At 41.6% G+C, this 142,368-nt stretch overlaps 4 protein-coding genes and 1 long non-coding RNA gene across 6 annotated transcripts; 2 read left to right on the forward strand and 3 right to left on the reverse strand.

Annotated features, from left to right (window-relative positions):
- The first annotated feature begins 36,926 nt into the window (after positions 1 to 36,926).
- Positions 36,927 to 43,389, forward strand: LOC307120684 (uncharacterized protein). The gene is made up of 2 exons (XM_079807818.1): positions 36,927 to 40,221; positions 40,421 to 43,389. Exons 1-2 carry the CDS (start codon positions 40,047 to 40,049, stop codon positions 40,942 to 40,944), a joined length of 699 nt encoding a protein of 232 aa, XP_079663944.1. The 5' UTR covers positions 36,927 to 40,046; the 3' UTR covers positions 40,945 to 43,389.
- On the reverse strand, positions 41,425 to 42,995 carry LOC307118663 (uncharacterized protein; the record flags this gene model as incomplete). The annotated part of the gene is made up of 3 exons (XM_079804375.1): positions 41,425 to 41,844; positions 41,996 to 42,101; positions 42,706 to 42,995. 3 exons carry the CDS (start codon positions 42,993 to 42,995, stop codon positions 41,425 to 41,427), a joined length of 816 nt encoding a protein of 271 aa, XP_079660501.1.
- A 3,443-nt stretch (positions 43,390 to 46,832) lies between the features above and the next one.
- On the forward strand, positions 46,833 to 91,887 carry LOC307117967 (GTPase IMAP family member 7-like). Its single transcript, XM_079803253.1, has 6 exons — positions 46,833 to 47,063; positions 55,792 to 55,847; positions 79,491 to 79,525; positions 79,650 to 90,841; positions 91,040 to 91,083; positions 91,172 to 91,887. The coding sequence occupies exons 2-4, from the start codon at positions 55,834 to 55,836 to the stop codon at positions 80,852 to 80,854; spliced, it is 1,254 nt and encodes a 417-aa protein (XP_079659379.1). The 5' UTR covers positions 46,833 to 47,063; positions 55,792 to 55,833; the 3' UTR covers positions 80,855 to 90,841; positions 91,040 to 91,083; positions 91,172 to 91,887.
- Positions 91,888 to 94,553: 2,666 nt separating this feature from the next.
- LOC307142431 lies at positions 94,554 to 99,289 on the reverse strand. Its single transcript, XR_013818468.1, has 4 exons — positions 99,237 to 99,289; positions 96,067 to 96,119; positions 95,244 to 95,410; positions 94,554 to 94,686 (listed from the first exon to the last, which is right to left on the reverse strand). It is a non-coding gene; the product is annotated as an uncharacterized lncRNA (long non-coding RNA).
- A 15,470-nt stretch (positions 99,290 to 114,759) lies between these two features.
- LOC307142670 (uncharacterized protein) lies at positions 114,760 to 126,388 on the reverse strand. 2 transcript variants are annotated; one of them, XM_079843701.1, is made up of 6 exons: positions 126,122 to 126,239; positions 123,167 to 123,335; positions 116,201 to 116,659; positions 116,017 to 116,089; positions 115,715 to 115,905; positions 114,789 to 115,174 (listed from the first exon to the last, which is right to left on the reverse strand). In XM_079843701.1, exons 2-6 carry the CDS (start codon positions 123,291 to 123,293, stop codon positions 114,996 to 114,998), a joined length of 1,029 nt encoding a protein of 342 aa, XP_079699827.1. In that variant the 5' UTR covers positions 123,294 to 123,335; positions 126,122 to 126,239; the 3' UTR covers positions 114,789 to 114,995. The 2 variants fall into 2 exon arrangements, with proteins under 2 accessions (XP_079699826.1, XP_079699827.1); XM_079843700.1 differs by having other exon boundaries at positions 114,760 to 115,174; positions 116,017 to 116,659; positions 126,122 to 126,388.
- Positions 126,389 to 142,368: the final 15,980 nt, after the last annotated feature.

Genomic DNA, 142,368 nt, shown 5'->3' on the forward strand with positions numbered 1-142,368 from the left:
CCTGATAACCAGCCTTTAGGGAGGCCTGGAGAGGCCTACTACCTGATTGCAATACGTGCCAAATGACTGGGTCCCAGGAACACCTCAGGGAGGCCTGATGGGGCCTACTACCTCGTTCGAGTGACCACCATCTGGGACTCGACAGTCAAGCTACGCAGGCTTTTCGAGCATCCTGATTAAGGAACTCGCCCTCAAGGGAGGCCTATTAAGGCCTACTACCTGATAAGCAGCCTTCAGGGAGGCCTGGAGAGGCCTGCTACCTGTATGCAATGCGTGCTAACTGTTTTCAGATGACTGGACCCCAGGAACACCTTAGGGAGGCCTGATGGGACCTACTACCTTGTTCGAGTCAGGGAGGCCTATTAAGGCCTAGAATTAACAGCAGGCTCTCAGGGAGGCCTGATGAGGCCTACAACCTGCCTCTGAGAGTGACCACAATCCGGGAACTCACCCTCAGGAAAGCCTAGTAAGGTCTTAGAGTTAACAGCAGGCCTTTCAGGGAGGCCTGATGAGGCCTACAACCTGCTTCTGGTAGTGATCACAACCTGAGAGCTCACTCTCAAGGAGGCCTAGTAAGGCCTTACACCTACCAGCGGGCCTTCGGGGAGGCCTGATGAGGCCTACAACCTGATAGCCTCCAGGCTAGCTGTCCTGATGCGCACATCGGTACATACCTCCAGTGAGGCCTGTTTGAGGCCTTCCAACTGAAAATGCGCCTTGTTCAAGAGGCCTACTGAGGCCTACAATTGACAGCCGACCTTCAGGAGAGCGTATTCACCCCTATTTAACCTGATAGCCAGCTAGGCTAGTAGTACCTTGATGCTTAAGCATTGTCACCTGCCTTACTAGAGGCCTGATAAGGCCTACCACTATCACCGTTATTCTTGAGAACGGTGCAATCCTTCCTGCTAACTGGGACCGTCATGTTTGAAAAATGTGGGTTGTAGTAATATTAGACCCAACGGCTCGTTTTCATGGAGGCCTGCTGAGGCCTAACACATGATAGCTACCCATTACAATGGGGACCCGTTCCAGGGAGGCTTGTAGAAGCCTACAAGCTGTACGAGTTTCGCAAAAACGAGAAATAACTGCCAGACAAACAAACTGACTGCTATTAAACCCAACGACTCTCAATGAGAGGAGGCTCTGATCTAAGTACAACAAAAAAAGGTGACGGTGCCTCAGCAACGCGCCTCCTTTACCACATACCAACTGACGCCGTAGCGCTCAGTCGTAACAGAGACAAACTAATCCAACCTGCAGTGGCTTAGGGGACCGAAGACACATAATAACCCTAGGCGGTAGACAACCACTACATTCTAACAGAAAAGTGTGCTACCGCCTAGTAATCCGCAAACATTTCAAAGAAAAGAGCGGCGGCCTAACAATACTCTCAAATGAGAGGAGGCCCATCTTCTGATAACCATAAGCGGTGGCCTATCTGGCGCCATCTTGACCAACCAGGGAAAGCCAACACACGCTCACACACATAGCCCAGATAATGGTGCTGTGTTCAAGCCTAACTAAACAGTGGGAAAGACAGTTCTCTCTGATGAATACCCAACTCTATACAGGAACCTGGGGTCTGTAAGAAATACATATTTTTAGTATTACATACAAAAAAGACCACTCTCACCTGCGGCATGCTGAGCGAAGACTCATTGTGCAGTTCTCACCACCATGTTCTACCGCCCATGAATGCCTGAAAGGGGCGTTCTCACTCTCCGGGCGGGCCATCAGAACATAGTACTACTCATCATAGGCCCGCCTCAGGCCTGATGTAAGAAGCGCCTGGGTAAAAAGTCATAAAAAGACATAGAAAGGAAAAAGGAGAGGGCTATGATGTAACCGCCCTCAAGGGAAGTGACCCATTACCAACGCCTTCGTTGGGAACGTTTGTCCTGGATCACCTCCCTTAAATCCTTTTTCCCCCCGCGGGAGTCCCGTCTCCTCTGTGCCCTGCTCCTCCAAGGAGGGGGGGCACGAGAGGAGACGCTAGCCCTCTGGTCCTGCCTACGGTCCTCAGACCGTGAAGGACCAGGTCCCGCCTGCCTGGGTGGGGGCGCGGATCTCAGCGGTATGCATGTTTTAAATGCCGCTGAGCGCGCCTTCGCCTCCCTGAACTTTCCAACCACCGCCTCCACGGAGGTGCCGAAAAGCTCAGTAGGCGAAACCGGTGAATCGAGGAGAAAACCCTTTTCTTTCTCCCCGATATCAGCCAGGCCCAACCACAGATGCCTCTCCGTAACCACCATAGCCGCCATAGAGCGGCCGATAGCAGCAGCAGTCTGCTTGGTGGCCCGGAGAGACAGATCTGTGGTGCGGCGCAGCTCAGCAACCGCCTCAGGGGACAGCCCGGCCCCCTGGTCGAGATCCTCCAGCAGGTCCGCCTGGTACGCCTGCAACACCGCCATCGTGTGCAGGGTCGCACCAGCCTGACCTGCTGCCGCGTATGCCCTGCCATTCAACCGCGAGGTAGTTTTCAGCGGCTTGGATGGCAGAGATGGAGCTCTCAGTGTCGACACCTGCCCAGAGACGAGATAGTTCGCAAACGTCTCGTCTATGGGAGGCATCGACACATACCCGTGCTTACCCACTCCCTCGACATCAGCAAAGCTTGCCCGCTGATGTCGGTGAATGCGGGCAGAGAACGGGTTCTTCCATGCCGCCTGGACCTCAGTATGGAGGTCCGGTAGGAATGGAAGGCTCATCTGAGGTGCTGGTGTATGACCGGGGAGAAATCGATCGTCGAGCCGTCCACGAGCGACCTCTCCCCCAGCGCGCCGCCAGGGCAGCCTCAGCCTGTCCGTGGCGCGCTCCATAGCATCCAGCAACTCGGCATACGCGGGACAGGGTGGCTGAGAGGGTCCAGGCAGGTCCTGGTCGCTCTCATCATCCTCCTCAGCCATCTCCTGCCCGTCCCGAAGAGCACCCGCTGCAGGTCTCAGCGGAGAACCATCGTTCTCCACATCGACCTGCAGGTCGCTCTCGTCAGCCGTTTGATCGTCCGAGAGTACCACACCTCTCTCCAGACGATCAGCGAGCTCCATCTGGGAACCCCATGAAGTGCGCCGCCGCTCCGCCTCAGCGCGAGCGGGACTCACATCAGCAGCCCCAGATGTTGCACCCTCTTCCCTCGAGAAGAGGGCCAGACGAGAACGGAGCGTTCTAACTGGAAATTGCTCACAGTTTGCACAGGCAGCTCCCTCGAGAACTGCCTGTGCATGCTCTTCGCCCAGGCAATAAACGCACAGAGAATGTGTGTCTCCCGGTGTCAGAAATCTCTGACACGGGTCAACACACTTCCTAAAGCTCTGCCTCTTCTCTGTGCGTTTCATCCTTTTCCTAGTATAGTAATACTTTACCAGATCTGCAGATACCGCTTCAAACAAACAGTCCCTGAAGACGAAAAAGATGTGTATGTGTTGGCACGGCGCCCTTTTATACTTCCGGGTCGCACGTTGATGACGTCATGGGCTGACGTCGGTCAAAGACTTTGCCGTGATTCGATAGTAGCTTCAGACACCAGTCACGCCGAGGGCGTTCCCCATAGCGTCAGCTAGACGCAGCGAGAGTTCCCTTTCGAAAGGGAACAAGGGGGCTCTACAGCATGTGATGAACTTGTTCAGTTATTTTACTGGTAAAAAATAATGCAACAAAAATGAAAATACAAGATGAAGAAGCAGAACAGATGCTGTTTCATTACAGAAAATAAAATGATTGAAAATATGAAAAATTCCTACCAAAAATTAAGAATAAAAATAATGCATTGTATTGAAAATGACAAATGATTATTACAGTGTTATGTTTAGTCTTTCTTTTAATTGTTTAGATCTGATCACAGGTTTATAATCATGGTAGTGACTACTTTCAGCACATTATCAATAATGACTCATAAAGGGATGTCCTATAAATATGTAAAGCTTGCTCTTAATGCCTTACTGTACTGTGCTTTGTTGTGCTTATGTGATAAATTGCATGTGATGCTAATCATGTAAAAGTGTGTAGTTCTCTGTGCTCTTTCTCTGTAATGTCCACCCTTGTGAAAAAAAAGTGCACTTTAGTGTACTTTTTTAAAGTGTACTTATTCCACAAATAATATACTTTAAAGGTATACACTTAAGTGTGGATTAAATGCAATGTTTTCGGCGCACTGAATGCACATTAAGTGTAATTGATTTCAAATGTATCACATATTAAGGTGAAATAAAATGTAATAAGTTGCCATTAAGAGTGATTTTTTTTTGAACAACTTAAGTGGGACTTTAATACAACTTTATCCCCTTAAGCCCTGAAGGTGTTTTTTGAGTTTTTTTGTCTGAGTGACGTATACAACTTTAAAGACTCATAACTCCAAAACTATAGTAAGGAGAATCAAATGGTAGGTATCATTTGTTAGCAAACATTTTATATTTTTGGAAAATATAAATTTTATTATATTTGGACAATATATTGCTGAGAAACTGCTGATAAAAGGCATTTTTTTAATATATATTTTTAATAATTTTACAAATATGTCTTATTTAACATTCAATAACTCAGGAAGGAAATAGGCCAGCAGTATAATTTTTTGGTGATGTTCCCATATATGTGGTCTGCATCTGGATCAAATTTTGTGGAGATTGCATAAAGTAATCAAAAGTTACAGCATTTAGAACAAAAGTAGCTTTTTTGTTCAATCCTTGACACCCTGAAAAAATCTAGAAAACTGTTGTTTTCTGAGTGACATATACAACTTTAAAGACTCACAACTCCAAAACTATAGTAAGGAGAGTCAAATGGTAGGTATCATTTGTTAGCAAACATTTTATATTTTTGGAAAATATAAATTGTATTATATTTGGACAATATATTGCTGAGAAACTGCTGATAAAAGGGAATATTTTAAAATATTTTTTTAATAATTTTATAAATATTTCTTATTTAACATTCAATAACTCAGGAAGGAAATAGGGCAGCAGAAAAATTCTTTTTTGGTGATGTTCTCCTATATGTGGTCTGCATCTGGATTGTGGCGATATCATAAAGTAATCAAAAGTTACAGCATTTAGAACAAAGGTAGCCTTTTTGTTCAGTCCTTGACATTTACAAAACGGTTGTTTTCTGAGAGAAATACACAAATTTAAAGACTCATAACTCAAATTATAGCAAGGAGAGTCAAAAAGTATGTATTATTTGTTAAAACACTTTTAATATTTTTAGAAAATATAAATTATTATTACATTTGGACAATCTAATGCTGAGAAACTGCTGATAAAACATTATATTATTACAATATTATGTATATTATATTATATATATTATATAATAACACATAATGGGTATCATTTAAAGCTTAAAATCTCAGCTTTTCAATGAATCTATCATTTTGTATATGCTCTTGACGAGCGCTGAGTGATTCCTCTAAACCGGAGTGTACCGCCCGCGGGCGCCCTCTAGCTGCTATATAACGTAAATGGCCGTGTTCTGCCAACCTGCACTGATCAACACATCATCTGTGAGGAATATCTCGTGATCGACGCAATGGATTATGGTGTCCTTGGTCTCTTTTTAATCGTGGGAATCTCCTGCAAAGAAGGGTGTGCCATGTTTAACGATCGGAGAAAGTTTCATGAAGCTACAAGCGTAAACGCGACTTTAAAGCTACTGTTTATTAGCGTATGTGCTCCTGTCAGGCTATAATGTGTAATAATTCAATGAGTGATATTTTCTGATACGAGTGACGGATTGTGGTGTTCTTGGTCTTTTTTTAATCGTGAGAATCTGCTGTAAATAATGATGTGCCATTTTCAACGATCAGAGAACGTTTCACGAAGTTACAATGATAAACGCGATGTTAGTGCAACAATAGCTTATTTAAGAGTATGTGCGCCTGTTAGGTTTTAAGGTGTAATAATTCCATGAGCCATATTTTCTGATCCGAGTGACAGATTATGATGTCCTTGGTCTCTTTTTAATCGTTGGAATCTTCTGTAAATAATGTTGTGCCATGTTTAACGACCGGAGAAAGTTTCATGAAGTTGTAAGCATAAACGTGACTTTTGTGCAAAAATAGCATGTGCTCCTGTCAGGTTTCATGTACATAATTCAATAAATCATAACTTCTGATCTGAGTGGCCGATTATGGTGTCCTTGGTCTTTTTTTAATCGTGGGAATCTGCTGTAAATAAAGGTGTGTCATTTTCAACGATCGGAGCTTGTTTCACGAAGTTACAAGCATAAACGCGACTTTAGCACAACGTTAGCATATTTAGCATATTTGCGCCTGTGAGGTTATAATTCAATGAGTGAGAACTTTGGATGAGAGTGACGGATTGTTGTGTTCTTGGTCTCTTTTTAATCGTGTGAATCTGCTGTAAATAAGGGTGTGTCATTTTTAACGATCGGAGCTTGTTTCATGAAGTCACCAGCAAAAACGCCAAGTCTAAGCAACTGCTATTTTTGTACTCCGCTCATGTGCTCCTGTGAGGTTTTCTGTGTGCCATATTTCAACGAGGGATATCTAGAGATCTAAAAGACAGATTATGGTGACGTTGGGCTCTTTTTAATCGTGAGAATCTGCTGTAAATAATGATGTGCCATTTTCCACGTTTCATGAAGTTACAAGCGAAAAACGCCACATGAATGCTGCATCAGTATATTATTTACATATGGGTCTTGCAGGACTTAACTTACAAAAACTCGCTAAAAGTTTAGTCAAAGCCCAAAACAATAAGGCTTGTTGTATTCTGCTCCACGAGACCTTTCAAATGACAAATGACACATGACTATCTGAGCTGTATGATGTGATTGACACATGGCAGAACATAATAACCCCCCCCCCTCCATAAATTAGGATTTTTTTTTTCCACTTTATCAGCAAATAACTCATCACTACTTTGGAGATAATCATAATGGCTACATTCATTGTAAAGTTTAGACTCTAAGCTTTCAAATGACACCTATTTTGTGTTGATCAATGCAGTAGTTTTGAAAAATATGACAATTAATTTTTGTCACAGCTAGGTGGCGCCCTCGGGCGGTACACTCCGTTTTAGATTAATAACTCAGCACTCGTTTTGAGTATCCCTACATGGATAGATGCATTGAAAAGCTGAGATTCTAAGCTTTAAAATGATACCTAATTTATGTTATTACATTCAGTGGTTGCTTAGTAACCCCCCGCGAAAAAAAATCGCGGGGGGGTGTCCCGGGGCTGGGACACTTCGGGTTTAAGGGGTTATACGCACTTTCATAATTGCTTCTAATATCTTCAAAATATATTTAAAGTACACTGCTCAATCTATTGAGGAGCAATTAATGTGAACTAAAGTAAACTTTATCGTAATTTACATGTACACTATTATATAATTAAATAAATTTTTCTAATACAGCTGCAATTTATTATAATAAACAAAAACAAATTGAAAGCCTCTACATTTATTGACAAAATGATCTGTAAAACAAATACACAAACCTTTTTTTTGTTGCACAAGAAAATCCCAAGAAACAATTCACACAAACACAAATTCATTTAGAAAGCGTCTGGAGGACAATGAGGATTATATGCACAATCTTCCTCATACAATGGTGCTTAAATCTGCCCATCACAGAAAACATTCTGCATTGTTACATTTTCAGAAAACATTATTCTGTATGATTTATACGATTGTTTCCTCATGGGGACCTAAAAAAATGTCCCCACAAGGTCAAGATTTACTGGTGTTACTATACTTGTGGGGTCAATTGGTCCCAATAACGTAGGGATTACCAGTACACACACAGAGAAGCAAACACACAGTATCTCACACACACAACACATGAATTAATACAAACAAAATGTAAGGAAAAGTATCATTCCATGTACAACACTAAGATTCAAAACTTTGGGTAACACTTTACAATAACGTTTAATTAGTTAACCACTTCATTTAACATTAATTTAGAATGAATAATACTTTAAACAATTATTAATCTTAGTTAATGTTAATTTCAACATTTACTAATTAGGGGTGTAACGGCAAATGTATTCGTACCGAACCGTTTCGGTACAGGACTTCCGGTGTGGTGCACGTGTGTACCGAACAGCATGATGGCAATCTTTAACAGTCGGCTTGTTTTACGCACAGAACACACTTCAATCCAAATTCCTACACAAACATATTAAGTATTCAGCCCATTTTGTCATGAAATTCGAGTGATAAATGCCATTTTGATGCTCTTTAATGTGACGTGACAGATCACTGTAAAGGCACGTCAGCTCAAGCGGCAGCGCAGAGCGAGTGAATGCAATCATCTCATTATAGTCAAAGAATAAACATGAATTAACATCAGAAGGTGTGTTGAGGATACATTACAACTTACTGAAAGATATCACATGTTGTGTAATTGCTCAATCTGTGTTTCAATGGCGGAAAGACGTCAATAAAACAGCTTGTAAACAATGCAACGCAGCATCACATTTACCTCAGAAGTCATTCAGTGTCCACAGCTGTTAGTTCACTAGGAAAATCGTCTCAGTTACGGATGTAACCCTCGTTCCCTGAGGAGGGAACGGAGACGTACGTTAGTGACTAACGAATGGGGGGTTTCGCTTAGAAGCGGAGTTACGTATGCAAATTCCGCATGCCCCATGGCATCCCTTGTGAAAAAAAAGTGCACTTTAGTGTACTTTTTTAAAGTGTACTTATTGCACAAATAATATTATACACTTAAGTGTGAATTAAATGCAATGTTTTCGGCGCACTGAATGCACATTAAGTGTAATTGATTTCAAATTAATCACTTATTAAGTTGAAATAAAATGTAATAAGTTGCCATTAAGAGTGATTTTTTGGCACAACTTAAGTGGGACTTTAATACAACTTTATATGTACTTTCATAATTGCTTCTAATGTCTTCAAAATATAGTTAAAGTGCACTGCTCAATCTATTGAAAGCAATTAATGTGAACTAAAATATACTTTAATGTCAGCTAAATATACACTTAAGTGTGAATTAAATTTAATTTTTCACCGCTTAAGTGCATTTGATTTGTAATTAATTTCAAATGTATCACAGCTTAAGTTCATGTTAAAATGCAATTAGTTGAGACTTTAGTATATTTTTATATGTACTTTAAAATATGGTAAAAGTGTACTTCTGAATGTACTGACAAGTAATTAATGTGAACTAAAATATATTTTAATGTCAGCTAAAAATACACTTAAGTGTGAATTAAATGCAATGTTTTCGGCGCACTTAATGCACATTAAGTGTAATTGATTTCAAATGTATCACACATAAAGGTGAAATAAAATGTAATAAGTTGCCATTAAGAGTGATTTTTTGGAACAACTTAAGTGGGACTTTAATACAACTTTATATGTACTTTCATAATTGCTTCTAATATCTTCAAACTATAGTTAAAGTGCACTGCTCAATATATTGAAAGCAATTAATGTGAACTAAAGTAAACTTTAACGTAATTTACATATACACTATTATATAATTAAATACATTTGTAATTACATTTCTCTAATAATACAGCTGCAATTTATTATAATAAACAAATCCAAATTGAAACCCTCTACATTTATTGACAAAACAATCGGTAAAACAAATACACAAACCTTTTTGTTGATGCACAAGAAAATCCCAAGAAACAATTCACAAAAACACAAATTCATTTAGAAAGCGTCTGGAGGACAATGAGGATTATATGCACAATCTTCCTCATACAATGGTGCTTAAATCTGCCCATCACAGAAAACATTCTGCCTTTTTACATTTTCAGAAAACATTATTCTGTATGATTTATAAGATTGTTTCCTCATGGGGACCTAAAAAAATGTCCCCACAAGGTCAAAATTTACTGGTATTACTATACTTTTGGGGTCAATTGGTCCCAATAACATAGGGATTACCAGTACACACACAGAAGCAAACACACAGTACCTCACACACACACAACACATGAATTAATACAAACAAAATGTAAAGAAAAGTATCATTCCATGTACAACACTAAGATTCAAAACTTTGGGTAACGCTTTACAATAACGTTTAATTAGTTAACTAATTCATTTAACATAAACTTAGAATGACTAATACTTTAAACAATTATTAATCTTAGTTAATGTTTATTTCAACATTTACTAAATAGGGGTGTAACGGCAAACGTATTCGTAATTTCGTACCGAACCGTTTCGGTACAGGACTTCCGGTGTGGTGCACGTGTGTACCGAACAGTATGATGGCAATCTTTAACAGTCGGCTTGTTTTACGCACAGAACACACTACAATCCAAATTCCTACACAAACATATTAAGTATTCAGTCCATTTTATCATGAAATTCGAGTGATAAATGCCATTTTGATGCTCTTTAATGTGACGTGACAGATCACTGTAAAGGCACGTCAGTTCAAGCGGCAGCGCAGAGCGAGTGAATGGAATCATCTCATTATAGTCAAAGAATAAACATGAATTAACATCAGAAGGTGTGTTGAGGATACATTACAACTTACTGAAAGATATCACATGTTGTGTAATCGCTCAATCAGTGTTTCAACGGCGGAAAGACGTCAATAAAACAGCTTGTAAACAATGTCACGCAGCATCACATTTACTAGAAGTCATTCAGTGTCCACAGCTGTTAGTTCACTAGAAAAATCTACTTTTTCACTAAATATATGACCTATATTAGCCTTTATATTCATTATAGTCTACTGAACCTGTTAGTGATGTCTTGATTATTTAATGTATTGGAGTAATGTACGTAATGTTTAAATAAATCTGTCATGAAAATGACAGCCACTCTGTATAAATGATTATGTTTGCGTACTGTGCAAGTGCAAGTAAGGGCTTCCTATATAGTCTTGCAGAGATAATTTGTATGTCTTTAAGAAACTTTTAGATATAATTGAATTAATTTAAGGACAATGACAATTTGTTCAGTAAACCACTTTTTAATTGAAAAAAAAAGCAATTTTATATTTAGTTTTCTCTCCCTGCTGTACCGAACCGTCAGTTTTGTGTACCGTTAAACCCCTATTACTAATGCAATCTTAAAATCAAAAGCTGTATAAGTTAATTAGTTAATGCACTGTTAACGTACATGAACAATGGCTATAAATTCATGATGGCCATATAAATGTTCAATTCAACAATGGCCAACAATATAAATTCATGATGGCCATATAAATGTTCAATTCAACAATGGCCATATAAATGTCATTAACTAGCTTTGAACTATATTTTATTAACTAAGGTCAACAAATATTAATAAACACTGTAAAAAAATATTGCTCATCACTGTTAGATCATGTTGGCTAATACATTAAATAATGTTAACAAATGAGATCTTATTCTAAAGTGTTACCAAACTTTTAAGCTCTTAAACCTTGACTAGCACCAAAGTTAGGACCAAAAGGTTTATTCTAAAATCTTATTCCAGCATTACGGTGAATGAAAGTAAAAAATACAAATAAATAAATAACCTGAAGAACTCCAAAGGCACAATTATTTTTTTTTTTAATTGTTCATCACCAACTATTTTGAAGTTGTTGGAAAGTGCTGTTTATGTCAATGTTCCAGAAGCTCTCCATCGGCAGAAAACTTGCGCACCATCTCTCCACAGTAGATGAGAATGGACATGTTCCAAAGCAGGAAAGCAAAAAATATATACCTTGAGAAAAGAAAAAGAAAACAGAAAGAAAACAATTGTTTATAAAACAGATCTATCGATTATTATAATTGGCTCAATTAAATGAAAGCGATAGATGTACAGTTGCGCTCCAAAGTTTATATTCACACTGCTGTATCTGTTAAAAAAATAATTATTTTAGCAATAAGAGGGATCATAAAAATTAGCATGTTGTCTTTTTATTTAGGACTGCCCTGATGAAGCAGTTTATTCTGCAAGGTGTGTGTAAACTTTTGACCGCAACTGTATCACACTGTAACCCTATACTGTAAATTTACAGGGAATTTCTCACAGTATTGTACTGTATTTCCATAAAGCAGTAATATACTGTATCTTTTACAGCACATCTGTGAATATACAGCACTTTTCTGTATTCAGCCCGCTAAATTCATAATACAGTATCACACTGTAAAGACATTGAATTGTGGGATTGATTTCTTTCGCGCTCATTTAAGATCAGATGCAAACAGAACAGACAGCAAACTCAACTTGTCAGCGGCACTCAACTGAACAGAATCATTAATCCTGTAATCATGTTTAAACTCGTGTATATCTGTGAATATGTGAGCAGTTTTTACGTTTTTTTGTGTGCTTTGGTTGAATCAGTTCGCGTTTCAAAACATTACGTTAGTTGCCTGTGACGCAGCAGAAAATGGAGGACGTTTAACATTACATGAAGACGGGAGGAAAAATGTGTCATCTGTAGAAGACGATGAGGAGTTTAGAGCTTAAGAAGATGGAAAATTGTTCGACTGAGCATTGATACGGTAAGCCAACTACGTTTTGCGTTCGCATTTTGACATTGTTTACACGAATGGTTTGATTTTGAGAACGCGATTTGTTACCGCGCAAATAATCTGTTCTCACCTCTTTACCAAGATAAGTTAATGCAATATTTCACATAATATTCAACATTTACCATGTCATTTGTGTGACCTGCTTTTGATCCCTATTTTCTTCCCTCCGTTTCAGGCTTGTATTATAAACCGAAGACGGTCCAGTGCATGTAAACAAGCAACGTAAGTGCTTAGTAAGCAAGTTCACATCAGTGCTAGTTATAGTTTGTAAACAAAAATGCTATGGTTTAAATTCTGTGATCGTGCTTTTGAATCATTGTCAGCATTTTGCCAGCACATGAAAATCCATAGTCATGTTCCTAATACTTCTTTCAAATGTGATATTCCATAATTTAGTTTTTCAAAAGCAAACCAACCAACGATGACGTTCGGAGCATACTTTCCAGAGGAGAAGTCAGATGGTGTTATCCTTCAAGCAGATGTAAGTAAGGATTATTCAACAAATCTCATTCATCTGTAATGTTTTATGTTTACTCATATTTGTGCTGTCCTTTTTAAAAATTGTTTCAGGAATTTGCAAATCCATCTGATGTCCAACAAACTGTACATTTGCCAGAGAGTCCACGCCTTATATTTCTTGGTATGTAAAAATTAAAGTGGTAGTTTCACCCTAAATTGAAAAGCAAGTTATCATTTACTCACCCCACTGCAATTTATTATTTTTTTATTCATTAATATTTTTGTGTTGTTTCCAGTCCAGATGTCTATTAAATGCTTCTTCATGTAAGAATTTTTAGATAAGTTAAGTATTGTCTTGTTTTCTGAAAAAAAAAAAAAAAACATTAAGTGAGTTTATGCTTAAAAGCATCAGAGTTCTTTTAATAGTTATGCAGAACTGTGAATAGACAACTACATAGAACATTCTTTTAATTATTCATTTATTTTATTTTTCATTTACAGGTCAATCTCTGAGCAACCAGCGCTGGATGTCAAGTTGTGTGTGAAGGAGCACAGCCCAACTTCATCACTGGCCTGTCTCCTTCTATAACTTCAACTTGCAGTACAAGGAAGAGGCCAGCATGCACCCTTGAGTTTGTTCAGAGGTTTGTCATTAGCATATTTGCCATTAATATATTTTAGATTGAATTGTCACTAACCTCATCTTGACAGCATATGTTAAGGACTTCATTTTTTTGTTCACAAACGTTTTGTACAGCTGACTACAGGGATGAACAACATGGCCCTGGTTTCACAGACAGGGCTTATTTTAAAGGGATTGTTCACCCAAAAATTTAAATCCACCCATGTTTTACTCACCCTTAAAGGGTCAGTTCACCCAAAAAATGAAAATTCTGTCATCATTTACTTGCCCTCAAGTTGTTCCAAACCTGTATGAGTTTCTTTGTTCTTCTGAACACAAAAGAAGATATTTTGAAGAATGTTTAATCAAGCAGAGCAACCATTGACTTCCATTTTAGGGGAAAAAATACTATGGTTGTCAATGGTTGCTCTGCTTGGTTACAAACATTCTTTAAAATATATTCTTTTGTGTTCAGCAGAACAAAGAAACTCATACCGGTTTGGAACAACTTGAGGGCGAGTAAATAATGAAAGAGTTTTCATTTTTGGGTGAACTAACCCTTTAAGTCATCCGGTGTGTATATGACTTTCTACTTTCAGAGAAACACAATCGGAGTTAAATTAAATAATGTCCTGCAAATCCAAGCTTTATAATGGCAGTGAATGACAGTCCCAAAACAGTGCATTAATTTATTATAAAAGTGCTCCGGGGGTTAATAAATCGACATGCCTTGTGGGTCAAAGTTCACTCTTTTGGCGCAAATCAATGTTTAGGGCAGTCTGCATGATGCAAGTTATTACAGTTAATAATGTTTTAAATATGTACTGTATATTTTTCTTACACAAATTCATCAATTCATTTAGAAACCCTTTATTAACCCCCGAAGCTGTCTGGATTAATTAAATATTGGATGGATGCACTGTTTTAGGTCATCAACTTTAAACCAGCCATTCACTGCCATTATAAAGCTGGTAAGAGCCAGAACATTATTTAATATAACTTCTATTGTACTCGTCTAAAAGAAAAAAGTCATAGGATGGCTTGAGGGTGAGTAAATCATGGGCTAATTTTCATTTTTGACTGACCTATCCTTTTATGCCAGGTGTAGACTTTAGTAAAATTAGGGTATTTAAGCACCTTTTATAAAAATGTCATTTTTTTTTTATTACTGGTGTGCATCTTGAGACAAAACAATGGCACGGACATTTTAAGATATGTCAGTGCAAGTTGTGTTCAGATAAGACCGCTCAAACACACATTTTAAATGATGTTTAACATTATCACGTAGTCTTGCAATTGAGTTAAGTTAAGTATTGAAGTCATAAGGGATTCTGGCAATGTGCTGCATTTATGGCTGCATTTCCAATGATACTTAGATGGGACCTGATTAACGACCTGATGAGGGGATGATATTGTTAAGCTGTGCAGTGTAACCAGTGAAGAATTTTTTTTTTAATTGATCACAACATTCAACATTGCATCTTTTCATGTTGTTTAATTTTATCCAAACAGACTAGTCGTTAAAACAGATAGCTGGTGACTTTCTGTCTGTCTTTCTGTCTGTAACATTTAATCTATAAATTTAATAATTTTTTCTTCTTCTGTTTTTTTTAGACGTTTTCTTGACATCAATCCAGAACGTGGATCAAAAACAAAGAAAGGAAAAGTAACTTCAAAGGAAACTGGCCATGTTGTGCCAAAAAAGAACATTTCAGGCAATTTTATCTTAATCTTTTTTTTTTTAATAAATGTTTTAAACCCAAAAGAATGTTGTTTTCTATTTCTTATTGTGACTACTGTTATGAAACTCTAAAGTATAATATTTCTAATTATGTATTGATGTAGAGAACAGTTTAATACTGTAAAATTATGTGATATTACAGTAGGATACAGTATTTGATAATTACAGCACAGTACTGTAAATGCTGTTTACAGTAGCTGTCCTGTAAAAATACAGTAAGTGGCTGGCAACCCAGCTGCCAGTATTTTACTGTAAATTTACAGCGAAAAGTTTTACAGTGTATCAACCCAATTAAAAGTTTCATGACCTAAGTGTTAGCAAGTTTTAAAAAATCATTCTTTGACATGAAATATAGTTGTTACATATCAGTCATTAAGTCAATACAACTGCAAATTTTGAGAGATCATCAGGCATTTGTTAGTACAACATACTAATCCTATTTCACTTTACTTTGTTTTTTGAAGGCAATTGTAACACCCATGGACACTTGTATGTTTGCTTTTTGTCCTGTCATGTGTTGTGTTCTGTTAATTTTCCCTCATCGTGTTCTTATTAGTCAACTATTTACACATGTTTCTGTTCTCCCTGATTACATTCTCCCTATATAATCTCCCTGTTCTGTTCAGTTCTTGTCAGATCTCATCTACGTATAGTGTGTGGCTAACTGTTCATCTTTACTTTGTCCGTCCGTCCGTCCGTCTGTCTGTCCTGTTGAGAACGTTGATGCTGTTAAACCTATTGGAACTTAATTTTTTTAGTTTACTGCAACCACCCTTGACAGCAATTGGTTTGCATACTTATTTAAAGTACGATTTTACTGTGTATTTAATGTATTTTGAAAATACAAAAATATTAAACTTGCATATATTTAAATAGAAATTACATTAGATTTTTTTAGTGTGTGTGTGTGTGTGGGTGTGTGTGTTTTGGATTTCAAATATGTATTTTAAATGCATGTACAAGACATCACTGGTAACACAATAACACAAAATCTCTTTTGCTCTGTTTACAAAGGAACTATATTTGCTTTCTGGAAGGCGTGACAGACCTTGGTTATGGAAGGCAAAGATAAATTGCAGATTGTCCTGCTCGGTACAACCAGGTCTGGTAAAAGTGCTTCAGGAAATACCATACTTGGTGAAAAAGTGTTTAAATCACGTGTTTCCACTCAGTCAGTAACATTATCATGCCAGTCTGAAACGAGGATCATTGATGGAATGGAAGTGACAGTTGTTGACACTCCTGGATGGCACTGTAATAAAATGCCTGAGAAAGAAGTTGCATCAGCACTGACAGCAGCCATTGCATCACTTGATGGGCCATATGCTTTTCTCATGGTCATCCCTATCGGCTCCTTTACACATAAAGAGATAGACATGAATTCACAACTGAGTCAAGCACTAGGAAAGGACTTTATGAATCGCACTACAATTCTGTTCTCGTACTCCGATAATCTAGAGTCTAAATCCTTTGATCAGTTTCTTAAGGAAGAAAAAGGAGTATTGGATAAATTCATTCAGAGCTGTGGAAATCGAGTGTACACCTGGAACAACAAGAATACGTCCTCTGCGTCAAATCTACACAAGATGTTGCAGGATCTGAAAGAAACTCAGAGAATGAATGACAACTCAAACAAATGCAGCCAGAGTAGTCAACAAGATCAAGATCTAAACACATGGGATAAGACGGGACCTTCAGATGTTGATAAGAAGAGGCACAAGAGAGAAACTCCAGAACCACTGGACGAGACAAATGAAGCAGTCAGAGTCTTAGTCCTGGGAATGGCTGGAGCAGGAAAGACCTCAACTATCCAGACCCTTTTAGGACAAGATTCCCAAATCAAAAGAAACCCACCACAAGTTCACATGACCAGCAGGTCTGGGATGCGTTTCATGTTGATTGATTCTTTTGGCTTTCAAAGTGTAAAGGAAGTGGGAAGTGTAATCTCTCAGTCTTTGTCACATGCCTCTCCAGGGCCACATGTCATTATGATTATAATCAAAGTGGGGCGAGTTACTGACGAAACCTCCAACATGATCAATGGTGTACATGCGTGTCTTGATGATTCTGTAAGACACACAATGATCGTTTTCTCCAGAAAGGATGATCTAGAAGACAAACCTATCAAAGAATTCATTCAGGAGAGTTCAGCACTAAATGAAATTGTAGAAAAGCATGGAGAAAGATTTCATGCACTGAATAACAAGGACATCAATGATCAGACTCAAGCGAAGGAACTGTTCGAGAAGATTTCAGCGCTGTACCATCACAATAATGAGGACTTCATCAAAGAACCATCCGGACAACATGAGGAAGAGAAGTAAATCTAAATAATGTGAACACAGAACATGAGCAGTTCAAATTATGCATGAAATAATGTTGAATTAACCTGCTGTGGCTAAAGTTGTGATTCTGTCTCTGTGTGTGTGTGTGTGTGTGTGTGTGTGTGTGTGTGTGTGTGTGTGTGTGTGTGTGTGTGTGTGTGTGTGTGTGTGTGTGTGTGTGTGTGTGTGTGTGTGTGTGTATGTGTGTGTGTGTGTGTGTGTGTGTGTGTGTTTCATTTCAGCAAGAAACCAGGCATGTTCAAGAAGTGTCTCCAAATGATACCAGGTATCGTATGTTTACATATTCACACACATACATTTTTCAATCTTTTGATTATTCATTGATGATCTGATGTTGTTGTTTTTTCCCCTTTAAGGATTGCAGTAATGCAGTGCAAAACTGGGAAACAGACGAGCAGAAAGTTTTGTTTTTAAAGGGGTCATAGAATGGTACATGCACTTTTACAAGTTGATTATACGGAAATGTGTGTTGGCAGTGCCTGTACACAACCATCCTATAATGATAAAAATACATCCAGTGTTTTTTTTTAATCTCCTTGTATATTTTCCCCTGTCTCAAATCGAGCCGTCTGATCGTGTGACGTTACACGGTGTACGCCCCTCCTAAGATTGTTGATTGACAGCAGCGTTTCAACACAGACCCGCCCTGAGCGAGCTGTCATCAGTCCGCCATTGTTGATACGCTGGAGCAGAATGGCGTCTAAGCGATTGTGGTGTTGTGTTGTTGGGTGTAATAACGAACACAGCAGTCATTTTGATGTTCCTAAATCCAAACCGCTGAAGACCCAGTGGCTGCAGTGCTGAGTTTTGTTTTAGAAGGGAATATTCCCCCCGATCAACGTCAATGTTTGCGCAATCATTTCTCAGCAGACTGCTTTATAAACGAGCGTCAGTATAAAGCAGGTTTTGCTAATAAGCTGCTCTTGAAAAAAGGATCGTGTTCCTGCTGCACCTCAGGAAGATCGAAGATGTGAGTGTAACGTTTTATTAACCTTTATATTAATCTTTGCAAATCGCTTGCACGCTTCACGATGAATGAGGCTAAAGTTTACAGGGTAAGTTACATTACGGCATGCTTTCTGTGTATGACGTTCTCAATATAATTCATAATCCCACGTTTATAATGAACAACGCGTTATGTTTGTTATTACAAATTGTGTAAGTTACTCGGGTGATAAAGTTAACGTGGTAACACTACACTAAGCTTACTTTTGTAGATGGTTTATAACGGTGTCTGTTACTGATTAAGAAGTAATGTAAAAAAAAAAATCTTATAACATAACATCAATCTGTCAATGAACTAACACATTAGTAAACACAGCAACTACACTACTCTGCCAGTACAAAGATAGATCAAAGTGACTTGACGTTAACCAACCATTCAGAAACGTTCGTCATCTGTTCCTGGTCCGACTCCGGTTCAAAATGATAAGGTTGCTCAGATGTGTCCTCAGAGACTCCCGTTGCCATTATTTCTCGAAAATATACCCTCTAATGTTGTCAAGGCAACACTCCACGTGTGTTGTGGTGTTGTGTGGGTCGAACCAAACGCCCCACAGAGCAGAGGGGGCGGGGTCAGCAAAGCTCATTATCATTTAAAGTCACATACACTGAAATGAGTTGCTGAAAACTAAGCTGGTTTTGACCAGGTAAAATGAGTGTTTTCTTACAATACTAATGAGAATTTTTAATTAAAGTATATTACAAACTTTTCATTTAGACACTAAAGAATCATATTAACTTGTACAAAAATGTCATTCTATGACCCCTTTAAAAGCTTAGCACAGATTCTTTTTCATCTGTACACTGTTAAAAATGTTAGAGATTACAGGTTAATAATTGCATGACTCTCACAGTAGGACTTCTCTTGTGTCTTGGATCATCGCACTATATTTCTACAGAGCATGTAGAAATGTGAACTATGAAGGTACCCAGCATGCACTGCGGCATGAATAGATGATGCTGTGGACTTTCTTGACTCTTGTTGGTTTTATCTGTGCTGATGAACTTATTTTTGCTTCACTTTTAGCAGTCTGTGTTTGTTTATTTTGTAATGTTCAGAATGAATCTTTTATTATTATATGTTGAGTGTCACCATTGTTGTGTTTGTATGTTGAGTATTGATGTCTGTGCATCAGTTGGTAATGTTTGCTAGATATCACATCTTTCAAAGATGAATCGAAGAATTTGCTTCATTATTGTGAAAGATTAATCTACAAACAGAAATGTGTTTGTTGCTTGTAAATTTTTATGCTTAAATACAGAAACTAATTAAAAATAACAAATTATAAAATAATTTGACAGAGTATTAACACTTAATGACATTTTAATGACAAATTCAACTTCAAAAAAAGATTTATGGTTATGTTGTCTTGGTAATGTCAAGTTGTCATGACAAAGACACTGACAGGTTACGATGTATTGGTTTATGTCAAGTTGTCATAACAAAGACATCTCAAATAATGTCATCTTTGCATTAAAAATGACATAATTGAGCGAATGACACTTAATGACAGTTGTCATGAACATGCATAAAAACTCCTTCATATTCATGCCATGTGTCATGTCATGATTATGAAGGTGTCATGTCAGTCTTATGCACACCCCTTCAAGTAAAGTGTTACCGTGATCACATATACTTTAAACAGCTTCATTAAGGCTTTTAGAAAGATATTGATATATTATGTTTTCGTCTAATCTTTACAGAGAATGAGCATCTCTATTCATTTTCCACTAAATTATGAGTTCTGAAGAGTTTTGAGCGCTCTCTCTCTCGTCATGCTGCCATCACAATATTTAGAAATATAACCAGAAATGTCATCAAAATGATTAAAAACATATATATATATATATGTGCATATGTATATATACAACATATACAAATATACAACATATACATATACAAATCCACACCCCCACCAGAAGCCTTCGCTCAGCAAAGGAACGACGGCTTGTGGTACCATCACAGAGGGGGAAAAATCCCTTTCCAGAACATTCTCATTCAACGTTCCCAGCTGGTGAAATGATCTTCCCAACGCCATCCGAAACGCAGAATCATTGACATCATTCAAAAGCCAACTTAAAACTCAGCTCTTCCGTGAGCACTTAACCTCATAAAAAAAACAAAACCTTTCCTTCCCTCCCTACTCTAGCCTGTGCTACACTGAGCAATGTACACGGTCTCAGGATTTCAGGCTCTTATTGCGCTTCGTGACTCTTCATGACCAATTGCTTCATGTTTCCCCAAGTTGTAAGTCGCTTTGGATAAAAGCGTCTGCTAAATGCATAAATGTAAATGTAAATATATATATATATATATATATATATATATATATATATATATATATATATATATATATATATATATATATATATATATATATATATATATATATATATTTAGGCCCAACGAGTTCCCGGTTTATATATTTATAACATGAGCCAATGACAGGCTATATGAGTTATTACAAGCAAGAGTGCTGTTTTTCCAAACATCTGCTCGATCGCAAATGTGACATTTATACATTTCATAGACACAACACATTCAGTTTTTGCTCCGTCAAAGAAAACAGAACAACCGTTTTGTTCCTCATAGAAAATCGAAGGATTTTTGAACGAATCGGTTGAATAAAGAACTGAACTCACTCATTAAGACTTGCCGCCATCTTCTGGCGGTTTTAGTTTCACAGATTAAGAGTAGACTTCATTTATTTCAATCATTCAATGGTTCTACAATAAAATTTCACATTTAAAACATTAACATAATTTATGCAATCATAATTTGCTGTGAGAATCCATCAGTTTTATTGATACAGACTTCCTTTTATTGGCAATAATAGCCATACATCATGTCTTTGTAAAAAAAAAAAAAAAATACTGTTTTAGACAAAACTCTTAGTGACTTCAAGCAAATTGGATAGGCCTGCAACTTCTGTGATGACAGCATCTTTAGATCTGCATTTAGGGCACTGCCTTGAGTTCTTCATCCATTGGGCAATACAGGCCTTGCACCCCACCACACTCCTGCAGCATGAGCTGAACACAGGCTCTTCCATGACATCTTGGTGAAGAAAATATAAAAAGTCAACATTAACTGCAGATAGTGCCAAATAAACATGATTATGTTTTGGAAAACAGTAAGTCAAATCACATACATTATAGCTGATGATAATGGCTAAAAATGATTCAACCTTTGGCAGTTACTGCAAAACCCCGGTCTATAGGGGCCAAACACTTTCAGCATGATTTCAGTCGAGCAATATCCATGCTACTGTTTAAGCACCACATTTGTTCCTTCTAGTTTAATGAGTTTTGGTTAGGACATTTCAAGTTGCAGGTGTGTGTGTGTTGGGGCATGTTTTTGTGAAATATCAGGACACAAATGTGTATAATGACATAGGTATGACATAGGTATTACAAGGATAGGGTGAAATATGAGGATGTTACCCATGTCCTCACTTTTCAAAATGCTTATAAATCTTACAGGACAAGGTTTTTTTCACAGAAAGTAAACTGTGCAGTTTCCTGTGATGGGTAGGTTTAGGGGCAGGGGCAGTGTAGGGGATAGAAAATACGGTTTGTACAGTATAAAAAACATTACCTATGCAGATTAGACACGTGAATGTTTCCTTTAAAATTGTTTCTAGGTCTGCCCTTTGAGCTGCTCCTTGTGTACTGGAAACAGTCTGCCGATTTAGTCTGGATACATTTTCTAATCCATGAGAGGCCTCCAACAGCTCCTCGACTTGAGATTTAAGCTTATGAAGGACAATTATGTCAGCATCTCTGCGACTATTAAAAAAAAGGTTACTACATAAATCATTTTCACTCATCCCTCCTTTCTTATAAAAGTTTATTTTGAAAAATGGTTACAATAAGGCAATTGAAGTGAATGGGACAGACCTGGTATCACGGTATTTGGTATCATTGCTGCTTGAGAGTCTGTCAAGCCCAGATTGGACCCGAGCAACAATTCCTGTAAGTTTTCCAGTCACACGCACAGTTTCAGAAATCTTCTCAGCCAATCCACCAACGTCATATATCCGTATGAAGTGAGAGAATTCAGCGGCGGAGTCGAAATATTTACCTAAACAACTGACCTCATGCTCTGGGTTATTAATGTCTCTCATTATTTCCTCAATAAGCTGATGAGTGGATTTCATCTTGTCATTCATACAGAAGATTTTAGAAGATTCTCGCGCATGCGTCGTGGTGCTTCGTGAGTTCACGGCCGAGGCAGACAAGGAAGACAAGAACTTGTGAAATAAAGTCGTTATTTTTATTTTTTTTCCCGCACAAAAACTATTGTCATTGCTTCATAAAATTATTGTAGAGCCACTGTAGTGAGATGGACTTTGTAACGACGTTTTTAGTGCCTTTTTATGGGTCTTGTGAGTGTGAATGTACAAGTGTCAATGGAGGCCTATCTCAAGTCTTTCTCAGTCATCAGCTTTCAACAAAAATATCTTCATTTGTGTTCCGAAGATGAACGAATGTCTTACGGGTGTCGAACGACATGAGGGTGAGTAATTAATTACATAATTTTCATTTTTGGGTGAACTAACCCTTTAAAAACAGAGGGGGGAGGGTGCTTTGAAAAGTTTTTTTCCCTTTAAAAATAAAATCACAAAGCACAGTGGAGCTAGATTATTTTTTGTCAGCTGTTACATTTATATATTACAATAAATATTCAGATTAAACTTTGAGCTTTGAAGTATTAAATAGATTAGATAGCTTCGATATTTGACAATGACACTAATAATTCTTAATTTCTGATAGGAATGCAAAATCAATCTGTAGTTATTCATATTTTGAATACAAGAACGAGACACAAACCTGTTCATATTCAATCATGCTTGCTCCCATTTATTTTTGATCACAGTGCTTCAGTGCACAACTTTTAGTCCACATTTGGAGAAATATGTACGTGTATGTCACGTGTTTACCTCATATTTCTTTAGATAACCATAATTGCTTAATGACTCAAAGAAAGGCGATTCTGATCCATCAAAGCTGCTGATTTGTTGCAGGCCTTATATTTGATGTCTGATCGAATTTCATGAAAATCTGATGCTTTGTGACATTTCTCTCCACAAATAACTGCGACTCATGATCAGACACGTCGTAGGGAAATTCTTCTTACACAAATGTAAATTTCAAGGTGCTAAGCCATACTTTTTTATCTTTCGTAAAGAACTTAAATCCTACCTGGACACTCTTCTTACATCCAAAGCCCTTAAATCTGTCTCACTGTGTCATACGTATGATATTTTCCTGATTGTCTAACCTGTAATTGTACTTTCAATTGTATTTACATATTTGGCATGTTTTATGTTCTTTGCATTAATAAAATAAATAAATAAATAAATGATCAGGCACGTCACATGTTTGATTTCTGCACAGATCGTTTATACACTACAATTATTAATAAGAGCGCGTTTAAACATCAATTAAACAACATTTCGTTTTTTTAAACACGAAACCATTTATTTAGTATGTCTCCACAGTGCAAGTTAGATTGTAAAAGTCGTTCACTGCTAATAGAAAATGGCGATTTGTGCTTAAAATCATGAGATTCACTGAAACACACCCAAACATTCCTGCTGTGAGATTTTATCACCACCTTAACAGAAATGTTCACTTTGAGTTTTATGTAGTTATTCCAAACAACGACAAATTACAAAGTTATTTTCCTTCAATGTTCGTAACGCTGTGTGTAGTTTCGGTTTCGTTTCAGTGTTAACAGATTATCCGCACACATGAATGCACAGTCCACAAAGACATGCTTTCAGTTGTGTGTAGATGTCATCTTCAGACTTGTCGTCCAGGCTTGTTGCAAAGGCAGTTAGTCAGTCTTCAGTCTTCATTCTTCTTGCAGCCCTGCTTGAGAACTTCATCAAATGTTGTGTTGCAAACGTCTCGGTTACGGATGTAACCCTCGTTCCCTGAGGAGGGAACAGAGACGTACGTTAGTGACTAATGAATGGGGGTTTCGCTTAGAAGCCTATCATCTTCGAGCATATAGAAAATGCCCAATGGCGTGCCAATGCCATGGGGCATGCGGAATTTGCATACGTAACTCCGCCTCACCGCGCGAGTATAAAAGAAAGTACGTGACAATATCACAATATGTTACCTGCTGAGGAGCCAAGACTGAACTCCTGCGTTCCAGGTAGCACAGCTGATGTGGCAACAGAACGTACGTCTCCGTTCCCTCCTCAGGGAACGAGGGTTACATCCGTAACCGAGACGTTCCCTTTCGTTCAGTCACTACGACGTACGTTAGTGACTAACGAATGGGGGTTCCAATATAATCCCGCCACTCAGCTGTCTTCCAGTGCCCTGCGTAAGTGTGAGTTCCCTGTCGTAAGACTAATACGGATGAAGGACTCACGCTTATCACAGGATTACCAAGGTACACTGGGAAGCATATCCCAGTGAGAGAATGCCAAGATGCCTGCCCGTAGGGAGGACTTAAGAGTACACATATGACCCGCTAAGGGCTGCATATGGTAAAACTCTAGGGTACCAGCCGCAGGTGGATTTTTAACCCTAGGGGTGGCAGGGACTTGCCAAGGGAAAGACACCTGCTCGCTAAGGAGGCTTACGGTGGAAATACACGTGTGGGGGTCGCCGGAGGGGAACCATGCACACGGGGCACCTGGCCGGACACGAGGGTCGTGAGAGGGCAGACACACAGGTATCGGCGTAAGCAGTGCTGGAGGAACTCAGGGCTCTCGGGGAAGCTCACCTGAGGGAAAATAATCGCACGTATCCAGTCCGTGGAGCGGAATGGCGAGCAAGCGAAGACACCTGAGCCTGGCCCATTACCGGCCCCTCGGGGGAGCGAGTACATAGTCTGACACTGGCTCCACTCGGAGATTGTAGAATCTGGCGAATGTGTTCGGTGTCACCCAGCCTGCAGCTCTGCAGATGTCTGTTAGCGAGGCGCCATGCGCTAAGGCCCAAGAGGAGGCCACACTCCGAGTGGAATGTGCCCTGACCCCAAGGGGACATGGTCGACCTTGCTGCTGGTAAGCCAAAACAATGGTGTCCACTATCCAGTGAGACAGCCTTTGCTTTGAGAGAGCTCTTCCCTTCCGCTCTCCAGCATAACAGACAAAGAACTGGTCTGAGGTCCTGAAACACTGCGTGCTGTCTACGTAACCGGGAAGGGCGCGTACTGGACAGAGCAATGCCAAGGCTGGGTCTGCCTCCTCCAAAGGCAGCGCTTGCAGGTTCACCACCTGGTCTTTGAACGGAGTGGTGGGAACCTTGGGCACATATCCAGGCCGGGGTCTCAGGATCACGTGAGAGTTAGCCGGCCCGAATTCCAGGCACGCTTCGTCAACCGAAAATGCCTGCAGGTCCCGACCCTCTTAATAGAGGCCAATGCGGTCAGCAGAGCCATCTTCATCGACAGGAACTTAATATCAACCGACCGCAAAGGCTCAAAGGGAGGCCTCTGCAGAGCACTTAGAACTACTGCGAGGTCCCAAGAGGGTACGAGAGGAGAGCGAGGAGGATTCAGTCTCCTCGCCCCCCTCAGGAACCTGATGATCAGGTCGTGCTGACTTACCTTTTTGTCCCCCAAGAGATTGTGGTATATTGCGGCCACATAAACTTTAAGGGTGGAGGGAGACAGCCTTCGCTCCAACCCCTCTTGGAGGAACGATAGCATGGACCCTATCAGGCATTTCCAAGGGTCTTCTTGGCGGGAAGAGCACCAGGTGACAAAGAGGTTCCACTTCAACGCATAGGCATGCCAAGTGGACTCTGCCCTAGCGGAAGTGATGGTGGCGACCACCGGGGGTGATAGACAACTCAAACCTGCCGCGTCCTATCCAGGAGCCACACGTGGAGGTTCCAAGATCGGGACATGGGTGCCATAGGGTGCCCCGTCTCTGAGTGAGGAGGTCCGGTCTCAGAGGAATAGGCCAGGGAGGGGCTGTCGCAAGGAGTATGAGTTCGGGGAACCAGGTCCGGCCATGCCAGTACGGGGCGACCAGAAGGACCTGCTCTTTGTACTCCCTGATCTTGCACAGGAGCTGTGTGAGTAGGCTCACTGGGGGGAACGCATATTTGCGTAGGCCCCGCGGCCAGCTGTGCGTCAGTGCATCCGTGCCGAGCGTGCCCTCGGTCAGGGAATAGAACAGGCTGTAGTTGGAAGAGTCGTGGGAGGCAAACAGATCTATCTGCGTGTCCCCAAACTGTTCCCAATCAGCTGGACCGTCTGGGGATGGAGTCTCCATTCTCCCGGGAGTGGCTGAAGCCGTGAGAGCTCGTCGGCTGCACGGTTCAGGGCTCCTGGAATATGGACAGCACGAAGGGACCTCAGGCGCTTCTGACTCCATTAAACGAGGTGGCGGGCGAGTTGAGACATACGGCGGGAGCGTAGACCGCCCTGGTGGTTGATGTACGCTACTACGGCCGTGTTGTCTGTCCTGACAAGCACATGTTGACCCGTCAGCAACGCTCGGGGTTCCTGGACAGGACCCCAGCGCCTTCTGCATGTCAATTGCCTCGAGTTACAGGCAGTATGGTTCGCCCTGCACTGCCAGTAACTCGAGGCAATTGACATGCAGAAGGCGCTGGGGTCCTGTCCAGGAACCCGCGGCTGCTTGTCCATTGCACATGGCACCCCAACCCGTGGCAGAGGCATCCGTCGATACGACAACATGCCTGAAAACTCGTTCTAAGGGCACACCGGCCCGTAGAAAACTGAGGTTCAACCATGGGGTGAGTGTCTGAAGGCAGGCCTGAGCCACTTGTACCCGGAGCGTGCCAGACTGCCATGCCCACCTCAGGACTCGATCGCGAAGCCAATGCTGAAGCGGTCTCATATGAATCAATCCGAGTGGCGTCATCGCGGCTGCAGATGCCATATGCCCCAGGAGCCTCTGAAAATTTTCAGTGGAACCGCACTCTTGCTCTCAATTTGACAGAGGCAAGTCAGCAGAGACTGCGTGCGCGCTCGCTGGTAAGCAGCATGCACCTGGCGACCGAGTCGGAAACCACACTGAGAAAAGAGATCCTCTGCATGGGCCAGAGTCGCTCTTCTCCCAGTCGACCTGAAGGCCCAGACGGGCTAAGTGCCAGAGCGGAGGAGGCCACCAAACGGTCACGGGAAGCACAGGGACTTCCGGGAGCGCGTGATCTCCTCATGCACCTCGGGAGCGAAAGGCATTGGGGGCGGGGCCCAACAGCTGTCGGGTGCCGCCCCCAAACGATCGCGCAACCACGAGCACTCGCGACAGGGCGGAGTTCCACACCAGCGCGAGGCTCGCGGCTGCCCGAGATAACATGGCTGTCAACTCTAGGTCGGATCAGGCAGCGCTGGCACACCCGAAGGCGGAGCACAACCTAATCGTCATCCCCAAAGGACTCTAGCCCAGCTTGGGATGCGGCGATCGACATCTCAGTGCTATCTGGAGTGTGAACGAAACAAACGAGGCGTCAGAGACGGGCCGCTGTTTCAGTCCAGCACTCACGGGAAGCGATGTGCGAGAGGGGGGCGTGGCCCAAGGAATGTATCGTCAGGGTTCTTAATACCACAGCACCGCACTCAGGTCACCCTGGCCACCAGCCAAAGTACCACCTCTCTCAGAGACGGTAGATTGGGGTGTGGCAGAGGGGACTCTTTCTCCTCGCGGAGATCACTGAGTCTGGACCGTGACATCGCGATGGTCACGTACCCGCAGTTGGAACATGACACATCCACAATCACTGCCCGAACGTGCTGAAGCCCAAACACGTCGAGCAGTGAATGTGCCCATAGACAGCAACGGAGATCGATCGCACCCGGAAGTGCACGGGCGAACCGTCTTGAAAAAGACGTGCCACGCGCAAGCTCTTTTTGTGAGAGGAAACCTCGCAGTCGATGCCGAAGCGCCCAGGGAAACACACACCAGCCGTCTAGCAGACCACCGCGCAGATCAGCAGGCAGGAAGTATGTAATCACTGGAACGCGCCGTCACACCAACACCGTCTGGAAAGCTGCTCGTCTCGAAGAAGCTGACAGCGTCTCAGAAGGCTTGTGAGGAGTGAAGAGGTAGGTACTCTTGGCTCCTCAGCAGGTAACATAATGCGATATTGCCACGTACTTCCTTTTATACTCACACGGTGAGGCGGAGTTACGTATGCAAATTCCGCATGCCCCATGGCATTGGCACGCCATTGGGTGTTTTCTATATGCTCGAAGATGATAGGCTTCTAAGCGAAACCCCCATTCGTTAGTCACTAACGTATGTCGTAGTAACTGAACGAAAGGGAACATCATTGATATGCAAATCGTCCATTGAATACTTCACACCTCAAGAACAGTCACTGACGATGAGAACAAACGCTTGTCTCTCTTTCTGAGGCAGAACACAGGAGGTGAACTCGAGCAGCAGGAATCCTGTAACATAACCCAACAAACAGCAAAATAGCATACATGGCATTTGTCATTGGTCAGAAGTTTGATATGGTCAGATTAAAATAGTCTCTGGCAATAAGCCTTTAAATCAATGTACTTAATAAAGTGGTCAAGGTTTAGAATAAAAGATCTCACAAGCGCTTACATTATTTTTTAGAAACATTGAAATAAATTGCATTATAACAAAACAACAATCATTGTTGGTTTTAAACCCCTCTTTCATGAAGAGTATCAGCGAAATATTGTGTAACCAAATACAGAAATTCAATTGAATTCATGTCCAAAACCATTGTTACATTGTAAAATGGAAAAATACAAAGACTCAGAAATCAAAATTCAAAATCAAAAAGTTCAAAATCAAATTCATTCTTACAATGATAAAATTATATTTTTCACTAGGTAAGGATGAGAAATACTATTTTGATATTTAATTAGGTGAGACAAATAATACCTGATTTAGTAAATCAAAAGAAAAAAACAAAACAAACCATAACTGGAAGAAATTCACAGTTATAACACAGTCTAGATGTAAAGACATTTTGTGAGGCAGATGGAGATTTGACTTTGTGTGAAGATCAAATCTATGAGACTAAATTTAGCTGTGACTATGTGTAAATCATGCCCAAACATGGTGAGGAGGTTTACAATTGTGATGCAAATTTCGCCCTGTTGTAACAGGCAGCCAGCAATACAATATCAGTATGAGGTGTGGTCTGGCTCAAAATCTTCTCACACCAATGTTTTTGTTAAAGAGCATGAAAAAATGCAAAGTTTGGAGTTATTGAATCCTGCGCTGTGATGAAAACATTCTCATGGTTAATGCACTTGTAATTCACACTGTAGCCACATGGCAATTCTGTGCTCCTGTACATGGTTTAACTACAGCTATATAGGAAATAGCAGAGTTTCCACTTAGGGAGACTAACAAATTCAACATAGACACACATGCAATCTTGAAAATGCTATACAATTCCAGTATTAAAGTTATTCCAATTTACACAAGATACATGGCCTAGAATGCATAGCATCTACAGCCTTAATCCTAAGTTTTTCATCACTTACAGTAAAGCAATCGTGTGTTTTAAAGAATAAACTTGACTAGTCTATGTGTATCTCGTAGCACAAACAACTAAAATGTGTAATCAATGTGCACAATGTGTTATACAATTACAAGTTTGAAAATACAAACAGGATCATTGCAATCTGGATATTTTACTATTAAACTCATTGCTAAGAGGCTGCTAGCCCACTCGCAAGTGAAGTTAATAGCTGAAGGCCTTGCATGAACAATGCAGTCAACTCACTGAGAGTTTTACCTGCAAATGAGTAATTTCCTATTTTTCTGAAAATAAGGTGGAGGTCGACTCCTACCCAGTGACCAGCATTTTCCCTCTGAATGGCCTATTTTCTGACCGGAACTGCAAAACCTGTTCTCTTTGCCATTGGGTTGTCTGCTATGTTCTCCTGGAGTTTGAGGATATTCATGACTCTCGAATGCTTGCACACCATGCGTACTGGTACATGACTCGGCGCTATTCCGGTGCTGCATCACCTTAAGAACTGAAATAGGCACACTTTCTTGTGCATTTTCTGAACTAAACGCTTCAGATTCATTAGAGCAAGTCACCTCATCTAAGAAGTGAACATGCTTTTTATCCCCATCGCTGTTAAGCATTCTGGGAGGCATGAACTTTTTAGCATTTAGCTTAGCCTTGATGTCTGCAATGGTTTCCTTGTACTTTTTACACTTTGCAGTCAGGGCTAACTGTGCAGCTAGTAATTTATCTAGCTGTGTTTGAAGATCTTGAATCTTTGCCTCAGACTTTTCTGCTTCTTCATTTTTAGAATCCACTTCTTTACATTTCGCATCTATACTTGAAAATAGATGTGTTGTCACATCACGTAGCCTTTTACAACTTATGAAGTTTAAAGCCTCAATTATTTCACCATGTTTTGATTTATTTTGGTGTTTGCCATTTAATTCCCAATATCTGAACATTTCATCCTCTGAACTTTTAATTTCAATATCCTCTTTCTTGAGTTTGGACAAGGTAGGCTCAACTTTTTCACTCCATAAAGCAAACAATACGTCACTAGAAAATTTCCCTTCCATCCCGAGGAGATTATCTGAATATTCACGGATTGTACAGTAATGGGACTATTGAAGCTATTTAAAACCTTCTAAGTTCTGTTTCATGCAATTCCTTAAACCATTAAATAATGAAAACAGCCTTACCCATTCCTTGGTCAGAAGGTCAGCCTTAATCCATTCACAAGATCAACTATGAAAAATGTCCTCATTCTTACACAGATCAAAGTAAATTTCACACAATTCACTGCAAGGGATCCCGGGTTTCGGCACCATCTGTAAGAGTGGACTCCTGCAGATGGTTCAATTTGCAGGGTTGCCAGAAGACTAAAGAAACGTTATCAGAAAGATGGAAGAAAACTGTACATTTCTCGTCTATTTCCACCCACTGCAATTTATACCAACGACGGAGATAAGTGCAGTTACAATAGCAAAATATGTGGGAGAGCGTTGCTATAATGTGACTATATTGTATTGAAATAGGGAGCACTTCAAAGTCAAAACCAAATCAAAACTAGTTAGCACAGTATTGGTAATAGGAAAGATTTAATGACAAAAATTTGGCTATGGTTACACTTAAAATAGCTTCAAAATGGATGTATGAGATGATAAACTTATACCATTAATCGTACACAGCATGAATAAAATGTTACCTGAGAGAGACAGAGAGAGAGAGAGAGAGAGAGAGAGAAAGAGAAAAAAAAGAGAGAGGGAGAGAGAGAGAGAAAAGGAGAGGGAGAGAGAGAGAGAGCAAAGAAGAGAAGCCCCAATGACCTCAAGAGCCAGAGAAAAAGAGACCCAGAGGAAAAAGAGCGAGAGCAACAGTTCCAATCTGCTTTTATCTATTCCTTGACCATGTGACTGAAACCAAATGTATTCTTTTCAAACTGACCAATCAGACCAAACTCAAACATGACATTCAAACTGACCAATCAGACCAAACTTCCCCCACTGTAAAGGTGTGACCCCATGTGGCCTACAGGCCTCTCTGATGTCTTACAGATGGCCCTTCTGATAAGCAAATGGGGGGTGACAACAGTAAAGCAAATGGATTTCAAATATCTTTGATTATTTTCAATTTCTTCAGCCTTTTTAAAGGAAAACGTACTCGGTTACTAACGTAACCTCGGTTCTCCCTAGAAGAGGGAACGAGTATTGCGTAAGTTGCTTACGCTACGGGAAAGCATTCTTTCTTCGAGATCTGAAAAACCACAAAATTATCCTTAATTTTTGCCACATTGTCAACGCAGTGCGGCAGCCTGGCAGACCATAGCAGGCTATATCAGCGTGTCTATTGGCTGCTCGGCTGGCAACTGCAGCAGCCTATCATTGAGCCCGCGTGACGTGGCATCCAATGAGGGCGCTTCGCGCCCTTCACGCCTCATTTGCCTACAGGTAGGGCGTGGCCACGTGTATATAAGCAGGGCTCACAGGCTGGAAATTCGGTTTTCGTAGTCTGAAGCGCAAAAGCCCGTGGGGCGCACGGCCGGTTACGCAATACTCGTTCCCTCTTCTAGAGAGAACCGAGGTTACGTTAGTAACCGAGTACGTTCTCTTACGAGAGGTTCTCTCGTATTGCGTAAGTTGCTTACACTACGGGAACTCTTTGTCAACACCGTGCGCGCCGAGCATACAGCATATGTATGGGAGACCGGGGAAAAACAAAGCTGGAGACAGGTGGCCGGTAGGAAAAACGGGCCAACACTTGTAAAAGCACTTCATTGTACTGATAGGTGAACACCTCACCCTATCTTGCGAATAGGGGGAGCGGCACTGCCGGTCCCCTACAAATTCACATAAGCACAATACCGAACGTATGACCAGTACGCGAGCGTTGTCTGCACAGAATCACTGGGCAGAGCTAACAGCCCACTCAAACTGATAACACTTTAGCCTGCAAGGCAGGAACTTCCATGTTATAAAACCTCACGAATGTAGACGGGAAGGCCCAGCCTGCCGCCATACAGATATCGTGGATGGAAATATCGCTAGCCCAGGCCCACGAAGAGGCCATGCCTCTAGTGGAATGAGCTCTGACTCCCAGCGGGCACTGCAGGTGTTTGGAGGCGTAAGCTGCTGCAATCGCGTCCACTATCCATCTGGACAGGCTCTGTTTCGAGGCGGCGAGACCCTTAGTGCGCCCACCAAACGAAACAAAGAGCTGCTCAGAACGCCTGAAGGCGGCGGAACGCGTGACATAAACTCTCAACGCCCTGACAGGGCAGAGGAAGTTGCCACCGTCCCCCTCATCGGATGCTGGCAGAGCCGAGAGGGAGATGACTTGCGCCCTAAAGGGAGTTCCGATCGCTTTGGGGACATCGGCCTGAGGATGACCTTGGAGTCATTTGGACCGAACTCAAGACACGCCGGGCTCACGGAGAGCGTGTGCAGATCCCCCACGCGTTTTACTGAAGCCACAGCTATCAGAAACACGGTTTTGAGCGAAAGGAGCTTTGGTTCCACAGCTTCGAGCGGTTCGAAGGGATGAGCCTTCAGGGCCTCCAAGACCAAGGACAAATCCCAGATAGGAACCGAGGGGGGTCGCGGGGGATTCATCCGTCTAGCTCCTCTGAGGAAACGGATAATGAGCTTGTTCCTTCCTAGTGCGCGGCCGAGCGTCGTCTGAGTGAACGCTGCGATAGCCACCACATACACTTTGAGCGTGGAAGGGGACCTGCCCAGTTCCAACAGCTCTTGAAGGAAGGAGAGCACCCGCTGGACCCCACATTCCTGTGGATCCAAGCCTTTTGCAGTACACCACTTAGTAAACACAGACCACTTGGAAATATACAGCCGCCTCATCGAGGGAGCTCTAGAATATGCGATCGTGTTCACAACCCCTTCAGGCAGGTCAACGGGTATCCATTGGTCACCCATACATGCAGAGACCAGCGCTCCGGATGGGGATGCCAGACCGACCCTCCGGCTTGAGAGAGGAGATCTCTTCTCAGTGGAACTGGCCAGGGGGGTGAGTGCGACAGTTTCACCAGCTCTGGGTACCATGTTTGGTTCTCCCAACGCGGTGCTATGAGGAGCACCGGGCGGCGCGTCTCCCTGATTTTCGCTATGACCTGAGGTAATAGAGAAATCGGCGGGAAAGCATAAAGCAGGAGGCTGGGCCAGGGCTGGGACAGCGCATCCTCGCTCTTAGATAGAAACATCGGGCAGTGAGCGTTCTCTCTTGTCGCAAAGAGGTCGATCTCCGCTCTGCCGAATAGGCGCCACAAATGCTGGACTGTCTGGTGGTGCAGGGACCACTCCCCTGGGGGAATGAGGTCCCTGGACAGCTTGTCCGGGCCGACATTCAGGTGGCCCGGCACGTGCGCGGCCCTCAGCGAGCGCAACGAGCTGTGTGCCCACACGAGAAGGCGTTCCGTCAGTCTGCCCAAACACATGGACCTGACACCGCCCTGCCGGTTCACGTAAGACACCACGGCCGTGTTGTCCGAACGGACTAGCACATGGTGCCCTCGTATGAATGGGAGGAAGCGCCTGAGCGCGTTCTTGACCGCAATCATCTCCAAGCAATTTATGTGGAGGCGTTTCTCCCGGTCTGACCAGAAGCCAAAAGCCGGTCTGCCCTCGAAAAGAGCGCCCCAGCCTGAGGTGGAAGCGTCTGTCGAGATAACCTTGCGGTGTGAGATGGCTCCCATCGTCACCCCCTGCTGGTACCAGTCGGCTACTAACCAGGGCCTCAGCACTGAAGCACAGCTCTGAGTCACTCTGATTCGAAAGCCTCCGGAAGCCTAGGCTCTGTGAGGCACTCGGGCATTCAACCAGTGTTGCAGCGGGCGCATGCGCAGTAGACCCAGCTGGAGCCCTGCTGCAGCTGAGGCCATACATCCCAGCATCCTCTGAAAAGCTTTGAGAGGTGCGGTGCTGCCCGGCCGGAAGGACGCAGCCATGCGTCGAATTCGGCGTGTGCGCTGTGGAGACAGGCGGGCCGACATTGCCACAGTGTCCAGATCCAAACCCAGAAATGGGGTTGACTGCATGGGCACTAATGAGCTCTTGGTCCAGTTGACCGTGAGCCCCAGGCTGTCTAGATGGCTGAGTAGCACTGCCCTGTGGGCGAGGAGCTCGGCCTTTGACTGTGCTAGAATGAGCCAATCGTCCAGATAATTCAAAATCCGCATCCCCTGCCCTCTCGGGGGAGCAAGGGCCGCGTCCATGCACTTCGTAAATGTACGGGGTGCTAGCGACAGGCCGAATGGAAGGACGGTGTACTGATATACCTGACCGTCGAAGGCGAATCTTAAGAATGGCCTGTGACGGGGTATTATCTTGATTTGAAAGTATGCGTCTTTCAAATCGAGGGAGATAAGCCAGTCTCTCGGGCGAACTTGCGCGAGGATCTGCTTGGTCGTGAGCATCTTGAACGGTCTTTTCACAAGAGCTTTGTTCAGACGCCTCAGATCCAGAATCGGTCTGAGCGACCCATCCCTCTTTGGAACGAGGAAATAACGGCTGTAAAAGCCCGACTCGCTCATAGAATGTGGAACCGGTTCTATAGCCCCTTTGCACAGCAGCGTCGCTATTTCTGCTCGAAGTAGATGTGCTACTTCCTCGTTCACCCTCGTCTCGATACGCGTAGAAAAGCGCGGAGGGCGACGAGCGAACTGCAGAGTATAGCCTAGCTTTACTGTTCTCAGCACACATTCTGATGCGCCTGGGATAGCTTCCCATGCTCTCGCGTGTGCTGCCAGGGGCAGAATGGCCTCCGGGCTCTGAATGCCGCGCTTCGCGGGTTCGAGAGCTTGACAGGGAGGGGCGGGCGCAGTGCGCGTGCTCTCTGTGCTTAGGGCCAGCAGATCGCTTGCGATGGCTGGCCGCCCTACACACGGTGTCCCAACCAATTTGAGCGGGGAACACATGGTGTGTGGCGCGACGCGTGTTGGCGGCGTTGAGGGCGAAATGTTCGTGAGAATGTGTGAGCGCGATTGAGCGGGCACAGCACTCGTGTTTAGAACATGACCGGTTGTGAGGGGCTTTGTAACAGCGCGTGTAGTGAGTAGGTGTGGGCGCAGAGAGGCGGACACGTGACCTAACTCTAGCACTCGAGCGGCCGGTGGCCGCTTTATGTGAGTGAGAGACACAGGATTTACAGTGCTTGGGTGCAGGGGTGAACACAAGAGTGGGCACATTTACTGCATTTGAAACACATGTGGCGTGAGCCGTGTAACCAGACATAATGCACTTTTTGTGATTTCTCTGGTTTGCCGTAAAAACGGCGGTTGGAAGCAGGCGAGAGGACGAGTTTGCCGGCTCGTTGGCTGCGTGGAAAACATCTGCAGTAGAAAACCCTCTCTCTGCTCTTTTCCCGGTGAGTGAGGCGCGCGCGCGCTGAACGTTGCTCGTGACCATGCGCTCTTTCATCCCTTGTGAACGGCGCAATCTGCGCGGTCCAACAAGGGGGAGTGCGGGTTAGCTTTCTGTATGTAAGAAAAACTGGCCGCGAGAGCCGGGATCGAACCCGGGTCTCTGGCGCAAAAGCCAAGGATTCTGCCACTGAACCACAGGGGGAAAATACATTAGTATAGGTCAGAGAGAGCATATGTCAGCGTCATGTCTCATGATGGCGTTTGCTTGCTGGTGTGCGTGTATTAAACAGGCTCGTTTACAGCAATATGAACAATTCCAGTCGCATGAACTTGAGAGGAGACTGAGAAATGTACGCGAGGGTGGAGTAGCTTTCTTGTAACGTAAAGAGAGCTGCAGGACCGTCCGTTTCTGCCATCCCTTGTGAGCGGCGCAGTAGCGCGGCTGGAACAGAGGGAGAGGAAGCTCGCTCCGAGACCGTTCACAGTGTTGGGAATAACGGCGTTGTAGATAAACGGCGTTACTAACGGAATTATTTTTTTCAGTAACGAGTAATCAAACGAATTACTGTTTGTTCCGTTACAACGCCGTTAGCGTTACTGAGAAAAAAAATGCGGCGTTACTATAATTGAGCTCACTGAAGCGGTTTTCATCCGAACAGGCTCTCTGTCAGTCGGACCTGCAACGTGCGTGCGCGTGTGCGCGCGCGCGGTACACATAACTGATGATGATTGGTGGGTGGGAGACAAGGTTGAGGTTGATAGGTTGAGTTCACACACACACACACACACCTATGACACACACGCATATGCACAGTCAGCGATAGCAAGTCCAACGACTTCAAAGGTAGCTTTCGCAAACTGGAAGTATAAGCGCTACTCTTCCCTCGTTGAGGTGAAAGGTAAGAATGTTTATGTGATGTGCAACTTATGCACAGGAAGAAAGAGTCTCTCCACGTCGGTGGACAGTAATTCTAATCTAATGAAGCCTCACATCATCACAGCCACAAAATGAGCGGCTAAAAACCCAGGTGATAACATGAGCTCCACTACCAGAGGAGTAAAGTACTGATAATATTTACACTATAGTAGGTCTACTGATAATATTTACAATATATTGAATTTGATAGGTGTCTCTCACATTGTCCCACAGCAACATTACAATAGTGTACATTAATGTACAATGTTTAGTGTCTAATTCATTCATTTAACATTTAAATTGGGGGCATCCAAGTTATTTGACATATTTGAACTTTTGACAAAAAAAAAAGTAACGCAGTAATTACTTTCCCTGGTAATTAGTTACTTTTATAATGATGTAACTCAGTTACTAACTCAGTTACTATTTTTAAGAAGTAACTAGTAACTATAACTAATTACTTTTTTAAAGTAACGTGCCCAACACTGACCGTTCACTTCTGCCATCCCTTGTAAGCGGCGCAGTAGTGTGGCTTGAACAGAGGGAGGGGGTCTATCTCATCACCTCATCCCCTGACGCGGCGGCGGATGAGCGGCCGAGAGAGAGGTTCAGGCGAGCTCCTAGCCATATCAGTCTCCGGTGGTCGCTGCGAGCGGCGCATTATTTTGCGCGGCCCGGCAGGGACGAGCAGAGTGGTGGCGTCATCGAACTGCTCAAGTCGAGCCCGCAGGGTCGACATTGAGAGTTCTTCGCACTCGGGGCATTCGCCCGCCCAGGCAGAGAGCGCAGATGAGATGGCGGTTTCCATTGCTGAGCAGAGCGCTTTAGCGGAATTAGTAGAGCATTCGACTAGCGTATTTCTGTTTATGTTTTGACGCGACTAACGTGGGATTGAATCCGCCTTTTGAAGAGGTCGCCTTCTTTCCTTTTTTCATCACATATCTCATTAGAAAGGTATTTATTTTTATTAAAAATGATGACAATTGGTAACACAAATGACAGTTTTATAAAAGTGGAAATAAAGTGACTAAAATTAGGGATTGTGGGTGGTGTGTTTCTTGCTTGACTTCTCATTCTGACAATGCCTCTATTTCTTTATTTTTGTTGTAATTATTCTACTCATTTTAAAAGTAAAATACAATGTGTTTGTATCTATAACCCCTTGTTCATAATTGTGACCATACTGTCTGCCTACAACATCGGTTGACAACCCCTAAGCCCGCGAGCTTATTTTTTAAAACCTATTAGCGCCCACAAGGTTAATTAGGCCCCGTTCACACTGCAGGCAAAAGTGGCCCAAATCCGATTTTTTTGGGGTCAAGTGACCAGGTCAGACTTCTTCAGAGGTAGTGTGAACACTCAAATCTGGCCCAGATCTGATTTTTTCAAATCAGATTTAGACCACATACATATGTGGTCCTGAATCAGACCCAGATCTGATTTTTTCCAATGCGGCCGCAGTGTGAACAAACAAGGCGGATTTGATGCGACTTTTACGTCAATCTACGGCGACATTTGTCACAATTATGCGCCGCCGAGTTAGCCCCTAGACACAACAGACACAGACAGTAACATTAAAAACTAGATATGGAGAACAGCGACGGAGCAAGTCAGTGGAGGGAGAGTGAGGTGTTAGACCTAATTAGTATTTGGGGAGATACTTCAATTCAAGCCAAACTGGAAGGATCCTACCGTAACCGCTCCGTTTTTGAAAAAATAGCACACGAAATGGAAGAACGGGGACACAGAAGAACGTGGCTTCAGTGCCAAAGGAAGGTGAAGAGTCTTAAAAGTAAATTTAAAGAAGCAAATGATTCTAACAACCGAAGCGGTCGTGGTCGCATCACCTGCCCATTTTATAATGAGATTAATCGTGTTATGGGCGATAAACCCAGCTGTCAGCCGTTGGAGCTGCTGGATAGCTACGAAGCAGGTGAAGAGGAGCCTGAAACTCCGAGGAGTTCGGCAGACAGCCTGGATATAGATGGCAAAACAGGTACGTTTTCAGTCTTAATATACATAGCCTGCGCATATACTGTAGAAAGACACTAGAAAGTTGGCGTGTTTGTTATAGGAAAATTATGTTCACAGAATAAACGAGCCAGTCAGCTGCTCCCAGTGTTCTTTGCACAACTCGGAAACCCACCAGAGAAGCAGAGATTAGTAGGCTACCCTTTACGTGACTGTCGTTCCAAACACTCATGAAAGGGATGTGCGCGACGACTAATTTTACTGTTGTTTAAACGGAAGTTTTGTATCCGACTAGTCGACTAGTGTAAAAGCAATAAACCCCCAAAAGATGGTGAGAAAAAAAAAAACGTTGTGTGTGCGTGTATATAATAGCCTACATTTGAAATACGTAATCTATCAATCACACTGACAAATCCCTCAATGAATTACGCTAATTCCTGGTATAGATACGCACTTTCATGAGATCGGGCTTGTCATTCAAAAATGTATACAGTCTATCTACGATCTGATCAAGTGCACTGTTAACCTGGCTCTGCAGAACCAAATCCCATTATAACCTAACATATAAGGAGGGGGGCTACCATGTTATCCTCATCTTCTCAGGGTAATGTGTGTGTGTGTGTGTGTGTGTTGAGGGTGTTATGTCAATTGGTAACGTGAACCAGCTAATAATATTTGCAATGAATACATCACATTATAGCATTACATGATATGTTTGCTTGCACCAGATGATACAAGCACAGAGTCACTCCCATCTGCATCTTCTGTGTCTTCTGCACCTTCTGTGTCTTCTGCACCATCTACATCTGGAGAAAGCTCATCAGCTGCAGGCATTACAGAGACCACTGGAAGAAGCACAACAGCCACAAAGTCCTCTGGAAGTAAGAATTATCATGTTTTTATCAGGCTGTTGCTAAATCATTAGTAAAGTATTCGCTAACCCATCCATTACTATTGTTGTATTCTGTTATTACTGTACTGTATTACTGCTAAGTTAGTACTTATACTCATGTCTACCCTTCAAGACTGTTTTTTAAAATTGTGATACAATGGCCAAACACTTTCTCCTCTTTCTTACAGCTACATCTGCCAAGAGCAGGAAAAGGAAGACCAAGATGGAAGCAACACTGGAAATCTTTGCTGAAAAGATCAGCAGTGCCCTCAACAACACAGACGACACTGAGCTTCAATTGAAAATGCAAGCTGCACAGCATGAGCATGAGCTCAAAATGCTCTCAATGTTCACACAGTTTCTTGCAAGATCAAATTCCCCATTTCCACCTATCTACCAGGCACCAGTCCAGCCCTCACAGTACAACCCAAGACAACTGCCGCTTCAGCCTACCTTTTACAACTTTACTCAGCCCCCGAAATTTTGCATGGGTTCACCTCAGCCTCCACCATGTAACCAGACAACCAACCAGCCTCTATCTTTTCTGCAAGATCTGGCTCAACCTTTCAACCATCCTCCTGCACATCCTCCAGATCTACCTCAGTCCTTCAGCCAGGTGTCAGCACACCCTCAAGGTCCAGCTCAGCAGCCCTTCAGCCAGGCCTCAGGACATCCACCATTCTACCAACCTCCAGATGATGAGGAAAAGTAAATTAGATCACGATATTGTGAATTGCTTTCAGTATTGTTGGTCAACCTATGCAAAGTGTATCCATCATTATAAAGGTTAATTACAGTTCAGATAATATTTGACAGTCCAATTTCAGGTTACAGTTTGAACGTTATGTAGTGTTATTAAACTGACAGAGACTTGCACTATAGCAGAATAATTTTTATTTTGAACATGAACATATTCAGAGTAATTATTCAAAGTAGAACATGGCAGTTAGCAGGTTTTATTATTTAGGCGAGAAAAATTCTTGTGTGGAAAATTTGATGACGATTTTTTATATGGATTATTTGTTTACATACACCTGTACAACTACTTTTACAGGGATGCATTTCATTTTTATTTATTTTCTCAGAACAAAACTGACCATTTCATCATTACTGTTGAAAACTTTTTTTTTTGTTACTCCACACTTCGAGAATGTTATGTTTAAACATTGTCAATTAAAGTTTCTTTTGTGAATCAGCGTTGGCTGTAAAAAAACTCTGTCAGTGCCTCTCTGACTCTTGTTGGCTCAGCAGCATCTTGTGCCCCTCCTTCTGCGATCCTGTTGTCCTGAAGAATAGTTCGAGCAGGTCCCTCATAGGCCTCACCATGCTTCTCACACACATTGTGGAGAGTGCAGCATGCACTTATGATGGTAGGGACAGTGGAGATGTCCACATCCAGCCGTTTCCCCAGGCATCTCCACCGCCCCTTCAATCGGCCGAATGCACATTCCACCGTCACCCTGGCTTTGCTGTGTCGCTCGTTAAAGTGCCTTTGCTGCTCTGTCAGGTTCCCTGTGTCAGTGTACCCTTTAATAAGCCAGCTCCGCATGGGGTAGGCCGGGTCACCAAGCAGCATGATCGGTACTTGTACACCGTTGATCTCCACTGTGTCCTTTGGCAATGGAAAATAAGAGAAGTTGAATTTATTAGATGTTCTAATATGTTTCTCTAAACATTTTAATCTCCTTTATACTAAGATGGTACAGTTTCCAAATAGTATTTGTGTGTGTACATGTGTGCATGACTATGATAGAACAACTTACTGGTGGAAAAAGCTCCCCTCTCTCTGCCATTGCAAAGACACAGGAATTCCTAAGAACCCTGGCGTCATGCACACTTCCAGGCCATCCCGTGTAGATGTTGGTGAAACTGTTATGGGGACATGTGATGTGTTATTTTATAATTTTGTCCATGTAAACAATTATGAAAAGAAACACAAATCAGTTATTACTGCACTGTGAAACATTTAAATATATACATTTTGAAATGATCGGTAAGGGATTGCAAAACAAAACCAGATAGTTACTGTAAACACAGAGGGGCTATCATATGTTAATATCAGTAGGGCTACCGACAAGCCATAGCTTACTATGGCAAACCGTTTTGACATGTAATAATTTAAACCTACTAGTCTACATTTTCATGCTACTAGTACTTATTTTTTAGATACTAGTATCTATTCCATTAAGTACTAGTACTAATTTATTTAGCAAATGAATAAGTACTACTACTTAATGGAATGGACACTAGTATCTAAAAAATAAGTGCTAGCATGAAAATAGAGACTAGTAGGTTAACAAGATGAAATGTTAAAGCGGCTTGCCATAGCCATTCCACATAATTGTATCACAAGGCAGCATTATTTAACTATTTTATAAACCTAAATCAGACTTTTCACTCAATGACGGTTAGCAAAGTAAAGCAAAGTAAAAAAATTCCAGGCGAGATTATTTCATAATTGTAGCAGGCTTACCAGAACTGATGATCCACAACTCCCTGCAGGAGGACAGAATGCCATCCTTTGCGATTGAAGTAGTCAACGTGATTTTCTTCTGGGGCAATGATGGGGATATGACTCCCGTCAATTGCTCCAGCGCACTGTGGAAAACCACACCTCATTTGGAAGCCTTGTAGGACCTCCCGGAGGGCATCTCCTTCGGGCAGTTTTATGAACTCGGGCATGAGGACTTGGCGCACGGCCTTGCAAAATTCGTGCACAATCGCGCACACAGAAGACCTGGCAATGCCAAACAGGTTACCCATCGTGCGGTAACTGACCCCCGTTGCCAGCCAATACAGCCCAACTCCTACACGTTTCCGCACGGAGATGGGTCGCCTAAATTGAGTGTCCTGCCGTAGGAGTCTTGAGGAGAGGCGCTGACAGAGATAATCAAAAGTTGCCCTCGACATCCGAAAGTTTTCAAAAAACAGCGTCTCAGTGAAACTATTCACGTCACATTCCCACCACTCCTGGCTTCGTCTACGCATCCACACAGACCTCTGTAGTGAATTTGCAGCCATAAATCCGCAAAAGGCCAAAATAACCATTTTTGCTCTCTTTCTCTTCGTTCTTCTCCTCTTCAGCACCTGCTCATTAATGTTACGGCTTCCATTACACAAACATTTACAAATAAAAGCGAAAATGCTTACTTCCTCCATAACCTCCCGAACTTCAGTGCAACAGCGTGCTGCGTCTGATGTCATTGTTATTGTTCTTTTGCGCATGCGGGTTAGTTTGAAACCTCAGACAGTTCACACTGGAATCAGATATAGGCCACATTTTAAAAGGTAATGTGAACAGCCAAACAAAAAATCGGATCTGAGCAAAAAATCAGAATTGAGCATTAAGACTTGCGGTGTGAACGGGGCCTTAGAGTCCTCAGTAGTGTAGTTAGTAAAGCGCGTGGCTCGTAGAACTGTTTTGACGCGATTGACCTGGGTTCGAATCCGCCCTTGACAGAGTTCGCTCTTTTGCCATCACATATCAAATTGGAAAGGTATTTACTTTAAATAAAACCATTAAACCCAAAGACAATGAACACAAATGACAATTTTCTAAAAGTGGAAATAAAGTTCCTAAAATTAAAAAAGTTTATGGATTCCAGAATGACTGGGAAGATAATTTACTGTTCACATGTCACTCATATTACATGCTTGTTTCTTCTGGTTAGTCGAGTCTGTACATAAACCCAAAGAAATGTGTCTATACGTGAAACAGAAGCTAATGAAAATACAAGAAGATCACTATGGTAACTGTATTACCACACCCTGGCAACTGTGTGGGTGTTGTGATTACTATTCACCTTGACAAAAACTTTGGTGCACTACTGACTACTCCTCCGGCACCGTTTGTCGCAGACCCATGAATGAGGTGTCAAATCATGCGGCTTATTGAGGAGAGGTGTGCTATATCTCTTCTAAGCGATCGGGTGTACGATGTTTGTATTCGGCGGGAAAAAAATCGTCCCAATCAAGTCCCCATTGACTTAACATTGAGAAGAGGTTTGTGTGTTCATATCTCCGCATCAGAACATCACAGAGACTTGGGGCTGGTCTCATTTGAATCGGCCTATCAATCAACTAATAAGTAGTGACATTCAAACTTCATAGCCCCGCCCTAGCAACCAGTTACAGCATCCTAGCAACCATATATCAACATTAATGAGCCATATCTCAGCACCAGAGCATTGTAGAAATACAGAGTTGGGCTCTTTTGACTCAGACTGGCCAATAGTCTTTATATATCACCTCATAAACTGTATAGACACATCCTAGCAACAGTACAAACACATGAATAAGCCATATCTCAGCCCCAGAACATCCTACAGACATGTTGCATGGCTTTTTTGCATCCCAGTAGCATCCGAGAGGATTTTTTTGCCACTGCAAGCACCACTCACATTTTCTTCAGGAAATGTACATTCTACTTGCTTATTGCAGTTATCATATTTAAAAACATTTAAAACGTCTAGATATAGAGTAGCTAGGCTTTACTAGTTCTGCGGCACTGATGCTCCGAAAGGTGAGAAATAGTTAGGCTATATGGTTATTTAACGTTATAGTGTTAAATAAAAAACCTTTTGTGCGTATGTCAGCTGAAATGCAGGCGTCCTGCTTTCTCCATCCATGCAATAAATGCACATCCTTCAATGAGCGCGTTTCTATAGCCCAGGCACGTGCAGAGGGGGGGGCTTTGGGTGCTCGAGCCCCTGCCCTTTTTCAAAATGAATCAAAAGTGCCCCTCAGACAAATATCAATGATAATATCGTGGTCAATAAAACTAAATAAATGTGATTATTATAACATGAAAATCCATACAATAGTAACGGACGGCTCAAAAGTCGGACAATTTCTGTTGAGGCGTTGCCATAACGCGTTGCTATGGGTTGCGTGCGTTTTGATTGACAGCTGATTTTCCACTGTTCGGAAACGGCTCTCGAGCCAAATATGGTCCTTTCAGAGAGTGTGTGGCCTCACAGGAAAAAAAGTAAACCAATATTTTTTTTTCATCCATAATCAGAGCTAATGTGTTGATTTAATTACAAAGCTATATATTATCTATATATTTTAAAGTATTACACAATTCACCAATGCCCGTTTGTCATGTATATACACCAACCAATCGTGATCTGGCAAAGCAAGTTCAAAGTCCATTGGGCGATGTGAAACGGTAATTTTCTGTTCTTATTCATAAATCGGTTGAAAATGACATGGACAGACAAACTAACGTTTGTGGAACAATTTCCTGCGGTTTGTCTCATTTTATAAATTGCATCACTGACAAAATGGATTTTAACAGACAACAAACAAATTCCTGCACAAAACCACAGCATCAAAAGTCGCATTAATGGTAAGTAGTGTTAATTTCACTTGTATTTATGTAGCCTATATTGATACATAATTTACTATTTCATGAAACTATCAAAGTTAACAAAACCCAAGTGCCACCGGCACCTACAGGCCTATTAGGCTATGTGAAGTGTAGACTGGCGAAATGGTTACGTGAAAGGACTTTATTATACTATTTTTGAATATTATGCAGCATTATGAAATACGTCTCTTATGTTCATCAAGCCTGCATTTATTTGATAAAAAACTGCAATATTGCGAAATATATTAAAATAATGGTTTTCTATTTTAAAATAATTTAAAATATAATTTATTCCTGTGATCACAGCGGGATTTTCAGCATCATTGCTCCACTCTTCAGTGTCACATGATCATTCAGAAATCATTCTAATATGAGGATTTAATGTCAATGGTGGAAACTGTGATACTCTTTTCAAGATTCTTTGATTAATAAAAAGTTAAAAAGAACACAATGTAATAATATTTCACAATATTAGGCTACTGTTTTTTTTCTGTATTTTTGATTAAATAAATGTAGGCTTGATGAGCATAAGGATATATAAACATATATATATATATATATATATATATATATATATATATATATATATATATATATATATATATATATATATATATATATATATGTTATGTATAAATATTATTATATATTATATATATATAAATATTTACATATTTATATATATATTTACATATATATATATATTTACATATTGCCCCTTTTTTACATTTGAGCCCCTGCCCCTGATGAACTCTCTGCACGGCCCTGCTATAGCCTATTTACTTGAACTTCTTAGGTAGCGAAATATCTATGGTTTAACCCATTTCAGAGGCAGCCAAAATCACATTTGAATGGACTGATTAAAGCTCTCTGCGAGCTTGAGGTGCGATGCCCGCTGACTGACATGTGTATGCGCATGAATCACTGTCACGCGCGTGAATCACTGTCTCACGCAAAGAGAAATATTGTAGCCTATAGTTATTGCATAGCCTAATACATTTTAACAAGCAGAATAATACAGCATTATGACACATTTTTAGCTGTGTCTTTTTAACTATTATAGTATTTTGAAGGACAAAAACATTAACAAAAACTTTAACTGTCGGCTTTTACATCAAGTCAGCTGTCACTTTACTTTGCGAGGCACAGCCCTTGCGACGGTACTTTATATAGCCTATATATAAATAGCCTATATCAACTTTCAGAAAGACATGTTCTGTTTCGAAAACAGAAGGAGGAGGTGCTACAAAGTTTTCTGCCGTTTCTTTTGGGGTAGATTAGCGCCTTGTTTATCTTGTATTTGTGTCACACAAATGTTTTAAACTAAATTGGATAGACTGTTCCCGTGTTATCTAGTTTTTATCGTCGCGCTGTCAGAGTTCATCTGTTGAGACGAGCTCGAGCTTCTCCACTTTCATCAGGACGCAAAAGACAAACGACTCGGTCAAGATTTGAACAAGGTTGGACTCTTTAGTTTTCATTATTAAGTTGTAATTAGAGTCGTGGTGGTAATTTAGTTGGATGATGATGCAGTGAAATAAAAACACTTGACCGAGACGAAACCGAAACTAAACTCACCAGCAAAACTCGTTTCTGAATATACTTTGTTTGGAATAACTTGTAAATAACTGATACACGTTGTGATGTGTGTCCAAAATGTGTCACTTGTTCTTTTTTAAATATGTTTTTATGCTCCAGCAGTGGCGCAGACAGAAATAGATGTTATATGATCAGATGGGCGTCAGATTTCCCTCACGCAGATCATCATGTGCTCAAAACCCCTATGGAAGCTTATGTGTAGCAGAATTAAATTTGCAATGCAATATGTAAAATGGCAATGCATTTCAGTATTTCAATTTACATCTTACATACCATGTGTGCAACATTTGGAGCAAAATGATAATTCAAATTGAATAATATAATTTACATTTGCTATTTCATACACTAGTTTTAACATATAATTTTAAAATATATTTTAACGCTTTATAAGTTGCAAAATGAAATGTATTACAGAAATGATTAGATGTGTTTAACAAAAATTGTAGCAAAACGATCATTTAAATGTTATTTTTCTTAATTGCACTTACACTCATAGTTAAGATACTTGCGATTGCATTTTCATTATATGTCCATAATGAAATTATATAATTCTAATTCATATAATTCTTCTAACCATAGATACTTATGGTTAGAAGAACGTCTCGCAGAGAACGTGCCTGGTCAGGGCCGTCGCTAGTGGGGTGAAAGCTGGTGACGATTATAGGGGCCCCCACTGCCCAAGGGGCCCCACAAAATCCAGAAGTTATACTATATAGGCCCCTGTTCTGTGAATAATTCTAATATTTTTAATAGATGTATGCCTGAGATTTTAATGAAAACCACAAAACCATGCAAATAGGTTAAAGAAGTTTTTCAAATATCTGCTCCTCTCCTCTCCATACAAATGGTTCAGTCCGGTTTAGTATTTATTAATTAAATCAGTCAGTGACGAACATTAGATCATTTGACCCAATAAAATTGTAAGTCCCACCCCAGCTCGTGAACAGAACCAATCGGAGTTGAGGCGGCAGCTGAAGTTAACGATGAACTTGTTGAAAGAACAGGAGACTGACTGACAGGCTGAAAATGTCAGGGAAAAGAAAATATAAATCAGGGTACCAGAAACGCCTTGAAAAGAACGAGAGGGAGGCCAGGAGAGTTGCTGTATCCCAGCCGATCAAGACGTTCTTTAAGACAGGTTAGTAACTTAGTGAATTGTTATTTCGCTGTCAGATTTACTTTCGTAGGAAAACTACCGCCTGCCGCCTACTGTCATTACCGGCACCGCGGCACGCACCGCCGTCAAATTGATTAAATGATTACGTGGTCAAAATCCCCGTCTTTTTACGCTATTGTAAATAGAGTTTGTTTGTATAACACACAGAAAAAAATGTCACAACGCATGTCACAAGCATTATGCACCTACTGGCTGTTGATTTATTTTATTAGGCTACAGTCAAGAAAACACGAATACAACACACTGCTCTTGGATGGATACATTCATTAGCTTTATTTAATAATATATTACACAGTTACATAGTGTCTTAATATAAATAAGACAAGTAATTCTTATAAAAAAGACAAAAGTCTTTACATTTGACTGCATTCTTGACAATTTATTTGTTTACTTTTTGAATTTCTTAATATTTAAAAATGTCTTGGTTTTTGTTAAGTTTTTATTAGTTGTAAAAATGTATATAAACATTTACCTTTTAAAATAAAGAGTTTACAACACCACCACCATATTTTGTTACATATAGACTGTCATAGTGACTTATTTATACTTATTATAATGTTCTGCAGCAACAGATGTGGCATCATCTGACTCACAACCCCATTTCAAAGATGACATGGAGGGTCAGTGTGGAACATCCTCATTGGGTATATAACTTGTCAGGAATCACTTTATTTTTTTGTATTTAGTATTTAGTAGTCACATATGTTTTAACTGAACTGAATTGGAAAGTATTGGTTTATTCTTGATACAACTATTTGAGTCATGGTATTTGTTGTCTACAGAGCCAGGCTCCTCAACCCAGCAAATGCATGAAAGTAGGCCAACATCAGTTAGTGAAGGTCAAAGTGAAGAAGCTGAAAGTAGCACCAGTCAGAACACAGTAACAGACAGCCCAAACTCAGCAAGTGCAGGGAGAAATGAAGACGAGAGGGAAGGAGATTTTTTGACAACTGATCCAGGATTATGGCCAGAGAAGTTCACAGATCGTGAACGTGAGGTGATTGTTAGAAAGCTAGCCACTGCCAGTCAAACAGACCTGAAAAATATTATGCCCAAGGATTCAGAAGGAAAGAAATTTCCAGAGTATCTCCAGTTTAGTAAGTCAGCAAATGGGCGAGAAAAACAGAAGAGAGACTGGTTGACGTACAGTCCAAGCATGGATTCATTATATTGTGTGCCATGCATGCTCTTTTCACAGGATGACCTCAGAAAGACATCATCTAGTGCGCTAAACACTAAAGAAGGGTACAAAACAGCAGACCTAAAATGGCGGAGAATGTACAATAAATTCCCTGACCATGAATCAAGCAAAGCACACAAAGCATGCTACCTCAAGTGGAAAAATCTGAAATATTCTTTGATAGAAGCAAAAGGAATAGATAGCAGCTTGCAAAAACAAATACAGCTGGAAGCAATTCTTGAAAGAATATTAGATGTCACACTTTTTTTGGCATCAAGAAACTTAGCATTCAGAGGGGCCACAGACAATTTAGGTGATGTTCACAATGGTAACTTCCTTGGCACATTAGAGCTGTTGGCTCGTTATGATCCACTGCTCAGTGATCATTTACAAAACGTGTCAAAGAAGAGGACCGGTGTGAGAACGACACATTACCTTAGTCCAGAATCACAAAATGAATTAATTGAGATCTGTGGAGAAAAGGTCTTGAAAGAAATACTGAAGGAAAGGGAGCTTGCCATTTATTATTCTGTAATCTGTGATGCAACTCCTGACATTTCACATATGGAGCAGAATGTGATTCTGTTAAGATATGTAGCAAAGAAGTCGAATGATCAGTGGGAAATAATTGAGCGTTTTTTACAGTTCAAGGCTTTCAATGGTAAGACTGGCCGGGAAATATCAGAAATGATATTGAAGACTTTAGAGGAGCATTGCATAGATATTTCAGATTGCAGGGGACAAGGATTTGACAATGGGGCAAATATGTCCGGCAAAGTGAAAGGGGTTCAGGCTGAAATAAAGAAAATAAACCCTCTTGCCACATATTCACCTTGTGCCTCACATTCCCTGAATCTTGTTGGTGTACAAGCAGCAGAGTCATGTTCTGAGGTGTCCACGTTTTTTGACTGTATAAACCGCTTATATAATCTCTTTAGTGCAAGTCCAGAGCGGTGGGCAATCCTTAAAAGTCAGACTGGCTGCTCCCTTCAACGCTTGTCAGAAACCAGAGGGAGTGCTCGCATAGCTGCAGTTAAACCTGTTGCAAACCACTTGCCATCAATTATAGAAGCTCTGGACACCATCCTTGCTAGGTGCAGTTTAACAAATGAAGCTAGGTCAGAGGCCAGTGGTCTAAAACACTACTTCCTGTCCTTCAAAGCCATAGTTCTTCTCACTGTATGGAAGAAAATCCTGCAGTCCATTGAAGACAGAAACCTAATTCTGCAATCAGGGAAAATTTCAATGGAAGTTGAAATAGGCAACATACAGGCACTGAAAGAAGAGATGGAAGTTTTGCGTAACTCATGGGATAAACTCTTTCAAGAAGCCTCCCTCATTGCAGAAGCTATGGATGTACCGAGGGGATTTCCTGTCAGCCACAAGAGAAGGAGAAAGCGGTTTGCAGACGAGAGTCATAGTTCAGAGGATGCCAACCAACAGGAAACAGAAGAAATTCTGTTTCGGAACAACATGTTCTTTGTGACATTGGATAATATAATCTCTGCCTTGGATACCCGCTTCCAAACAACTGCAAAGATATATGAAGAGTTTTCTGCAATTTTAAAGTTAAAAGACATAGAAGATGATCAGATTCACCCGGCTTGCCAGTCATTAGTGAGCAAATATACAGAGGATCTTACAGAAGGCTTTGAGCATGAAGTGAGGCATCTTAAGTCTGTGTATAATGCCACATTTGAAGACTGTCAGTCTCCTCTCGACCTGCTGAATTCAATCTACAGGATGCAGCTCCAGAGCATTTTTGGAGAAGTGTGCGTTGCAGTGCGCATCTTCTGCACTCTACCTGTCTCTGTTTCTGGTGCAGAAAGGGCTTTCAGCAAGTTGAAACTTGTCAAAAACTACCTTAGGTCTACCCAAACTCAAGAGAGGTTTAATGGCCTTGCCCGACTTTCAATTGAAAGCCAACTAAGCAGACAGCTGGACTTCAAAGACATCATAAGTGACTTTGCCAACTCTTTTTACCATTCTGATTATTGTTTCATGCATCAAATATATTAATAAAACGATGTGTAGTCCATCTGGATGGTGATGGGTGTTATTTATAACAATAATAGGCCTAATAATAATAATAATTTATGTTCCCAAAAATAACTCTGGTGATGTATAAACCTATCTTTCACATCTAAGCATTTTGGTCTGATGTGAACAGGTGCTGATGGTGTGATGGATATTTCCTTTGGGCCTCTAACCATTTGAGCATCATTTAAACGCCACAGCCTAGTATTGTTGCTGGCCATGTCCATGCCTTTATGACCTCTTTTTCGGTCTCACTCCCCCAAAAAACTCCCGGGTTTGTGTGTGTGGGTTGGGGGGGTTGTTCACTATCACTGTCAACATAAATCCAAACTCTAGCTACAACCTGTCCACATACAAAACACGAGCATCAGTTACAACAAACGTTAGACACTTTATTTCCACTTTTCAAATATTTTCTTAATTTTTAAATGAAAATAAACGCCTTTCCGATCTGATATGTGATGGGAAAAGGAAGTACAAATACCGGTAGTTCAGCAAAAGGCGGATTCGAACCTCAGGTCAAATTGTGTCAAAACGTAGTGCCACGCACCTTACCCCTGCACTATCACGACTGGCAAATACTGATGGTGTGTTCCCGGCTTTACAAAATGAACGCGCGCTTGGAATTGAAAAGTCTTAACGTTACTTGTGGCCTGATGGATGAACTTTCCCGCGCGTTAATCCTTTTTATATAATTATCTATCACACAACTGCAATTTATAGGCTCAGTGAATAGGTAAACACACTTCATGAACTCACAGGGCGAGCCTCAGCCGCGTGACATACATGAGACAGCCTGACACCTAACACAGCTGTCAATCAAACTCAAGCATTATGCAAAAACCATACACTGTAAAAAAAGTGCATTTTACTTATTTTAGTATTTGAGATGCTATACAAATTTTGTAATTACTTTAAAATAATTTAAACAACTGTTAACAAATATTATTATATTTGTATAATAAACTGGGGGCCTAGTCATCATAGTGGGCGGGCCTGTGCCCGTCAGGCCCGCCCACTGGCTACGCCCCTGCTGTATGTCCATGAAAAATTCATGAAATTGTTTCGAGTTACTAGCCTACACATTCCTGCATAAACACTCCCGATAAAATACTTGTTATTAAAGCATCAATTTTCACGAACCACTTTTAACAGAAAAGCAATAGGCTGCTGCATGTGTGGTTTAAACCACCGCTCACTTCAGCACTTCAGCAGACACGAGACCGCGCTCGTGTTAAGGTGCACAAGCCAGGCGTGTTCTCTGTAGTGTTAATTTCGTCAGACGAGGCGAGACTAAATATGTTTGTCAACGACCTTTTTTTCCATGACGAAGACTAGATGATGACGAGACTGCTTAAGACTAAATTAACAGGTATTATTGTTGACGAAAAAGGACGAGACACAAATTTTGCATAAAATAAAAACTAAGATAAAATCTCTCTTCATTTTCGTCTATAATCGTCTCTACTTTTTCATCATGAGATGAATATTCAGCTGTTCAAAATATTCCGAAAGAGTTTGCGCTGTTGCTCAAGTACAAGTCTACTTCAAGTCTCCTGTTGCTGCCAGCCTGTCATCTCGCGGTGGGCGCGCGCGGTCACGTGGTTCCCGGAGCGCTCAATACTTCTGTGTTAATATATTTGAATGGCTTAAGCCGCGTGAGTTACACACAGCTTCACTTTACAGGTGTTTGCAGCAATTTTTGGTAAACAGTACAGCATAGTGTGCATTGATTATTACGTCAGCCACATTTACTGTATAATTTTATTATGGCTAAATATGACTAAAACTAACAAGGACATTTGGCACAAGACTAAGACTAAATTAAAAATAGGTGACAAAATTAACACTAGTTCTCTGCGAGACGTTCTTCTAACCATAAGTATCTATGGTTCTAATAACGTGCTGGTCTAACAGAACAATCACTGACAGACGCGTGTGATCAGTTCTGTGTTCTTGCTCCACTTCATCTGCCAGTAAACCCATCGCTCTAATAGCTCTGCTGCCGCCATGCTTCCAACACCTGGCCCCGCCTTGATGTGATGATTGACAGGGGCGGGGCGGAGACTTGATCGGCTCGGATTGCATTTTCAATTCCACATTGAATTTTGCTACATTCATTGCGGGACATATAATGAAAATGCAATCGTAAGTATCTTAACTGTGAGTGTAAGTGCAATTAAGAAAAATAATATTTAAATGATCATTTTGCTACAATTTTTGTTAAACACATCTAATCATTTCTGTAATACATTTTCATTTTGCAACTTATAAAGCGTTAAAATATATTTTAAAATTATATGTTAAAACTAGTGTATGAAATAGCAAATGTAAATTATATTATTCAATTTGAATGATCATTTTGCTCCAAATGTTGCACACATGGTATGTAAAATGTAAATTGAAATACTGAAATGCATTGCCATTTTACACATTGCATTGCAAATTTAATTTTGCTACACATAAGCTTCCATACCTGTCACAGTGTATGTATATTTTGTCATGGATGTGCTTTTGTTCTATTTTCATTTTGGTGTTTGAAACTTATACAGTGGGGAGAACAAGTATTTGATAGACTGCCGATTTTGCAGGTTTTCCTACATACAAAGCGTGTAGAAGTCTGTAATTTGTATCAAAGGTACTCTTCAACTGTGAGTGACGGAATCTACATTTACATTTACATTTATGCATTTGGCAGACGCTTTTATCCAAAGCGACTTACATTGCATTCAAGGTACACATTTTACATTTTGTCAGTTATTGCTTTCCCTGGGAATCGAACCCATGACATTGGCGTTGCTAGCGCCACACTCTACTATTTTAACTACAGGAGAGCCTGTAAAACAAAAATAATTTTTTGGACGGTCAATCTCCCTCGGTCTGGGGCACCATGCAAGATATCACCTTGTTGGGCATCAAATATCATGAGGAAGATGAGGGATCAGCCCAGAACTACACAGCACGACCTGGTCAATGACCTGAAGAGAACTGGGACCACAGTCTCAAAGAAAACCATTAGTAACACTACGCCGTCATGGATTCAAATCCTGCAGCGCACGCAAGGTCCCCTGCTCAGGTCCAGTCCTGTCTGAAGTTTGCCAATGACCATCTGGATGATCCAGAGGAGGAATGGGATAAGGTCATGTGGTCTGATGACACAAAAAAAGAGCTTTTTGGTCTAAACTCCACTCGCCGTGTTTGGTGGAAGAAGAAGGACGAGTACAACCCCAAGACCATCATCCCAACCGTGAAGCATGGAAGTGGAAACATCATTCTTTGGGATGCTTTTCTGCAAAGGGGACAGGACGACTGCACCGTATTGAGGGGAGAATGGATGGGGCCATGTATCGCGAGATCTTGGCCAACAACCTCCTTCCCTCAGTAAGAGCATTGAAGATGGGTCGTGGCTGGGTCTTCCAGCATGACAACGACCCGAAACTCACAGCCAGGGCAACTAAGGAGTGGCTCCGTAAGAAGCATCTCAAGGTCCTGGAGTGGCCTAGCCAGTCTCCAGACCAGAACCCAATAGAAAATCTTTGGAGGGAGCTGAAAGTCCGTATTGCCCAGCGACAGCCCCTGAAATCTGAAGGATCTGGAGAAGGTCTATATGGAGGAGTGGGCCAGAATCACTGCTGCAGTGTGTGCAAACCTGCTCAAGAACTACAGGAAAGTAGTTTGACCTCTGTAACTGCAAACAAAGGTTTCTGTACCAAATATTAAGTTTTGCTTTTCTGATGTATCAAATACTTACGTATGTCATAAAATGCAAGTTAATAACTTAAAAATCAATGTGATTTTCTGGACTTTTGTTTTAGATTCCGTCACTCACAGTTGAAGAGTACCTATGATAAAAATTACAGACTTCTACATGCTTTGTAAGTGGGTAAAGTTGCAAAATCGGAAACGTATCAAATACTTGTTCTCCCCACTGTAAATACATTCTTGCACTTACTGTTTACATTTTTCCTAAAACATCTATGCATTTGTTATATGCATGTTGTTTAGTCAGATGCTTGTAAAATGAGGTATATTACATGAAAAAAAAAAAAAAAAAACATTTGGACCAGAAACTGTATAAATAAGTTTTGTCTGCATGTGAGGAATCCCTCCTTTAGTGGCTTATTTTATTTTCTGTTTTAATAAAATGTCAATAGAGAAAAGATAAATAAATATATATTTTTTTGTTTTTCCACAGACAGCTAGGACTGCAGGCAACAGCATCAGAAACGTTGCAGACATGTCTACTAGGAGGTTAGAAGTTCATCCTTTTGAGAATTGCATAAATGCTTGCAGTGACAGTAACATTTTTAAAAAGTATCAAAGTATTTCCTTTTTACTTAATTGATTACTTTGTTCAATCATATGTACTTTATCAGAATATTTTCATTTTGGAAAACTTACTTTCCCATTCAGTCAGTCACTTTCTACGCCACATCAGAGACCAACAAATAGGAATCTCGCCAGAGAAGCCAATCTACTTTGAATGTAATTAAAGGAGCCAATGCAATTGGCATGCAATGATTGCAGCGGCTGCTCTGCCTCGCAGCACGGGCATAAATGAGCAGCAGCTTGTTGCATAATCAAGCTTTCACTTCGAAGCCGTGTGGTCAATGTTTTTTCCTGCTCACTACAAAGCGCGTGAGTATGAGTCAACTCTGCAGTTTAAAGGGATAGTTCACCCAAAAATGAAAATTCTGTCATCATTTACTCACCCTCAAGTTGTTCCAAACCTGTATGAGTTCCCTTTCGTTCAGTCACTACGACGTACATTAGTGACTAACGAATGGGGGTTTCGCTTAGAAGCCTATCATCTTCAAGCATATAGAAAACGCCCAATGGCGTGCCAATGCCATGGGGCATGCGGAATTGGCATCCGTAAATCCGCCTCACCGCGTGAGTATATAAGGAAGTACGAGGCAATATCGCATTATGTTTCTGCTTTCGGAGCCAAGAGTACCTCTCTTCACTCCTACAGCCTTCTGAGTTTCGTCAGCTTCTTCGAGACGAGCAGCCTTCCAGTCGGTGTTGGTGTTACGGCGCGTTCCAGCGAGCACATACTTCCTGTCTGCGTGATCTGCGCTGAGGTCGTCTGACAGCTGGTGTGTGTTTCCCTGGGCGCTTCGGCATCGGCTGAAAGGTTTTCCTCTCACAAAAGAGCTTGCACGTGACGCGTCCTTTTCAGGATGTCTCGTCCGTGAACTTCTGGGTGCGGTGCATTTCTCTCGTCTTCTGATGGGCACGAGCGCTGTGTGACGTGTTTGGGCTTTCAGCACGCTCAGGCAGCGCTTGTGGATGACACACCATCTCGGTGTTACGATCAAGACTCCGTGAGCTTCGCGCTGATGCCGGAGCGAGAGTCCCCTCTGCCACACCCCAATCTGCGATCTCCACGAGAGGTCGCACTTTGGCTGGTGGCCAGGGTGATCTGAGGGTGATGGTGTGGAATGATGCGCCGACGCTCATGCCTCGGCCCACACCCCACTCTCAAGCACCTGACCCGCCCTGTGTTCAGGCGTCTACATCGGGCGTGGCTCATGCTGTCCCGACTGTGGCGTTTGGCGCGGCGGAGGATGAAGAAATGTCCATCGCCGCATCACAAGGTGGGCTGGAGTCATCCGAGGATGATGATTCGGCTGTGCTGCCGCCTTCGGGCATTGTGACATTGTCCGAGTCAGACCCGGAATTGACAGCCATGCTATCTCGGGCCGCCGCTGCGCTTGGGTTGGAGTGGAACCCTCCGCCCCGACCTGAGCGTTCGCGGTTGGATTATTGGTTTTTGGGGGAACCTCCGGACACCCGTCCGTCCGTTCCTCCAATTTCTTTCTTCCCCGAGGTGCATGAAGAGATCGCACGGTCCTGGAAGAACCCTTTGTCTTCCCGCGACCGTTTGGCGACCTCTTCCGTCTTCTCCACCCTCGATGGGGCTGTGGCCAAAGGGTACACTGGGGTCCCCCCGGTTGAATGCTCTGTTGCGATGCAACTGTGTCCGCAGAGTGCTTCGACCTGGCGTGGCGATCCTAAGCATCCCTCCAAAGCCTGTAGGTTTTCGTCATCCCTGGTGGCGAAGTCCTATAGAGCTGCGGGGCAGGCTGCAGCTTCTCTGCATGCCATGGCAACTCTTCAGGCCTACCAGGCCAAGTTGCTGTGCGACATGCACGAGGGAGGAGCTGACCCAGGACTCGTCAATGAGTTGCGTGCTGCCACCGACCTCGCTCTCCGGGCGACGAAGGTGAACGCACGCTCCCTGGGGCGGGTGATGTCCACTAGTGTGGTCCAGGAGCGACACCTATGGCTCACCCTCGCGGATATCCGTGACACCGAGTGAACACGCCCAACAGTTCTCGACCGCTCAGAAGCAGACTGAGGCCATAAGACACATACTGCCCCGGCGGTCCGCTGCTGCCTCCATCCAGCCGCCCGCGCAGTTGCCTCAGCCTGCTCGCCGCCGAGGACGCCCTCCTGCGGTTCCCTCAACCTCTGTGCCACCCAAGCAGCAGCCTCCACCCGGGCCGCGCAAAGGTAGCCGCAGGAAGGCGCCCCAGTCCGTTCCAGCCCCGCAGCCCGCGAAAAAACGCCAGGCCAAGCGGCGCTCGTGACACGGACAGCTCAGGGATGGGCAGTTCTTTCCAGGAGACGGTAGCAGGACCGCTCCTTCCCCGGGTGGAGGGCCGAGGGAGAATCTTTTGTTCAGCTGCTGGCCCCCGGGTCAGCAGTACCCCATTGTGGTTAAAGAAAGAACTGACACTCCCATCCCTGAGCAGCCAGAGACCGGTGATGACGGTGCGCGCAACCATCGGGTCCCGCCACTCGCATCCCTCTCTGTCGCCAGCCTCCCCTCAGAGCAGACCCCAGTGGAACGTGCGTCCTTCCCTGGTCTCCTCTGTCGGGACGAAGCCGTTAAGCCTCCCTTGTCCGGGCCGGTAACGCTGCCTCGCTGCCCCACCCTGGGTACCCCAATGCTCCGAATGACCCCGTTGGTGCAGTACCTGGAAGCCTGGCTTCAGCTTCCGGGGCTGTCCCACTGGGTCGCGCGGACCATCAGGCTCGGCTACGTTATTCAGTTCGCGCAGGCTCCTCCCCGTTTCAGGGGTGTCCGCTATACCGAGATCGGGGCCAACGCCCCCGTCATGCGTGCGGTTATTGCCACCCTGCTGGCGAAGGGTGCGATCGAGCCTGTCCCTCCAGCCGAAATGAAGTGAAGGGGTTCTACAGCCCCTACTTCATTTTACCCTAGAAAACCTGTGGGTTACGGCCAATCCTGGACCTTCGCATCTTGAACCGAACCCTCCACAGGCTTCCGTTCAAGATGTTGACTGCGAAACGCCTTTTCGAATGCATTCGTCCGGACGATTGGTTTGCAGCGATCGACCTGTAGGACGCCTACTTCCATGTCTCCATCCTTCCTCGACACAGACCGTTCCTGCGGTTTGCTTTCGAGGGGCGGGCATATCAGTATGCGGTCCTCCCATCAGTACGATGTCTCTGTCCCCTCGCATCTTTACGAAGATTGCTGAGGCAGCCCTTGCGCCCCTTCGGCAGCACGGGGTTCGCATCCTGAATTACCTCGACGACTGGCTCATACTGGGCCACTCTCGGGAGCAGGTTTGCGTACACCGAGATCGGGTGCTCCATCATCTAGCCCGTCTGGGCCTTCGGGTCAACTGGGAGAAGAGCAAACTCTGCCCAGCGCAGATCTCTTTTCTCGGTATGGACATCGACTCGGTCGCCATGTGCGCGCAGCTTTCGAGCGAGCGCGCGCAGTCTCTGCTGACATGCCTCCGTCAAATCGAGAGCAAGAGTGAAAAACTGTTTCAGAGGCTCCTGGGGCATATGGCATCTGCAGCCGCAGTGACGCCGCTCGGATTGCTTCATATGAGACCGCTTCAGCATTGGCTTCGCGATCGAGTCCCGAGGTGGGCATGGCTGTCTGGCACACTCCGGGTACAAGTGACTTGGGCCTGCTTACAGACACTCACCCCGTGGTCGAACCTCAGTTTTCTACGGGCCGGTGTGCCCTTAGAACGAGTTTCCAGGCATGTTGTCGTATCGACGGATGCCTCTGCCACGGGTTGGGGTCAGGACAGGACCCCAGCATCTCCTGCATGTCAATTGCCTCGAGTTACTGGCAGTACAGTTCGCCCTGCATCACTTCCGGGCGTTGCTGAAGGGTCAACATGTGCTTGTCAGGACAGACAACACGGCCGTAGTAGCGTACATCAACCACCAGGGCGGTCTACGTTCCCGCCGTATGTCTCAACTCGCCCGCCACCTCGTTTAATGGAGTCAGAAGCGCCTGAGGTCCCTTCGTGCTGTCCATAATCCAGGAGCCCTGAACCGTGCAGCCGACGAGCTCTCACGGCTTCAGCCACTCCCGGGAGAATGGAGACTCCATCCCCAGACGGTCCAGCTGATTGGGAACAGTTTGGGGACGCGCAGATAGATCTGTTTGCCTCCCACGACTCTTCCAACTACAGCCTGTTCTATTCCCTGACCGAGGGCACGCTCGGCACGGATGCACTGACGCACAGCTGGCCGCGGGGCCTACGCAAATATGCGTTCCCCCCAGTGAGCCTACTCACACAGCTCCTGTGCAAGATCAGGGAGTACAAAGATCAGGTCCTTCTGGTCGCCCCGTACTGGCATGGCCGGACCTGGTTCCCCGAACTCATACTCCTTGCGACAGCCCCTCCCTGGCCTATTCCTCTGAGACCGGACCTCCTCACTCAGAGATGGGGCACCCTATGGCACCCACGTCCCGATCTTGGAACCTCCACGTGTGGCTCCTGGATAGGACGCGGCAGGTTTGAGTTGTCTATCACCCCCGGTGGTCGCCACCATCACTTCCGCTAGGGCAGAGTCCACTTGGCATGCCTATGCGTTGAAGTGGAACCTCTTCGTCACCTGGTGCTCTTCCCGCCAAGAAGACCCCTGGAAATGCCCGATCGGGTCCGTGCTATCGTTCCTCCAAGAGGGGTTGGAGCGAAGGCTGTCTCCCTCCACCCTTAAAGTTTATGTGGCCGCAATATCTGCCTACCACGATCTCTTGGGGGACAAAAAGGTAAGTCAGCACGACCTGATCATCAGGTTCCTGAGGGGGGTGAGGAGACTGAATCCTCCTCGCTCTCCTCTCATACCCTCTTGGGACCTCGCAGTAGTTCTAAGTGCTCTGCAGAGGCCTCCCTTTGAGCCTTTGCGGTCGGTTGATATTAAGTTTCTGTCAATGAAGACAGCTCTGCTGACCGCATTGGCCTCTCTTAAGAGGGTCGGGGACCTGCAGGCATTTTCGGTTGACGAAGCGTGCCTGGAGTTCGGGCTGGCTAACTCTCACGTGATCCTGAGACCCCGGCCTGGATATGTGCCCAAGGTTCCGAACCCTCCGTTCAAAGACCAGGTGGTGAACCTGCAAGCGCTGCCTTTGGAGGAGGCAGACCCAGCCTTGGCACTGCTCTGTCCAGTACGCGCCCTTCGCGCTTACGTAGACAGCACGCGATGTTTTAGGACCTCAGACCAGCTCTTTGTCTGTTATAGTGGAGAGCGTAAGGGAAGTGCTCTCTCAAAGCAAAGGCTGTCTCACTGGATAGTGGACACCATTGTTTTGGCTTACCAGCAGCAAGGTCGACCATGTCCCCTTGGGGTCAGGGCACACTCAGACATCTGCAGAGCTGCAGGCTGGGCGACACCGAACACATTCGCCAGATTCTACAATCTCCACTGATCCAGTGTCCAGTGTCCAGTACAATCTCCAGTGTCCGACCACTCCTCAAAATGTATCCCAATTTTTAATCCAAAACAACAACAAAAATAGGGAAAAAAACAAAAATCCTCCTTTGTTTGCATGAGTGTTTTGAGTTAGAGTAATCAATCATGTCCATTATCAATGAAATATCGATTCTAATCAGTATTCTGATGATCTCCCCTGCAGCTTATGCTCTTCCGCTGAAAATGAGCCCTCCCTTGACTCTCTCCTTTAATCACAGGCATTTGGGTGACTCGATATATCCAGGAAGTGCATTACAGGCTCGGCGAGGTGTCATTGTACCCATGGTTTTCATTGGATAAAGCCAGTCAATGCCTAGCCAATGCCTTGCCAGCAAAGTTTTGATGGATGGACGTAGTAACCAATCAAAAGGCATCATCTTGCGCAGTTTATGTAAACAGCATTGGTGAATACTACTTGTGCTTACGTTTCCATCCATACCGGTGCGCCTGTCAGTTTATGCACACACCTTAGTGAAGATTGTTTGAGGGTAAAATAACCTGTTGTAAACCACCGCTCACTTCAGCAGACACGAGACCGCGCTCGTGTTAAGGTGCACGAGCACCAGGCGTGTTCTCTGCGAGACGTTCTTCTAACCATAAGTATCTATGGTTCTAATAACGTGCTGGTCTAACAGAACAATCACTGACAGACGCGCGTGATCATTTCTGTGTTCTTGCTCCACTTCATCTGCCAGTAAACCCATCGCTCTAATAGCTCTGCTGCCGCCATGTTTTCAACACCTGGCCCGCCTTGATGTGATGATTGACAGGGCGGGGCGGAGACTTGATCGGCTCGGATTGCATTTTCAATTCCACATTGAATTTTGCTACATTCATTGCGGGACATATAATGAAAATGCAATCGCAAGTATCTTAACTGTGAGTGTAAGTGCAATTAAGAAAAATAACATTTAAATGATCATTTTGCAACAATTTTTGTTAAACACATCTAATCATTTCTGTAATACATTTTCATTTTGCAACTTAGAAAGCTTTAAAATCTATATTTAAATTATATGTTAGCAAATGTAAAACTTGTAAAACTAAAACTGTAAATTATATTATTCAAATTGAATGATTATTTTGCTCCAAATGTTATGGGAAATGTAAATTTAAATACTGAAATGCATTGTCATTTTACATATTGCATTGCAAATTGCTACACAAAGTCAAAGTCAAAGTCAGCTTTATTGTCGATTCTTCACATGTTCCAGACATACAAAGCAATCGAAATTACGTTTCCCTCCATCCCACAGTGAAGACAAGACATATAGGTTAAAAATAGACTAAAGTTAAAAAAATAAAAAATAATAAAAAGAAAAAAAAAGAAAAAGAAAAAGAAACTGAAACTAGAGTTTAATGTTAATAGATAAATAGACATTTAAATTAGAATAAAATAAAAATAAGTCTGTAAGTGGCATGTAGTGCAAAGACAGTTTGTGTAAATGTGCAAATTGTGCAAATTGTGCAAATGTGGGGGGGGGGGGGTCATCTTCTTGACGGCCTGGTGGCTGAGGGGAGAGAGTTCAGCATCCTAACAGCCTGGTGGGTGAAGCTGTTGCTGAGTCTGGTGGTGCGGGAGTGGAGGCTCCTGTACCTCTTCCCAGATGGCAGGAGGCTGAACAGATTGTGAGCTGGATGACTTGTGTCGCTCACAATTGTGGTCGCTTTGCAGATGAGGCGGGTGGAGTAAATGTCATTCAGGGAGGGGAGTGGGGCACCAATGATCTTTCCGGCTGTGTTAACTATGCGCTGAAGAGCTTTCCTGTTGTATTCAGTGCAGCTCCCGCCCCACACAGTGATGCAGCTGGAAAGGATGCTCTCAATGGTGCCTCTGTAGAAAGTGCTCATGATGTGTGCTCATGATGTCATGATGTGCTACACGTAAGCTTCCAAACATTTCCTCCACTTCTGCATATATATATATATAAAGATTCTAGTGTAGCAGATCGTCATCGATGTTTCAACAGTTAATGTTTACATTTGCTAGCAGCTTTCTACACTCACCCGGTATGTTCAAAACCAACATGTTTTATTTCAACGGGTGGCCCAGATGTGTCCATGAGCAAATCAGGAGGTTAAAGATTTGATCTGTAAACGCCTGACATTACCAGATAATCTAGGCCAAACATTGGAACCGACCATTGTCGTGAACATTTTTTCTCAGATTATTAGGAGGGGTACATCGGGGATAAATCGGCCTAAACTTCTGCAATCTGAGCCCGGTTTAAGCCTGAATGTTTTAAGCTCCACTTGTTCAAAAGTTTAAGCTTCATATATTATTCCACACCCCACAGCCTTATGTTCACTGCAACGGTCGTGATGTGATGTCACACTCTGCGGCGTCCTTTTTTCATATACATGAATTCAACACACCTATAACAAATATTCAACAAAAATTACCTACTTGACTTTACTGTAAAAATATGTGTGATTTGAATTCAGCAAAGAGGTAACGCCATGACGTATCAGTTTTCTACTGGTCACACATCTTCACTTGATGCAACATTATACAACATTATACAACATTAGGAAGATTAGACCCTTCCTATCTGAGCTGACCACACAACTCTTGGTCCAAGCTCTTGTTCTCTCCAGACTGGACTACTGTAATGCTCTTCTAGCGGGCCTTCCGGCATGCACTATCAAACCCTTGCAACTGATCCAGAATGCAGCGGCGAGGGTGATCTTTAACGAGCCGAAGAGAGCGCACGTCTCGCCTCTCTTCATCAGACTCCACTGGCTACCAATAGCCGCTCGCATCAAATTCAAGGCACTGGTACTCGCCTTCAAAGCAACCACTGGCTCTGCACCAATATACCTTAACTCGCTTGTTCAGACTTACACACCCTCCAGGAGTTTGCGTTTTGCCAGTGAACAACGCCTTGTGGTGCCATACCAGAGAGGCATGAAATCACTGTCACAGACCTTTTCCTGGACTGCCCCCACCTGGTGGAATGACCTGCCCATCTCAATTCGAGCAGCCGAGTCTGTAGACATTTTCAAAAAACGGCTAAAGACATGTCTCTTCCAGCAGCACCTGACCAATCAAGAATAGCACTTAACATTCTATTCATTTTTCTGTCTGTCTAATTTATAAAAAAAAAAAAAATAATTCCTGTGTGTTCTGTGTTAGATTAACTGAGACTTGTTACAGCACTTGCATACTGTAGCCTCTGACTGTTGTAGTTGCTTCTATTGCTCTCATTTGTAAGTCGCTTTGGATAAAAGCGTCTGCTAAATGTAAATGTAAATGTAAATGTGATGCAAATCGCAGTTTACTAAACTTAGAAATGCAGCAAAATGCGAAAAATTTGGCATTAGCTTGCATTTCCGTTCTGATGCATTCGCATGTGTAGGAATGTAAGTTAATGGAATGAAAAGAGTAGTGTGACTGCACCTTTATGAACAGGCATTCTAGGCACGTGACTAGGGGCCCAATTATATGATGAGAAATAATAGTCTGTGGGTTTTGCAAATATATAATGAATGAAACATAATAAAAGAGATAATAGATTCTCAAACTGTCGCTCAAATCTCATAACTCCACCAGCCTGAAGTGCCGCACACAGTTTGGACTGTCTCTGCTTGTATTCAGTGCAAGGGTAAACTGTTTTTGAATAAGTACAGCATTTTCTTTTTTCAATAAACACTTTATATAAAGGCTAACAGGTTTAGGGTTAAAATGTATTTTTTCCTATGTTGCAATATGAGGTAAATATGGCCCTGGACATGGTGATGGAAAAATATGAGATGGGAGGGGGACAAAACATTTTTTTCAATGCTTTTGCTTTCGCTTGCAAAACTTTTGTGTTCTTTGTGAGTGAATGCAACGTTTCTTGGTGGAACGCAAAAGTTTTGCGAGGGAACACAGGTTCCCTTTCAGTCGGTCACGTTTGACGTACGTCGGAACTGACCAACGAATTGGGATCTGATTTCAGAGACCAATCTACTTCAAGTGTTTTAAAACGAGCCAACGAAGATTGGCATGCGATTCACGCATTCCACGCTCCGCCCCGCAGCGCAGGTATAAATAAGGAAGTGGAATGAATGAACATTGCTTTCTACTTCAGAGCTGAACAGTGAATGTTTCCTGTTTCTACGAAGAGTGTAAACGAGTCTCGTGAGAGGAATGACTGCTGCTTCCAGTGCGGGTGTGACGGCGCGTCTCAGCGGGTGGCCGTTTCAACGGAGATCAAAGGGTTGGTTCGCTGGGCGTTTCCATTTTTTGAGTGCACACACAGGCTTGCACCTTTGTACTGTGTGGTGCCGCGGTCATCTCCCTGAGTGCTTCAGCACATAAAAAGAGCAGTTTTCCTTTCTAAAAGAGCAACACTGTTTGACCCTGCGTCTTTTTTAAGATGTCATTCAAACCGTGTGTTTCTGGATGCGGTTGTTTCCTGTCCCCATATAAACATGTGAGATTGTGTTCGTGGGTGATCCATGCTCTCTCAGGAGAGCATGGTCACATCAACGCATTGTTCGTCTCAAGCCTTCTCGTAAGGGCTTGAGCGTTCAGAGCGTCGTGTGCCGTCGGGTGCCGGCTGACAGCGGGGGTTGCCACGGCAACCCAGCGCATCACTCGACGCTAGAGATGCGCGGTCGGGACTATGAAACCTCAAACGGGGTTGAGTCCCTTTGCCTATTCCCCGATCTAGTTTCTTTTCTTGCAGAAGCCAGAAAAGGGACTGTTTTCGGTTAATAAGCCTTGGTGACCTGAGGATTACAGTGGTGCTTCCCCACCGGGTACATCTCCGTGGGCCCCCACTCCTCTATTGCATCACAAGCATGTTGAGACTGTGTTTGTGGGTGGTTCATATTCTCTCATGAGGACATGACCACGTCGGTGCGGTGTTCGTCTTGCCTTTTCATAGGGCTTGAACGTTCAGCGCACCGTGTGCCGTCGAGTTTGACGGCCATGTTCACTGTCTCTCATGCCTGCTGGCAGCCTACAGATGGGATTGCTAGTCCTTTTAAAAAACAAGGGGACCTAGTGTTTCATTTGGGGCTCTGGCAGAGGACAGATGTCAATTGCTGCATCGGAGAGAGGGCTGTTATGCGCTGGAAATGATGATGCTGAGTTCCCACTATAATACTGTGTGTGCTTTTGCTGAATCAGATTCAGAGTTGACAGCCATGCTTTCCCGGGTGGCTGAGGCGTAGTGCAACGCGTAAAATCACCTTGCCTACCCCCGTGCCTTTTTCCCCGGATAGGCATTGGAAAAATTAGCAGTATGGTTTGGTGTCAAAATATGGAACACCAAAAGGGCCAAAATCTGTAAGAATTTTTCCCTCTCTCACTACCCTCTGTCCTGCATGCACGAAGGTAGTCCCGACCCAGGGGTTATGCAGGAACTGCACGCTCCCTGGGTCAGGCGATGTCCACACTAGTGGTCCAGGAACCTGGGGCTAAACCTGGCAGATATGCGTGAGTCCGACTAAGTTCGGTTCCTCAACGCCGCTGTCTGTCAGGCTGGCCTCTTCGGCGACGCCGTCGAGAACTCTGCCCAGCAGTTCTCTATGGCCCAGAAGCAGACAGAGGCAGTTTAAAAAAATAAAAAAATAAATCCTAATTCGAAAGGTGCCTCTACCTGCTTGTCGCCGAGGGCACCCCCCCTGTGACCGCCTCCGCCCCTGCGAAATCCCCAGCGGGATGCCGGACGTAAGGGAGGCACCCAACCCACTCAGGGCTTTGCTAGTCTACAAGCAAACGTAAGGGCAAGCGACCCTGAGACGGTCAGCCCAGGGAGAACAGGAGCTGCTCCGAGGGAATGGGTGTCCGCACCCCTCCCCCACCCCCCGGAGGAGGACCGGGGGGCCCCGACTGGTGTCATACTCTGCCGCTGGCTCTCCGGAGTCCAGTGGTACCCACATTTCAGAGCAGTTTCCTCTCTCCCTGGGCACCAAGAGGGCCAGGTTGGCAGTGTGCGACGCCCCCGGGCCTTGCCACTCCTTTCCTCCCCTCCCCTCGCCAGGGAGCAGCAGTGTGGGCTCCGAGAACGCCCACGGGCCTTCTCACCCACACTCTGCCCCACCCTGCATTACTCAGACAACGCTCCGGGCCGCCTCCGGGCCTCCCGAGTCGGGTCTGTCTATTCCGCCTCGCTGCCCCACCCCGGGTACGTCTGTGGTGCCGTTGTTCCCGCTTGTGCGGTCTCTGGGGACTTGGCTACAGCTCCCCAGACCGTCTCGCTGGCTCATCCGTACCATCAGACTCGGCTACGTGATTCAGTTCGCTCACCGGCCTCCCAAGTACAAGGGCATCCTCTTCACCTCCGTGCGAAGCAGCGATGCTCAGGTCTTGTGGTCAGAGATCGATGTCCTACTGGCGAAGGACGCGGTCGAGCCGGTTCCTCCAGCCGATATGAAGATGGGGCTCTACAGCCCCTACTTCATTGTACCCAAGAAAGGTGGTGGGTTACAGCCAATCTTGGACCTGCGTATCCTGAATCGGGCCCTGCACAAGCTCCCGTTCCGGATGCTAACGCAGAAACGCATTTTCAAATGCATCCGTCCCCAAGATTGGTTCGCAGCGATCGACCTGAAGGATGCGTACTTTCATGTTCCTAAGCTTTGCGTTTGAGGGGAAGGCATATCAGTACAAAGTCCTGCCCTTCGGGCTGTCCCTGTCGCCTCGCGTCTTCACGAAAGTCGCAGAGGCAGCCATTGTTCCGCTCTGAGAACGCGGCGTTCGCTTCCTCAACTATCTCGACGACTGGCTCATGCTCGTCAGTCTCAGGAGCAGTTGTGCGAACACAGGGACATGGTGCTAAGTCACCTCAGCCTGTTGGGCCTTCGGGTCAGCCGAGAGAAGAGCAAACTCTGTCCCACACATTAGGATCTCTTATCTCGGTATGGAGCTGGATTCGGTCCCCCAGACTGCGCGCCTTACGGAAGAGTGGGTCCAGTCGGTGTTGAACTGAATTTATTCAAGAGCAGGACAGTGGTCCCACTGAAATCTTTTCAGAGGTTCCTGGGGCATATGGCATCTGCAGCCGCGGTGACGCCGCTCGGATTGCTTCATATGAGACCGCTTCAACACTGGCTCCATGGCTGAGTCCCGAGGTGGGCGTGGCAGAGCGGCCGGTACCGGGTCCCAGTGACTCCTTACTGCCGCCAAACCTTCAGCCCGTGGACCGATGCTTCGTTTCTCCGGGCAGGTGTGCCCTTAGAACAGGTGTCCAGGCATGCTGTGCTCTTCAAGGATACCTCCTCCACGGGCTGGGGGGTCACGTACAACGGGCATGCAGTTTCAGGTCTGTGGACGGGACCTCAATTGCATTGGCATATCAAATGCCTCGAGTTGTTAGCAGTACACTTGGCACTGCGCCGCCTCAAGGGGCCACTACGTGGCAAGCATGTACTGGTCCGTACGGACAGCACTGCAGCCGTTGCGTACATCAACCGCCAGGGTGGTCTACGCTCCGGTTGCATGTTCCAACTCGCCCGCCACCTCCTCCTTTGGAGTCAGAAGCATTTGAGGTCGCTTCGGGCCATTCATGTCCCAGGTGCGCTCAACCGGACAGCCGACGAGCTCTCACGGCAGCCTGCACCTCCGGGAGTGGCGACTCCATCCCCAGGTGGTCCAGCTGATATGGGACCTCTTCGGAGCCACACAGGTAGACCTGTTTGCCTCTGACTCGACCCATTGCCAGTGGTACTTTTCCCTGACCGGGGGCTCCCTCGGCACGGATGCACTGGTGCACAGCTGGCCCCGGGACCTGCGCAAACATGCGTTTCCCCCAGTGAGCCTTCTTGCACAGACCCTGTGCAAGGTCAGGGAGGACGAGGAGCAGGTCTTGTTAGTTGCGCCCTATTGGCCCAACCGGACCTGGTTCCCAGAACTAACTCTCCTCGCAACAGCCCCTCCTTGGCCGATTCCCCTGAGGAGGGACCTTCTTTCTCAGGGACGGGGCACTCTATGGCACCCGCGTCCAGACCTCTGGAAACTCCATGTCTGGTCCCTGGACGGGACGCGGAGGTTCTAGGTGGTCTACCACAAGCTGTGGTGGACACCATCTCTTCTGCTAGAGCCCCCTCTACGAGGCGCCTCTATGCTTTGAAGTGGAACCTGTTCGTTGAATGGTGCTCTTCCCACTGGGAAGACCCCCGAAGGTGTTCGTTTAGTGTCGTGCTTTCTTTCCTGCAAGATGGGTTGGAGCGAAGGCTGTCTCCCTCCACCCTCAAGGTGTACGTTGCAGCAATAGCGGCGTATCACGATACAGTTGAAGGTAAGTCCTTAGGAAAGCACAACCTAATCGTCAGGTTCCTCAGAGGTGCGAGGAGGCTAAATCCTCCTCGTCCAAACTCGTTAGCCTCTTGGGACTTGTCTCTAGTGCTCAGGGCACTTCAGAGCCCTCCCTTTGAGCCTTTGCAGTCTGTGGAGCTTGAAATCCTGTCAATGAAGACAGTGCTTCTGACTGCATTGGCTTCTATTAAGAGGGTAGGGGACCTGCATGCACTTTCGGTCAACGAATCGGGCCTAGAATTCGGGCCGGACAACTCTCACGTTGTCCTGAGACCCCGGCCTGGATATGTGCCCAAGGTTCCTACCACTCTCTTCCGGGACCAGGCAGTGAACCTGCAAGCGCTGCCTTTGGAGGAGGCAGACCCAGCCCTGGCTTTGTTATGTCCCGTCCGTGCTCTTCGCGCTTACGTTGACCGGACTCAAAGCTTTTGAACCTCAGAGCAACTCTTCGTCTGTTACGGAGGCCAGCAGAAGGGGAAGGCTGTCTCCAAGCAGAGGTTAGCCCACTGGATAGTGGATGCTATCGTCTTGGCTTACCAGTCCCAAGACGTGCCTTGCCCGTTCGGGTTGCGAGCACACTCTACAAGGAGTGTTGCTTCCTCCTGGGCGCTGGCTCAAGGTGCCTCACTGACAGATATATGTAGAGCTGCGGGCTGGGAGACACCTAACACGTTCGCTAGATTCTATAGCCTCCGTGTAGAGCCGGTATCTTCCCGCATCCTCGCCCCCAGGGGCCAGTAGCGCTAAGTGCCCATTCTAAGTGTCGGCTTGCAACGCCACTCCCGCCCTCTGGGCCGGATACGTGCATCTATTGTCTCCAGTTGTGTTCCCCGGGAACGGCTAACCCTGTCAAGCTCATCCCTGCGGTGCCAGCCGTTGCGGCCGTCTGACGCCAGGCCTGCACCTGTATGCTTGTGAAACGTGTGTGTAGGCTGGGTTCCATATGTAGATGTTCCCTCACGGCAACCCCATATGTGTATTCTTCCACGGTACCTGCTACCCTACTTGGCTAGCCCCGTGTCTTTCTCTTGACAGAGCCCGCTCTGTCGTCTCTGTGCGTGTGCTTTCCCCCCTTGGAATCAGGCTGGAACCACCCCAGAGACTGCCATATGTTGCACTACCCTGCCAGGTTAGTCCTTATGTGTATTCCGCCACCATTCCTTCCCCTGAAGGACGTGGCTCCGCAGCGTACCATCTTCCGAGACGGGCACGCTTCCCAGCGTTATCCCACAGTCACACTGGGTGGGTCTTGCAGAAACAGCAGTGACTGACCTCCCTGCTTGGAGCCCTGACTTCCGTACCATCTAAGACGGTCCAGTGCGCTCAAGCAGGACGCTGAAAGGGCCAGCGCCCTGGCGTTTTGGTAGAGATGCCAATTCGTCGGTCAGTTCCGACGTACGCCGAACGTGACCGACTGAAAGGGAACGTCTCGGTCACGTATGTAACCCTCGTTCCCTGAAGGAGGGAACGGAGACGTACGTCCCGTCGCCAGATGCTTTGCTTCCGCTAGGAGGCCGAGTCACGAGTTCGGCTCCTCAGCAGAAAAAACAAATGTTCATTCATTCCACTTCCTTATTTATACCCGCGCTGCAGGGCGGAGCGTGGAATGCGTGAATTGCATGCCAATCTTCGTTGGCTCGTTTTAAAACACTCGAAGTAGATTGGTCTCTGAAATCAGATCCCAATTCGACGGTCAGTTCCGACGTATGTCTCCGTTCCCTCCTTCAGGGAACGAGGGTTACATACGTAACCGAGACGTTTTGCAAAGCAAACTCAAAGTTTGAGTTGAGTTGAACTGTTAGATAGCATTTAAATCATCTTACTGTGCATGTTTAAAATGTAATAAAAATATAGGTGGGACAGGTAAAGCAAGGAACACACCAAACCGACGTCGACCAACTAGTAGCGACGAAAGCAGACTGTGCAGAGTCGACATCCGATGGCCAAGTAGCACATCTGTTCTGTGTCTGCGCAAGAGGAAATACCTTTCTGTATCAACTGGTGGCAGTAGTCTGTTTTCGTTATTCAAAGCGGGAAACCGGAGGAGCTACCCTGTATAGTATACCCTATCTAAACAAAGAACCTCATAATCTCGCTCACTACAGATGGTCACTTCTGTTTTTTCTTTTCTCGTGGACTGGTTTGCTAGCAGAACAGCCAACCAGAACGATCAGATGGCCCGACTGACCGACAAACATGTCGAATCGGCTGAAAAAATGCCGTCGAGGACCAACGTCAGCCAACGGTGCAGAACACACAGAGAAAACTCAGTTGGCCGATGCACGAAAACTGCCCGGCGGCTGACCGTCGGCTTGGTGTGTTCCAGGCTTAAGACATGTACCCACCCCTTTTTCCCAAAGTCGATTTTGTCCCCACCTTTTTTTGAAAGGCACTGAAAAATAGTATGGTCTTACAACCATGTGGTTCTTGATGCTGTTGATAAAATATAAAATGAACAGTAGCGCACCGTACAGTACGGTGCTGCCATAACACCACCACATAGGCTACACCGATACATACAAAATACAGGCATGCACTGTATGCACTACTGTTACGAAGCCCGCTTTCAAAGTGCTCGATGGGAAGGGGGCAAGCAAAATAAAAGGACACGCGAGACAAAAATACAATTGAACTATTTATTGATACCACTGCACTCACATGTCACCGTTTAGACAACTGGGGAAATTAATCGAAATCAACTGACACAAATACTCTTAAACAAACAAACCAAAACACAGACCAACAAGAATATCATCAAAAGAGACACAGATAAACACAGCTTGTCAGCTAACGTTACCGGCTTGACATCAAGATGCACACGAAGTTCGCGCAGCCCGTCATCCACAGCTAATAAGCTGCCATAGCTAATTTCACATAGATTGCTCACAACCCGGGAAACGTTCTAACAGCTGATGACATCAGTGGGGGGTAGCGCCTCTGGGGCGTTCTATCACTTCACATCAAAATTTGATTGGCTAATGACCCACGTCAGTCAAAGTTATGATCCAATGGAAAATGGCAGCTTCAGCAGAAGGCTAGCTATTCTACTAGTGCTGGTCCACAGAGCTTTGATGCGTTTAGATGATGAAAATACAGCTCAGCCTCACAAAAATAACCACATTCTTTCTGGAAATATAATTGTTCTGGAAATATAATTGTAATTGGCTGAAATAGACAGTAATTGAATTTAGACACGTTCAGACACACATTAATTTAATTATGAATATAAATTTTTGATTTTGTCAGGGCCAGCAGACAAGGCCCTGATGGCCCTGACAGCCCACCACTGAAAATAAAATATAAAATAACATAACATTTAAGCTATAGATGTTGCTTATTGTTGTAAACAGTGTTGGGGTAGTTACTCAAAAGAAGTAATTAGTTACTAGGTACTTCTGTAAATTGTAATGAGATTCCTTTACTAGTTACTACATTTGAAAAGGAACTTCACTACTTATTACTTATTTACTTTCCCGTTTCTTAATTTAGCGTGTAGATACATGGACAAACATCATAGCCCTATCATCACTTAGCCTGTCCGCATAGTGTTTATTGTATAAATGTCTACAAAATGGCATGCAAAACCATATGAAAGAACAATATCCCTGTCTGCACAAAGAAATATGCCTCATATAAAATCCACAAACAACAGGATAAAGGAGGCTATGATGGGGTCATTTTAAAATGGTGTCAACACACAAGTTTCAAAACACAGGCTTTGGGAAACATGAGAACAAAACTCTTCTCCTCAGAACAAAACCAGCTTTTTATTAGATTCATGGCGCAAAATAAATAAATAAATAAATAAATAAATTAAATTAAATTAAGTGGTCAATGAAAAATATAAAAATAAAGGTCACTTTATCCCATAGAATTAAAACAGAAATGCACTTAAGCCCATAAAAAGGAAACTGAAAATGCAATTAATTAAATAAACTGAAAATTCACGTCATCCCAAAAACATTATTTTCCCCCCCGGCTCGCTCTTCTCTGCCTCCTGAAGATGTGGCTGCCAGAGGCGGTAAGTTAACATACCAAGTCACAAACTCGAACTAGGGACTCAAATGTTCTTTTGAGCTTCGATTCCAAGTCGGAATAACACTTGTCCAGGCAATGGGAAAATGTGTTCCTGCCGGATGTTGGCTTGCGTGTCGCCGGTATTTTATCTAGTTTTTTTCTAAACCTGTGTGATTCAATGGTCAACAGGGGAAGCATGTCTTCTACAATGAACGCTGCAACCGTTCATTTCTTTTTGTACCTGCTGCGCTCCAAGACTTTTAGGCTGCTGAGTGACCGGCTCCTTCAAATGACCGGCGAGCAGGATCTTTCGGCACAAGTTTTGTATTGCCATGCTGGGCTGACAAATGCTTAGACAGGTCGCTCATCACACGACTTGGGTAACGCAGGAAAGCGTGTTCCTATAGTCTAGTAAAGTAGTGTAGTTACTGATATTTTTAGTGTAATGCTTTACTTTACTTCGTTACTCAAAAAAGTAATATTGTTACTGTAATCCGTTACTTTGTAACTCGTTACCCCAACACTGGTTACTGGAACTGTAAACTCAATTAAAACTACAAACGCAGTTGTACAAACCTCAAACTTTGAGGTCAACCTTTTCTTTGACAAATTGCATTATGATTTCTAGGATATTTGACTAGATTTTAGTGTCTAAGCAATTTAGAAAAACGTCTCGGTTACGACTGTAACCTTAGTTCCCTGATAGGGAACGAGACGCTGCGTCACCGCTCTGGGAACGCCTCTGCGTGATTGCGTCATGAAGCATGTATGTCATCAGTCCAATAGAGAGACAGAACGTCATAGGCGGGTGACGTCATAGACCCGGAAGCTATAAAGCACACCGGCAAACACACGCCGTTAGCTTCTGGAGAAGGCCTGAAACAAGGCGCTTGCGGGCATGCGAGGAGTATGGCCGGGTGACGCAGGGTCTCGTTCCCTATCAGGGAACTAAGGTTACAGTCGTAACCGAGACGTTCCCTTTCAAGGGAACTCGCGCTGCGTCACCGCTCTGGGAACGAGAATACCCACGTCCCCATACGAGTCTGGATGCCCGCCTGTGACAGCTACGAGGCAAGCACCCGAGACCCCGGAGCAGCAGAAACATCTAGTTCATAGAACCTGACAAAAGTATGCAGCGAGGACCACCCCGCCGCATCACACACTTCCTGCAGGGAGGCCCCTGCCAAGAGAGCTTGAGAAGCAGCCATACTCCTAGTGGAGTGGGACCGAACAGCCAAAGGAGAGGGCTGTCCGGCCGCCACATAAGCCAGTGAGATAGCCTCGACTACCCACTTGCTCATCCTCTGCTTTGACACCGGACCCCCACGGGATGGAGGTCCGTAGCAAACAAACAACTGATCAGTTTTCCTCCACAGGGCAGCTCTGTGGACATAGGCATCTAAAGCGCGAACGGGACAAAGCAGAGTTAACTTTTCCTGGTCTGACGTCGTAAAGGGGGGAGGACAGAAGGCCTGGAGCACAATAGGTCTCACAGGATTAGTGAGGACCTTAGGAATATACCCGGGCCTCGGAGAGAGAAAGGCCTTAGCCATACCCGGGACAAACTCCAAGCACGAGGGTGCGACAGAGAGGGCTTGCAAGTCCCCAATTCTTTTAAGAGAAGAAATAGCAAGAAGAAAAATAGTTTTGAAAGTGAGAAACTTTTCAGAAACTTCCTCGAGCGGCTCGAAGGGAGCCTCGGAAAGGCCTTGAAGGACGATGGATAAGTCCCAGGCCGGCACCCTGGTGCGTGTCACAGGTCTCAGCCTCAAGGTTCCACGGAGGAAACGAGTTACTAGAGGGTGTCGCCCTAATGAAACTCCACTCAAAGGAGTGTGGTAAGCTGCTATGGCCACCACGTACCCCTTTAGTGTGGAGGGGGCTAACCCAGCAGAGAATCTCTCCTGCAGGCGATCTCGACACCATAAGGTGAAGAGTCTCCACTTTAGGTAGTAAAGTTTCCTCGTAGAAGGAGCTCTGGAGTGTAGAATGGTCTCAACAACCTCAGTTGAGAGACCGGAACTTATGAGCTGGGCCCCCTCAGAGGCCAAGCCCACAGTTTCCACAACTCCGGGCGGGGGTGAACAAAATCTCCGCCCGCCTGAGAGAGAAGGTCCCTCCTGAACGGGATCTCCAGGGGAGAGCCGTCGAGGAGAGACACCAGATCCGAGAACCATACCCGGCCCGACCAGAACGGGGCTACTAGCAGAAGACGGGCCCCGTCCCGGCGTACTCTCTCTAGAACTCCCGGAAGCAGAACGATCGGGGGGAAAGCGTACAGGGGCAGCCTCGGCCACTCCTGTACCATCGCATCCAGTCCGAGAGGAGCTGGAGGCGACAGGGAGAACCACAGATGACAATGAGAAATCTTGTGAGTGGCGAACAGGTCCACTTGGGCCCTGCCGAACTTCTCCCAAAGGAGTTCCACCACATCGGTGTGGAGTCTCCACTCCCCGGGCCTTGGCCCCTGCCTCGACAGGATGTCTGCTTCCACGTTCAACCGCCCAGGAATGTACATAGCCCTGACTGACAGCAATTCTCCCTGAGCCCAGAGGAGGATAAGGCGCGCCAGCTTGTATAAGCGACGGGACCTCAAACCCCCCTGATGGTTGACGTAGGAGACCACCGATGTGCTGTCTGTGCGCACAAGCACATGATGGCCCCTGAGATGCGGCAGGAAGTGCTTCAGAGCCTGAAACACCGCCAACATTTCCAGGCAATTTATGTGCCACGAACGCTGGTGCTCCTGCCTCAGACCCTGGGCCGAGCTCATGGTCGCCCCCCAGCCCGTTAGGGAGGCATCCGTGGTCAGAGACATGCGCTGACACGGTGCCCCCAGCGACGGGCCCTGGGTCAGGAACCTGGGGTCCTTCCACATAACCAAGGTGCGGAGACACCGCCGCGCTGCCTTGATTACGCGAAAGGGGTTCCCCCTCGGGGAAAAACCCTTGGTCTTGAGCCACCACTGTAACGGCCTCATGAACAGCAAGCCCGAAGGAATAACGTCGGACGCGGCTGCCATCAGACCCAACAGTCACTGAAACTGCTTTACAGTGAGCGGCTGGTCTAGCTTCACCCCTTTCACGGCTGAGAGGATCGACCCCATGCGAGGCTCCGACAGACGAGCCTGCATAGCGACCGAATCCCAACTCACCCCGAGATAAGTGATCTTCTGCACAGGAGAAAGAACACTCTTCTTGGAGTTGAGCCTCAGCCCCAACCTCCTCATATGCGCGAGAACAACATCTCGATGCTGAACCGCGAGACGCGCTGACTGTGCTAGTATCAGCCAGACGCCGATGTAATTGAGAATGCGGGTCCCCTGCAAACGCAAGGGGACCAGAGGAGCGTCCACACACTTCGTGAACGTGCGGGGTGAAAGGGCTAAACCGAAAGGAAGCACTCAATATTGGTACGCTTCTCCCCTGAAAGCGAACCTCAGGCACTTCCTGTGCTGCGGAAAGATGGAGATATGGAAATATGCATCTTTGAGATCTATCGTGACAAACCAGTCCTCGGACTTGATCTGAGACACGATCTGTTTGAGTGTCAGCATCCTGAACTTGAGCTTTGCCACGGCTCAGTTCAGGACGCGAAGATCCAAGATGGGGCGCAGCCCACCATCCTTCTTTGGCACTATGAAGTACCGGCTGTAAAAGCCTGACTCCCTTTCTGGGGGGGGGGCCTCTATATAGCCCCCTTTTGCAGCAGAGTCTGTACTTCTAGAGTCATAACCAGAGCCTGCACTTGGTCCACCACAGTGGAGAGGACCCCGTTGAAGCTGGGAGGACGGCATCTGAACTGAATCGCGTACCCCAACTTTACGCATCGCAGGACCCAACGAGATATGTGAGGCAGATTTCCCCATTCTGACACAAAATCTACTAAGGGAACCAGCCCCTCGAGGCTGGCCTCTGATGTACTCTGCACCGCGAGTGCAATGCCCTGAAGCGGCGAACCGGCAGGGAACGACTGACTTGACAGCATGGTTTCCCTCCGAAGAGGGTGTGGGCCATCCTCGGATGACCCGCAGGGCCCCTCCGCGCCCCGGCACTCGGGCGGGGTTGGCGGACTGAACCCATGAGGGTACCGCGGACGCACGGGTACCATGTACAGCGGGAAGCACCGTGCGCCCGCGGAGGGGATCACACTCACTGTCCTAGGCCCAGAGGCGCCAGGACTTCTTTGACGCAGCCTTCATCGCCACAAAGACTGTCCTCAGATCAGCCCTGGGTTTAGAAAGCTGCACCCGTGAGCGCCGCGCACCCGATGACCCTTTCTGCGGGGGTGTACGAGTGGCGACACTCACTTTCTGCTGCGCCCTGCGTGGGGAGCTCGTACTCTGCGTCTGCTGCTCCCGCCCAACAGCAGACGAGACCTGGGGCTTACGGGGGTTTTCCGCTTCCAGGAACCTGTCGGTAACAGAAATGACAGCGTCACCGAACAGGCCCTCCGGAGACAGCGGCGCATCAAGCAAAATGCTCTTATCCCTTTCCTTGATATCCTTAAAACTGAGCCACAGATGCCTCTCCGTGGCCACCAGGGCTGCCATAGAACGACCGACGCATCGAGCCGTCTCCCTGGTAGCACGGAGAGCGAGATCAGCAGTCGATCGGAGTTCATTAATAATATCGACTCCGATCACGTGGCTCTCCCCCAGATCTCTTAGCAGATCAGCCTGGTATGCCTGCACAATAGACATTGTGTGCAGACACGCGGCGGCTTGACCTGCTGCCGAGTATGCTTTGCCCACAAAAGAGGATGTCACTTTAAGAGGTTTTGTGGGCAAAGTCGGAGCCTTTACGGTCGACGCAGACTCGGGTGACAGATGGCTCGCAAGCGTCTGTTCAACCCGAGGCAGCTGACCATAACCGTGTCTCTTACACCCCGCGATATTACTATAAACTGACGTTTGCGGGGTGAAAATGCGTGCAGACACGGGCCGCTTCCAAGACCTCGACACCTCGGTGTGGAGGTCCGGGAAAAATGGCAGACTCCTTCGGTCAATGTGTAATCTGGCCACAGCTCTGCTCAGTACCTCCATGAGCTCCTCACTTGCAGGGGACTGAAGTGACGAGTCTTCACCCCCTGCATCGATGCTACAAACATCAACCTCCTCGGAGGAAGATAGCTGCAGCATCGCGGCCACTCCCCGGGCGGGAGACGCCGCAGAGCGGGCTCCCGAACCCAGAGAGGCGGCGCTGGATCTGGCGGGTGAAGGAAGAGATAAGGCGGGGCCCGTCTCTATCCCCTCTGCCTGATCCTTTTGCGAACCCCACGGCATCAATCGCCACTGAGCCTCGGCAGCAGCGGGACCCATGCCGTGGGGAGCGCGAGCCGAGACGCCCTCCTCGAAGAGCGCCCGGCGGGATCGCAGCATGCAAAGAGGCAGCGCCTCACAATGCTCCCAGCCGGCACCCTCGAGTGCCGACTGCGCGTGCTGCTCTCCCAAACAAACAACGCACATCAAGTGTGTATCCCCGCTCGTGATGTAGCATGAGCAGGGAGGAACACACTGTCTGTAACGCTGTTCGCTCGTCATAATATCTCTCTTACAATGTGCTTTTTGGTGTGAGTGAAACAAAACAGTCTGAACTCAGACACAACACAAAGACACTTTGGACAATAACACAGAGCGCTTGTTGAAGGCAACAGAAGCTAACGGCGTGTGTTTGCCGGTGTGCTTTATAGCTTCCGGGTCTATGACGTCACCCGCCTATGACGTTCCGTCTCTCTATTGGACTGATGACATCGACGCAATCACGCAGAGGCGTTCCCAGAGCGGTGACGCAGCGTGAGTTCCCTTGAAAGGGAACAACAATGTAGCAATAATGTTAACAATGACCTGAATGTTTTTTCCGACATTGCAGATATTCAGCTCTGCAATACACTCCCATAATGAGAGGTAAGAACAGAGTTAATAAAATAAGACTACAATCAAATCTGTTTAATATGTATTAAAATGCTATAGGTTTCTTTTATCAGTACTCAAAACACTCTTCACTTACCAGATTGTCTTTTTCAAATAGAGTCTAAACCTGCAAGAAAATTGGTTCTTCTTGGAAAAACAGGAGATGGCAAAAGCAGCAGTGGAAATACAATTCTCAGTGAGAAAGTATTTACAACTGAATCTTCCCCTGAATCTATAACATCTAAATCTAAAACAGGAGTTGCAATGGTTGATGGAAGAACAGTCACAGTTATTGATACACCTGGAATCTTTGACACATGTCTTGATGATGAAGTCATCAAATCTGAGATCATTAGATCCATTATTGAATGTGCTCCAGCTCTTGATGCCCTAGTCATCGTTCTAAAAGTTGAAAGGTACACAAGACAGGAAATAGAGATTCTGGATACAATTGTTGAATATTGTGGAGAGGATACCTTTAAACATGCAGTGGTTTTATTCACTCATGGTGAAGATCTAGAGAGTGGTAAAACCATTGAGGAATTTGTGAAGAAGAGTCCAAAACTTCAGGAGCTTGTCAATAAATGTGGAGGCCGCTGTCATGTCATTGACAATAAACACTGGAATGACTGTCACTTAGGGAACAGGAGCAACAAGGATCATGTGAAACATCTGATGGAGACCATCGACGTGATGGTGCAAGAGAACGGCCACTACACCAATAAGCTGATGAAAACTGCAGAGGAAGACATTCAAGAGGAGATAAATAGTATGCTCACACCTAATTTGTCTCCAGAAGAGAAGCGAGAGGCAGCGAAGAAGATTGTTCATAAAAAATATCTCATTAGGTTTGCAGGAGTGGCTACAGGGACACTGATTGGTCCTTTTCTGGGCATTGGTGTCGCAGTGGCCTCTTTTGTGGCTTTACTGAGGGCAGCTAATTTGAAAAAAGTATTCCAAGGAATAGCTGCAACTGCAAATGCTAAAAGCACATTAGCAGATAAAACAGAAGTGGCAGCAGCAGCAGCAGCAGGAGCAGCAGCAGGAACAGTATCAGTATCTGCAGTGGCAGGAGTGGTGGAGGTAGTAGTAGGAGCAGGAACAGCAGCAGCGGAGGCAGGAGTTGCTGCAGGCGTCATATTAGGATTTGCGGCTCTCGCAGGAGCTGCTGGAGGAGGATACACTGGATACAAATCAACAGAAGAGGCTGATTCTGTGCTTGATGCCATTAAGATGTCAGCCAAAGCTAACTATGAAAATGCAAAAGAGGTCATTGGAAAGGCAGAACAACACCCTACTAATGTTTATAAAAAGCTTCAATAGAATTCCTTATTATGAATGAAATACAGCAAACTGCTGTTGTAAATTCACAATTTTCATTTATATTCTACAGAGCATATATTCATACAGAGCACCTGCAGCTGTACGGCTGTATGCACCATGTACGACTAAAAAACATTTCCTTGCGAAAATTTGAGATGTTATTGGCCCAGTTTCACAGACAAGGCTTAGATTAAGCCAGGATTAGGCATTAGTTCAATTAGGACATTTAGTAGCTTTTATAAACGTGTCTTAGTAAAAAAAAAAACATTACTGATGTGCATCTTGAGTCAAAACAATGACACTGACCTATTTTAATATATGTCTGTGCAAGTTTCTTTCAGTTCAGACAGCTCAAACATGCACTTTAGTCTGGGACTTAAGCCTTGTCAGCCGATTATGTCTTCCAATATAATTCTTTTGACTGAATCAGCAATGCTAATAATTAGTGAATTATCCATTCTTGTAAGTTTTTTTTTTCTTCTCTCGCTCCAGTAAATTGGACAAGTGCATTTGCAATACAGTCGGAATCGATATGCATTCATTCAGACCGCTCTCTCACTGCATCATCTTTGATTCACTCAGTATAACCAATAGTGTAACAGCGCTGGATGAAATGGATATTCACCTACAAACAACTGGCACAAAAAAAGCTACTTTTTTTACAGATAAGTTTGGGAAAAATCACTTACAGTTGTGTATATACATAAGCAGCCATTCAAGGGGGTTTTTGTGTCCGGCCTAAGCTGTTTTTCCTTTGTTTTCCTATGTGAACATGCATTAGTCTTTTCCATGACATTGCTTTTCAGCTGTTATCCTGTTTTAAAACGTTTAAAATGTTATTAGAGTCACAGTGGACGTATCGTTTGGTCTGAAAACTCTCACTTATTATAATATTGTTACATGAATGCTAGATATAAAACTACTCCCAGAGCTAAATGTTTAATATAAGCAAATATTGAATTTTTGAAGTTATTTTAAAACAATGCAGACCATCAGATGACTAGAAATGCTCCCATTAGAATTAATGAAGCTCTGTGTATCAAGTGTCAAGACATTATTATGTTGCATTGCTCACTTTCCTTTTATTTTGTCTACATTGCAAGCAATGCAAAAAAAGTGATTGTAGAAGAGTGATTGGAGAAGAGTGATTGGTTCACATTGCATTGCTCAACAAACACATCTGTGATTGATTCAAATGTTCAACCACTGCAAAAATGAGCCCAATCTTGCGAAAATGCGTATAAATATAAGTGTGCAAAACTCTTCCACGACATTGCACACTCGTACTATGGATACGCATTCTCATGTGATTGTGCTGGCAAAAACACAATCATGTTCTAGACCTTTATAAGGAAACAGCCAAACGACCAAACCAACATAAAAGTTATAATAAATAGGCCTAAATTAAATGTTCAATGTTTAAAAAACCCAATCATTTATATTCATGTATTTCAGTGTTGTGATAAGCAATTCATTTTTAATTCAATTTGAAGCAGTGATTTGTTACGTGACAGTATCAAAGTTTCTTAAGGGTCAAGATCAAATTTGCTTCTCCTGCTCTGAACCAAGCCATCCCATAATATCCGTCACCACTGAAATGAATGCACGGCTCAGATAACTGTACATGTGTGTAAGACTGCGATAACATTATAAAGTAATTATTCCATCAACAATAAATCTCTCAATCAAGTGGCTGTGTCTATAGTATTATACACAACATTATAATATTATTTTCAAATACATTTTTATATTATTATTATTTAAAATGATTATCCGGCTAACTGAGTTAGCGTCGTACGAAGAATGGATGCCCGGAGTGAAGATAATCATCACAAATATCTAAATAGCTAAAAATCCAACAGTTAATTTGAACTAAAATATATTTTTAGTATACACACAAATTTTCTGTTTAAGATATGCATAATATTTTTATTTCAAACAACATATGTAAGGACACAAATACTCAGTATAAACTCAATATTATTCATAATTTCGACACAAGTTGGACATAATTAATCAGACAAATAGGAAAATATGTTTTCCCAGCATTCTTTGCCAAGTTATTTTGTGTACTTGTGTATTACTATAGGGGAGATGTGTTACTGTTTAAGATGCATACTGTTTAATTTGAAAAGCAATAGTGCAGTGCTAGATGTTTTGCTAGTTACACATACAGTATGTGCTTTTAGTGGATTTTAGTTTGTTAAATTGTTTTTTTCAAATGATTTGAGTTACCTCAACTTCAGTTTATCAGTTGTATGGGTCATGGTATTAAAGGTGCCCTAGAATGAGTTGAAACATTATTTTAAATTGTTCTCTGATATCTACATAGAGGGTATGTGCCTTATTTAAGGGCAAAAATTCAATCCAGATGCGGTTTTACAGGTCCATTTATAACCCTAGAAATTATCCCTAGAATGAAATGCTCTGTTTTTGCCTTATTTGGAAGGGTCATGAATATTAATGTGGAGTTCTGTTCTGATGTTTATTTGATTTTACAATGATAGCTTCTTTACTTTGAGTCACAAACTCTAAACAGCGAACTGGGTAACGTTAGCGAGTAAATATGTTGTTTGTACAGTCAGTAAAGTTTTTTTTTAACAAATTGACTAGATGCCTTGTCAAATGACTATTGTTTCAACTGAAGTGGTGGAGAAGGTGACGTTAGCTAGAAGGATTGAGTGAGCTGCATCTAAACTAATGTAGTAAGCTCCTGAGTTATGTTGTTGATGAAATATAGGCGTATAATTCTATCCGACAAAAGGGATTGCCATATGTATCTATGATTGTATTTTGTAGATTTATATGACAACACTGGCAGGAAATAATATTAACCTTTGACATTTGTCATACTGTTATGTGTGCTACTGTCCTAGCATCTTGCGTAGATATTATTGTTAATGTTGTCTCACTAAGAAACTCTCAATTGAATCAGAAACTGTTTAGACAGTCAATAAGTGGATAAAATCACTACTTACTGCTTGCGGGAATATAGTTTGAATTGCCGCTTCTCCAGTATCAGACGCTGAACGATGTACTGTACTGAACTCTTGTTATTCAACTATGCCATGGTTAATAATATTTTTCATTCTAGGGCACCTTTAAATGTAGTTATTCAGATCTACTTTATACTTTTTACTTACACTTACTCAATTCATAAGGTATAATAATGTAAGCGATAAGGTTTAAAGATGATAGTTATGAAGAAATGATCATGTTGTAGTATTTTAAAGGCGGATGCTAACCGCTAATCCTAACTTTAGCTGTTTGGCTTAAATTGATTTGGCGTGTGCCTTTAATTACTAGTGACTGTTTAAGTTCATGTCTCAAACACATTTGTAATCTTTACTTTTTTGCACTGTGGATGAATAATTTATCTTCAATAAACTCTTTATTTTGATGGTGTCTCTCTGTCTGTTTCTACTGGACCAAACCGTCCATCTCTAACATCCTCTATAAGGTCAAAATGTTCTCAAATTAAACAGAGCAATAATCACAACTCTATAAACCACAGCAGTAAGTCAGTACGGTGACATGAGGACATCTGTTGAAATGAAGCTGTTATCAAGCTCATTTGATCAAACAAGATGGACGTTTTCAAGAAAGACAAATCTACTGACAACACAAACGGATAAGAAATAAGAAAAACGGAACAATATCAATTTACAAACTTAAATAGGGAACAATAATATGCATATGAAAATAGACACAAATTACTTGTAATTAAATAATCTACACTTGTTTATATAAGCCTATGGTTCATGTGTAAAAAAAACCTGCATATTTAGTACCCCAAACAAAAACATAATCTTTAAACACTTAAGGGGTGTTGCAAGGAGGAAAAAGATAAAAATAAATAAACAAACAATAAAATAGATAAATAAAAAGAAGCATGTACACAATCTTAGAAGGAAAGAGACTCATACATGACTTCATACAATTCACCAAGGGATTGGTTACCTTTGGATAAGTATTTTATGGAGGCTAAATCATTTGGTAACACTTTACTTGACGGGGTGTGCGTAAGACTGACACCTTCATAATCATGGCATGACACGTCATGAATATGAAGGAGTTTGTATGCATGTTTATGACAACTGTCATTAAGTGTCTTTCGCTCAATTATGTCATTTTTTTATGCAAAGATGACATTATTTGAGATGTCTTTGTTATGACAACTTGATATAAGCCAATACATCATAACCTGTCAGTAGGGATGCTCCGATCAGGATTTTTGCAGCCGATACGAGTACCGATTTCTTGTCATAGCGATCGGCCGATCCTGATTCCAATGCTTCACTGATTTGTAAGCTCTCTGATCACTGTTAACCTTTTTTTCAGATTAAAAAAAAAAAAAAAGATGTTGCCTTTATTATATATTTGTAACATTTTTATGGTAATTATTATGTAATGTAACTATTGTTTTAACAGGGTACTAAATAATCACAAATTGTTCATTATACAGTGAACATTTTCATATGCCTTTAAAACACTATGCATATCAGGATACTTAATAGGGCTAAGTGATATGGCCAAAAAAAAAAAAGATATATATATATATGCAACAATACAGTTAATCCACAGTTCAATATAGGGCTGTCACGATATTAGATTTTTCACACCACGGTTATTGTGGCCAAATGTCACGATTCATGAATCCGCTGTCTCATTTCTGTTATGTGTGTGTGCGTGTGTCTGTGTGTGGGTGTGGTTACTCATTGTGTTCGTGATTGTCGCCAGCTGTGTTCAATCCCCGTTTCCTTTATATGTTCAGTAATTCCCATCTCATGTTGTCAGATCGTTTGTGGCTTCCCCGGTGTTGTGTCATCCTGGTTCCCGTGTCTGCTCTCTCTTCTCCTCGTGTGTGGATCTTCGTGGACCCGCTTCTGTTGTCTTTCACGCTGTCTAGATGGTTTATTGTTCCTGGTTCCTGAGCACGCCGATCACCACGCACCTTCACCGGGTTGCCCACTGAAGTCCCTGCGTCATTTCTCCAGTTCTGAGTGTTTGTGTCACGACCTGTGTTACATTCATCGTCATCATTAAACCATCTTTTACTTGCAATTGTAGCCGTCTCTGTTTCAGCACACCAAAAAATTCACAATATCGATATATCGCGATATCTATAGAAACCTTGGGGGAAAAAGTTATCAAATGAATTGGTAACACAATAAGGTTGTATTAGTTAACATTAGTTAATGCATTAGTTAACGAACTAACCATGAACAACACCTCTGTTCAGCATTAGTTCATCTTCTTTGTTAACGTTAATATAGAGCTGTTCATGGTTTGTTCATGTTAGTTCACAGTTAACTGTTAAGCATTAACTAATGTTAGCAAGATTTTAATAATGCATTAGTAAATGTTGAAATTAACATTAACAAAGATTAAATATAGGATTTAATAAATGGGGGGACCAAGAGAACTAGTGAGGGGGGGCCTATGGGAAATCAGAAAATTAAACTGGAAATAAATAATATAAAATAAAAAAAGACACCACACAGTTTTGTTCTAATACATAAAAATAAAATAAATTCCGTTTAAAAAACCAAGTACTGAGTACATATGCATGACTATACTTTTCAGAGAGCCAACATTTCTGGAATTTAAATCCCCCTTTTTATCAATTTTGATGTAATATTAAAATTTTCTGAGATTTTGAATTTGTGGGTTTCATAAGCCATAATCAAAATTATAACAAATAAAGGCTTGAAAATCTCTCACTTTGCATGTAATGAATCCATATAATAAATTAGTTTCACCTGTTAAAGGTCCAATATGTAGGAATTTTGTAATAAAATATTCCCAAATCACTTGAACAGTGTTATATATTTCCTGCAGTTGTGTACTTACAATATCCCAAAAGTCCCCAAAGATCTTTAATTTCAGAGAAATTTTAAATTATTGTCCATCCCGGAAATTTTTTTCACTTGTCGCCTGTCACAGACGGGATGTTCTCCCTGGTTTCCGCTGTATAGTAACCAGAGCCCTCTGATTGTGACCAAGGCGACAGACGTGGACAACTGTGTAGTTCGAAATGTCTATCTGCACGCTTGTTGTTTCGTTCAAACATTATGGACCATGGCAAGCAGACTTTAGATTAAAAAAAAGGAGAACTAAAACGTGGATCAACATCAGCGCGGTGTTTGAGATGTCGAGAGCTCTGTGTCCGAGACTAACTTCCACATGACGCTGCTCTTACATGTACTTTATTAGACAGGTAAATGTACGTAAAACTAATCACTGTTATATAGTTTACATAACGAAATGTTAGAATAGGATCTGTATGTTATTCTAATGTTGAAATTGCTGCTAGTCTCATACAGACAAACTAACACTTCTTTTCAAATACATTATAACATTATAACTTGCAATACACTAGTTTAGTTTGATCGTGTAACGGTTTGACCAGGTGAAACAGCGCTGCAAGTTCCATTCGTCTAATAAACGGACCTGTGAGTAATTCAACACTTCCGTGTATTTCGGTAGAATTGTAAATATTCCTTTATATTTGCAGGACTCGCGTCGCGTGTGTTTTGTAAGAGGTTAGCAACCCCTAGCGGCGAAGAAATTTACATATTGGACCTTTAAGTTGAATTCCTAAAATTAATTGACTTTTCCACTATTCTAATTTGAGAAGCACCTGTATAAACATGAACAATGCAGTTACCTTTTACCACAGAGTAAAGAACGGTATCCTGGAAGGCTTTTTTGTCACTGCGACCCCGCCCCTTCATGTTGAAAGCAGCCATTAGGCTGTTGGTGAAAAGCCTGAGAAAACATGTAGAATATCATATAGTGAGGTCAACATTCTACAAATATTCCTTTATGCTTGCATTATTCCTCATGAATCATCTCTTTCTGCATTTATGCTTTTCTACGTGCAAACAGAGCAGGCAATGAGTAAAAATTTAACTGCATAATTACATTCTATATTCTGAGCATGTGACAGTTGTTTAATACCTGTCCATTACTTTATGGACGCAGTCTTTGTTATTCCTCCGTCCCACCTTTGAGAGCTTGGACACCTGTACATGACACATGAAAAGCCACTCAATACATTATGAATAAACCAATGGGGTTGTAAATATACTGATTGTTGCCAGATTGAGCTTAAATGGGAACTAGTCATGTTGACTCATCCATACAATAACACATCCTATAAAGCTGTGTGCATGTTACCAGATGCTGCGAAAAGCATATTTTTTGCACAATATAGATAATTTAGACTTTTTGGAGACTTGGAGGTCTAGTCTTATTGACACGGTTTAGTCCAATTTCTGTAGAAATCATACCCTTTGTTCCCAGAGGTTGCGTTCCTTGAGACCTGCCTCTTCTTCAGCAAAATCTTCAAAGGTTTCTAGCCTAGCAACATGGACAGCAGAATTCAGCGGCCCATAGTGCCTTCCAACTCTTTATCTCATCAAGAAGTTCAACTAGCCTTCCAAGCACTGACTTCTGGTATTCTGTAGAAGAAAATACATTCATTTATTTATTTGTGTTACTTTATGATTATTAAAGAATCATACAATAATAAATATTGACCATGGACGTACTAGCTTGAGACATGGGGAATAAGCCTCTCTCGGACTGTGATGGCATTTGAACTCCACGCTGAGGTGTGCGAGAACGTCTAGATCCTGGAAAAAAAAAAAAAAATTGGAGCTCATTAAAATTTAAAGACAGCTGCTCCTGCAATAATGTCAATGAGTGAGGTAGGAGAGTTGACAACTATGAAGAATGCAACTGATCACTGGATGAGGATGACCGACTCTTTCTGCTCCCGGACTGTGATGGTTTTCGAACTCCACGCTGAGGTGTGCAAGAACCCATAGATCCTAAAAAAAATGTATTAAATAAAAAACAGCATTGAAGCTCATTGAAATCGTTTTTAACCCTCTAGGCGCCACGGTCGAGTTTACTCGACAAGATGCGGCACTGAATAAAACGGCCGATTTTGTCAAATAGGGTGTCAAATTTCGTTTGACCTCCCCTCCACTAGATGTCAGACATGTCAAACTTCATCTCCGACTCAAAAAAACGTCATGCTTCTATACAAAATCTTCGAGCAAGAGCGCATTGAATCAGTGCGAACAAACGCGAAGCTAGTGTGCGAGTGATCCATTTTATCAGAGCAATATTGTCAATGTCAGGGAGTATTTGCATTAGATTATTATTTTCTAATGGCATCAATAAAGCTTACCCGCAATGAAGTGTTGGGTCTTCTATTCGCGGACCCTGATTCTGAAGGGGAAAGAATAGCCCTACACCAAGCACAAACAGTGAATCCTTTGCCCAATGTAGATGGTCCTTTGCCCAATGTCAGTGGTGGGAACACAGTGGTGTTTCGCGGGGTTGGAGTGTTCATTGTGAAGTTAGCAGGCGTGTTATGCCGGCTTCAGACCGCACGCGCGAGCAGTGTGTTGGCAGGGCATGGAGCGGGAGCCGCGCGCGCCCGTTTTGCATTCACACTGGCAGCGTTTGTCTCACGCAGCTGAACCACGGCTCGTGTATTGCAAATACAGTTAGTGGGCAACGTGGAGTCACAATGACAGTAGTCCAAACTGTGCACACTTGGCGGGCGCGCGTGCATCTGTCTCTCGTCTTGTCTCATCTCACTCATGATCTCTGCCTTGCCGTGGCGAGTGATCTTTTGAACTAAACAGGTCTTGTCTACTTGTGTTTGTGTGTCATATGAATAATGTATGTATATGTGCCCCATACATGGAATCAGAGTGCCTACTGTATGTAGTAAATGGAAAGTATCTACAGCAAAAGGCCAACGGTTACATGCATTCGGTTTGTTTCTACCATTTATTAGTAACGATTTACCAGTTTGTTTACTATTTACTATTTACCTGAGCATTGAGTATTGTGCAATATAGCATACAGAAGGCGAGGGACATTTTTGGGGGAAAGAAGTGCTGCATTTATCATTTACACATGTGACTTTTCATGAAAATTCTATAATCCAAGGTGACCACCACCATATGACGTCAAAATATGCAAATTAGATGGGAAAATGTAATCTTTGGGTCATCCTTAATATTTCTCTAATTTACAGAAAGTCTCTATCTTTTATCACTTTTAAGATATAGCCTTTTCAAATTAAGATGTCAAAATCGAACGTTTTAGGAAAAAACCTCTGGCACCTAAAGGGTTAAGGAAGAAAAAGTAGTATTGGATAAATTCATTCAGAGCTGTGGAAATTGAGTGTACACCTGGAACAACAAGAATACGTCCTCTGCGTCAAATCTACACAAGATGGTGCAGGATCTGAAAGAAACTTTCAGAATGACAACTCAAACAAATGCAGCCAGAGCAGTCAACAAGATCAAGATCTAAACACATGGGATAAGACGGGACCTTCAGATGTTGATATAAAGAGGCACAAGAGAGACACTCCAGAAACACTGGACGAGACAAATGAAGCAGTCAGAGTCATAGTCCTGGGAATGGCTGGAGTAGGAAAGACCTCAACTATCCAGACCCTTTTAGGACAAGATTCCCAAATCAAAAGAAACCCACCACAAGTTCACATGACCAGCTGGTCTGGGATGAGTTTCATGTTGATTGATTCTTTAGGCTTTCAAAGTGCAAATGAAGTGGGAAGTGTAATCTCTCAGTCTTTGTCACATGCCTCTCCAGGGCCACATGTCATTATGATTATAATCAAAGTGGGGCGAGTTACTGACGAAACCTCCAACATGATAAAAGGTGTACATGCGTGTCTTGATGATTCTGAAAAACACATAATGATCGTTTTCTCTGGGAAGGATGATCTAGAAGACAAACCTATCAAAGAATTCATTCAGGAGCACTAAATGAACTTGTAGAAATGCATGGAGAAAGATTTCATGCACTGAATAACAAGGACATCAATGATCAGACTCAAGCGAATGAACTGTTCGAGAAGATTTCAGCGCTGTACCATCACAATAATGAGGACTTCATCAAAGAACCATCCGGACAACATGAGGAAGAGAAGTAAATCTAAATAATGTGAACACAGAACATGAGCAGTTCAAATTATGCATGAAATAATGTTGAATTAACCTGCTGTGGCTAAAGTTGTGATTCTGTGTGTGTGTGTGTGTGTGTGTGTGTGTGTGTGTGTGTGTGTGTGTGTGTGTGTGTGTGTGTGTGTGTGTGTGTGTGTGTGTGTGTGTGTGTGTTTCATTTTAGAAAGAAACCAGGCATGATCAAGAAGTACTTTCCAAAGATATCAGGTATCGTATGTTTACATATTCACACACATACATTTTTCAATCTTTTGATTATTCATTGATGATCTGATGTTGTTTTTTCCCCTTTAAGGATTTCAGTAATGCAGTGCAAAACTGGGAAACAGACGAGCAGAAAGTGTTGTTTTTAAAGCTTAGCACAGATTCTTTTTCATCTGTACACTGTTAAAAATGTTAGAGATGACAGTATATTCCAGGTTAATAATTGCATGACTCTCTCAGTAGGACTTCTCTTGTGTCTTGGATCATCGCACTGTATTTCTACAGAGCATGTAGAAATGTGAACTATGAAGGTACCCAGCATGCACTGCGGCATGAATAGATGATGCTGTGGACTTTCTTGACTCTTGTTGGTTTTATCTGTGCTGATGAACTTATTTTTGCTTCACTTTTAGCAGTCTGTGTTTGTTTATTTTGTAATGTTCAGAATTTATCTTTTATTATTATATGTTGAGTGTCACCATTGTTGTGTTTGTATGTTGAGTATTGATGTCTGTGCATCAGTTGGTAATGTTTGCTAGATATCACATCTTTCAAAGATGAATCGCAGAATTTGCTTCATTATTGTGAAAGATTAATCTACAAACAGAAATGGGTTTGTTGCTTGTAAACTTTTATGCTTAAATTATACAGAAACCAAATCTTATTCATGCTATTTCATTGGATTTCCTTTTATGCCAATAATAATGAATGTTACTTTTTACAAGAAACGAATGAAAATATAAATAGAAACTGAATAAAATGTCCTTAAAACCGAAATCATAAATAAATCACAGGCAAATTTTTGACTTCGTTTTCTCCTTTTTTTCTGATCTGTACTTACAAACTTCCAGCGTTTTCATTTACGATTCTTACGTTTTTGTTTGCCATTCTGGCACAACACTCTTGAGGGGGCGTGGCCAGAAGCGGTGCGTTCTCATTGGCTACTGAGTTTTTGATTGACAGCTTCTTGACATAGAAGTGAAGACTTTAGTGGTGTGTTTACATGCTTGGATATGAGAGTCTGTGAGTGAGAATCTTCCCATTTCATTTTAGTGATTTAAGGTTTTATCTGTATTGATCTGCTGCTACACTACATTGTTGAGATCATTTCTTAGGAATAGCACAGAAATTTAAGGTAATAAGAATAAATATAAGCATGGCCGGATTTACTGCAGCCCATGGGCCCCAAATTTGAAAAACCCACACGGGCCCCCATGAGGGAACCTCCATAGCAGCTGCTCCCAGACAGACTGATAGAGTCAGACAGACCATATTACAGTAGTTTAATTACCATTAGACCATAAGACCTCCATAAATCACAGCACTTTCTATGAAGTCCTTGATTATATATTTACTGTATTTATTAAATCTAATTTTAATTAAATAAATTCAATTAAATAAACTTATTTTTCACAATAAAACAATGCAAATGGTTGCGCCAAAATAAAAATAAAATCTTTGGAAAATATTACTAAACATGTATTTAATCATAGCAAAAGTACATTTCTTAAGTTTATTTGTCATCTCTGTTTTTTCAGTTTATTTAAAATAAGACTAATCTGATATTATTGTAATCTTATCTCTGATATTTAACAGTTGATTTAGTTTATTTAACGGTTCTTTAATGCTGATCTAACAGCAGAAGACACGAGCCGGAGCAGACGGGGCATGTTGTCACAATGAGCCCCTATTAGAACTATATTATATTCTATACTTTTATGAATTCTATTGAGAAACCATGAGTAAAGGTGAATAATGACTGAGAGTCAATGTTCAGAAATTATTCATTATTATTATGTTTTGAACTATGTAGTATAGCTGTGTTTAAAGGTGTTTGTTAATAAATGGCATTATTTAACTTGAAAGTGTTAATAATTGTATTTTATTGACAAAATATTTTAGTATGTCTTGTATATTTTTTGATTATATCAGGTAACATTTTATTCTGTCATATGCTCATGTTATAAGTTAACCCACACTGTTAGACATTTATAAGAGATTTTACAGTAACTTACTGGCAACACTGTTGCCAGTAAGTTACTGTATTTGAGATTTACAGTACAATAACCGCATTTCAGTTTACAGTAACTACATGTTACTGTAATTTTGTAATACAGTACTGTTACTGTAAACCTTGGTTAACAGTGCATTAATCCTAATCCTATTCAATAATTAATACTTACTGAATTACATTAATTCTTACATTAATCTATCCTACAGAAGTAATCCAAACAGACAATTATTATGAAATATAAAATTCTTTATTTAAAACATTTTAAGTGCTTTAACTTAAACATGTAAATGTGTGGAAAAAGTTCACTTTAAAACATCCTCGAATCAAATCTTATTTTCAGAAAATCATGTATAAAAGTAATCAGAGTGCATTCAATATCACTTATTTTACATTTTATTTACATTTACATTTATGCATTTGGCAGACGACTTGCATTGCATTCAAGATACACATTTTACATTTTGTCAGTTCTTGCTTTCCCTGGGAATTGAACCCATGACCTTGCTAGCGCCACACACTATTGTTTGAGCTACAATTTTAAAAACAGAAAATAGTTGGTAGAATACTGTAAATAGTTGGTTGAAGAATACTGTAACTTTGGTGCAAAATACACATATACATGAATAAAATATAAACAAAGAGCAAATTAATTCTGAAACAAGTTATCACAACACAACACAAACACAAGTTTAATGTCTGTACCGATCTGTGTCATCTTCCACATTGGATGATTTCAAACAGGAACAGGATTCTGCTCCATTATGGCAAGAAGTCCCTCTAGATAAGAATGATATGAAGTTAGTCATACAATTTGAGTATACACAAACATTTTACACTGTTGGAATTTAATAAAAAATAATAATCCCATTACAATTCATCATAATGGTAAAATACTATTTTATAGACAGTTAACACTTTGAGGTACACCTAGCTCAACGTATGCTGTCTAGTCTAATCCAGTCCAGTCCTGCAAAGCCTTCATGAAGATGTGAAATGAAATGTTCAGTTTTTGTTTTAGCTGGTGATTCAATGTTATGAATATTTTGAAGAATGTACTTTGTAGTGATGCTGAACCTGATTGCATATTAGAGAGGTGTCTCTGTTATTAGCTTAACAAAATTGATATTGAGTAAAAAACTAAAGAAAACTGTCAGTACATAATAGTAGCAGCAGCACAAACTACATGCTCCAAAAAAGTAATATTACTGAATCACCTCAACATGATTTCACAAACTATTTAATCAAAAACAACAATGTAACCTTTTATTGCAGGATGGATTACATGTATACTGCATTAGCTTTAGTAAGGTATCCTCAAACTTAATGCTGCATTCACACGGGACGCTTCTCATTTACTTTGAATGGTTGACGTCATGCGTTGCTGAACTGAATTGTGGGTTCCGTCGCGTCGCTTCACTCACGTTGCAAGCGGCAGAAGTTGAAAGGTGTGTTGGACATCAGCTGCGGCTGGATGCAACCAATCGGCGAGAGTAGCCGCGTGCAGGCGAGGAGGAGCTGCAAACGGAGACGTGAAGTCTGACACTTTCTGCTTCCCGCAGTGATGCTTGCACTGTGTTTGCACACTTTATCAGCTGAAGTGAAATAAATGCAATATTTGTCAATGCACAGATGTTTCAGAGACATTTTTTGTCATGTAAAACTTTATGCACTACTTAATACAGCGTGTGTTTGTACAAGAATAAAGTTCAACATACAAGCCTAAACTATCAATGAAGTGGGGGTCTACGTTTTTCATCTGTTTTATTTTGATAAACATGACAATATAACAACGCAACTACATGAAAAGAGATTTAACTGTTATAAAAAAGAGATTTGTGCGCATTAGAGGAACTGAAGGTTTTAGAATAAACACGAAACACATGTGATCGCTGTTATGCGGAGAATCTGGCCAATCGTGGAACGGCTGTGTCATCATCAAAGTCCGTGCAGTCGCTCTGGAGAAACTGCACCGGCTGTATTAGCCGACTGCTCTCGAATCGCTCTCGCAGTGCTTTGATGCCATATGTCACTGTCACGTGGCATTGCCGCTGTTTCAGGTCAGACAAAATTTCTAACCGGCATGACGCCCTGTGTGAATGCAGCGTAAGTGTCTGTGTACATTACATATCCTATTAAAAAAGTGTCTCACCTAGTCCAAGTTTTTCCATTCAAACTCCATTAGGTGGCGAAGGAAGGATGACACTCTGTTGTTGATTACAGTTGTCTTCCTGTTCACAACTTCCCCGGTCTTCCGACTCACTCTGGTTTTGGTGGTGCATCTTGTTCCCTCCTCTGGGTTTTTCCTCACGAAAAAAACTTAAAGCAAGAGAAAATTAAGAGAATAAAGATATTTTAAATTTCATCACCCTTAGTGCCTTTGTTTTAAATGTTTTTGGTAACACTTTAGAATAATGGTCCGTCATTAAACGGATAGTTCACCAAAAAAAAAAAAAAAAGTTAATTGTGTCATTTATTCACCCTGTTGTTCTAAACCTTTTAAAGAATGTTTGTAAACAGACAATTTTGAGGCACCATTCACTTCCATGGTAGGAAAAAATTACTATAGAAGTGAATGGTGCCTCAATCTGTTAGGTTACAAACATTCTTCATCTTCTTTTGTGTTCAGAAATGTATTCAGGTTTGCACTTGAGCAACATTATTCTAAAGTTTTGCCATGTTTTTTTCATAAATTATATTTCATCTGCCAAAATCATCCAAAAATTGTCCAGGACTGCTTCAATTCCAGAAAATAAAATTATAATCTGTCAGTCCTGGACAAACACAGTTTTGGATTATTTTAGTATAATATAATTTATGAAAAAAAAACATGGTACATGGCTAGTTACAGCTAAAAAGAGGTGGAAAAACTAAATAATTGTGTGATTCTGTTAAACAGACCCGACTAAAACATACAAGAAAAAGTTGAATTATCAGTAATATGTGGAGAAACAAAGAGGACTAACGTTACTTACCGTTGTATGAGTTCCAGTGTCGCACAGCACAGGCAGGCTCCTGGTATTCTTATCTAAAATGTCAAATAAATAATGTCAATCCAAATGTAAACTTTGTTTGTTAACGACATTATTTTTGCAACTAGTGGCCAACGTTAATTTACTAACTAACGTCGTCCTAAATGTACGCTTAATATGCTCGATAAACAAAATCTTCATTGTATTGGTAAAGTTAATTCAATAAACTCACTAACGTTAAGTCTTTTTAAAAATAAAACGTTAGGTTTATGTTACCTCAGTTTTAGTACCAAAGCTGAAGCAAATGATAACCTAACGTTATGTAAAGTATGTTGTCCGGGCCGTGAGCTCTCTCCTCGGGCAGTAACGTTACACACGACGCTGGCTGCACTGGTTCCTAATCTAATTCAATAAACTCATTTTTTTTTTTAAATAAAACGTTAGGTTTGCCTCAGTTTTTAACAGCAAAGTTTAAGCAAATGATAACCCAACGTTATGTAAAGTATGTTGTCCGGGCCGTGAGCTCTCTCCTCGGGCAGTAACGTTACACACGACGCTGGCTGCACTGGTTCCTAATCTAATTCAATAAACTCATTTTTTTTTAAATAAAACGTTAGGTTTGCCTCAGTTTTTAACAGCAAAGTTTAAGCAAATGATAACCTAACGTTATGTAAAGTATGTTGTCCGGGCAGAGCCGGATTAAATAAATGGACTACACTAGGCAGGCTGCATTTTTTGGGCCCCCCTCCATCGATGTTATTTATAAATTGAAATCTGAAACTTACCAAAGTTACTAATAAAAGTGAATTCACATTTTACATAGCCTAGTCTTTGGTTACAAATTGTTGTATATTAAACAGTCCATCAGACTATTTTTTGATATTCATTATTTATACGTCATTACATGGCTCTATTAAATGCTATTAAATTATCCTCATCCATTGGGGGTGTCATTGTTAAGGCAGTAGTACCAGTAAATAACCAATAGGTATCAGTAAACTATGTAAACAGAGCAAATAAGTTTATCTTATTTGCTCTGTTTACATTTAATCAACACATTTAATTAAGATTTTCTGCAAAATGCAATAGCTTACAACATTTATAAATGTTGTAATTAAGAACAAGAAGGCAAACATGACCCCTTCACATTCATCAAGACCATTTAGAAACTGTCTAACAATAAATAATAATAAATATAAGGATGGAGGATTTAAACTATGGAAAACTAAAGGTATTCAGACTATTAAAGACTTGTATATGGATGGTATACTTCTTACATTTCAAGAATTGTGTGATAAACACCAGATTCCCTCAAAACATTTAAAAAAAAAATATTCACAGCTTAAAAGTTTTATGTCTTCCAGGTCTACAGATATTATGTACATTCCCAAACTGTCATTAATTAAGGAAATAATTGAAAAAAGAGGTGAAAAGGGCCAATTGTCAAAATATTATAATTTAATAATGTCTAACTATAAAGAGTCTGCTGTAGACAAATTAAACGCATGGAGGAAAGACATTCAAGAATAAATAGAGGAATTTGAATGGACTGAAGCATGTTTAAAAGCGCAAAAACAAATCATAAACACGCGGCTTAAATTATTACAGTATAAATGGTTGACAAGGGTTTATATAACATCTGAAAAACTCAATCATATGTCTAGAAATATTCCTGATATATGTACAAAATGCCAAAATTCTAAAGGAACTCTAATTCACTGTCTATGGGAATGTTCTGATATACAGAAGTTCTGGAAGGATGTCATAAACTGTTTGTCAGAACGGTTTAATCTTAAAATACCACATTGTGCCAAACTTTGTGTACTGGGAATATATCCTACAGGTTTCTCACAAACAAAGAAACACACTAGACTATTGGACTTTGGATTGTTACATGCCAGAAGAGCCATTGCTGAACTGGAAGAGCGTGGAAGCACCTTCTATAAAACAATGGATAAAAGAACTTTCAGAGTGCATTGGACTGGAAAGGCTGACTTATATCTCCAAGAGTAAAATAAAGGACTTTGTACAATAATTGTTTAAAATAATTGTCCCATAATAATTATTATGGGAGCCATACATGATTATTATATCATATGTAAAGTAGGGCCATGCCATTATTCTTTTAATGATTTATTTCTTTTTTTACATTTGTTTTTATCTTTTATTATCATTTTGAATTAGATTTTCTTGTAACTTAATGCTGCGTTCCGCGCGAAACGCGCCTTCTGCGCCGCGGGACCTCCAGACGCGCGTAAACGCGCCTTTCCATTGACTTAACATTGAAATCACTCGCGCCAGACGCTCTATTCGCGTTTGGTGTGAACGAGGCATAAAACTTGACACGGAAATGTTGTTTTACTTATTTTCCGCCGCATCTTCCACCGCGTCTTCGGGCCGTGTCTCCGGGCATGGCTCGGCATTTGGCTCTGCTGACTCGAGCAGGTTCACAGCTGCCCGACAGAAACTTCTATAAAGCCCCCCCGCTGTCTCTTCTTTTGTTCCTCTTCTTTTTTTTCTTTTTACGTTTTGCCGCACCGAAAGCATCTTGAATGTTAGCCTACTCAAAACACCTGCCTGCTAGCTTTGTTGTCCCGCTCTGACCTGATTATAATAAATACAGTCATGGGCTGGCGTTAATGTGACGTAATGTAACAGTCTATGGTTAAGATAAACATCGTCACTATTTTTAGTTAATTAATAAATATTGAAATAAATTGTAGATAGGACATTTGTACATTTTAATTTTTTTTTTTTTTTTTGTCCCTCTGTCTGGGCCCCATCCCGCCAATCGGGCCCTAGGCACGTGCCTAGTTTGCCTTTGCGTTAATCCGGCTCTGTGTCCGGGCCGTGAGCTCTCTCCTCGGGCAATAACGTTACACACAACGCTGGCTGCACTGGTTCCTAATCTAATTCAATAAACTCTTTTTTTAAAATAAAACGTTAGGTTTGCCTCAGTTTTAGCAGCAAAGTTTAAGCAAATGATAACCTAACGTTATGTAACGTGACTGTGAGCTCTCTCCTCGGGCAAACTTAGAACGCTGCACCGGTTCCTAATCTAATTCAATAAATTCATAAAACGTTAGATTTAACGTTACCTCAGTTTTTAGCACCAATGCTGACAAGCTAAAATTGGGGTGCAGACAACCGCGGATAGTACAAATCACACTTACCTTGCTTGTTTGCCGTTCTCACGGGGGATGAAAAAATCTTCGCAGGGTGTCCGGACACAGCTCTCATGTTCTCTGGAACCGTGAGCTCTCTCCTCGGGTGAAACTTTCAACGCTGCACTGATGGTTCCTAATATAAATCTAAAGCAAATCCTGTCGATCCCAATTGTGCCAAATAGGCCGTTGTGGTAAATACAGTATTATACTTTATTTTTTAAAAATACAGGAAATCACTGTATTTGGTGTTTGACGTCATAGAAAATACCCATGATGCAACGGGAATTACAGTTATTTACTGTAAAGAGAATTTACAGTATTATACTGGGTGATATATAGTAAATAACTGTACAAATTACAGAAATGTCTAACAGTGCATCTATGGGGCATGTTGTCACATTTCCCTTCCATTCTCTCGGGGTAAATCAAGAAAAAGGTAAACATTGTATTAATGAAACAAAACCCCATAATTGTACTAGACATGTGGGGAATTCATGTGGGAAAAATAAATACTCTGAACCCCAAGTGGATTTACACAAACTGAGACAGTCAGAAAGTGTTGGTTGTGCCCCGCTCTCCCTATAGTTTGAAAGGCTTGCTCGCTCAACTGTGAGGTAGAATATCCTCCGACTGGAGATTTGAGGCCATAATCAAACACTGTTCACTGATATTTATCTTTATTTCACAGTGTTGAATCCCATCTGCGTCATTGTGATCACATATACTTCAAACAGCTTCATTAAGGCTTTTAGAAAGATATTGATATATTATGTTCTCGTCTCATCTTTACAGAGAATGAGCATTTCTATTCATTTTCCACTAAATTATGAGTTCTGAAGAGTTTTGAGCGCTCTCTCTCGTCATACTGCCATCACAATATTTAGAAATATAACCAGAAATGTCATCAAAATGATTAAATATATATATATATATATATATATATATATATTATGGCATGCCATTCAGGAAATTATTATATTTATAATATGATTATTTGAATATATGGAATGAAAGTCTGAATATATGGAATGAAAGTCTGAATATATGGAATGAAAGTATGAATATATGGAATGAAAGTATGAATATATGGAATGAAAGTCTGAATATATGGAATGAAAGTCTGAATATATGGAATGAAAGTCTGAATATATGGAATGAAACTTGAATATATGGAATGAAACTTGAATATATGGAATGAAAGTCTGAATATATGGAATGAAAGTCTGAATATATGGAATGAAAGTCTAAATATATGGAATGAAAGTATGAATATATGGAATGAAACTTGAATATATGGAATGAAACTTGAATATATGGAATGAAAGTCTGAATATATGGAATGAAAGTATGAATATATGGAATGAAAGTATGAATATATGGAATGAAACTTGAATATATGGAATGAAACTTGAATATATGGAATGAAAGTCTGAATATATGGAATGAAAGTATGAATAGCCTATATGAATCCGGGTAGGTCCGTGTACGTTTTGATCGTTTGATTTCCTATTTGAAATGAAATAAGCAGAAATGAGAAAATGGCTCCTTTATTGGTTTTTTCGTTTAAAAAAAACGATTTGATTTTTCGTTTTTCGTTTCACGGGTAAAAAACGGATAAATGACTTCAAAATTCGTTTTCCACATGTGGGTGGTCATGAGACGCCCCTTTCCGCTGATTGGTCAAGCAAATCTGAGCATGTGACGTCATCAGCCCTTCCCCAGTTCTGTGTAACAAAATAATAGTCTTCTTAAACTGTACAGGGCATGGACTTTCTTCTGTGCAACTTAACGCGTTTCACAGAAAAAGTTATATCAGAAATATTAAATATTAATCTGCACCCAGCCTGATTTATTTAGCTGTGTGGAGTAGGCTAAATATGTGTGGTGAAGCTGCGCAAGACAGCGAAGAGCGGGTGACCATGCAATGTTCAGACAAGTGTTATACGCAGCAGTCATAACTTTTCTTTACAATTCGCTCGGTTTTGGACAAGGGATGGTCATTGCTGTAGGCCTAATACATATCGGCATATGGGTAGCGATGATGGTGATTTTAAATTTTACTATAACTGTAATCAGAGCCGCGAAGCAAGGAGATGACTGACAGGACGATAGCGGAGGCAAGCGCAAGATAACTTTTGTTAATAAAAAATATTGATTTGTTTAATGTAAGAGTTTGTCTTTGTTTTATTGTTGTTGTTTTCAATCAAATAATAGTGAACCACAAACTGAGCATTCGTTTTAAAGAGGAATTTCCAAAGATTTTATATTTATTAATGTGAGTATTTTGTCATCCGTTTTTTTTTTTAAATAAAAGTTTAATATATATAGGTTTTTTTTTTATTGTAGGCCTACATTTTTTTTGTAGTTGAGTTTTCATTAAAAATGGTAATGCCGGTAATGATGGAAATTCATGGTATGCGGGTGTATCATGTAATTTGCTTATTCGTTTTGTTAATAACGATATATATAATAATAGTATATAATGTTAATAATGTTTGTTTTGTTCAAAGGGTGGAGGAAGATCAAAATAACCACTACAGCTGCTGAACGTCATTGACAAATCTTTTCTTGATAAATGTATGGATAACACAAGTTATGGTGTTGTCACAATTAATCAAAATATCCAACTTTAACATTGCTAAATGGCATCTATAAAATTATGATTTTCTCTTCTATTTAAATGCACATTTCTTTTTACAGTTTTTCTCTATTTTTCCAACAAAAATAGCTTCAAACAAAGTATAGGTTTCTTTCTTGCATAATTCAGCGTTTTTGAACAGTTGGATGATTCTAGAATCCATTACGCTGCCAACTATAGCTACTGGCAGTTTTATAATTTCATAGGCCTGGAATAATACAATTTTTCCCAAAATTTCATATTTCTATAATTAAAATATTATATTTAGAACATAAATCTAAAAATCTCATTAGCCTACATTATTTAGGCAATTGTAATTACAGTGTAAGTGGATTTTGATAAATGGTAAGATAGATTTTGTTGATATTGATTTCATTTAATTCTTATAACAGCCATGTATCGTGGTAAATAGTGTAATTACTTAAAAAGATGGTCAACAATATGTAACTTTACTTTATAAGAGGTGTGCCCTAAAAAGTGAGCATGCAATTTTGAAAACACCAAAGCGCACGTTCTTTAGTCTGTTTGGATACTTCAAACACAAGTTTGCACTGCCTGTTTGGTTTACCTGTGTAGCCTACACATTAGTAACATGCGTTTTGTCCGACTCATAGCGCGCGTCCTCGATGCTTGATTTACCATAGCCTAAGCGCGCGTTCTTAACGCGTTTTCCTTGACCCCGAAGCCCATGTTAAGAAAGCGCGTTTTTGTGGTAGGCTAAACCACGCGTCAAGGACGTGCGTTTTGCTGTCAAATCGCCGGCACCCACGCAAGGCGCGCCCGCTCGCGATATTCCATTATTGTCCAAAATTCTATTATGGAATCTTATGAGGCATAATGAGGGCGCCTACTCTAGCCTGTTAGTCACACAGAGTCATTGTTTGAAGCTATTTTTGTTGGAAAAATAGAGAAAACTGTAAAAAGAAATGTGCATTTAAATAGAAGAGAAAATCATAATTTTATAGATGCCATTTAGCAACGTTAAAGTTGGATATTTTGATTAATTGTGACAACACCATAACTTGTGTTATCCATACATTTATCAAGAAAATATTTGTCAATGACGTTCAGCAGCTGTAGTGGTTATTTTGATCTTCCTCCACTCTTTGAACAAAACAAACATTATTAACATTATATACTATTATTATATAAATCGTTATTAACAAAACGAATAAGCAAATTACATGATACACCCGCATACCATGATTTTCCATCATTACCGGCATTACCATTTTTTATGAAAACTCAACTACAAAAAAAATGTAGGCCTACAATAAAAAAAAAAACCTATATATATTAAACTTTTATTTAAAAAAAAAAAACGGATGACAAAATACTCACATTAATAAATATAAAATCTTTGGAAATTCCTCTTTAAAACGAATGCTCAGTTTGTGGTTCACTATTATTTGATTGAAAACAACAACAATAAAACAAAGACAAACTCTTACATTAAACAAATCAATATTTTTTATTAACAAAAGTTATCTTGCGCTTGCCTCCGCTATCGTCCTGTCAGTCATCTCCTTGCTTCGCGGCTCTGATTACAGTTATAGTAAAATTTAAAATCACCATCATCGCTACCCATATGCCAATATGTATTAGGCCTACAGCAATGACCATCCCTTGTCCAAAACCGAGCGAATTGTAAAGAAAAGTTATGACTGCTGCGTATAACACTTGTCTGAACATTGCATGGTCACCCGCTCTTCGCTGTCTTGCGCAGCTTCACCACACATATTTAGCCTACTCCACACAGCTAAATAAATCAGGCTGGGTGCAGATTAATATTTAATATTTCTGATATAACGTTTTCTGTGAAACGCGTTAAGTTGCACAGAAGAAAGCCCATGCCCTGTACAGTTTAAGAAGACTATTATTTTGTTACACAGAACTGGGGAAGGGCTGATGACGTCACATGCTCAGGTTTGCTTGACCAATCAGCGGAAAGGGGCGTCTCATGACCGCCCACATGAGGAAAACGAATTTTGAAGTCATTTATCCGTTTTTTACCCGTGAAACGAAAAACGAAAAATCAAGCCGAAATCTCGTTTTTTCGTTTTTTTTAAAACGAAAAAACGAATAAAGGAGCCATTTTCTCATTTCTGCTTATTTCATTTCAAATAGGAAATCAAACGATCAAAACGCACGGACCACGCAAGATACCCTGATTGTCTGAATATATGGAATGAAAATCTGAATATATGGAATGAAACATGATATGAAATTAAACTGTAATATATGGAATGAAAATCTGAATATATGGAATGAAAATCTGAATATATGGAATGAAAGTCTGAATATATGGAATGACGCTTGAATATATTGAATGAAAATCTGAATATATTGAATGAAACTTGAATATATGGAATGAAAGTGCAAATGTGATCAAATTTAATGAAGTATATTTACATCCATGTTATCAGAACAACAGCCTGCTCAATTTGATGACTTTAAAATGGCATTGCATGACATTTTCCAATACTTTGTTGAACTACAAAACTTTTTAGCAACAGCTGGTCATACGCCAAACAACACAAACAGTTTGGAGTCTACATCCCGTCATCTTGAGGATCATGTTTCCATTATTGCAACATTCTTAGTTCTTATGAATAATCATGCTCAACAAAATGTTGCTGAAAGAATATTATGCAACATTTTGGAAGGAATTTATGAATCTCTTAGGGAGATGTTGGCTGAAATAGCACTCCAGGTGGAAGATATACCAGTGCATGGCATAGGGGCACATTCTGCATCAGAGAGAGGAAGGCTGAGGTAAGTGATGATATTGGAATTGTATGTAGATAGAGGATGATGCAACAGTACTGTACTCTCTTTGCAAGTTGCAAACAAAATAATTAATACAAATAATTAAAACTATGTGAATTAACACAATTTGTTTTCTCCTGTAAGGTACAATATACCAGCTGCTCTGTTGATTCAAATGCGGGACTTAGGGTTTAGCTGGATGGCCATATCGCGAATGTTGTCCATAAACATTCGAACACTGTACAACCACAGGAGACAACTTGGTTTAGTGGACTATGGGAGTTTCACCAACATTTCAAATGATGATCTTGATCGTCTTATTTCTGAAGTTCTTCAACAAACCCCTGGCTCAGGAGAGACCTACATCACTGGTAGTTTGAGAGGAAAAGGGATCAGAGTTCAGCGATGGCGAGTACGAGAACGTTTAAGAATAGTAGATCCAGCGGGAAGAGCCTTAAGAGGACGAAGGGCTATTCAACGGAGAGTCTACAATGTCTCTGTCCCAAATCAACTGTGGTATGTGTTTTTGTAGATTTGGAAACAAAATGACAGTTTTACTTCCTAGCTGGTCAATGATGCAAGGATTTAGGAGGACAAAAACTATGGTAAATAAATAATGTCATTATATTAAAATAAATAAATAAAATTTGTCAAAACATGAATGCAAATATTTAGAGATAATATCAAATATTAGAAAAAGGATGAAAGAACATCTAATAATATTGAGATGAATTCTTCATATTTGCATTGTTTTATATTCTTTGACCACTTCCATCAGCAATATCTGGGGTTGTAACTTGTATCACTAAGTAAAAATTGTAATTGTAAAAGTAAGAAACTAAGACAAAGAAGTTCAACTTTGATGCACATCTAATGTACTTTACAATAATAATAATACATATTAATAATAATTCCTGTTATTATAATAATTATTTATAATTAATAATTTCCTATTCCAGGCATATTGACACAAACCACAAGTTAAATCCATGGGGATTTGTGTTTCATGGAGGAGTTGATGGCTATAGTCGCTGTATCACCTACCTGAGATGTTGCACAGACAACACAGCGACAACTGCCTTGCAGCTTTTCCAGGGTGCGGTTGATCTTTTTGGACTCCCACATCATGTCAGGGGAGATGCTGGTAGTGAGAATATTGATGTTGCAAGGTTTATGATTTTGAATCGAGGAGCAAACAGAGGAAGCTTTATGGTTGGACCTAGTGTTCATAATCAAAGAATTGAAAGATTGTGGGCAGAATTAAACAGGGTGGTGTCAGCTTACTTTAAAGACATTTTCCTTTTCATGGAAAATGGAGGAATGTTAGATAGCAACCACCCACTTCACATTAGGGCTCTTCACCATGTTTACCTTCCAAGAATAAACAGATCTGTGGATGAGTTTGTAAGCCAGTGGAACCACCATAGTTTAAGGACAATGGAAAGTAACTCCCCACTGCAACTTTGGACAGTTGGAATGCTCCAACTTCCTGAACATCAAAGACCACACAATCATGTGCATGTGCAAAGGCCTCACGATCACTACCAGTGTCCTCCTGAGTTAAGGGCTGTTAATCCCTTGATTGATGATGGAAATCATGGAATAGAACTTTTTTTCACTGCATGTAACCAGCTTCAAATCAATACTTAATCTGCTAAGTAATTTTGTTGATGTTCTTGCCGTGTACAAATAGTAATTAAACTATGAATACAAAAAAACAATGCAGTTATTTTGTAAAAGACATTTGAAAAAGTTGTTAAAGTTTAATCTTCTTTCATTTTTTGTACAACAAAGGCGTCCCTAGGTTGTGTATAAATACTAAAAAAAACTTTATTAACCATTGAATGTTATCACATAAAAGTTAAAAAGATAAAAGTTAATATTATTTTAACCCTTTTGATGAAACCTGTATTTTTTAAGTTATTAAATACATTTTTGTGTACAGTTTGACTACAGTGTCTGATATAAAAATAAAAAAGTGACATTTCAAGTCTGGGATGTACCCATCCTGCCACTGTAGACACAAAAATGGAATAAGCCAGTACATACAAAGTAAGAATATAGAACAATTTATTTGTTAGAGGGCCATACCACAGCCTATAGAGAATGAACAATCTGCCATAGCAACATAGCATCATGGTTGTTCAGGTCGAAGGACTGGAACACAAAACCATGGCTTGAAATATATCTTTAAATGTAACAAAGAACTTACATTTTTCTTACTGTATATTTCTTCATGTGTTTGTTACAGTAAATACTACATTTTGGTATCAGGAATAACTAAATGAAATAACAGCAACATCTCTAATCTGGTGGTCTAATCTGCCATAGCAATGGGATACAGCAATATAGTTGTTCAGGTTGGAGGATTGGAACAACACCATGGGTTGAAAAATATCTTTAACAAAGATACATCTTTAAAATGTAACAAAAAACAGGGTTTTTTTCTGTATATTTCTTCATGTGTTTGTTATGGTAAATACTGATATTTGGTATCAGAGAGTAACAAAATGAAAAAAACAGCAACAGCAAAAATTAAAAAAAAAATTATCGACCAAAGTAATACAAAAATATTAGCTCTCACGCTCTTCCAAATCCTGGCGAATTGCGTATGGCAAAATCCATGTCAGCTTTGAAAGCAGTGTATACTGCATGAATTGGAATGCGAAGGATATTTTCGCAAGTATTGGCCACTGGAAACCGGGAATGGGTAAAGAACTCAAGGCTTGGCTTTGGAGAGAAACCCAGTGCTGGAATGCTGTCACATCCAGTGAAGAAAACAAGAATATCCTCCAGAGAGACATTGTTTTCAACTGAAAAACATATAAAGAGAGTAACACAATTAAAGGAACACTCCACTTTTTTTTGAAAATAGGCTCATTTTACAAGTCCCCTAGAGTTAAATAGTTGAGTTTTACCGTTTTTGAATCCATTCATCTGATCTTTGTATCTGGCGGTAGCACTTTTAGCATAGCTTAGCATACATCATTGATTCTGGTCAGTCCATTAGCATCTCATTCAAAAAATTACCAAAGACACTTTCAATATTTTTCCTATTTAAAACTTGACTCTTCTACAGTTACATCGTGTGCTAAGACCAACTGAAAATGAAAAGTTGCGATTTTCTACACCTATATGGCTAGGAACTACTTTCTCATTCCTGCGTAATAGTCGCGGATCTTCGCGGCTGTACCATGGCTGCAGCGGCGCAGTGATATTACAGCGCCTGAAAGTAGCCCAGCTAGGTAACTTTAAATGTGACCGGCACTAAGTTCGTGTGGTTGCAGAGAAAGTTTCAGGCTTGCAGCCGACAAATTGTGTTGTGGATTTAGCTGTGTGATTAGCCATGGTTCTGTGTGTTGTAAAGGGCTGTGAGAGTAAGTCGAAGGTGTAACTACCACCAAGTTTCACAGAATACCAACAAATCATTGCGCCGCTGCAGCCGTGGTACAGCCGCAAAGATCCGCGACTATTACGCAGGAATGAGAAAGTAGTTCCTAGCCATATAGGTGTAGAAAATCGCAACTTTTCATTTTCAGTTGGTCTTAGCACACGATGTAACTGTAGAAGAGTCAAGTTTTAAATAGGAAAAATATTGAAAGTGTCTTTGGTAATTTTTTGAATGAGATGCTAATGGACTGACCAGAATCAATGATGTATGCTAAGCTATGCTAAAAGTGCTACCGCCAGATACAAAGATCGGCTGAATGGATTCAAAAACGGTAAAACAACTATTTAACTGTAGGGGACTTGTAAAATGAGCCTATTTTAAAAAAAAGTGGAGTGTTCCTTGAAATAAATGATGATGGTATATTGGGTATCTTGATAGAGTAATTCAGTATCATACCACTGGATTTATGCAAAAGAGATGCAAGTTAAACTAGTATCCAGCAAACATTGGCGTCTTTTCAACAGTCATTAAACGTCCAAATGTTTGCTGGGTAGTTAGATTTAAAAGGGTGGCTCAATGTTAAGAACAGTCTGGTGAGTATAGTGCACCATTTAGCAGCAAAATGAGGTCCAGCCTAATCTTTCTCCAGGTCTGCTGCAAGCATATACAGCTATGACTTGAGCACAATTGACAACATATGGTGTTGGATGTGCATTTGCTTTAAATCAGGGTTCCTCGAATCCAGTCCTGGAGGGCTACTCTTTTGCAGAGTTTAGTTCAAACCCTGCTAAACTCACCTACCTGCATATTCCTAGTAACTCTGAAGACCTTGTTCAGGTGTGTTTGACTAGGGTTGAAACTAAGCTCTGCAGGACACTGGCCCCCCAGGACTGGATCTTAGAATTTATATAAATACTGTGTGAAATGCCAAACTTACATTCAGCATCCTGAAGATAGTCTTGCCAGAAAGCCAGGGTCCGGCACTCATGCTGAAATGCATTACTCCCTCTTTCGGAATGAATGATCTGGAAGAGATTCTCCACATCATTCGCTGTTAAGGCTTTTTCAGTCTTTACAAAAAGGCTCTTCAACTGAAGAGGGTATCGTTGGACAGCATCTAGGACACCCAGAGACTTTAAGCCATCTCTGAACCTAATAAAAAGGAAACAAGTGTAGTTCATGCATGTGATTTGAAAGCTGTAAAAACTGGAGTGTTTAATGCTTCATGTTTAATTAAGTGAGTTCCCACAATGAATTCCAGATTAAATACATTTGTATTGATGCCCGATAACATGGATGTCAATCATTATAAATGTCATATACTGTAGTAACATAGTTTGTTAGCAACACAACAGTAAACTTTTTTATGCTTTCCTCTTGAACCCGTATTTCTGCTATTTTACCACTACAAAATTATATTAAATTTTTCTGCCAAGGTACAACTGTATATGTGTTCAGATATAAACATACCTTTCAAAAGGTGCACGGGTCCGCTGGAGGACATACCAGTGAGCCAGGTCTAAAGCAGTCTCTTGCTTGTTTCCCAGTGTTATGCGAACATTGTGACCAGCAAGACTGATCAAGCTGGCTGCCTGAGCAACTGCATCTTGTAGATGTGATTCAGTCTCAGCTTGTAAGATCTAAAAATAACAGATAATAAAAAAATTAACAAATGTTATTGAGTACATGCCTAATGAATAATTTGTATCTAAATACAACACAATTAAAGGGAAATATACCTACCAACTGCAACTGTGACCTTGTTTCTTCATCAGTAATATATTCAGTTTTGACCTTTACATTGTCTGGGCCTTTTTGAAGACACTCATACAGGAGTTCAGACAGGAAACATGGACTCTGTCCCCCATGGGCAATTGACATTGCCATGATCTGTCCAGCATAAAAGTATGCATTGTCTTTCATCGCTGTAATCAAATGAAATTAAAACATCACATGTCAAATGGGTATTATGGGACAAATAATGTTCATGGCACAATGACACCTATCTGTGTGAGGTTATTATATTTTTAATCATAGTTGAGAGAGGACATTTCATAGTTCATACGAAGTATTGCAAGTACAAAATTCGAAGATTCTTACATTTCCTCCTAAATCATTTCAGGTACAACATATGTACTGATCCGAAATAAATTTGTTAGTCAACTCTTGAATAAATAAGTACCTTTGGAGTTGCAAGTGAGGATTTTAGCATTAGATGGGCCCTCAAAGATGCCAATTTTGTCCTTGATTTCATGTAGACACAGTCGGAAAAACTCCCGAGTAGGTCCTCCATTGTCCACAGCACCCTCAGATATTCCATAGTCATCAGTAAATTTAACATCCACCTTCTTCTCGGGCGAAAAATTTAATCTGCCCATTGCTCTGGTTGTTCCATCCCACACATTTCTTCTTATGATATTGAAGCGTACAATACTGTCGTTATTTACTCTAGAAGCAATCCTCTCAATTATTCTCTCTAAAGTCATATTTAAATCACTGAAACAATAAAACAATATAACATAGTTAGTATCAATAGTATCTCACCCATTGATAATGGAAATTTTATTACAACAATATTAAAAATGACTGGCTATCAGATAAAGAAAAAAAAACAATATTGTGCATGTATAAATACATATTTCTTACCCATTTAGGTGGCAGCCTGCTTATTCATTGATCCTGAATTATAACAAAAAAAAATTACATTTTTATAAAATATCTCTACTGACCTGTCACTTGTGCTGGACTCGAAGGACCTTGAAATGGCTTCCTGGAGATCAGCATCATCAGATAGGTATTCTTCCTCAAACAGGCCAAGGTATGTACTAAAACATAAAATATCAATATTTTTTTATATTGTTGAGGTAGGAATATTTGATGTTAACATACCTGCATTACAACAGGACAAATAACTCAACAAAGAACCATGATGCAATAATAACTTGAATATTCTCAAATGGACAGTGGATTATTTAAGTGAGTATATAGGGACACAATCATCTACTGTCAAGTAACTCTACTTTAATACAAAATTGTACAGTAAATAAGACCAGACCATGAAAATACTGTATAAAAAGAGACAAAAATGTCCATAATATGAACCTGTATGATGTGCTGGATGCATTGGTTCGGGTTGGACTATGGGACACCCCAGAGGTGTTATTTGCAAAGACGCAATGTGCATGTCCACTAGCACTGATAGTGGGACCAATCGACAAGCTGTGGGTGTTGCCACTGGAGATAGCTGAAGTTCCACTGGACAGGGTAACAGTCTCATCAATAGTAATGACAGCAGCACTACTAGACATGCTGAGGTTGTCAACTGAGACGGACGGTGCATTGGTGCAAATATCATCGGTGTCAATACACCAAATAACTGCATCTCCACCAGAGATAGAAGACGTATTACTGGAGAGGGACTGGACCTCAACAGTGGAGACGGCTGAAACAACTTCTTTGGAAAGTTGATGTACACTACCAATGACTGTAAAAACAAGTAAAAATAATTTAAATAACATTTAACTTTTGATTAAGATTCCACTTATATGCAACAAGCACATTTTGGCCATGAACAATCCATGAAAAACTAGATTTAAGGTAGATGTAAAAAAAAAAAAACTAAACATATAATTTTTTGTAAAACTATTTGATTTTAATTAAGTTTATTTGTAGATGGATGTAAGTAAAAAATATTTACCACATTTGTCAGGGTCTGATGTTTCTGCGAATTCACTGCTGTTTGTATGGCTGCTGTTTTCATCAGAACATGACTGTCAAGTGAAGCAAACAGATACCTTTATGGTAATGATAACTTTAAAGGGCACCTATTATGCCCCTTTTTACAAGATGTCATATTGGTCTCGGGTGTTTCCAAAATGTGTCTGTGAAGTTTCAGCACAAAATACCCCACAGATAATTTATTATAACGTTTTGAAAATGTTATGTTGAGGCCTGTCTATAATAAAAAAAAATAAAAAAAAATAAAAAAAAATATTTGGTGTGTAGCTTTAAATGTAAATGTGCTGCATATCCCTGCCCTGTCTTTAGAAGAGGGCGTAGCATATACATCTCTCCTGTGTTAAAATGGCACACACTGTCAACACACATTTATGTTCAAACATCATGTAAAAGTGGATTTTGTATAATAGGTGCCCTTTAATAACTGTATGCTTCCAATACACTACACTAACAACAAAACAATGCAACAATAAAACAATAATTTAGTAACAAACAAAAAAAAGAATAAAAACAATGTATTATGTCATCAAGTATCACTGTCAAATACATTATATACTGTATACACTTCTTGAAATCTACTTACAGATTCATTTTCCTCACTTAAAATAACCTTGTCAGGCCTGACATAAATGGACTTCTGATGAAACAGTTTTTTCACAAGGTCTCCACCTAAAGTCTGTCTGGAAGTCAGGGATGGCTCCACTAGTTTGTTGTGGCATGGCATCAAGATTTGTAACCTGAGGAAATAAAAGCACACTGTATATGACAATTCTTATGAAGCTAAAAGACTAAACAACAATACATAGAAAGTTTAGTTTCAATAGACTTTGTCTAAAAGTACACATTTCGATTTTGTCAGTATATCAGTTGGTCAGTTCAAATGACATCAGTTAGACAAATATTATGTCAAAGAAATTAAATATTTACAATCATAATCAATGTTATGACTAAAGTCAATATTGTATTTTGTTACATATCACAGCCAGGACTATGTATCAAAACACACAATCACTGAAAATTAACCTTTCATAGTATTACTGGTATTATCGAAAAAACACAAATAACATTAAGAAATGTGAGTAAACACGGCAAATGTGTACCTGCATCCCTCCACATTTGGCTGAAAGGCCGTTGTTATTGTCTGCATAACTTTGTCGGCGTCCCAGTCACTCCCAAATTCCAAGGCAGATTTTATATGTCCATTTTCAAAAAGCCATGCTTTCTTGGCACGCCTTGGCACATGTGTAGATGTATGGTCTGGCAGAAGAATGACCTCTTTGGTGAAAGTTTGAGCCACAGAACATGAACTGCTTAGTGCCTGAAACCTTGGAAATATTAAAGAAAATCAACCTATATTGTATAAATTGAATATGCATGTACCTTAACTGTGTTAACAATGAATTTATTGTAAACTGTAGTTATTTTTATTTTTTTCACAGTCAACCTTCAACATTTCTAAGCACTGCACTGTTAAAGTGTTTAAACTTGATAATTTATTTTATTTTACTTAAAATATACATACATACAAACATACATTTAATTAATACAGCAGTGCAAACGTTTTAATTTAAAAGTTTAAATAAAACCTAATAAACCATAAATATATATAATATTGGCTACGTCTGAAATCATAACACTTAACATACATGTGACATTTATGAGTTTTACTATGCGTGTCTCTAAATCAACTCCCTAGTTCAGTAGGGCACTGATCAGGACATAAGTCAATGGGCTGATACCCTGATCAGTAGGCCTGACTAAGTTACTGAACTAGGAAGCTGATTGAGACGCACCCCCTGCCCCGCAATTCAAATGCATTAAGTTCTTACCTCCTCTGTCTAGGACCCTTTCGAGTGAACGGGCGAAGATTGTAGATAGGAGATGCTGTAGGTGGTCCCTGTGAGGTGGAAGGCATGTGTCTTTCTGTTGCCGGATAAGCAGGAACTTGCTGGCCTGTGAGGTTAACCGCGTTAGGTCTTCCGCGATTAAATAGCGAACGGATTTCTTCATCGGTAGATAGGTGTGGAGTCCGGTTACCGGTATTTTGGCCCGTGCATACGTTCGCCAGGGTGTTAATTAGATCGTCATTATTTAAAATTGCTGCTACTAGATTTCGCGCAGACTCGCTCATATTTAAACATCAGTAGGCCTACGCTACGGACGGATCATTCACTAATGAAAAACTCAAGATGGCGCTGATGACGTCAGTTTTCATTTAACACAAGTTTCATTCCATATATTCAGACTTTCATTCCATATATTCATGTTTCATTCCATATATTCAGACTTTCATTCCATATATTCAGACTTTCATTCCATATATTCATGTTTCATTCCATATATTCAGACTTTCATTCCATATATTTAGACTTTCATTCCATATATTCAGACTTTCATTCCATATATTCAAGTTTCATTCCATATATTCAAGTTTCATTCCATATATTCATACTTTCATTCCATATATTCAGACTTTCATTCCATATATTCAAGTTTCATTCCATATATTCAAGTTTCATTCCATATATTCAAGTTTCATTCCATATATTCAGACTTTCATTCCATATATTCAGACTTTCATTCCATATATTCAGACTTTCATTCCATATATTCAAATAATCATATTATAAATATAATAATTTCCTGAATGGCATGCCATAATATATATATATATATATATATATATATATATATATATATATATATATATATATATATATATATATATATATATATATTTAGGCCTAATGAGTTCCCGGTTTATATATTTATAACATGAGCCAATGAAAGGCTATAGCCATGAGTTATTACAAGCAAGAGTGCTGTTTTTCCAAACATCTGCTCGATCGCAAATGTGACATTTATACATTTCATAGACACAACACATTCAGTTTTTGCTCCGTCAAAGAAAACAGAACAACCGTTTTGTTCCTCAAGGAAAATCAAAGGATTTTTGAACGAATCGGTTGAATAAAGAACTGAACTCACTCATTAAGACTTGCTGCCATCTTCTGGCGGTTTTAGTTTCATAGATCAAGAGTAGACTTCATTTATTTCAATCATTCAATGGTTCTACATTAAAATGTAACATTTAAAACATTAACATAATTTATGCAATCATAATTTGCTGTGTAAATCCATCAGTTTTATTGATACAGACTTCCTTTTATTGGCAATAATAGCCATACATCATGTCTTTGTAAAAATTACACAAAAATATTAAACTGTTTTAGACAAAACTCTTAGTGACTTCAAGCATATTGGATAGGCCTGCAACTTCTGTGATGACAACATCTTTAGATCTGCATTTAGGGCACTGCCTTGAGCTCTTCATCCATTGGTCAATACAGGCCTTGCACCCCACCACACTCCTGCAGCATGAGCTGAACACAGGCTCTTCCATGACATCTTGGTGAAGAAAATATAAAAAGTCAACATTACCTGCAGCTGGTGCCAAATAAACATGATTATGTTTTGGAAAACAGTAAGTCAAATCACATACATTATAGCTGATATCATGGCTAAAAATGATTCAATCTTTGGCAGTTACTGCAAAACCCCCGGTCTATAGGGGCCAAACACTTTGAGCATGATTTCAGTCGAGCAATATCCATGCTACTGTTTTAGCACCACATTTGTTCCTTCTAGTTTAATGAGTTATGGTTAGGACATTTCAAGTTGCAGGTGTGTGTGTGTTGGGGCATGTTTTTGTGAAATATCAGGACACAAATGTGTATAATGACATAGGTATGACATAGGTATTACAAGGATAGGGTGAAATATGAGGACGTTACCCATGTCCTCACTTTTCAAAATGCTTATAAATCTTACAGGACAAGGTTTTTTTCACAGAAAGTAAACTGTGCAGTTTCCTGTGATGGGTAGGTTTAGGGGTAGGGGCAGTGTAGGGGATAGAAAATACGGTTTGTACAGTATAAAAACCATTACCTATGCAGATTAGACACGTGAATGTTTCCTTTAAAACTGTTTCTAGGTCTGCCCTTTGAGCTGCTCCTTGTGTACTGGAAACAGTCTGCCGATTTAGTCTGGATACATTTTCTAATCCATGAGAGGCCTCCAACATCTCCTCGACTTGAGATTTAAGCTCATGAAGGACAATTATGTCAGCATCTCTGCGACTATTAAAAAAAAGGTTACTACATAAATAATTTTCACTCATCCCTCCTTTCTTATAAAAGTTTCTTTTGAAAAAGGGTTACAATAAGGCAACTGAAGTGAATGGGACAGACCTGGTATCACGGTATTTGGTATCATTGCTGCTTGAGAGTCTGTCAAGCCCAGATTGGACCTGAGCAACAATTCCTGTAAGTGTTCCAGTCACACGCACAGTTTCAGAAATCTTCTCAGCCAATCCACCAACGTCATATATCCATATGAAGTATGAGAATTCATAGGCGGAGTCAAAATATTTACCTAAATAACTGACCTTACGCTCTGGGTTATTAATGTCTCTCATTATTTCCTCAATAAGCTGATGAGTGGATTTCATCTTGTCATTCATACAGAAGATTTTACTCTGAAATTTCTTCAGTTCAGCTTCAAAGTTTTCTTTGAATTCTGTCAGCATTCTTGATTTCTTTTTGTTCCAGACTCCTCTACCAATCACACCACCTGCGGCCACCGCTGCTCCTGCTCCAGCAACAACAGCAGAAGCTCCCAGAGTGAACGGAGCTAAAGCGAATCCCAAACCCATCATGACCAATCCAGTTAATCCTGCGTGGTCTCCATGCTGAAAGGCTGTAGCAGCACGTCTGAAATCTTCTTCAAATGTGTTCAGGATAGCACACAGTCTGGCCAAGCACTGTTTGGTTTGAGGGTATTCATTCTTAAAGAGTTCATTCAATTTTTTTTTTGAGACATTTAAAAGAAAATCTAGAGAGAAAAATATGTTATTATAATTTACAGTATAATTATTATATACTGTACTTTTTGTTTATTAATGGTAGCTGACATGAACCCAAAAATCTTTAAATGTTAATTTATGGTAAATAAATGTGTACTTGACTTCAAATCTTATTTTTATTAATACTGCTAAAAACTAATCAATTAAAAAAACACACAATAATTATTAAGTTATAATAAGTAAAAGAAAAATTGGTAAAGATTATATAGATATAAACACAATAGAGGGGGTGATTGGGGAGAAAAGCAGAGCTGTGGATTATTTCATTTTTACATACAGTGGGGAGAACAAGTATTTGATACATTGCCGATTTTGCAGGTTTGCCTCTTACAAAGCGTGTATAAGTCTGTAATTTTTATCATAGGTACTCTTCAACTGTGAGACGGAATCTAAAACAAAAATCCAGAAAATCACATTGTATGATTTTTAAGTAATTAATTTGCATTTTATTGCATGACAAGTATTTGATCACCTACCAACCAGTTAGAATTACGGCTCTCACAGACCTGTTAGTTTTTCTTTAAGAAGCCCTCCTGTTCTCCACTCATTACCTGTATTAACTGCACCTGTTTGAACTCGTTACCTGTATAAAAGACACCTGTCCACACACTCAATCAAACAGACTCCAACCTCTCCACAATGACCAAGACCAGAGAGCTGTGTAAGGACATCAGGGATAAAATTGTAGACCTGCACAAGGCTGGGATGGGCTACTGGACAATAGGCAAGCAGCTTGGTGAGAAGGCAACAACTGTTGGCGCAATTATTAGAAAATGGAAGAAGTTCAAGATGACGTCAATCTCCCTCGGCCTGAGGCACCATGCAAGATCTCACCTCGTGGGACATCAATGACCATGAGGAACATGAGGGATCAGCCCAGAACTACATGCCAGGACCTGGTCAATGGCCTGAAGAGAGCTGGGACCACAATCTCAAAGAAAACCATTAGTAACACACTACGCCGTCATGGATTAAAATCCTGCAGCGCACGCAAGGTCCCCCTGCTCAAGCCAGCGCATGTCCAGGCCCGTCTGAGGTTTGCCAATGACCATCTGGATGATCCAGAGGAGGAATGGGAGAAGGTCATGTGGTCTGATGACACAAATATAGAGCTTTTTGGTCTAAACTCCACTCGCCATGTTTGGAGGAAGAAGAAGGACGAGTACAACCCCAAGAACATCAATCAATCAATCAATCAATCAATCAATCAATCAATCAATCAATCAATCAATCAATCAGTATTTACTTATATAGCATCTTCCAACAACCAAAAGGAGGACCAAGGTGCTTTACATTTAAAACAGAATAACATTTGCAGAATAAAATATACAAGTACGTTAAACAATAACCAAGGGGAAAAAATTACACAATAATACACAAAACAAGGCTAAAAATCTGAAAGTGACACAGTGCTACAGTGTTTAAAAAGCCAGTCTAAATAAGTGCGTTTTTAACCTGGACTTGAACAGGGCCAGGTCTGTGAGAACACGGAGGTCTACAGGTAAAGTGTTCCAGAGTTTAGGAGCAGCAACAACAAATGAACGATCGCCCCACTGCTTATACCGGGACCTCGGAACAACTAGTCTCATCTGGTCAGCCGACCGGAGGGCTCTGCTGGGACGGTGCACACTTAAAATTTCAGATAAATAAGGTGGTGCAAGGCCATTAAGAGCTTTAAAAGCTGACATTAAAATGTTAAAATCAACACGGTAACGAACTGGGAGCTAGTGAAGGGAAAAGGGAACTGGGCTGATGTGGCTGTATCTGGATGTGTTGGTTAAAAGGCGAGCAGCTGCATTTTGTAACAGTTGGAGACGATGGAGTGAGGACTGTGAGATGCCAATATAGAGTGTGTTACAGTAATCAATGCGTGAGCTGATAAAAGCATGAATTGCCTTTTCCAGATCACTGCGGCACAGGAAGGGCTTCACTTTGGCTAAAAGTCGCAGCTGGAAGAAGCTTGCTTTAACTACAGCATACATTTTTTTGTTAAAATTCAGATCTCTGTCAAAAATTACCCCCAGATTCTTTACGGCCTCACTGACTTGAGTGGTTGTGTTTGGTATTGTATTATGGTGGAAAACAGAGGAACCAAAAATAATGTATTCCGTTTTACTCTCATTTAGATGAAGACAATTTTGTGATAGCCATTGTTTTATATCAGACAGGCAGCTATACAGGGCGTCTAGAGTTGAACCATCATTTGGAAGCACAGGCATATAGACCTGGAGGTCGTCTGCGTATAGGTGGAAAGAAAGATTATGCTTAGCAATAAGGGATCCAAGAGGCAGCATGTACAATAAAAAGAGAACAGGGCCAAGAATGGATCCTTGTGGCACTCCAGAGGACAGAGGAGCAGCGGACGACGAAAAGTCATCGACCATAACAACAAAGCTCCTGTTGTTCAAGTAGGAGCAGAACCACTGCAGGACTGAGCCCTGGAGGTCGACCTGTTCAGCAAGGCGGCCAATAAGGACGGAGTGGTCCACAGTGTCAAAAGCTGCTGTGAGATCCAGCATCACCAACAGCACAGTTTTTTTGGCATCAAAGGATAAAAGGATATCGTTGTGGACTTTCAGCAGCGCAGACTCAGTGCTATGTCGTGACCTGAAACCAGACGGAAACTTTTCTAAAATAGAGTTATTTTCTAAAAAAGGCTGTAACTGAGATAAAAGAAATTTTTCTAAAACCTTTGATAAAAATGGTAAGTGAGACGCGTGTCTAAAATGAGATAAAATGTCGGGATCCAGGTTAGGTTTTTTTAAAAGTGGTCTGACTACTGCATGCTTGAAGACAGTTGGGACAATCCCTAAGCTGAGGCAGCTGTTAATGAGCGAGAGGACACATGGCCCGACAGTATCAAAGACCTGTTTGAGCACCTTTGTTGGAATAATATCAAGGGGGCAGTTGCTGGGCGACATCCCCTGCACCACCTCAGAAAGGCGTGATAGAGACACGGGCTCGAACAGTTCAAACACTGCAGGGGGTACAGGAGGAGGGTCAGTGTCGGTGTAAAAGGTACTGTTCATATTCTGCCTAACAGAGGACACTTTCTCAACAAAATAATTCAAAACGTTTTCACAGGTGGATTCTGACACTTTTTTCAGAACATTGCAAGGTGGTTTTAATACAGACTGTATTGTGTTAAATAATGTCCTAGGGCGATTGCAGCTGTTTGAAATAATGCTCGACAGATATTGATGTTTGGATTCTTTAACAGCCTTTTGGTAGTTAGCCAAACTGTCTTTTAGTATACCCAGTGACACATGCAGTCTATCTCTCCTCCACCTGCGTTCAGCCTGCCTGCAGCAGCGCCTAAAGGTGCGGGTGGAGTCATTTGGCCAGGGTTCCGGTGCAATGCTGATGGATTTACTCCTAAAAGGCGCAATAGAATCCAAAATCTCTGAGCAGGAAGAGTGGAAAATGGAGATATGGTCATCTGGGCACAGAAGAGAGGCCATATCAACCTGGGTTTATAAACTAGTGTTCATAAAGACAGCTGCAAATTGTCCTGCTGTGGAGGGAGTAATGACACGGCGGCGACAGGCAGGAGTAATAGACCTGGTTATGGGAGGGGTTGCAAAATCAAATATAATAGGGAAGTGGTCCGAGATGGAAGTGTGAAATATCTTACTGAGGGACACGGGGAGACAATGGGAGATGATGAGGTCAAGAGTGATGGTGGGACCATTTACTGATTGTATTAAATTAAAAGAGTCCAGAAGGCTTAAAAACTCCCTTGCCATTGGGTTTGATGGACAGCATACATGAATATTAAAGTCACCATAAATCAGTAGATTGTCATAATTCGGCATGGGCTAAGCTAGGAGCTCAGAAAATTCTTGAATAAAAGGCCCTGTCCACACGAACACGGGTATTTTCAAAACCGCAGCTTTTTCTATGCGGTTTGGCTGTTCGTCCACACGCAAACGCAGTATCCGGTTACTGAAACCGGACTTTTTTTAAAACTCCGGTCAGGGTGAAGTTTTTTAGAAACTCCGGTTACAGCGTTGTCATGTAGATGGTGAAACCGGAGATTTAGGCTTGTTAAGTCAAAATGTGTGCCGTTCTCTCCCTTGTTTGACGTCAGTTTGTGCGCCGTTATCACTTTTGTTTAACGTTACATGAGTCGAGTCTATGCAATGGCGGACGTAGCTTTTAATAACTCTGCTAATAGCGCTTATCACATGTAGCCTATACAGATTCATGCGCAGTTATCTCATTGTATTGCAGAACAGAGGCGCCAGAATGCAATAATACAACATAGTAAGGCAAGTGTGTGAAGCTTCAGTCCACTTGGGCCTGCCCATGTGTACAGTTACCTGTCACTGAGTCCAAAGTAAACTTGTAGAAGGGTTTCACTGAGCCCATAGCATCCCTCTGTGGATGGGACCCATGTGGAAATCAGGCAGCCAATCATAGTGCGGTTTTGCGTTTTCATGTGGACAGAGATTTTTTTTAAACCGTGCTTGTGTGGAAGCGATTGTTTTTTTAAACGGAGGAGGAAAAACTCCGGTTATAAAAATACCCGTGTACGTGTGGACTAGGCCAAAGCCTTGTTAAATTGTGGTGGACGATAAACAACTGCACACAAAACAGGAGAACCTATCTCAATCAGAAATAGATGCAGTTCAAAACTACTAAAATTATTTGGTGGGATTATGCGACAGTTGTATGTGTGCTTGAATACAGAAGCCAGACCACCGCCACGGCCAGATGCTCGCGGGGTGCTGAGGAAGGAATAGCCGGGAGGGAGGAGCTCAGTGAAAGCGCTGTTGTCACCTGGTTTCAGCCAGGTCTCATTTAGCAGAAGAAAATCCAGATCGTTTGTGGACATGAAGTCATTCAAAATAAAAGTCTTATTTGTGAGCGATCGGGTGTTTAGGAGAGCCATACGTACTGCTGTGCAGCTCTCAGACTGCAGGGCAGCACGGTTGAGCGGGCGGAGGTGCCCCAGCACGCAACCCCGTCTCTGGACTTTCCTGTAGTAGCTTTCCTGTAGCTCAAACAGCTTTCCTGTAGCTCAAACAGTAGAGCGTGGCACTAACAACGCCAAGGTCATGGGTTCGATTCCCAGGGAAAGCAAGAACTGACAAAAATGTAAAAAAAAAATGTGTACCTTGAGTGCAATGTAAGTCGCTTTGGATAAAAGCGTCTGCCAAATGCATAAATGTAAATGTAAATGTAAATGGAGCCTGACCGGCCGGCAACGCAGAAGCGAGCAGCCGGCGTCAGTGATAGCTGGCTTGAGCCACCGATAGGAGTATTCCTGAGAGCGGTAGTTGTGAAACATGGCGTGATTCAAAGGTAATCTGTTCCATGAACAGCGAGGATCATGTTCACCGGAAGAAGCCAGGTAAACTTTGAAGTTAACGAGGACTCCACCTCTCTTTCCGCGTCTCTTGTGGCGTTTGTTGCATGGTAACGGAAGAATAGACCACTGTAAATAGGCCGGGATGGATGCTAGGAGGGGTGGCGGCGACTTTGAATGTCCATTGATGCCGCGAACGGGCAAGTTGGTCACGGAGTCCCGGATCTTTAACAGTGTCAGGCGATCATAAACCAGCAGCGATGACACATTTTGAATTACAAATAATATAGACAAAATAAACAACGATAAACTCAGCAGAGGTGGACGGCAAGCCATAAACAGCGGCGCCATCATCATCCATCATCATCCCAACGGTGAAGCATGGAGTTGGAAACATCATTCTTTGGGGATGCTTTTCTGCAAAGGGGACAGGACGACTACGACGTATAGAGGGGAGGATGGATGGGGCCATGTATCACCAGATCTTGGCCAACAACCTCCTTCCCTCAGTGAGAGCATTGAAGATGGGTCGTGGCTGGGTCTTCCAGCATGACAAAGACCCGAAACACACAGCCAGGGCAACTAAGGAGTGGCTCTGTAAGAAGCATCTCAAGGTCCTGGAGTGGCCTAGCCAGTCTCCAGACCTGAACCCAATAGAAAATCTTTGGAGGAGCTGAAAGTCTGTATTGCCCAGTGACAGCCCAGAAACCTGAAGGATCTGGAGAAGGTCTGTATGGAGGAGTGGGCCAAAATCCCTGCTGCAGTGTGTGCAAACCTGCTCAAGAACTACAGGTTTCTGTACCAAATATTAAGTTCTGCTTCTTCTGCTGTGTCAAATACTTATGTCATGCAATAAAATGCAAATTAATTACTTAAAAATCATACAATGTGATTTTCTGGATTTTTGTTGTAGATTCCGTCACTCACAGTTGAAGTGTACCTATGAAAACAATTACAGACTTCTACACACTTTGTAAGTGGGAAAACCTGCAAAATCGGCAATGTATCAAATACTTGTTCTCCTCACTGTACACCGATCAGGCATAACATTATGACCAGGTGAAGTGAATAACATATTTAACAGCAGGTTATAATTCTTGAAGGTCTTTTTTTCTTTTATTTGAAGACAAGGTGAATGTGGTTGAAGAATGTACTTTGCACTCACTGTTGAAAGAAGGAGGGTGATCTGAAGCACTCCAGTAGTCACTGTAGTCAGGAGTAGGACGATCTTTACTGTGATCTGAAGCACTGCTGTAGTCACTGCAGTCAGAGTCGATGCGATGGTGATACATTTTAGGAAAAATTCACTTTCCTCCCTTTATAGTCAGCAGTTCCTTAATGAATTACAAAATGGACACATTTTTGACAAATTGTTAATGGATTGGTTGAACTTGAATGATTTTGAGGCCAGTGTGTTTTATTAGTTGATATTCTCCAGTAATTGTTCTGTTTACTGTCAATCTTTGTAATGTAGACACACTGTAATATTATTAAAAACAACATTAACAGAAAACACAATATAATTTCATCATCTGAATGATGTCAGAACTACCGAAGCCCTCAGAGCTCATGTATTATTTTGAGTGTATTTATTTGTTCATGTATTTATGATTAAAGACCATTGCAGTGTTTGTTCTTGTAATTATACCATTCTGCAAGAGTGTTTGTTTGTTCATTTCGGGGTATAATGTTTTATAAACAAGGCGCAGTTCGACGCTGTATTTTCAGATTGTTTGAAACTGAAAGATGGAGTGATTCCAGTGATAAAAGATCCCGGTCATGAGTGGAAACCTCAGGCGGTGAAAAACTAGAGGTATATTTTAAGATTACTTTTAACTAGACCAGAGAAAATGATTTTGTCTGAGCTATGCTTATCTTATCCTTTTAGTGTAGAATGAGTAAAGCTGGTTTGTTTTAGGATGACAAAAAAAAAAGTTAAGTTACACTTGCAGAGTAGATGCAAGTCTTATGTGGCGTTCACACCGGACGTGATTCGCACGAAGGTGGACGCTTGTACATTTTAAGTTTACTCGCGCGATTCAATTCGCGCAAATCGTGTGTGACATTCACTGCACAACAGACGCGAATTCGCGTCATGGGCGGGGCTTCCGCCAGCGGCTCGTCTCGTTCAGAAATGGCTGACATGGGCTGTGTTTACATGTCTTTTTTTTGTTAAAATCTACTGTTAATGTGTGACAAAACGTAGTTTTAAGACTTTTTCAGTCGATAATGTAGTTGTTTAAAGCTCAAATCTGTGGTTTATTTATATAAAGAGTGCCTATTTGAACATTTTATCTGCCGTTTTCGGAGTTGTGAGCTCCAGCGAACAGCGGCGGTCAGCGCTCGTCAAAGCCGGCGAGGGCAACCTTTCCTCGGCCAGTCCTTCTGCCGTCTCCCGCTGGCTCTGATGTCTCTGTGGTGTGTCTCCAGCTATAATTCGTCTTGTAACGGCCGATCTTTGGTCTCATGGATCTATAATTTGTTCCCTGGCAAATCGTTTAGGCTGAGGGCAAAGATAAGTTTCATTACTTTATATTTTTAGGCTATAACTGTACGTTGCAGTTGTAACGTTAGCCTACTAGCACTGACTTTGAATGTTTGACTGAATTGTTTGCTTTATTTCATGTATAGCTTGTTATACATTACTTATACTTTTGTATTATTGATCATACATAAACTTGCATTTAACAAAAAGAGACTGGGTTGTGTTTCATGTCATTTAATGTTATCACAGTGATAATCATATTGTCTGAACCAGATAATAATATACAGATTTTCTCCTCATTGTTGTCACTACTAGAGCAAGCTCCTGATTGGTTAACACAGCCGCCTCAATCGCGTGAATCGCGTCGCAGAATGCCATTTCGCGTCTCTACATTGACTTAACATGTAAATCACTCGCGCGAATCGCGTCCGGTGTGAACGCACCATTAGACAACTGTTTTATGATAGAAATGTTCAGCTACCAACAGTAATAGACTAGACTATAATCTAGTGAAGCAAACTACTCAACTTTTTATGAAATTTTGCTATTTTGAATTAAAAAAATGCGATCATGATTCATGTAATACATAAATGAATGTGACCACGAGGCAAATTTTTTTTGCTTTTTCTACATATTAGACATACGAATAAGAGTGAACTTGTGCATATTTTAAAATAAGTTTAAATGTATTACTTCATTAGCTACTACAATAGACCTAGAACTTTACCATTCTTACTTATTTTTTTATTCTCTTAAATCCCTTTTAAATCCTTTATTTATTAAATTCCTTCATTTTTATTATTATTATCAGTATTATAATTGTTATTATTATTATCAGGCTGCGATTTGTTAAAAAAACTGAGGGGGGAGGGTGCTTTGAAAAGTTTTTTTCCCTTTAAAAATAAAATCACAGAGCACAGTGGAGCTAGATTATTTTTTGGCAGCTGTTACATTTATATATTACAATAAATATTCAGATTAAACTTTGAGCTTTGAAGTATTAAATAGATTAGATAGTTTCGATATTTGACAATGACACTAATAATTCTTAATTTCTGATAGGAATGCAAAATCAATCTGTTGTTATTCATATTTTGAATACAATAACGAGACAAACCTGTTTATATTCAATCACGTTTGCTCCCATTTATTTTTGATGACTGACTCATGATCAGGCACGTCACACGTCACATATTTGATTTCTGCACAGATCGTTTACACTACAATTATTAATAAGAGCGCGTTTAAACATCAATTAAACAACATGTCGTTTTTTTAAACATGAAACAATTCATTTAGTATGTCTCCACAGTGCAAGTTAGATTGTAAAAGTCGTTCACTGCTAATAGAAAATCGCGGTTTGTGCTTAAAATCATGAGCATTCACTATCACTGAAACACACCCAAACATTCCTGCTGTGAGATTTAATTACCACCTAAACAGAAATATCCACTTTGAGTTTTATGTAGTTATTCCAAACAACGACAAATTACAAAGTTATTTTCCTTCAATGTTCGTCACACTGTGTGTAGTTTCGGTTTCGTTTCAGTGTTAACAAATTATCCGCACAAATGAATGATGCAAACTGATTAATGTGTCTTCATAAACACATTCCCAGCTTTACACTCGCCAGACCTGAAGCTGTCGGTCCTGATGAAGCTCTTCAGGGTGTTTTGTGTAATGAAGCTCGAGCTCGTGTCGAAAAGAGAAAAGTGTCCTCCTCTTCCTCTTCCTCTCTTCTCTTCTCTTCTCTTCCGCACTCAACAGCTGACCCTCAATATATAAGCCTTAATATAAACAGAACAAAATAAGCGCTTTTAGCATGTAAACATTGACTTTATAAAATAATTATGACTTGACTGGGCAAAAGCTGTAGCCACACATCCATCATAAAGTGAAAGAGCAGAACTGATCTTATTAAACTGTTTTATGTGGTTGAGTAATTTAAGATTAAACATGATATACAGCAACACAAGAGGGAATATATTACTCATTTCTTTGAAAATGTTTTACAAGGAAGAGAAAACGCCAGAAACAGCTGAAGATCCTTTAGTTATTATGTTTAATGTTGTTAACATCATCAGCAGTGAATTCATCAGTTTCAACACTAGATGGCCTCAGTGTACAGTGTTGAATAAATGTCCCTTTACAAGCTCAAAACTCACAGAAACATATTCATACTAATATCCTGTATCATTCAGAAGCTGTTTATAACAGTCATGCATTTGACAAACACTTTTTGATCAACACAATAAATCATGCACACAATATAAAACATTCATGTTTTCTGTTAGCGTCATTTTTCCTGATAGTTGTGTATTAATGTTGTGCATCGGCAAACATTTTTCCCCTTTTTAGTTCTCCTAAAATGTATCCAAATAAACAGGGCTAGTTTAAAAATAAATAGAGACAATAACGCAGTTCATTTTGTAATAAAGTGTATAACAAAAAAGTGCATTTTCTCTTATTTGGGAGCATAATATTAAATATGTAGTTATGCATGAAATTATAATTATTTTGATCAACAATGCGGAGCAAAAGCAGTGTTTGTAATCTTACATGTGGATTTATATCTAGAAGTTGAACAGAAATCATATTTATTTGACGGAAACATTAATGTTTTTATGATAATAACACTTCAAATCCCAGATTTCTTCTGTGCTAGTGTCATTTCTCCAGGTTGGTTTGTTATTCTGTCTATAGTTTTAGTGATTTCCTCCATGAGCTGCTGTAACTGAATCATTTCTATCCACATCTGAAGGAAGGCCTGTCTAACCGGCAGTAATCTCATCCACTGAGCTCCGATCAAACACGTCTGAGACTTTATCTGTGCAGTCAACACACTGATGTCGTAGATCTGGATGAAGCGCACTAATTCACTGGCGGAGGAGAAATACTGACTCAAACACCTGACATCATGCGCTGGGTTATTGAGCTCTGTCAATATTTCACACACTCGCTGACTGATGTCTGTCATCTTGTCAGTCATAGGGGTGATTTCATACTGAAATGTCAAACGTTCAGCTTCAGTGTCCTGTATGAATCGCTCCTGCTGGCTCATGATCTTCTTGCTCCAGAGTTTATGAGCGATCGCAGCGGCTGAAAGCACAACGGCTCCTGCTCCTGTGATAAGAGCAGAACAGCCCAGATGAGCTGGAGCTAAAACCAACCCCAAACCCATCAGGAATCCTCCAGACACTTCCACATGTCCTGCATTAGTGACGGCTCCAGCAGCCCATCTGAAATCTTCTTCAAATGTGCGGAGGAGAAAACACATTCTCTCCATCCTCTGCTGGATCTGAGGGAAATCTCTCCGATAGAGGGCGAGCAATTCAGATTCAAGATGAGTAAAAACACATCTAGAGGGGAAACGGTTCATTAAGATGAAGAATTTGTAATGCACATATTTCTAATAACACTAAAAAATGCTAAAATGTAGATTTTAATATTTTATGATACATGCACTTTGCTTCATAAAGCAATAATCTCATATATGAACAGATAATTCTAGTAATGCATAAAAACTTTCTCTTACAGTATTTTGGGATGTTGCTCTTTGCTCTTGCTCTGACGTTTGCGTTTGTTCCTTTTGATTTTTCTTACATTGACTCTGCAACACACCGTCAGAGCTAAAACAAGCAAATACAATAATACTGGTGTTTCACAGGAGAAATGTACAATTATACAAAAATATATCAACAATGGGCTATTTAACAACAACATAACAAAATATGCAAAATGATCAGGGCCAAGCACAGAAAGGACCAATGATGACAATGACATATAAAGCGTTTGGTGTCAGTACAGTCCCAGCCTCAGAATCAGCTTAACATCATGACAACACATTTGGTGTGATTTTTCATGAAAATCAGATGAACCGTCTGGGAGGAGTTTTTTGGCGGGACAATTAAGTCATAGGAATCAAATCGTACTGAGGAATCAGAGGAAAACTCTAACCCTTATGGTTCAAAAGTTATTAGCGTAAACATGAGTGAAGATTTGGACAAGTGGTGGCGCTAGAGAGTTTGATCTAGAGACACCACATTAGTTGTAGTTAATGTTGGGACTGTCCTCTATCTGTGAGACACATTTCATAACTTTCCCTCAAGCGGTTCTATCGGCTGCCACAGACTCAAGAGCGGAAGAAGAAACAGAAGAATAATAAGAACATCTTCTGTGCTTAGCCCCTAATTAAGACTAATACTTTACAATAAACAACAAACTAAATGTGCTATATTATATAAAGACAAAGATAAATAAAAAATGAATGCATAAATATACATCACTGACGGTGTGCCCTTCTCAACCAGAGTAAACTGTGTACAGCTGGAACACGTTTTGCTTTTATACACAAATACACAAAAACTAGTCATTTAAACATGCAATTTTTACATGTGATATTTCTTTTAGGAAATCATTATCAATAATACCTATAAATAGTTCATACTCCCATCATTGATAAAATGAATCCATCTGGTTGTCCCACAGACATTATTTCCCCAGATTTCCTAAAGAAGGTTTTTGAAACCCTTGGCTCTAACATACTGATGATTGTAAAGAGTAGTCTCACTTATGGAGTTGTACCCCCACATTTTAAACACGCTATAGTGGAACCATTGATGAAAAAATCGAACTTGAATTCATTGGTTCTTGCTAATTGTAGACCCATTTCAAAACTCCCGTTTCTTTCCAAAATATTGGAAAAAGTAGTTTTTAATCAATTATTAGCCTATCTAGATTTGCATGGCTTGCAAGAACTGTATAAATCAGGTTTTAAATCACTTCATAGCACGGAAACGGCCCTGTTAAAAGTTTATAATGATTTATTATTGGCCACTGACGCAGGTAACTATGCTGTTCTTAAGCTGTTAGATCTTACTGCTGCGTTTGACATCATAGATCACAATATACTGATCTCTCGCCTTGAGCATTGTGTTGGTATAAAGGGTGCCGCGTTACAATGGTTTAAATCTTATCTCGGGGAAAGAACTTTCTTTGTACGTCTTGGGGAATTTGTGTCTTCTACTGCATCTCTTGTATGTGGAGCCCCTCAGGGTTCCATTCTTGGACCGATTTTCTTTTCTTTATATATATATTACCTTTGGGGTCCATTTTTAAGAAACATGGCATCTCGTTTCACTGTTATACAGATGACTTGCAACTCTATCTGCCTTTGAAACGTAGCGATGCAAACTCTGTGGCACCTTTGTTAAGATGTCTTGCAGATATTAAAGCCTGGATGGCCTCTAACTTCTTAAAGTTTAATGAAGAGAAAACTGAAATCATTGTATTTCGACCTGGTGGTACCGTTAATACCCCTGATGTAGATCTGGGTGACTTAAAGTAATTTGTGAAGCCTGTTGTAAAAAACCTGGGGGTTTTAATGGACGGTGACTTTAAACTAGAAAAAATTTGGTAGTTAAATCGTGTTTTTATCAGTTAAGGCAATTATCTAAAGTCAAGTCATTTGTATCTTTTACTGATTTTGAGAGGATTATCCATGCTTTTATATCATCCCGTCTGGACTATTGTAATAGTCTCCATGTAGGCATTGGTGAGGCATCTCTAATACGTTTGCAGAGGGTACAAAACGCGGCTGCACGTTTATTAACGGGGACACGTAAACGAGAACACATTATCCCTTCATTGGTTACCCGTTCGTTTTAGAATTGATTTCAAGATTTTACTTTTAGTTTTTAAATCATTAAATAACATTGCTCCTAAATATCTCTCAGATCTATTAAAGCCATATGCTCCATCCAGAGCACTTAGGTCTGCTGGGCAACTGCTTTTAGTAAACCCTGGCGGAAGGGCCGGGCGGAAGTGCTCGCAGGCGGCGTTGAGACCGTAAACAAAGGCGGGGGAAGCGCGGAGGACTGAGAGCTAAGCTAAGGCTAACACCACATCGGCTCTCTTTACCCAGCATTTTCCTTGCCAATGTACGGTCGCTAGTGAACAAAATGGAGGAGATTTGACTCAGCATCACACAGCAAGAAACTTTTGAACTATAACGTTCTAATCTTCACGGAATCCTGGTTAAACAGCGGAATACCGGACACCACTATTGAGCTAGCGGGATGCCACACGCTCCGGGCGGATAGAACATTAGATGGCTCCGGTAAGACCAGAGGTGGTGGATTGTGCATTTACATTAACAAAGCCTGGTGCACAAACTCTGCTATTGTTGGGAGTCATTGTTCAGCTAACCTTGAGTTTCTCATGGTTAAATGTAGACCGTTTTATCTACTGCGGGAGTTCACTTCCACCATTATAACTGCAGCCTATATTCCCCCGGATGCTGATGCCAAGCTTGCTATGAGAGAACTTCACCCAGCCATCAGTAAACAACAGACTGATCACCCGGAAGCTGCTTTTATTGTTGCAGGTGACTTTAATCATTCAAACTTAAAGTCAGTGCTACCCAAGTTTCACCAGCATGTTTCCTGCCACACCAGAGGAAACAAAACCTTAGACCATGTTTACACAAACATGGCTGGCGCTTATGTTGCGACACCCCTCCCCCACCTGGGACAGTCAGATCACCTCTCTTTGTTTCTCACCCCCAAATATGCACCGATCATCAACCGTGTGAAGCCATCAGTGAAGACCATCAAGGTGTGGCCTGCGGGGGTTGATTCCACACTCCAGGAAAGGTTTCTACACACAGACTGGAGTGTGTTTACTTCTCAAGCCACCAGTGGCGCTCACACAGACATTGACTCCTACACCTCCTCTGTATTGGATCATATCTATACCACCATTGACAGTGTTACAACCCAGAAACAGATCACCACATACCCAAATCAGAAGCCATGGATGAACAGGGAAGTGCGACTCCTGCTGAAGTCACGCAATACTGCCTTCAGATCAGGAGATGCACAGTAGAGGGCTGCATTGGGATTGAGTCCCGCCGGGTCCCGCGGGACCCAACGCAAATCTCGCTGGAGCGGCCGTTTTAAATTTTGCTGCGGGCGGGAATGGGCGGCTAAAAAAAACTCTGCGGGAATCGGCGGGATAGGGAGGTTGCCTAACGACATGATGGAGAAGATGTCAATAGATGATGTAGAAAAGAACCCCAAACGAGGTATTTACTGCACAAAAGCTAAGCAAGGAAAGTCTGACATTTGGAGAAGTTTCTCAATTGTTTTGGTAGGCAAAATCATGCGGTATAATGTTATATGTATCCACATATTGCGCAGCTGGCAAATACATAGCTACTTGATCATACCTCACCAAAAATGCTCAGCACTCCCTGCAATTCAAGTCGACTGTTTGGTGTTTTTGACAAACAATACATAGAAGTTTAGTGAGTGGAAATGGATTGTTTCTAAATGTCCGTTTGCTATTTTGTGTTCACATTACGTTCTGTTGAAGCATGTTTTCTCAGGTTTCCTTTCAGTCGGTCACGTTCGACGTGAATTGGGATCTGTTTTTTGTTTCTCAATCTGTTTTTCTGTTTTTCTGTTGTCTGTTTTGCAAAGCAGTCTATTTTTATGTGCAAAGTTTTTGATAAAAACGAAATAATATTTGAATGTATTTGTCTTTTTTTTTTTTTTTTACATGCAGGCCAGGGAAACGAAACAAACAACCCCATGAATCTCTTTAATAATATCAATACAAATACGTGTTTTTTTTCCCCTGCGGGACGGGAGAAGACACAAAATCAATGCATCTGTATTATTGAGCGGGAATAAATTCTCAGAGTTTTGCGGGTGCGGGCGGGAGTGGACATACATGTTGCGGGAGCGGGCGGGAGTGTAACACATACGTTGCGGGAGCGGGCGGTAATGGTCAGAAATTTGGCGGGTGCGGGCGGGAGCGGGATGAAGAAAACAGTCCCGCGCAGGGCTCTAATGCACAGGCCTACAGCACATCCAGAGCAAACCTGAAGAGGGGGATCAAACAGGCCAAGCACTGCTACAAGCTAAAGATAGAGGGACACTTTTCCAACTCTGACCCTCGACGCATGTGGCAGGGCATTCAGGCCATCAGTGACTACAAACCCACCCACTCCACCCCCGCAGCCACCGATGTCAACTTCCTGAATGAGCTAAATTACTTTTATGCTCGCTTTGAAAGAGACAACAGAGAAACTACCACCAAGCTCAAACCCTCAGATGACCACCCACCAATCACACTCTCCTCCACAGATGTCTGCAAGGCACTGAGCCGGATCAGCACGCACAAGGCTGCTGGACCAGACAACATCCCTGGTCGTGTTCTCAGGGCATGTGCGGAGCAGCTCGCTGGGGTTTTTACAGACATTTTCAACCTGTCTCTTGCCCAAGCAGCTGTACCAACATGCTTTAAACACACTTCCATTGTGCCAGTGCCAAAACACTCTAGCCCGAGGTGCCCTAATGACTACCGCCCTGTAGCACTCACACCCATCGTTATGAAGTGCTTTGAGTGGCTGGTCCTGGAACACCTAAAAGACTCTCTACCATCCACATTGGACTCACACCAGTTTGCCTACCGCAGCAATAGGAGCACAAAGGATGCAGTTTCCATGGCACTGCACTCTGTGCTCAGCCATCTGGACAATAAGAACACTTACGCACGTATGCTGTTTGTTGACTTTAGCTCAGCATTCAACACTGTCATCCCAAGCAAATTAATAGCCAAACTTGGAGACCTGGGCATCAACACTTCAATGTGTAACTGGATTTTGGACTTCCTAACTGACAGACCCCAGAATGTTCGATCAGGACTCACCTGCTCCACATCCATCACACTCAACACTGGTGTACCACAGGGCTGTGTGCTAAGCCCGTTTCTCTGCTCCCTCTTCACCTCCGACTGCAAGCCTGTGTATGGATCTAATTCCATCATCAAGTTTGCGGACGACACTACGGTGATTGGTCTCATCAGCAACAACAATGAGACTGCCCATAGGGAGGAGATCCAGCACCTGGACACATGGTGCACCGAAAATAACCTGCTCCTCAACACCACCAAAATGAAGGAGCTCATTGTGGACTTCAGGAAGGAGTCAAGAGGCACACACGACACCATCCACATCAATGGAATGGCTGTTGAACGTGTCTCCAGTTTCAAGTTCCTGGGGATCCACATCTCGGCGGACATGTCTTGGACGACCAACACCTCCAGCCTGGTCAAGAAGGCTCACCAGCACCTCTTCTTCCTGAGGACACTGAGGAAGAATCAGCTCTCCTCGGCTATCCTGGTGAACTTCTATTGCTGCGCAATAGAAAGCATCCTGACCAACTGTGTGGCAGTATGGTATGGGAGTAGGGCTGGGCGATATATCGCATGACATTGTTAGGCGCATCTCGTCAGTAAAGCCGGTTCCTTGATTAGTAGTAAATCGCCATCACCTGCTTTCAGATAGAGCGGCATTTACTACACAGAGCCGTAGTTCACTGACAAGCTGAGCCATATCGCATTAATTATCGCAGGCAATACATCCGTGATAATTAAGGCGATATCCAGGAAACATGACGTTCAACCGGAAACCGTAGCAAAACGTTGCGCACCGGTTTGAGCTTTGAACGTGCCCCAGGTTTCATCCTTCCTCTCACAGAATAATCAGCTGGACACTAACCAATCCGGTTTCAAAAGGGGCCACTCCACAGAGACTGCATTACTGTCGGTCACCGAAGCCCTGCGGATAGCTAAAGCTGAGTCCAAATCATCAGTCCTTGTCCTCCTTGATCTATCTGCTGCCTTTGACACGGTAAATCATCAAATTCTTCTGTCCACCCTCTCATCACTGGGCACCACAGGGACTCCGCTCCATTGGTTTGAATCTTATCTCACAGGTCGGTCCTTCAAGGTTGCCTGGAGAGGAGAGGAATCCCAAGCGCATCAACTGACCACGGGGGTTCCTCAGGGCTCAGTGCTTGGACCTCTCCTTTTCTCCATTTACACGACTTCTTTAGGTCCCATCATACAGGCACATGGCTTCTCATATCACTGCTATGCTGATGACACTCAGCTCTACCTTTCATTCCAACCAGACGACCCCACAGTAGCTGCACGAATCTCCGGCTGTCTGGCTGACATCTCTGCATGGATGAGTCAAAATCACCTACAGCTCAACCTGGCAAAGACTGAGTTCCTCATCTTTCCCGCCAGTCCCACTATGCAACATGACTTCACCATCCAGCCAGGTGCATCCCTGATTTCCCCTTCAAAATCACTCAGAAATCTTGGAGTTACATTTGATGACCAGTTGTCCTTCAGAGAACACATTGCTAAGACCGCTCGCTCGTGCAGGTTTGCGCTCTACAACATCAGGAAGATCAGACCGTTCCTAACAGAACACGCAACACAGCTTCTTGTCCAGGCCCTGGTTATTTCTAGACTTGACTACTGCAATGTGCTTCTGGCTGGACTCACCTCTTGTGCGATCCAAACACTTCGAATGATCCAGAATGCAGCGGCACGTCTGGTCTTCAACGAGCCCAAAAGGACCCACATCACACCACTCTTCATCTCTCTGCACTGGCTACCACTCGCCGCTCGCATCAAGTTTAAGGCACTGACGCTTGCCTACAGAGCCACCAAGCACTCAGCTCCTGCTTACTTTGACTCGATTCTACAAATCCACACCCCCACCAGAAGCCTTCGTTCAGCTAAGGAGCGAACGCTTGTGGTACCATCACAGAGAGGCAAAAAAATCCCTTTCCAGAACATTTTCATTCAACGTTCCCAGCTGGTGGAATGATCTGCCCACCGCCATCCGAAATGCTGATTCATTGACAACATTCAAAAGTCAACTAAAAACTCATCTCTTCCATGAGCACTTAACCTCTTAAAAAAAAAAAAAAAAAAACCTTTCCTTTCCTCTTTTCCTCCTCTTTCCCTCCCTACTCTAGCCTGTGCTGCACTGAGAAATGTACACGGACTAAGTATTTCAGCTACTTGTTGCGCTCACTCGACTCTTCACGACCAATCGTTTATTGTACCCCCAAGTTGTAAGTCGCTTTGGATAAAAGCGTCTCCTAAATGCATAAATGTAAATGTAAATGTAAATGTAAATGTTTTCGCTCAAACTGACCTTTGTTTTTGCAAATCGCTTTCTGTCCGTTTGCGAGTCGAGTTTTCCTTTGCAAAGCAGATCGTGTTTGTTTGTAAAATGCTGGATTTGTTTGTTTAATTATGCCACAAAATTCACTCCATACATACAGGACAAGAAAAACAAGAAAAGAATGTTTGATTGAACATGCAAACAGTAGCTCATAAAAATAAAATGCATGAAAGATTATGACAATGAAAGTAATTGAATTACATATCACAAAATAAATGTAAAAAAGTTCCTCACTATTTGCTGAGTTTGTATGAAACACTAGCATTGAAAGCATTAGCAGATGCCCAGGAGATAATCCCAGAATATGTAAGTGTATACCTTTTATAATTCAGAACACCTGATTGTGAAGACTACACACTTTCTGTTTGATTAAGTGCACACACAGAGTGCATTGCTGTGACTGTATTATTGATAATAATATCATACATAGCAGTTCAATCTCTTCTAAAACTATTTTATCAAATGGCTTGTAACTCTTTGTTAATAATGTCTCTGGCACATTCAATTTCATTCAGAGTCTCCTGAAATACAGCTGCTGTTTTTCTCATTTGATGAATTCATTTCAAAGTTTCAGATTTGATTTCTTCTTCTTTTCTCTCACTTTCTGATTGATTAAGTTCAGAGATCTCTATTGAATCATGAACAATACTGTAAACATCAAGAGGGAGAAGTAGAACTGAGATTATTGCACTTAGTTTCCCAACCACTTTCAATATTCTGGCACTTTTTGCAACCACTTCTCCAATTTTAGTTAACATTTTTGTAAAGCCTGCAACGGTTTTGAAGGATTTCACACTTGTCAGTATTATTTTATTCTGAGCAGAATATGAGCAGAATTCTGTTAGGAATATGCTGTACTTTTGCAATATAGCAAACTGACAGAGACACAAAGCTAAAACTTTACTATAAGGGCTCCTTTGTTGAAGGCCCAGTCTCACAGACAAGGTTTAGATTAAGTCAGGATTGTGACTTCATTATTGGTGTGCACAGGGCCAGCTCTAGCATTTTGGGGGCCCTAAGCAGATTTCCAAAAGGGACCCTCACTACAGTTTCACCTTACCAACCCATTCCAACGTACACATCCTACACTGACACCTTATTGTGCAATTTGACCAAATTGTATTACTTACTATATTAATATTTCAAGATATAATATGAATATATCTTTACTTATGCAAACAATGTTTTATTTATTTAAGATTTTAACGATTGCTTTAAGATAAATGTATCAACATTTAGTGAATTAATGCTTTAATAAAGCAAAAACACCTGCCAATGGGTTATTAAAATTATGATAGAAAATAGTATATTAGTAATAATTAAAATAATAGAGAATAAATACTGAGCTGGCATGTTTTAGCCCAGATTAAAATGCAAAGAACTTTATAAGTGTAAAAACAAATGTTTGAAATGTATTTAAGCGAGCCTATTTAAATATTTGGAGTTGTTGTTGATTAGTTCATTCATTAGCTAATGGAGGCCGTGCTCCAGCTCAGTTTTTTATATCCTTCCCTATTTAAATATTTGGAGTTGTTTGATAAACCCTAAAGCAAATATGAAAAACTGAATGGCTGTTTGAAAACGTAAATACTGGTTGCCTTCTTTTCCTCTCCGTTATGAGCAGAAACAGGAAGTCGCGCTTGCACCGCTGCTTTGTGTACTGGAGTAACCATGGTAACTGCCATTCGATAAGCTCCACCTCCTGCCAGAGAGTGAGCTTGCACTTTTATTCAGCCCGTCTGCTGCTTGTACAGATGATCAAAGCGAAAACCAGATAGAATTTACACGCAGCAAACATGCAGTATTGTTGAATTGCACTAGTATATGGAAAATAAGCTAATATGCATTCTAAAAATCTAACCAATTTGGTTTAGGTAGGCTATCTAGAATTATTAACGTATTTTGAAGTGCCCACGGTAAGAATGCCATGCTCGACACTGATACCGTGGCACATTGTCTTCAAAACGCTCGTGAATGCTGAATTAAACCAATAAGACATGATGCAGCAACCGCCATTTTAACAATATGTTAAATTTTAAAAAATGTAACACTCTTATCTTGTGCACTTTTTTCCCTATTTTCCTCCTCTCTGCACCAGATTGATGGTGTCGCCGCCTCTCCATTTTCAAACATTAACAGACACGACTGGCACAAGCAAACTTTATCAAACTTATTACCACACATTACTGTCTGAACGTCTGGCGTGGGACCACAGGGATATCTCAGTGCAACTTAAAACAGCTCAAACATGCATTTTAGTCTGAGACTAGCTTTAGACTTGTATGTGAAACTGTGGGGAACTTAACTAAAATTAATAAAATGTGGTAATAATAATTATATAATTTATGTTAACTAATGTAGTTAATTAATGTTAACGAATTAAGTCTTGTTGTAAATGGTCTACTCATATAATCAAAGTAGTTAGTAGTTATAGTTCATATAATCAAGCTTTGAACAAGAAATACTTACAGCTGGGTCATCTGGTCTGGTTGATGCATTTCACCTATCAGACATTAAGCATTTCCAAAAATTACGATTATTATATAGTGCTGCAATAGAAGTAAACATTTTGTGTGTGTATTTATTAGGGGTGTAACGATATTCAAACCAAGCCAAAAAAAAGTGATACACAATCCACGGTACGAACCGCGATACTCTCATGTCGAACCAAATGAGCCCTGCTGCCCCGCCCCAGCTCTCACTTCACCTTATGCCACAAAACAATGTTTTTCTTCTGTCCCCAGTGAGAGGGTGTTCACTACAGCAGTGTTTCTCAACTGGTGGGTCGCAAAACGCGTTGTCTCGATTCAGTATCTGTGGTCAGGTGATATGTTGTAAAGCCTTTCAGTTTCATTTCCGTAGCTTGTAACAAAATGAAAAGTCTCTCTCACTTCAGAAAACCAAACTTTCCTGCCCTGTCCTGTCAGCCGTTATACACACTCTTCAATTGACCTATCGGTAAGCCCCTCCCCTCAGGCACAGATGAGCCAATGGCAGTTGAGTATCAGTCGTGCTGGCACTGTAACTCGGACATCTTTAGGTTTCAGCGCAATAGAGAAACATTGGAAAATCCTAAGCTCTCATCGGTTTGATGGTGTTTATGTAACAGAAATGGAAAAAATTATGTGTTTGGGGTACTGTGATACCGATTCCAGGGATCCTGAGAGGATTTTCTGGTTGTCATAGTCTCATTAAATTATGATTAAAGTCCCTGCTACTGTACAAACCAAAATAACTAACTGTCCTCACGTCAGTCATGTAACGGTGTAGGTCCAAAACACATAAAAGTCTACATTTCTACATATTAAACTGATTAAATGTAGATTAATTTGATTTTACCCTGTGGTACATGAACAGTGTTGATCCTGGATGTTATCATCTGCGATTGTGACGTAACATGATCGTCTTCTCACGCTTGCACTGAGATCTGTAAACCATCACTTCCAAATTAATCTCCCACCATATTTAGTTTAAAATATTTTATATATTTAAGTCCCACTTGAATGCTCCTTGAGTTGTTTTCAGATACAAAGTTTACAGATTATTAGCACCCCGAAAAGGCCTACATATATACGTTTACTGTTAGTTGTGTGAGTGTTATTGTGCAATTTTATGTGTATGTTAATAATGCAACATTGAGAGACTGTTTGTGAATGAGATGTTAATGCGCACTTGCTTTGTTTGTTCAGCTCTTACTGTGATTTTTTGGGAGAAAAAAATGATGCAATAAACTTCATAAACCATCAGTAAAGTTTGGCCTTCAATCGGACGGGGTCCGCTTCATTCTGTGTCCAAAAACATCTTGGGATAAGGTTGTCACACTGACAGCTGTCATTGTAAGCAACTCCGTTTGTTTGTCCGAGTTAGCAACAGTAACTAAGTGGGGGCGGGGCTTACCGATAGGCAGCACGCACTGTATATCACTTCATAAAGTGCATGTCAGAATCAATAAGCAGGATTCAATAGTGAGTGTGAAACAACAGGGTTTACTGAAAAGAACTGGTGTATCGTTACACCCCTAGTATTTATTGTAGTTGAATGTTACATTTTTTGTTATTCATTTCTTCAAGGATCAATGCACAAAAGATTTTCACATGACAATAAAGTAAAGAAATACTGTACTGTACTTTAACTTAAAAAGGTAAGTAATCTGCTTGCCTTAATTTTAAGTTAATTGAAAGTTAATACAATGAAGGAGATCAGTAGAACCTCAAAATATTGTTATCTGAACCATACACTCATTTGACAAAATAAAATAAAAAATAGTGATAAATCATGAAAATATCATGGAAGTCTCATCAATGTTAGAAAATTAAAGGTCCCATGGCATGGCATTTTTCTATTATTTTATAATGTTTCCTGAGGTGTACTTATATTGTTAGTATGATTTTTACATCATAAAATGTCATAATTTAGAAATAAAAGGCATTTTTTCTATACTGATGTTTGCCCTCTGGCTGAATGCCCTGTTTCAAGAGGCGTGTCTGCTGTGAGACTTCAGTAAAAACGCCCACTGTTGTGATTGGCTGACATCTTTGCATTTTAAATGAGCGGAGGGGGCGTGGTTTAACGAGGTCTACGAGGCATGAGCCTGCCAGAGAGAGACGGATGGACCTGAGTTCACTTCACATCAGTTCTCTCAGCACGTCTCAGTTCAGTGAACTGTTGTAGTTACAGCATATACTTCAGGTTATTAGTTTATTTCTAGTCGGAGGGACTGTCACTCATGTCAGAAAGTAACTTTAGTAAATTATGGATCAGCGCAGACTCGAGACGCGAACCGTTTAGAACGATTCTGTCTGATTTGGTGAACTGATTCGGTTCACTAAAAAGAACCGGTTCAAAAGAATGATTCGTTCGCGAACCGGACATCACTAATGGACCAGAGACTGAGCGATTGCTAACAAAGTTATTTATAGTAACTACTGAGGTGTGAGAGCGCTGTCAGCGCGAGTTTATTGTGTTTGTATCTGAGAGTTCTGAATAAACACGAGTCTCAGTCACACAGAGTCCGTCTTCATCATTATTCTACCAACTTTGTAACACATGCAATGTACCATTACAGCTGTCGAGATGAACGAGTTAGTAAGTGTTAATAATAGCATTATTTTTAGATGTGTTCCTATCATATGAAAAGCGTCAGTGACGCGCATTGAGTACACAGCGAAAACAAAGACACAACAGCAGTAATCGAATGTAATCCAGTTTATTGTGGGGCTAGGCTGGCTAGCCCGGAGACACTCACGCTCACCCCCCTTCTGCTTAATCTCGGGCCGCGTTTGGTGCCTCCGCTGTGGGCCAGATGCAGTACTGGGGGTCGGGGATGTTGAAGGCGTGTGTGAAGTTTATCTCTAAAGAGATGTGAGTCTGCCGATGTTGAGCAGAAACGACTGTATGCACATTTTAGAACAGATAGACGCGACGAGGACGTACAAAAACACTGACTCACAAGATAGAAAACACGAAAACACCGTTCTGTCGGGAGAGAGAGAAGCCGCAGTGTGTGCACGAATAATAAATAATTTGCTACACATCAGAAATCACTGATCACAGATCAGAAGGAACTGAAAAAAAGACTTCTGTTTTCCAAACATCCAAACACTGAGAAACTGCCAGCGTTCACTCGTTCACAAGCAATGATCTCTCGAGCGTTTGCATGGGCCAGATTCTCTGGGCTGAGGAAAGGGAGGAAACCGTTCCTGCTTGGACGTCAAACCAGGAGACTTCAGGATTGGCTCGTCTGGCCTGTCATTTTCTCAAAGGCAGAGAAAGACAGCCAGAACTCGGGTTTACACCGATCAACATTTCTATCCACTTGGGGACAATATTCAGGCTAGGAATCCATATTAATGTTGAAAAACCTCATAAAATGAAAATTTCATGCCATGGGACCTTTAAGCCTACTACTTCTTCTGTTGATGTTACCCAGCTCTTTAGGGAGGTTCTGGATAAGATCAGCCCTAATGTATTGGCTATTATAAACAGATATTAAGACAGTGGCTGTGTTCCTATATGCCTCAAAAAAGCGGTGATCATGCCCCTTCTTAAGAAGCCAAATTTATATATAAAAAAATATATATATATACATTTAATTTATAAATCATCAACATCTAAGCCTCTGTTAATCTCAATAAGAGCTTCTGTAGTCGTCTGACAGAAATATATAGTCAGTCTGGTTTGTAATAAGTGAAGCTGGTAATGCTGTTTGTGGAGTTGTTTAATGACATTGGAGCCTTACGTCAAAACATTTCTAGTCAACCCAATTTTTATTTTCAACCAAAATTTGACATCTGAGTGACTTTGGAGTCCACATCTGTTATGTGGGAGTGTTCTAATCTGTGTTTCATTGCAGTATCCCTGGTAGCTCACCTGCAGTCAACCGGTTAATTGCTGTCACCTGAAGGGAGCCATTTTAAATCTAGGACACATATTCTCTCGGGGTGCTTTCACACTAGCAGTTTTGATGTGCACCCGGGTTCGGTAAGTTTGGATGATGTGAAAGTGGTCTTCCGAACTCGGGTGCGCACCCGCGAACCGTACCAGAGTCACGGTTTTCGGTTCTGTATGGTTCTTGTTGTTGTTTTTTTTAATCGTTAACACTCCAGAAATTTACTTCAGCATATGATATACATGGCTTAATCATCCACAATTTAGGATACAGTATATCAAGTTGTTTCCTAACTGGCTGTCTACCTAGTCCGACACATTGGTGTAACATTTTTCATTTTAATCATATCAATTTTTATCAGAACAATGCACTGTGGCTTTAATTCAGCTGACCTGATTAACAAATTTCACCATGAAGTGTTCCGTGCGTTTCACAATCACC

This window comes from Gobio gobio (genome assembly GCF_949357685.1).
Source record: "Gobio gobio genome assembly, chromosome: 2".
NCBI lineage: Eukaryota > Metazoa > Chordata > Actinopteri > Cypriniformes > Gobionidae > Gobio > Gobio gobio.

What these genes read in the sequence shown, in the direction of transcription:
- LOC307120684 (XM_079807818.1), top strand. Translation starts at nt 40,047, where the DNA reads ATGATATGTTTGCTTGCACCAGATGATACAAGCACAGAGTCACTCCCA. An exon ending in AGCCACAAAGTCCTCTGGAA is followed by an intron (nt 40,222 to 40,420) that starts GTAAGAATTATC and finishes TCTTTCTTACAG; the next exon opens with CTACATCTGCCAAGAGCAGG.
- LOC307117967 (XM_079803253.1), top strand. An exon ending in ATACACTCCCATAATGAGAG is followed by an intron (nt 79,526 to 79,649) that starts GTAAGAACAGAG and finishes TTTTTCAAATAG; the next exon opens with AGTCTAAACCTGCAAGAAAA.
- LOC307142670 (XM_079843700.1), bottom strand. Translation starts at nt 123,293, where the DNA reads ATGTATCACCATCGCATCGACTCTGACTGCAGTGACTACAGCAGTGCT. An exon ending in TCACCCTCCTTCTTTCAACA is followed by an intron (nt 116,660 to 123,166) that starts GTGAGTGCAAAG and finishes TTTTCTCTCTAG; the next exon opens with ATTTTCTTTTAAATGTCTCA. An exon ending in CACGTGTCTAATCTGCATAG is followed by an intron (nt 115,175 to 115,714) that starts GTAATGGTTTTT and finishes TTCTTCACCAAG; the next exon opens with ATGTCATGGAAGAGCCTGTG.